This window comes from Poromitra crassiceps (assembly GCF_964638095.1).
Source record: "Poromitra crassiceps genome assembly, chromosome: 15".
NCBI classification, from domain to species: Eukaryota; Metazoa; Chordata; class Actinopteri; order Beryciformes; family Melamphaidae; genus Poromitra; species Poromitra crassiceps.
In genome coordinates, this window is record NC_139634.1 from 31,099,866 (window position 1) to 31,229,433 (window position 129,568).

General features: G+C 43.1%; 10 protein-coding genes across 11 annotated transcripts; 5 read left to right on the plus strand and 5 right to left on the minus strand.

Moving 5' to 3' along the window:
- Positions 1–1,707: 1,707 nt before the first annotated feature.
- Positions 1,708–12,586, minus strand: fibpa (fibroblast growth factor (acidic) intracellular binding protein a). Of its 2 annotated transcripts, none has more exons than XM_083652252.1 (11): positions 12,252–12,586; positions 12,026–12,113; positions 9,491–9,689; positions 7,063–7,189; positions 5,595–5,695; positions 5,081–5,214; positions 4,414–4,522; positions 4,215–4,278; positions 3,153–3,239; positions 2,869–2,966; positions 1,708–1,884 (listed from the first exon to the last, which is right to left on the minus strand). In XM_083652252.1, exons 2-11 carry the CDS (start codon positions 12,108–12,110, stop codon positions 1,815–1,817), a joined length of 1,074 nt encoding a protein of 357 aa, XP_083508378.1. In that variant the 5' UTR covers positions 12,111–12,113; positions 12,252–12,586; the 3' UTR covers positions 1,708–1,814. The 2 variants fall into 2 exon arrangements, with proteins under 2 accessions (XP_083508378.1, XP_083508377.1); XM_083652251.1 differs by having other exon boundaries at positions 12,026–12,131.
- Positions 12,587–16,764: 4,178 nt separating this feature from the next.
- ccdc85b (coiled-coil domain containing 85B) lies at positions 16,765–17,507 on the plus strand (the record flags this gene model as incomplete). Its single annotated transcript, XM_083652256.1, has 1 exon — positions 16,765–17,507. The coding sequence occupies exon 1, from the start codon at positions 16,905–16,907 to the stop codon at positions 17,505–17,507; it is 603 nt and encodes a 200-aa protein (XP_083508382.1). The 5' UTR covers positions 16,765–16,904.
- A 2,653-nt stretch (positions 17,508–20,160) lies between these two features.
- Positions 20,161–23,424, minus strand: fosl1a (FOS like 1, AP-1 transcription factor subunit a; the record flags this gene model as incomplete). Its single annotated transcript, XM_083652254.1, has 4 exons — positions 23,202–23,424; positions 22,506–22,754; positions 20,842–20,949; positions 20,161–20,721 (listed from the first exon to the last, which is right to left on the minus strand). The coding sequence occupies exons 1-4, from the start codon at positions 23,316–23,318 to the stop codon at positions 20,161–20,163; spliced, it is 1,035 nt and encodes a 344-aa protein (XP_083508380.1). The 5' UTR covers positions 23,319–23,424.
- Positions 23,425–26,031: 2,607 nt separating this feature from the next.
- yif1a (Yip1 interacting factor homolog A) lies at positions 26,032–34,066 on the plus strand. Its single transcript, XM_083652255.1, has 9 exons — positions 26,032–26,103; positions 26,556–26,613; positions 27,133–27,377; positions 28,968–29,072; positions 29,547–29,625; positions 29,761–29,818; positions 29,918–30,073; positions 31,100–31,193; positions 33,281–34,066. Exons 2-9 carry the CDS (start codon positions 26,583–26,585, stop codon positions 33,437–33,439), a joined length of 927 nt encoding a protein of 308 aa, XP_083508381.1. The 5' UTR covers positions 26,032–26,103; positions 26,556–26,582; the 3' UTR covers positions 33,440–34,066.
- Positions 34,067–35,273: 1,207 nt separating this feature from the next.
- On the plus strand, positions 35,274–37,754 carry LOC310790176 (uncharacterized protein; the record flags this gene model as incomplete). Its single annotated transcript, XM_083651852.1, has 4 exons — positions 35,274–35,867; positions 36,408–36,529; positions 36,812–36,867; positions 37,405–37,754. 4 exons carry the CDS (start codon positions 35,274–35,276, stop codon positions 37,752–37,754), a joined length of 1,122 nt encoding a protein of 373 aa, XP_083507978.1.
- Positions 37,755–39,339: 1,585 nt separating this feature from the next.
- LOC310790543 (atlastin-3-like) lies at positions 39,340–57,337 on the plus strand. The gene is made up of 14 exons (XM_083652239.1): positions 39,340–39,456; positions 40,587–40,808; positions 44,576–44,710; positions 45,353–45,457; positions 45,539–45,589; positions 45,794–45,850; positions 45,981–46,073; positions 46,224–46,362; positions 46,473–46,600; positions 46,683–46,739; positions 46,866–46,937; positions 49,414–49,605; positions 50,249–50,488; positions 53,201–57,337. The coding sequence occupies exons 2-14, from the start codon at positions 40,605–40,607 to the stop codon at positions 53,261–53,263; spliced, it is 1,536 nt and encodes a 511-aa protein (XP_083508365.1). The 5' UTR covers positions 39,340–39,456; positions 40,587–40,604; the 3' UTR covers positions 53,264–57,337.
- A 1,553-nt stretch (positions 57,338–58,890) lies between these two features.
- On the plus strand, positions 58,891–64,464 carry cfl1 (cofilin 1). Its single transcript, XM_083652262.1, has 4 exons — positions 58,891–58,999; positions 62,372–62,682; positions 62,774–62,850; positions 63,477–64,464. Exons 1-4 carry the CDS (start codon positions 58,997–58,999, stop codon positions 63,587–63,589), a joined length of 504 nt encoding a protein of 167 aa, XP_083508388.1. The 5' UTR covers positions 58,891–58,996; the 3' UTR covers positions 63,590–64,464.
- Positions 64,465–64,951: 487 nt separating this feature from the next.
- Positions 64,952–70,290, minus strand: prss23 (serine protease 23). The gene is made up of 2 exons (XM_083652250.1): positions 70,142–70,290; positions 64,952–67,431 (listed from the first exon to the last, which is right to left on the minus strand). The coding sequence occupies exon 2, from the start codon at positions 67,412–67,414 to the stop codon at positions 66,236–66,238; it is 1,179 nt and encodes a 392-aa protein (XP_083508376.1). The 5' UTR covers positions 67,415–67,431; positions 70,142–70,290; the 3' UTR covers positions 64,952–66,235.
- Positions 70,291–108,268: 37,978 nt separating this feature from the next.
- Positions 108,269–115,692, minus strand: ubl3b (ubiquitin-like 3b). Its single transcript, XM_083652264.1, has 6 exons — positions 115,553–115,692; positions 114,809–114,913; positions 111,594–111,702; positions 110,906–110,992; positions 108,596–108,673; positions 108,269–108,411 (listed from the first exon to the last, which is right to left on the minus strand). The coding sequence occupies exons 2-6, from the start codon at positions 114,833–114,835 to the stop codon at positions 108,359–108,361; spliced, it is 354 nt and encodes a 117-aa protein (XP_083508390.1). The 5' UTR covers positions 114,836–114,913; positions 115,553–115,692; the 3' UTR covers positions 108,269–108,358.
- A 6,705-nt stretch (positions 115,693–122,397) lies between these two features.
- slc7a3b (solute carrier family 7 member 3b) lies at positions 122,398–128,361 on the minus strand (the record flags this gene model as incomplete). Its single annotated transcript, XM_083651854.1, has 10 exons — positions 122,398–122,465; positions 123,685–123,827; positions 123,956–124,058; positions 124,148–124,287; positions 125,249–125,471; positions 125,556–125,674; positions 126,014–126,185; positions 127,102–127,263; positions 127,575–127,940; positions 128,331–128,361. 10 exons carry the CDS (start codon positions 128,359–128,361, stop codon positions 122,398–122,400), a joined length of 1,527 nt encoding a protein of 508 aa, XP_083507980.1.
- Between the last annotated feature and the right edge of the window lie 1,207 nt (positions 128,362–129,568).

The following is a 129,568-nucleotide window of genomic DNA, read 5'->3' on the forward strand; positions in this document are numbered from 1 at the left end:
TCCTGGTCTGCGGCCCAAATTCCCAAATTCCAAATCCGTCCAAATCGCAGGCGGAACAACAACTCACAGATTCACACACACACATAACACCCCCACACACTTCCGGTTACCCCCCATCCTCTTCTCTTACCCAATGCTCCCTCTGACTGGTCACACAACACACCTGGTTTCATTTACCCCCCCCCCCCCCCACACACACACACACCAAAAGCCCCGAGCTCTCCCTGCCTCCCTTTTCCCATTTACCCCCCATCTATCTATACTTACCGCCTCCATCTTTTTTTCTTTTTCCATAAAGCGACTAAGTCCTTACTTTGCCTCGCTCTCGTCCAATCTCACAGAGGGGATATTTATAGCTGGAGAGAAGTTAATGGAATGTGTGGACAAAAATTAGAGAGTGGAAGAGAGAGAGAGTGGAAGAGAGAGAGAGAGAGAGAGAGAGAGAGAGAGAGAGAGAGAGAGAGAGAGAGAGAGAGAGAGAGAGAGAGAGAGAGCGCATATTCTCTTGGAAAATGTGTTCGCTCATTTCAGTGAATATCTGGAAAGGTTCTTTCCGGATAAAATACAGAAAATAGTCGTTATTCTTGACCAAGGTTCTGGCTTTGTGGTTCTCAAGTCACACATGACTAATGCATTAGCACTCTCTGTATCATTCGGGAGTAAATTATTTCGATATTTGTAGTCTGTTCTGCAGCAGGCTGGAGAGACATTGCTTCATCCATATTTATCTTTTATTTTCGCTTTTTGTTTTGTTGTTGGTCTGAAATAACTTGAAGCATAATTTAGGTCACCCTTTTACTTTCCACAGTATAAAAGCCCACATCAAAATGAAATAAATAGCAGTAGACACATTACTATAATTGCAGGCCTCAATCCAAGATGAGACACACTACAAAATGATTGCCTGCATGAAGGTTTACAACTGAATATTATTTAATAGCCATATTTAAGACCTTTTTCTTACAAAACCGTTAACATTTTATTAAGTGCAATGATTTGTTTGAATTCTGGAGCGATGAACATCAGGCAACAATTTTAGCTTTATTTCCCCCCAAAGTAGATAGTGTTTGGGAATGAAATCCTTAAATTAGCCCCCCACTTGTTTTAGTGTCCTGTGGCTCTGGTGGTGAGGGGGATGACAGCTGTCATTACAGGGGGGGGTGCTGTTAAAACTCACACTCAATCATTGACAACCCCCTAGCTTGACCAACTGTGCCCCCCTGGGCTGCTCCCCTACTCCCATGACCACACACAGACACCACACACATACTGCTTAAGGATTCAAATCTTAATAAGCTCCAGATTCTATTCAATATCCAACATACGAGTCGACCGACAATCACTTACTAACTAGTGCATACTGAGTGCGGAGAAAACCTACAGGCTTAAATCTTTTGTTTGATTTATATCTCTACCCATCTCTCTCTCTTTAATATTTTGTCTCTAATCTCTATCCAACAATCACAAGCTCAGTAATAACAAATATAGCTGGCATGCTTCAAGATAACATCTGTACCATATAAGAAAGCAGATTAAAACATAACACAAAAGAGATGGATAATTTGACGTAAATAGGTAAATCTTTATTTACAAACAAATGAACAGACATCGCAAGGGAACCAGTTGCCTGGGTCCAGACCTTCGGACCCCCCCCCCCCCACCACCACCACCACCCCCACCCCCACCACTTCACTCAGTTGAGTTTTGGGTGCTTCATCAACTCAACTAGAGGCAGAGGAAAGAAGGGCAGAGAGAAGCAGATAGAAAACAATTGGAGGGAAGAGCGAGGTGAAGAGGGGCGGACGAGAAACGCATCAGTCGTGGTACATTTTGAAGATGCAGCTTTTGATGACGCCCATGTATCTGTCCCACACAACCTGATGTCTGAGAGAGAGAGAGAGAGAGAGAGAATAAACTAAGTAAATGGGGCAATTTGCAAAGGCATACTGTAAGTCCCATGACAAACTGTTATTATGAAATCTGGGTGAAGTGAGTAAATGAAGCAATCACTGTTCATTCTGCGTTATGGGGGGGGGGGGTGGGGGGGTCTGTGTTTGGTAACTACAGTTTAAGAAATCAGGGGCGAGATAGGGTGACACCCACTGGCAGAACAGGGACGTCAATATCAAGAGGCAGCGCTCTCAAAAAAAACACTGCATACCGACTTCAACCTTCAACCTGAGTGCTTCAGCGGCGTTTGCCAAAGAATATAATATATGCCCTTATTCAGATGCCACTTGAGTGGATACTTCAACCAAAGCACTGTACTGAGAGAATAAACTAAGTAAATGGGGCAAAGGCATACTGTAAGTCCCATGACAAACTGTTATTATGAAATCTGGGTGAAGTGAGTAAATGAAGCAATCACTGTTCATTCTGCGTTATGGGGGGGGGGGGGGTGGAGGTGGGGGGGTCTGTGTTTCTTTTAATACGGTTGTGGGATGAATATGTCTTTGTTAAGCGTGTAGTGGTGCGGGGTTGTGTAAACCGTTAACTACATTCCACAGCAGCTGCGCTAGAAACAAGGTAACTACAGTTTAAGAAATCAGGGGCGAGATAGGGTGACACCCACTGGCAGAACAGGGACGTCAATATCAAGAGGCAGCGCTCTCAAAAAACACTTCTGCATACCGACTTCAACCTTCAACCTGAGTGCTTCAGCGGCGTTTGCCAAAGAATATAATATATGCCCTTATTCAGATGCCACTTGAGTGGATACTTCAACCAAAGCACTGTACAGCATCATGAGCGCATGTATTTTTAGCATAGGCGGCACCAGTGGGAATCGATGAGATAACCCAGTGCCATGCTCTGCCCGATAAGCTATACAAGGCTAAACTTAAACTTGCTTCGATAACCTAAACTTACTTGAATGTGTCAAGAATGTGTGCAGAGTTGGTGTAGTGAGTGAGGTAGAGTCTCATGTCCGCAGCTGTCCATCGGTCTGAACGACATGGCTCTATAAACTGGAGGAGAAAGGGGGGGGGGGGGGGGGTCGTTACATCACAAGGTAGTCAGCAGTCCTCACTGCCCTCTGGGAGCTGGGCTGAATGGTCTCTCTTTGCTTACAACAGGCTGACAAACAGGAAATAGTATTTTAAAACACACACACGCATTCACACATGCATGCACACACGCACGCAGATATCTACCTTCTCCACAATATCAATGAAGAAATCTCTGACATCTTTTGTGTTGGTCAACTTTGCGGCAATGTTGACGAGGGCTCTGGAAAGATTCTACAAAGAAAATAACATTTTGTTTAGCTTGCTCTCAGGAATAATTGTGATGCTATTAAAAAAGAATAACATCATTAAAAAAACTGTGTAGGAAATTAGCCAGGGGCAAGGGCAAAAATGCCCCTAGAAATCTCAGAATGCCCCTAAAAACAGTCATCGAAGGGCAAAAATGACCTCCAAGATTTGGGTCATTTTATTTACATTTAATGAATTTATTTTCCATTTCCATGTCTAGCACACACTCGGCACCTGCAAGCTGTTTGCCACAAGACGGCGATGAAGAGCACACTCACACACAAACAAACAGTGCTGTTGTTCACACTACACGTTAGCAACTTCAGGGTTGCCACTGTTTTGTAATGATACATTTCAAGGACTTTTCAAGCAATAATGTCGGGGGGGAAAGAGATTAAAACAAAAATGTATCCACCAGCAGGTTACCTAGGTCCTAGATGACCAGCCGCATATTTGAGCCAAGAACGCCTATGAGAGAGCCCAACAGCCAATGACAGTGCAGCGATCAGCAAATCACTGTAGCCTACGCAGACTGAGAGTGATACTGTAGTTAGGAAGAAAGTGTATCAAGCTTGGCCCAGCACTACCGATGACGTATAACATTTTCATCATAGGAGAATTTTGAGATTACAGAGCGCACGAGGCTCAAACTCACAGATTCCGGTAGGCTAACTCCAAGCACTTTTAAGGACATCTTTATGAATCCAAGCACTTTCAATTCCTTGATTACTTTTTTCTTAAATCCAAGCACTGTCAAGTACTTTCCAGACCCATGGCAAACCTGAACTTTATGCACTAATTACTTCTTTTTTAAGTGTCCCCAAAATGTTGTTAACCCTAACCCCAAATCTTTTAGACATTTTTTAAATTTCATACACTGTCTAGAAATAATGACACCATTTCTTTATTGTAGCAGTTGCAGAACAATTACAGGATATGATGGGATGTGATGTCTCTCACCTTGAAGTTAGCCTCCATCTCAGTAAAAGCTTTAGTCTTTCCCCTGAGCGCTGTACACACCAGACTGAACAGAACAGAGCGGAGAGGACAGCAACAGAGAGATAGGGTTGGAAATATTTAAAAATGGGTGTTACTTCCCAAAAAACAAGTGCAATTTTCAGCAATCAGCAACAGATATAAGCTTTTGTGTTTCTCTCACCTCTTGTGTTGATCCAGTAAATCCTTGTCAGTGATTAAAATCTTGAGTTCTTTCAAGTCGTGTAAAAATTCTTTATCCAGATCTACGTCCATGTCTTCGACCAGGTTATCTAAGATGAAAAATCACACATCACTTTACATACTAGAATAGAAACAGATCGGAATACACCTTGGCTCAATTCCCTTAATGACAAAAGTATTTAAATTTAGCTGAGGACCTACAAGACCTTTTCAAGGGCCTCTGGAGGTCAGACATCACTTACAGATGTCTGACCTTATTGAGAGTGTATAAGAGTAGAGTCTACTCCATCTACTCGATCAGTAGACCAACATATAGACTCAGTTCTCAGTCTCTATCCGCTTCAGCGCTGTTGGCGCCGCTCACCAAACGTCTGGGAGCCGAGACTAACCAACATACAACATGGTTTTAGGCGAGATGTTTCTTCATAAGCTCTTTGCCGTTTTCATCTCACTTGCCTAAATGTGTATTTCATATTCTGTTTTTCTGTTTGATCACTTCTGTGTTTTATCCCTGTGCAACACTAAAACTAACACAGAATCATAGTTCCAGTTAATCTATCAGTTAAATGATTGGATAGAAATGCGGTATATATGCCCTTTACTCCTCTAAGAATAACAGCAGCAAATGGCAAAGAGAAAGTGCTCACCAACAGCCCCAACAGTCCAGTTGTTGATGAGTTGCCCGGCACAGAAGGCAAAGTCCTGGAATGTGAGATAGTGCAGCTTTCTTTTCCCCGTCTCAAAACGATTGTTGGTAAAGAAAACAATGGCAGCATAGTCCCTGAAGTGAGCAGAGGAGACAGGGACGAACAAATCAAGACCTTCAGAAGGTGGTTGTGTTCCTTGTTTACCTTTATTTATTCAGGGCAGAGCAAATTGAGAGCAAAGCTCTCCCTTTTGAATGGTGCCCTGAGCACAAGCTATGTAATTTAGAATGACATAATGATCAATTAATTTGTGATACAATTACAATTGGAAAACATTTTAGTTTGAAGAATCTGTAACATTGGCCTTTTCAAGTGTCATTATGTTAGAATTAGCAAACAATCAAAATCCTGGCCAGGAATAATTCATCAAAAGACTTTTCTTTTTCCCCCCAAACTAACCCAAAGTTTTAAGCCTGAGGCAGAAAGGCTTCACTCTGCTCTCCTGATTGATTACCTTGCTAGCTTGTCAGAGAGAAGAAAATGTTGACGAATGTTCTCCACCAGAGGGCCCTTCAGCTCCTCCACAACTTTGAAAACACGCTTGAAGTTGTCAAACTGAAATGAAAGACATGACACAGCAGAATTACTGAGTGATTTGTGCTTAACCTGCACCCAAACTTGTCCTGGAGGAGCAGCCCCCTCACTGAAAGAAAAAAAAATGCTCGCATTGCTAGAAAAATGTTGACATAATAGAAATTCAGCATGTCCTCGCCATTCCTTCAAAACAAACAAATATAATGCAACTGCAGTAAAACTACTTTGTTAACCGTAGCATTAAGTAAATAATAATAACCATCATGAAACTAAAAGATAGACTAGGACCAGGAGCAAATCTGAGTTTCAGAACCAAAATGAATGCTCTCCTGTCAGCACTCAAAACAATCCTGGGGTAAATACTGAGCACTCTGACTGCTATTTATGAACAATCACTTGGGGCTGATCATGTAGCATATCATTGAGCTCTTGCTGAAACGAAGCACTGCTGTTGCTGCTGCTTATAATATTCCTACAATAATTCAATCATATACTCTAGTGACTGGGACGTAATTCAAATTAACTGACATGCTCAGGACAAAACGTGACACTGTTCTTCCCGTGGGTGTGAGAAAGAGAGAGAGAGAGAGAGAGAACAAGTGACAGAAGAAAACAGAAGACTCAGGAGCAGGTGTGTGTGTGTGTGTGCGTGTGTGCCAGGCAGGCAGACAGTGTCTGTATAGCCTAAAACTATATATTTATTTCATTTTATAATCAAATTGTTAATATCTTAAATTAGTTTAATTGATTGGTATGCCTGCCTATGATATTATGATATTAATAGAGCTCAACAGTCATGTAACGTTTCTTGCCCCAGAAGTGAATTACCCCATTCATTTTCTCCATAGACATTTAGAAAAATCCTTATATAACGAGTTTTAAGGCTTGACCCGACCGAGCCAACCAGTCTTCCAGAGAATCGTGAGTCACCATAAAACATTTCACTTCCAGCAAAAACAACAAAAAATGCAGGGGAAAAAGATAGAAAATTCGTTTTTTTCCTCAGTTTTATTTGTTGTTTTTGCTGAAAGTTAAATGTTTTATGGTTACTCACGATTCTCTGGAAGACTGGTTGGCTTGGCTCAATATAAGGATTTCTCGAAATGTCTATGGAGAAAATGAATGGGGAATTCACTTCTGGGGCAAGAAACGCCACATGACTGTTGAGCTCTACTCATGTCCCAAAGCATTAACCCATTGATACCTGATGCAGCATTTGTGTGTATATCCCTCATTTGTGTGTGTATCCCTTTAAGACCGCTTGACGTGGTTCACGGTCTTAAAGGGATACACACACAAATGCTGCATCAGGTATCAATGGGTTAAGCAACCAATAAAGAGCCCGGCCCGGCCTCGGGCCAGAATGCAGGGCTCTACTCCGGCCTTACCTGTCGTCTGCAGCTTTTAAGCATTACGCCTGTCTTTGCACTGACATCATCCAAGTCTTTCTTGGTTCCTTTTGAGAGTTTCTTTCCCAGGACCTCCCGGACAAACACGTCATCAAACGCATAGTATCTATACAAGGAAACAGAGTGGCAAAATGAGGAAACGTTTATGCCGTCTACTGCGTCAAGGAACAAGGGCAAGAGAGTATGGTGTGTGACAGGTATGACATCAGAGAAAAAGAAGGCATAAATGCTTGATTATGGTCTCCTAGTACTTTAAAGAAAAGTTAGGCAAGGCACACACATCACAATGACCAATAAATGTGGAACACCTTCAAATGACAAAAGAAGATATTGGAATAAGCAGGGCTGGCTGGGTAAAAAAATAAGTATCGATACGAATCGATATTAATTTGAAGGAACCGATATCGATTCCTAAATCCCAATATCGATCTTTTAATATACCGGTAATGCCTTTTCCCATGGATGCTTGAAGCTTGAGCTCCTTTAGACTTGCTTGGTTTGCTTCTTAGCGCTACAAGATCTCGTAACATCTGTAAACATTAACTTTTTTTTTTTTTTTCAACACTTTATCATTTTTCAGTATACAGATACAAAGATATAAAATCCCCCCCTCCCCCCCTCCCACCCCAAGGCCTTGGTGGGGTGAATACAAAAAAGAGAGAAAGGAAAAAGGAAAATCAGTGGTCTGGTTACAGCAGGTATACATTCATACATGTACAGTACATTACTTTAGGTGTTTGAACGATTTACAACATTATTGAATCCAACTGGCTGGCTCCTGTATGCAATTGTGTCATGGTATGAGAAAAGATTTTATCAAGAGAGGGATATACTTTCAACAAATTCTATGAAAGGGGCCCAGGTTTTGACATATTTATCTCGTGAGTTGCTTCGATTGTACCTCAACTTCTCTAATGGGATCATAGAAAGCACTTCCTTAACCCATTGTTTGAATGACGGAGGTTTAGCTGACTTCCACTGCAGGAGGATTAGCCTTCGGGCCAGCAGTGATACAAAAGCTGTAGCATTTGCCTGGAGAGCAGAACATTTTGCAATTGGAAACACTCCAAAGACAGCGACAGTGGGACCGGGATCTACTGTTTCACCACAGATGTAAGATATTGCCTCAAAAATTCTCGTCCAGAAATTCTCTAGTGAAGTACACGCCCAGAACATATGACCTAATGTAGCTGGGCTATGGTGACATCTCGGGCATTCAGAGCTGGCGCCAGGGTATATTTTGGACAGTCTCTCATTTGAGAAATGTAGTCGATGCACAACTTTGAATTGGATGAGACCATGCCTTATGCAGAGCGAAGTGGTATGTATACGTTCTAGGCTATGTTCCCACGTCTCATCGGAGAGTGTGAGGTCCAAGTCTTCCTCCCAAGCCAGCTTAACATGATCTCTTGAAGGGGGGCTAATATTCAGTATTGTCTTATATATTTGAGATACCCTCCCTCTCCCATATGGATAGGATTCTAATATAATATCTACTACAGTTTTAGGTGGTAAGGTAGGCAATTGAAAGTGTTTCTTAACAAAACTACGCACCTGCAAGTATCTGAAAAAATGATTCTTCGGAATATCGTGATTTTCCTGCAGGTGTTCAAATGAAGCGAATGTACCTTTAACATAGAAGTCATTGACAAATACCAGCCCATTCCTATACCAAGATGATTCGAAAACGGTGTCGATCTGGGATGGGGGGAACAAATGGTTGTTAACTAGTGGGAGAAAAGTACTCGCCTGACTGAAATTAAAATGTTTCCTGAATTGAAACCATATTTTGATGGAGTTCCTAACAGTTGGGCTGAGGGTTTGAAGACTTAAACCGAGAGGCAAAGGGCAACATAGTGTAGTGATGAGTGAAGGTGACGACTTAGATGCAACTTCCATTGAAGCCCAGGCTGGTCCTTCTTTGGTTTCGTACATTGAGATCCAATAATTTAATTTGGTAATATTTGCTGCCCAGTAGTAAAATAAGAAGTTCCATGTGTTTAGGCATTTCCAAACAGGCTCTTTTTATTCGTGGGGTGGAATTGCCCCAGATGAAGGTGGTAATATGACTATTCAATTGTCTGAACCAGGACTTGGTTAGTAAAATAGGGATCATCTGGAATAAATATAAGAAACGTGGTAGTATTGTCATCTTAATGGTGTTTACCCGACCTGCCAACATTAACATTTCTAATAATGCACCAGGTTAGAGGGTTCCTTCTACAATTGAGTATTAGTTCTTTGAGAATCTCTTTCATATCCGCGCAAAAATAGTATTGTAACTGAAATATCGATATCAAATCGGAAATTGAATCCAATCGGGAACTTGTGTATACGAATCGTATAGAAACGGGAAATCAGTGGCGATACTCAGCCCTAGGAATAAGAGAGATCATCATTACCACACCTCTCTATGAGCATGGCTTGTCGATGAGGAGGGATCTGGAAAAGCAGCTGGTTGCCTAGTTTGGACGGGCTATAGAGAAGACGCTCACACATCTGGAAAGTTCTGTATTGGTCCATGGTGTCGCTCTGCAGCACATCTGCACTCCCCTCGCACTCCTCCATCACTCCGCCTTCCATTCGTACCTTCACTGCATCACTGACTGCAAGGGGATACAACAGAAAAGCATGGTTGACAGGGATTACGTTGTTAGTGATATAGCTGTGGTTTCTGACCATGGCTGGAAAGATATCTGTAATAAACTGCGCTCACAAAGCTTACTGATATGGTGTGATTATGAAGACGAGTACTGTAGGTACTCTTACTATTGTGCAGGCTATGGAAGTAAATGCAATGGGAGCATTATTCTATCATATTTGAGTCAATGGGTGATATTTTATGTAATTACTGTGACAATTGCTGTAGATTACAATAAGCTTGTTGAGTTGTGACTGCAACTGCATCAGCAAACTGTGGGTGGTAAGACAGAAAAATAACACTGGTTACTGCTACAGCTACTGATAAAATATCCAGTATGTGTGTACATAACACTTTCGTTTACAATGTCTATTTTAAAATGTTTTTTTATGGATGGAAAAACAAGTGCCAAGTGTGTTCCACCATAGTATTCAAAGCAACGTGGTAGGGATGGACGAGAGTACTTTGGTACTTAAGTACTCGTTCATAACGTTACTATTCGAGTAACGTTTCTACCGTTCAGGTACTCGTACTTCAATAACGCAACACCAGTGCAAACGAAAGACAAGACAGACGCACACTTCTCCATAAGGACCGTAACACACCTATAAAACTACCGTAATTCAAAACTTTGCATAGTTTACTGTCGTGTCCCATAATGTTAGCCACAACAAATATGGGAAAATGATAACTTTTTTGGAGACAATCGCCAAGTTCATGGCGATCACTATTTAGCAGTTAATGAACGTGGATATTTCTAACTCCAAGTGAGAAGGATCAATATGAGGAGGACAGTGTCGTCACCAAAGCTTGAACAGAGGCGTTCAAAATGGCCCCTTCATGACAACAGTGTCTTCTCAGGTTGGGAAATTCTCCGTTCTCAGTGTCTTGAGCAAGGCACTGACTGAACCACTACGTTCTGACCCTGACCTCTGACCTCACTGTGGAGGAGGTCAAGTGAAAAGTGTCCCTCATGCTGTCCGACACCTAACATCCTCTTCTTCTAAATAAATATAGTTGCCGCTTCCAAATTGTTGCATAAAATCCACTTTTCTGTCTTTGAAAAACCAAAAATCATTCATCTGGAGCAACCCGGAAATAGAGAGCCAAAGTGAAACGTCACTTCCTGCTTTCTCCCTGTACCAGCGCTGCGAAAAATATGAATGGCGGTGGAGGGAGAATAAGGTTACTTTTTTGATCCCGTTTGAATTGTGCCACTGGGTGCCAACGCAAATTTTGTCAATTTAAAACATAACTTTGCATGTCAAGAAAGTCACCGTTTGTCGTCAAACTGAAACATAGGGGTTAGTTTCGTATAAAAACTACATACCTCGTGGAAGCTCGTGGCATGTCGCCGGTCTTCAGCTTTGCCGGTAGAGAAAGTGACGTCACTTAGGCGACAGTGTATGTAGTCTTGCTGATTGATAACTTCTAGTGCAACAGTTTGGCAACAAACTGCGACTTTCTTGACATGCAAAGTTACGAGAAAGCAGGAATTGACGTATCACTTTGGCTCTCTATAGAGACAGTCGGCATGTGTGGGAAATGTTATACGGCTGGCGTGCGAGTGGGGTAAAACCGCCGATATATCTCAATGGTCTGACTCACCAAAGGACGATGCTGCGGCTCTAAACTACAGGTTTGGGGGTTCTAGAGCAGAACACAAGACGTCTGCTCAGATGTGCGTTTACTGCGGTGGTTAAATCCCCAATCGTGTCTGCCTGGGCTGGGCTATCTGCTAAATTCTAACTTTGCTGAATGGGATAGAACGGGGGATTTACCCCACCCTGACCACGCCCCCAGCCAGGCTGAGCCAACCCAGTGTCTATGACGAGACATCGCCTCAACCTATACGACTCACTGTTTACTCACTAATGCCCCCCACACTTCCGGAATGGTATTGCAACTTGATTGGCCCAAACGCAGAAATGTAGTTGCAATACCATTCCGGAAGTGTGGGGGGCATTAGTGAGTAAACAGTGAGTCGTATTTCCGGGTTGCTCCAGATGAATAATTTTTGGTTTTTCAAAGACAGAAAAGTGGATTTTATGCAACAATTTGGAAGCGGCAGCTATATGTATTTAGAAGAAGAGGATGTTAGTCGTCGGATAGCGTTTTCACTTCAAGTTTCTGGCTCAGGTAAGGGTTGGTTTTAAGACCTAGACGCGAGAGCGGCGCAGCGGTTTGATTGGAAATGCGTCGTGGGTCCCCGAGCGTTACCGACTGCTCAGTATGCTCAGTATGAGCGAGAAGCGCCCGGCTAGCAGGGTAAACAGTAGGAGTAGAGTGATCCATCCATACCTGTGTAGCCATCCAGCCACAGCTGATACACTTCCTCATCCATGATGGTGGTGTTACCCACAAACACATCCAGTTCCACTGCCATCTTCTGAGACAAGAAGCAAGGCTGAATGAGAGACAATGTTGAAACAAACAACAAATATTAGCACTAGTACTATAATAGTCTGATTAGCAGCTCAGCGCCATGAAAATCACTGCAAACATGGAAGCATGTTTTTGTTTTTACCGTTAGTACTCTTGTTCCACGTAGATTTCAGCAGGAGGCTTTAATGCAAGTACCGTTAACTTAACGCTATATCAGTTGCGGTGACAAAATGTAATTCCCATGGCAGCTAATTAGCTACAGGTTAGCTTGCTGCATAACTAGCTTGGCTAGCTAGCTAACTAGCTAAGTCCCAACTTCAACGGTGAATAAACGGATTTACTGTACAACAAAATAGTCACTTAAGAGATAAAAAACAAAAACAATCATGGTACTGCGATTAACTTATTGGCACCAGTTTCACACAGGTCTATAAAACACTAATTTAACGTTTAACTGTGCTGTATTATGGCTACTCTGCCTTGTCAACAGCAGCAGTCACGCACTTCCTGTTTCGTGACATCACAGGAAAGGCTCGCAGCGTCTGGATAACACACTTTGCGCCAGTATCTTATCTAAATAATCCCAATTTAGTGTGGGACTGTTGGATGAAGAAAGTATTCGACATATTGGCGAATATGTGGGCATATTTACGCATGCAGACAAAATTGCAATGTGTGACAGGGGTAGGGCAGGAATGTTGTTGCTCTGCGTGCGTGCGTGCGTGCGTGGGGGGGGGGGGGGGGGGGGGGTACAGTGTGTTGTTGTTTTTTCTTTCTTTCTTGTGGCTGGTAACATTTTCAAATTCAACAGCTATTTCACCAGTTCACAGAAAAGTTAATATTGCACCCGTGTAATGACAAATATTGAATTGTCTTGCTTTGAATTTAAATTTCAGGTGCAAATGTCAATGACCAATCACACCCAGACTCATTTTATGACGTTCTTGCATGTTGTTTTCACCTGTGTATATTGGAATGGATTCCTACATTGCAGTTTCTTATTAGTATGGAATTTATTTGATTTACAGTGACTCCCCAAAAGAGGCCCAAAGGTTGCAGCCAAGCTGACCAAAAGTCGAGGAAGCAGGCATACGTCCCATCACTGAGCAGTGTCTGTTTGATGAGATATGGTCTCTCAGAAAGAAGAGGGATGCAGCCAAGCTCCTTGACAGCATCATCAGTGGAGTGGACACTGTCCACTGAACAGCGATGACACCAAATGCAAGATGATGACACAGGTCTTACCAGGTCAGTGTTTCTGCACTTGTTTTTTCATTCTTGCACACAGTCTCACTCAAGACAAGGACCACCATCATCTCACCCCGAGATCAGCTTTTATTACCCTTGTAAAACTGTCACAACATGCCGTTTGAGCTCATCTACCACACCAGAGGTGTGTCAAAGGCAACGGTTATCAAAGTGTTCTGGACCTGGATAGATCTGATGTATAGCTTGCCTTCTCGGTTAGATGGCAGGACCGGGACCACATCTTCTCAACCATCCCCTCAGTATTCAGAACAACGTTTCCTCGGCTCACATCAATAATTGACTGTTTTGAAATGTACACAGAAGCACCCAGAGGTCTCAAAGCCTGTGCTGAGTTATGTTGCAGGCCTGGGGAGGCCTGCGACATCCACATATAGTCATGGAGTGTGGATTCATAAACCCTGCACTGCACAAGCTCGGTGATCAGAGAGGTTATACTTTTTTCTTCACTGCTACATGTAGGCTACTTACGTGAATGTTTGATCAAGTAGTGGTGGTACACATTTTGATATTCCAGAGAAGGTAATTTCTTTGGGTTGTTGTCCCACTGGTCTGCAGGCATTGTATGGTCAAGATTCAAGGCCAATCAGGGGGAGTTTTCTCTTGTATCTTGCCTTCGAATTACCAGAAAGTGCTTCTAAATAGTGAAACGCCATGTTGGCCTCAGTATTCTTGAAACAAAATGTAACTGTGAAAAAAATCAGAATGAATAAAAGAAAATGAAGCTCAGACCAGACAATACATTGATAAGTGAGATGTTCACGTGACATCAGGGTGTCCACACAAATAATAAACCGCAATGGACCCATAACCGGCTTGGATTTAATCTGAATGTCTTTGGCTCAAGACAGCTTAATCATTCTCAGAGCCTATTCGCCTAGCCAACACAGCCTACAGTGTGCCTATTCACAATTTAAATATCCGGTTTAGTTGACTGTACTGTAGACCTATCATTGATCTAATATGCAACAAGGCATCCGTGAATATTTATACCGTGTATTAGTTGTAAATAAATTACTAGGCTATAGCGAAATGTAATATTCGCCCAGCCCATACGAGAAGAATATGCCACTATACAGCCAATACATAAGGTAACATGTAAGGCCAAATGTTATTTATGATTTATGGGTAGGCCTAATTGGGAAAGCCAGTATTGTTGTTCAGCGCCCTCTCATTTGTGCTCTAGTTATTTTAAAATGTGTCAAAACACAGACACACACACGCACGCACGCACGCACACACACACACACACACACACACACACACACACACACACACACAGTATACAAGCACGCACACACACGCACACACACACACACACACACACACACACACACACACACACACACACACACACACACACACACACACACACAGAGCATACAAGCACACACACATCACAGTCTGCTCTCTTTCCCGCCGGCGATGAATCTAAATAAATCCCTCCAAATCCCTCTCCTCACCCCCCCCCCCCCCTTTTCTGTATCTGCATGTGTCCTTCAAAATCACAAAAGGGAAAAACGACTCGGTCAACTGTCTTTTTGTTGGGTCTCCCATTGGACATCAGCACCCCCCATCCCTAACCTCATAGTAGGCTGACTGCATCCTCGGCTCCCCCTGCATGGTTAACACCCTACATTGTTATGGCCCCTATTGAAACAATAGAGGTGGGACAGAGGGCGGAAGGATGTGGCTGAATGCCTCAGCTTAAACCATGGAAAAGGCCTACAGTCACACTTTCCGTCACTGTGTTTGAAAAGAAATCACTACAGCCACCAGTTAAAGCATGTGATATGACTACAGTATACTGTATATGCATCTCTCCCTCTCTGTGTGTGCGTGTGGGTTATAGTTTTATATTGAACTGGAGTGAGCTAAATGATGTCAAATGTTATTATAGCCCTATGCCTTTTATCTATAGAGGCTAAATGTCTCTATCTAGGATAAAGGCCTACCGGTAACATGGTTTCTGGTCATATGCCTTCAGTTGCTGAGGATATGATGATGTCATTCCAGTACTGGAAAGGAAGACCCAGAGAGGAAATGGGTCCCTTTCCCTTTCCTTAGCTGTGTGTGTGTGTGTGTGTGTGTGTGTGTGTGTGGGGGGGGGGGGGGGGGGGGGGGGGGGGGGGGGGGGATTGATTTGCAATAGGTGAATCGGGCTTTTCCTATGTATGTTCCTGCATCCAAGTGGGGGCGCACAAGTGTAAAAACCTGCGCTGAGGGAGTAGGCTACATCTCCTCCAGGCATCTTAATGTTTTTCTCATTGGAGCCGGTCGATTCAACGGGCCCACAGGATTAATCAATTATGTTGTATTTTTGTCCATTCATCAGTTTTCGTATACAGCGTCCAGGCTATATAGGATGGCTATGTCGAAGGCCACTGGAAAACCTCACTGGAAATCAAGAATATTTGTGAGATTACACTCAGTGACCATTGTGTCAAGTCAGTCAGAATAAAAAGTACAACTTCCCATAATACGATTCAAATTAAAAGCCTTATTAACAAACTTCATGAAACGTTTATGAGTAAAACAAACAACCAAAGTCAAAAATACATATTATATATGAGGGGAAAGTCTACAGTGTACTAAAACATGTTTTCAAGTGTTATTTTGTGCAATACTTAATGATTAATAATGACGAATCGAATTCTACAAGTTTTGTATTTTGTCCTGAAGGCCAGATCGAACAACTTCCGCTACAGCTCTGTATTCTGCGGCTAGCTTGACGCACCTCGCTGCGGAGTCAGCCGTGAAAGTGAAGGAGGCGGACATTGTTGTAATAGCCCAGCTCCAGAAGATGAGTACAGCATGCTGCACATATTTTGACCAGATACAGGGCAAGACTGGATATATGAAATATATATTTTTTATCGTTAACTAAAGAATGAACCGTTTGTAGTGAAACTGTATGGATACGCAGTCTTCAAACCGCTGGGACGAGACTTCATTCAGCCGAAGCTTTCCCATCCGCTTTGATGAGAGGACATGATGCCAGCGACATAAATCCATAACATCTGTAGCAAGGTTGTTGGATTAAGCCCGATGTATCAGCTCGGTCTATATGCATAACGATTACAGGACGACACTTGCCTCCCGACAAAGGACTGTGAGATAACGAAGGTAAAATAAGGACAGTTGTAACATATTCCCGAAGGCCTTTGGAGCACACAGCCTACTGTTGAGAGGATGATAGATTAATGCTTTTTGTGGTTCGTTTTCACACCCGACCCCAATTAAGGCAATATTCACAGAGAAAATTATCTATAGAAAAAGGTCTGAATGCTGTAGGCTACATTACGCACAGAAGACACGGACCTAAAGATCACACATGTTTTTCCTTTGATTTTGCCTCAAGTGGGTTTCCATAGCACCTGGAACAAACTGAAGATATGATGCATGAAGTTGACTCGGTGTTGTTGATCATCCTGGATATTTAAGTGTCCAGGCAGTACATAAGTTTACATCTCAGCAAATTTTTTGGAAGACTTCTCAGGTAGCCTAGGTTTAGTTTTGTCAGGGGAGAATGGGGAGCGACAGTGAGATATTTAATAGAGAATTGTCAAAGATGTCCGACGACGATTTGCTGGCATGCTCCAAGGAAGAGCTGGTGAGTCGGCTGCGTAAAGAGGAGTCGGACAAAATCTCAGCTCTCATCCAGCGCGGGCGGCTGATAAAGGAGGTAAATAAACAATTGCAGGGACACCTCCTCGAAATCAGGGAACTGAAGGTCATCAATCAGCGTCTGCAAGAGGAAAACACGGAGCTGCGTGACCTGTGCTGCTTTCTGGACGACGACCGGCTCAAAGTGAAGAAGCTGGCCCGGGAATGGCAGCTGTTCGGGCATCACGCGGCCAAAGTGATGCGGGAGGACCTGGGCGGGTACTTGAAGAAGCTGGCCGACCTGGAGCGCATGCAGGACGGGCTGGTGAAGGAGAATTTGGACTTGAAGGAACTGTGCCTGGTGCTGGAGGAGGAGTGTGTCAGCAGAAGTGACTCCAGCCCCGGCGGGTCGACTGAGCTCAACCTGCCCTGCATGGTGGCCCGGGACCTGGGGGACGGAAGCTCGAGCACCGGCAGCGTCGGTAGTCCGGACCAACTTCACCTGGTGTGCTCGCCTGATGACTGATGATGACACTAGCTGAGCTGCTGCAGCTGTTTGACTTATGCAGGCAGTGATGGTGACACAAGAAATGATATTCAAGCTGGCTACAAAATGACAAAATACAAACATGGACGAGTTGGTACAAAAACATTTAGGAATGCTGCAAGGTTTGTGTGCCACTAGGTTTTGACTTGACAATTCTACCACTATTATTGACTTTTCAGGACCTACAGATAGCCTACATTCAATTTGGATGCATTTGTCAGATGATAATGCATCTAAATTTTGATATTTTTCTCATTTTTTTCTAATGAGTCTTCTGTTTTGGGACTTCCTCCTTTTTCAGTGGTCTGTTGTTGGGGAAAAAATGGGATCAAAAAAGTGGGTCGCATAATTTATCTCATGCACTGGACTAGCCTACACTGGTAGACGCCTTTTTCTATTGCACTGGAAAGCGCTATCATGGATCTTTAAATCATATGGATCTAAAGATTCATTTCAATCCAGTTTTGAGCCATATTAGTCCACTGAATTCCAATAGCACTGAAATAGACGAGTTGTGGTTATTAATAATAAAAAAAGACAATTTGATATTTGCTTTTGTTAGAGACCCAGTAACTATGTGTAATAGTTTATGCATTCTCTTCCTCAGGAAAGGATTGGAGTGCCATTGTGTGCATGACGATTATCACAATTTGTACATTTGTCTGAGTTCTTGGGCCTTCAGGTTTCCTCTGGGTGGGGCCGGTGTGGATAATGTACAACATGTACTAACGCCTGGGAAGAGCCCTCATACTAGCTTAGGTCTCGGATGGGACACAATATCATTGGACCTCACTCAGCTGAACTGCACATGCCTAAGTTCTGTCAGACACTTTTGTATCAAACTGGAAAACTCTTTGTATCAAACTGGAAGGTCTACAAGTTTTATGTAATGATTTATATACACACGGCCAGAAAGGCAAGCTGTTTTAAATCACCTGTAGTTCATTTCGTTATTACATTGTTGTTGTTGATGTTTCAATTAGCGCGCCACAGTGCACAATTTAAGTTGACAATGGTCAGCACTAACTCATGCTTTGTTTACTCTGTAACATTAGGGATAATCTTCTAGTTTACTCTTCTTTACTTTGATTTATCAGTATTAACTTGCATTATTAACACATTTCAGTTTGAATAGATAATGCACATGGATTGGGGGAAAAATGCTTTGTTGTTGGCTGTTATTGGTGGGCTGCTCATAGTGCATTGAAGAGCTTTAAATACAGTGGTTATGACACTTTGCTGTGTGCTGACCTTTCTTTGTGTGTTTGACTTTGCAGAAACCGATGCAAATCGCATGACACAGAATGAATGATTGATTTTTGCACTTGTTTGTTTTGACCTCTGTGTCCAAACACACACTTGATTGATGCGCGTCATGGTGTCACACAGCCTGACTTCATGGATGCTAATCAGTTTTATTTTTGGACCCCTGTTTGCACAGTAGAGGGAGCTGGAGCAGGCCAGTAATGCTTTTACCCACTGTGATACACAGAAGTCCTTTGACAACAGCGTACACAGATTTTCTCTGTCTCTGTCACACACACTCACTTTCTCTCCCTCTCTCTATAACCCCATTTTAGCAAAGCAATCCAATGCCCTCTGAACCATGTATGTATTAGCACGAGATTCACTTTTGAGAGAACATAGTGTTTACAGTGCAGTCCGTTCCTCAGTATAATTATTCTGCTCTTTACATGTTTTCTACAGTCATTAAACCATTTCATTGACTGGTAGTATTTTTTACTTTTCAGGTTGTGTTTAGTCTGGTGTCTCAATGTTCACTCTCCAGTTTAAAAAAAATCTTAAATTACTGTTCATTTTATGATGCATTTCTATCTAATCTCAGAATTCTCAGAATATTTTTGTTGTTTACTAATAATGTTTAATCGCAAATTGCACACACTTCTCAATTTTTTTTTATTGTCTGAAATAGTATAGCTTTGACAAAAGGTAAAAGTAAGGCACTGCCCACCAAAACATTTCATTAGTCAGAGAAAAACATTATCAAAAATATATTACACTCTCAAAAATAAATACATGAAAATACATGATTATAGAATCTATTTGAACTCCTACGGCCCAGCCTTAGTGGTCTATCAATTGCATAGTTCATATTAGGATTCTTAAAACATTCTTAAAACAACTATTTTCTATAGTGAGCACATTTATAAAGTGTTACAGTATAACAAGATGTAACGATGTAACAGTTGTATTATAAGATTAAGTTATCTCAATTATTTTCAAAAAGCTTATGTAATCCTTTTCCTTTTTATATTGAGCGTGTTTTGCTCTCACAAATGTATTCATCCATTTATTTCCTTCAAGCATACTCCTTATGCAACCTTATAGGTTTTCTAATTGCAAATATAGAGGACATATATTTATAAAACATTATGTAAAAAGAGTGTAACAATCATATCCAAATAATGCCGATTTGCATATTATCTAACTACTGTATCGACATCCTAAAAAAGATGAAATGTAGCAGATGCACTTAGCTAGAAGTATTTCATTCAGAAACAGTTATCACAATCATCCCTTTCAATTCCGTCATGTTTTGTTTTTTTTGTCATGCAGTGTGACTACATCAGGATCGAACATTAGTGTTGTGCCGAGATGACAGGGCTGTCAATCACAGTGTGAGGATGGTAGGGGAGTGCAGGGAGTGATCTGATTGGTCACCGCTGCTGCTGCTGCGGCGATGAGCTATGCCACAGGGCTGGGGGTTGCGCGACTGCTGGGCATTAGATGCATTCGTTTGGGTCGAGACAGAGGCAGTGGTGTCTGCAGTGGCGGAGGGGTAGTTGAAGACCAAACTAGCCGTGAACGGAGTGAGAGATGGAGTAGTCAGGAGGATTGGGGTGTGGAGCGACTCTGATTCGTGTGTGGCAGCAGAGGCAGATGATGTCACCAGCTTGGTGGGGATGGTAATCTTTGGTTTGGGCTTCTCCAGCTTTGGGCGAGGTTTCGTCGAGGGCCCGGGGAGGCTGGGCTCCCTCGGTTCCATTTTGATGCATCCCAGGGAGGAGAGACCCGGCCGGGGGTCAGAATCTGAATCAGAGTCCTCGAAGTCCTCCCTTTTACAAATGGGACGGTGGGCCTCCAAGACCAGCTCAAGCTTGTCTTTCTGCTTCTGCAGTTCAGCTATTTCCTTCTGCAAACGGGACTTTTCATCTTCCAACTCGTCAGTCTCCTGCACCAGGAGAAAGGAAAGAAGGACAGACATCTGTGAATTTCCTCATGCCTGACTGTGACAAAATACTTCATAACTGCAAGCATCAACATTATGGCATTTTCTGCAATGTTCACTCACGCCTTGCAATGTGTCTGTCAGCTCCCGACGACGATTGCGACACTTTGCAGCAGCCAGTTTATTCCGCTCTCTCCTTACTCTGCGTCTCTCCATCTCTTCTGTGGATAACTGGAATGGAAAGAGGAGAAAAAAACTTAGATGAAGTAAAATAGGCTAATTACAGTAAATAGGGATGAACGATATATCGGCTGTCACATCGGTATCAGTTGATGAAGTTAGTCATTTTCTTATATATCGTATCGGTCCGATGAGCAAAATAACAGCAATGTTAATATCGGTTATCGGTATTGCCTAGAAATGTTATATTGAGAGGAAACAATGCGGTAAATCTATGATTTATGGGCTTTTCCAAATGTTTTGGAAATAAAGAAAGACAACACTTTTTCAAATTCACAGTGTTTACATGTGTTTTTCAGTATGTACATTTGATTATCACAGAGACTTGTTTTTATACAGATCATATCGACATCAGTAAATATCGGTTATCAGCCATAACGGAAATGTTAATATCGGTTATGGGTATCGGCCACAATTTTCATCTCGGTGCATCCCTACTAATTAACAAAAAGCACATACTTGCTGGATAGTGAAAAAGGTGACAGATACCAGGAAATCATTCACTTATGGGGATGAAAAAGGTGACTTTTGGAAGTTTGCATCCCTGTATCCCTGCATAACACATCCCCCTTGATGTCTGGAGTTTGTGTAAATTTCATTTCAAAGCAGCATTTGTGAAAGGAGATGTGAGTCTATGTTGATGTTAGTCTAGCGAGCAACATGACACAGGGGAAATACCACCACCATGTGTACACTCTTAGTCATCACAGTCAAACGTTCACAGTGGTGGTGTCTCAACGATTTTGAAACATCTGAGCCTTTGTCCTGTCGTAACTCTGATTCCATCTGACGCTTTACTGAATGAATAATTACTGTTGAGCCAATGTTTCCCGCCCTTTCAGGATGATGAGTCACGCACAGACCCTAGGCGTGACTCAGGTGTGAGTCATAGAAAATGACTTGCCCCTATGAGTCACATGATAGTTCACTTCCTGGACCATGAAATTACAACTCTAAGAACAAAACCGGAATAGGCAAACGTGCCATAGTGCACAGAAGCAAAAAAAGCATTGAGGTGGATGAAGCATCATTGGAGTCACGCTCACATGGTGATGGCCTCAAATATTCTTCTGTCTGTTTTTAGTTCAAGAGGTTAAAGTTACGTAAAACCGTTATCTTTAACATTGCTCTGCTGACAAAAAGTAGAACTTAACAAACAACGTCACAGGTGACAAGTTCACTGTGTCAAAGTGCCCTCAAGGTAAACACTATTACAGGTAAACAGTGGGCGTCTGCCTCTGGAATGTCAAAATCTTCCTTTCAATTATTAACAACAAAATCCTCTAAATAATGTTTATTCCACAGTCTAAAGGTTGTCAGTTGTGTCACAGAGTATTACAGGATATTACGCATTAATGACACATTGATGATTGAGCCACTGTCAACACTACCAGTAGAGATGAGTAGTAGAAGAAACTCAATCTGAGGAGGGCCTTATTCATTTACGCCACCTCCACAATCAGCAAGGTCACCTCAAAACGTGTTTTTCAGGCGGTATATGCCTTTAAAAAGTTCCACACTCTGTTATCTAAAGACTGTTCTCTTACATGGTCGTCAATCCTGCGTCTCGTCGACCCTATAGAGTGGGCAGCTGCTCTGATGACCCCTGGCCGGAAAAGGTGTGGCTGGGAGGGAGCGTGTGCCAGGGGCCGGACCCCAGCCATACCCGGGTAAGGGGGACGAGAAGGGCCAGGCAGAGGCATGAGGGATGGCTGGACCAGCCACTGGAGGTCCTGGTTGGTTGTGATGGCATTGAGACTTGGGACAAACTGACTGCTACTAGCCATCGTAAATTTCTGTAAAAACAGATTAAAAAAAGTGGGGATTAAGTCAGTGGAGGAACCAGAAGCAGTAAATCCAACATCTGATGAATAACAAGGCTCTACATGGGTTATATACTCTAGATGCAAGATAAAGCAAAAATATAGCCTAAATAAAAAGTTGTAGATAGGTTTCTGTATAGACTAGAATACTGTTAACTCCAACCTTTTACTTTTGAGTGCCATTCTTACAATGCAATAATTTATATAGCTACATACATATACATATACATATACATATACATATACATATACATATACATATACATATACATATACATATACATATACATGACATTTTCACCTTTACAGACCTACTTAATTCTAGCCTTTACAACTTTTCAGCTTTCACATTCAGCTATTTTCTATTCTGTTACACTGACTGGAGTCCTGATTGGGAATGGGATGTAGAGGCACACCTACCTGCTCCTGCTGTGTGGTGGAGGTGCTGCTGCCCTGGCACACGGGGCTTGACCCAGAGTCGCTGCCGGTGTAATTAGGCGGATTGCCTCTTCCCTGGTTCCCAAAGTTTCGATACATCTCTTCTGTTTTAACCGTTATCCCGCTGAAGCTAATTTGATGTAGCTGAGGCAGTAGCCTACTGATCTCACGAAACTGACTTTCGGATTGAGTCTCGCTCGCCTGGTAAATTCAAACACCCACCACCTTATTGCGGTATAGGTAGAGTCCAAACGAGCGCGTCTTCAAGGGGGGACAAGGAAGGAAATATCGCCGCACGTTTTTTCGAAATAGTCCAAAAACCTCCTAAATTGACTTTCAGCACTTCCTCTCCTGCTTAGTCACGCAGCTTGAAGCGAACGTCTGGGAATGATTGTAAAGTCATAAACTCTTAAAGCGCTACTATAGTTTTCCACGCCCCTCGCTTACGGGAAATAGTGTTGTGTGCTATCAAGCACGACACTCACCACGTGTCAATGACGTATGTGACCATATATGGTGAGACTTTCCTCTAGAGAGCATGGGAGTGAGTCTGTCGCGGGATTCCTTTGACAGAGTAGACAGCTCACCTCATGGCCTCCAGGCTGCTGTTGCTGCTTTATTGTAGAGTATTGTTATCAGTCTCATCTCATGTGGCTCTGAGTCATTTCATTCTGGCACCTGTAAGAGTTTCTAACGTATTAAATGATATTATAGGCATGATAGTTTTTCTGTTTAATGAAATATGACAACACCAATATAGAAAAACTTGAATTATTTGGGCCTATATAGCCTAACACAGTGATTCTAAACCTTTTTTTATCAAGGACCCCTAATTTTGTCCACAGACTTGAATCACAGATTTGATTTGATTTTATCCCAAATCTGAACATAATTACTGTATTTTTATTGCTAGATGTGAGTGAAACTGATCAAAACAGTCATTCTTCGACATACTCTAATTGTTTAAATGAAATAATGCTGAAGTGTAACAAATTACAATTCATCAATGCTGAAGTGTAACAATTCATCAATTTGCTGGGGACCCCCTGAAGCCACCTCAAAGACCCCTGGTGGTCCCCAGAACCCATGTTGAGAACCACTGGCCTAACAGGTAAACAACCCCAAGCTGCCTATTAGACTACAGGAAACGTTATAAAATGGAATGAAGTGTAGGCAAACCTCTGGTGGTTTGAGTGTGCTGAGGGTTTGGCAGTCACTCTTACTTTATAAACCACATCAATGAGTGCATGCCTGTGGAGATGAGTCAGTACCAGCACAATGCTGTTGAGTTATATGACCATCCGTTTCATTCAACATCTCTTTCACACACAGGCACAATATAGTCTGAAATATAGAGGGGATTCAAAAAATGCATGGCAGATTCAGTGAGCTGAGTCTGCCACAACAGCTGCTGACCTTGCACTCCCTCAGGACAGTGTTCCCGGTATCGACTGGCGCTGGCCCCTCCTTGCTGCTGACTGTTGCATCGATTTCTCATATTACTAATAGTACATCTCCTGGGACTCTTTGGACTGTCAATTGTCAGAAGAGTCAATCATGTTGTTACAGACTGTTACAAGTCCACTCAAGAAAGAGACTTATTTTTGTGTGCAAAATGACAACATTGGACAGTGGAGATGAATCATCCTCATCCACTTAGAGATTGATAAACAGCACTTGTGTGGCTTTTATCTCTATACAAACACCACCAAAGGCATGGGAATATTGACAACAATGGATGCAAGCTGAGACTGCCAGCAGCTAACTGTTTTATTGTGCTTGTTGCTCTTTTATCTATTGACACTGGTGACTCCTGTTTCAGATTCTAACAATATTCCCACCAGTTATAATGAGGAACGCATGCAGAATCCTTTTCCCTCTGGATTTGATGGTATCATGAGAAGAATGTAGGGTAAAGGTGAATAGTGTGTGACTAAGGCCTCAGGAATGCAACGATGACACACTGCATGTGTTTCAAATGACATGTCAGGACATGCTGCCACCTGCCTCTTTCTCTATGCCCTCATCATGCATCAGATGGCTGACATTTTTCACCTTTCATTTGACTTTGGAAAGGTCTGCTGAGGACGCATGTTCTTTTTAAGCAATGGAGTGTTTCACGTTGTGCACACCATGTATTAAGAGAACACAGGTAAACATGTTTACACCTAGGAGTTTCCGGTAAGTTGATGTTTTCCTACACATTTTCCCAACAGAAGTTACAGTTACAAGGGGCATATGTGGTTAACAGTAACAGCATTCTGATCACTTACTCACCCTCAAATTTCTAGCCTAGTGCATCAAATTACCACCCACACTCACTCACCCGTGACCCACCCACACTCCCACACACCCACTTCACAAAGGGTATGCAATAGATATAAGCACCCTCCGACCAGAAACACACTTTATATTTAGATTTAGGGAGTGAAACCCTGTAAGATTGCATTTAATTGATCAGATTCTTGATCAAACCAAATTCATTGTGATTACAGTGTAGTTTCTGAACTGATAAACATGCCTGTAATGGAGCTGACTGTACTTATGATGTTTTGTGGACATGATATGCATTACATATTAACCTAGTTTAGTCATTGTGTTAAATTACATAATTAATTGAAGTCCGATAAGTGACACCAACTAAATAAAGTGTTCTAAATGGTGAAATACCCCCTAATTTAAGAATGTAGGAGGATAATACCTCCATGGGAGAAAAACAGACTCAAAAGCAAACTTTACTTTAGCCCGGAACGTGAAGCTCGTTACACCCTGGTTACACCGCTTTCTGCCACGCAGGCACAGTCAAAGCAACCAACCACATCCTCCGATGGGTGGGATTAGCTGTCGGATATCCACGTAGTGGCTACCAACGTTAGCTGAGCAGGTAAGTGAAGTGCTATCGCTGCTGTTAATTACGTCTCAATTATAACGTTATTCCTCGGACAAGTCGCACTGACCTTTTTATCACTGTTGTTCAATGCATTTCTGTCAAGTGTTCTGTTCTGTCCTGTCTCTGTTCATGTTATTAGCATGTCCAGCTAGCTAGCTAAGCTAACAGTAAGCTAACGTTAGGCAGTTAACTGGTAGCAGAAGTGGTTAACGTTAGCATAGACAAAACTAACCAACGTTATAATACTAGCTACTCTATTAGCTGACGTTGATATTCGCATAAAAAGTGTAACAGGCAAACATTTTAGCCCAACAGTAGCTGCTGGGCCAAAATATCCCATTGCTTGGACGTTTAGCTAACCCAGCTAGATAGCTAACTAGCCAAAATAGTTAGTTGATATGAAGTAACTTTGTTGACATTAAACGTTACATTGTTTTTGTTTTAAGCTAACGTCAACGTCAGTGTATGCTACAATGGACCTGCCACAGCATGGGTATCGAGCAAGTAAGTTAAAGATCACTTAATACATAACTACAAAATACAATTAATAAATCACAAGTGAGGAAATCTATCTTTAGATTCCACTTGGCATCCAATTTGTGGGACATTTTAGAATAAATCTCTGAGCATGCACAAGTTCTTTCAAAAACAAGACACAATACTCACCTAACTACTGGTGTCTTCAAGATCATATTATTAAGAGTTAAATCTTTTTGGAGCTGTTCATCTGACGGGGAATGGAAGACAAACTGAGGACACACAGTCACAGGAAAATGGGCACATTTTTCGAGTAGATCTCTCCATTGTTAATTTCAGTTCCTTGTTTTGTCTCTAGCATTGGGAGGGAGTTTTTTTTCTTTCCAAAAGTATTGAACTGTCTTAGATAAAAGGATTGAAAAATGAACTCACTTATCTTAAATGGTTATACATATTAACCTACCAACTGCATCATGTAACAACAAAGTGCCATTGCTTAGATTTCCCTTGATATAACTATAATTGTTGTGTTCATGCTCTTGCCAGCAAAGCCAAGAGCTCGCGCAGCTCCCCCCACAGGAGACCCCCTCCTGTTTGAGGACACCAGCTCCTCGACACCACCAATGAACAGTCAGGGATACTACACTCCTGGGTACAATATGGGAGGACCGTCAGGTGCCCCTCAGGGGGATGCTGATGTGAACAACCTGTTTGCCGAACCAATGGCCAGTGCTGCAATGATGTATGGCTCTAACTTGGCCAACCAGGGAAAGGATATGGTAAACAAAGAGGTGAGAAACTGCATGTTCGTAATGAAACGAAACGGGGACAGACAAGCCCGTCTTTATTGTCACAAACACCACATGCACACACATGGCTAGCCTGGGTAAACCCATCCCCCACGTGACCTGCTCTCAGACCTGTTCTCAGTCACTAGTGACTGGGAACTGAGAGAGCAGGTCACGTGGGGGCTGGGTTTACCTAGGCTAACACATGGCGGCGGCACACACATACTGAACATGCTGAGTGACGCTGTGAAATACAATATTGTGGCTTCAAATATGGTGTGTGTGTGTGAGGGTAACCCATAAATAATTATGTAATTTAATGTGCAGTATAATTCATAGTATAGTATAGTATAGTTAATTTTGCAACTTTGAATAAGCAGATGTTTGCTTTCAGTCCAGCGTCACTTCTTCTGCCACTTTGTAAATACATATTTTGACAAAAGTGACTCTTGCTTTCACAAGGCTATGATTTAACAGTGTGGAAGATAGAGGGCCACGCACATAACTGCTTTCAGTGACAGATGGCCTCCCAGGAGCAGTTAAACCATTTCTGTCTTTCAGCTACTCTCCATTACCCTTATATTACCTCTCCAAAATCCAGAGCCTCACATGTGGCTGGTTAGCTGATACTTCATTTGTGGCTAAAGCTGCGTTCACACCGACCTATTAAAGTTTTTCACTGGCATCAAGTTTACATACAAAGTCAATGCAAACGAGCGATTGATGGTATATTGGTCCGGGAGAAAAATCACTGGGCGACAGAGACAGAGCGATAGGGAGAAAATTCGCTCGTCGCCCGAGATGAAATATCCCAACTCGAGCGAAATTACGCTGGCATCAGTCGCTCGCTGTTCAACGCTGATTGGCTGCCGTGTGAGAGCGAGTCAAGGATCACACTGACTTGGAACAACCCGCTGGTTTATTGTGTGGCAACAAACCGCATTGACAGCTGATTGACAGGCTGAGAGCTGACATGAAGTGAAGTCTGTACTACCGGTATGGAGCTCGCGTTAGGAGCATGCTGATAGGCTTAGCTTGTAAACGACTACGGTGGCTCGTAGTGGACAAATATCATGACATTGCGTAACGTTATAGCCCCCAGATGTCCGTCAATTATTGTGCCTGTTTGACGAGCGATTTAAACAGAGCGACAGAGCGATTCCAAAGGGTTGAATCGAGCGACGGAGAGAAAAATAAATATCTCGGTGTGAACACAGCTTAAGGGGTATAATTTTTAGTAGATAGGTTATCAAGCAAGAGGACCATTCTAACAACAGTTATTGAGTTTCCCTACACAGTTTCCCCACCATAAGGCAATAAGTACAATTTAAATGTATTGTATGAATTGCCAGTGAAAGGCACATACATAAATGGAACTGATTTTGTTCTACTCAAACGGCAACTTTGGTACTGTACTTAGTTGGTCATAATGAAGTCATGCACTGTGTGCCAAGCCAAAGTTATGCAATGCATAGTCATGAAGGCAAGAGTAGCTGACTCTAATAATTATTATGATTCAATTCTGCTTATTATTAACTTCAGCAGACTTGCACATCTCATGAGTGAAATGCAATTTTCCCCTTGCTCTTTCAGATCAGCAGATTCATGTCTGTGAACAAGCTGAAATACTTCTTTGCTGTCGACAGCAGATATGTCATGAAGAAACTTATGCTCCTCATGTTCCCATACACGCATCAGGTAATCAAGGCATTTTATCCCTTAAGACATTCTTCCACATCAATGTACCGGATGATACAAAACATTTAACAGTTAAGGATGTGTGATTCCCCCCCTGGTATCATAGCTTCAACCACTTATATCACATTCCACAAACCATGTAAATAAGATAATCAGACACTATCACTGCTCCAAGATATATCAGTGCTTTGTTTATAAACATTGTAACTGTGATTGACAATGCAGATGTAGATGCGCAGTCAAATCAAGTAATTCCCACACACTACTTTACTTATACAGATTGTAAATTTAAGTCACCACTCCAAACATTCTGTGCCCTGATAATGTATGGATGACACTGAGTGAGAACTGTAAGTCTATACAGCACCAGGGTCAAATAGTATTCACAAATAATTACCGTAGCATTTTTTTCTGACTCTGGTCTGGACTTTGTTACATTTTGTAATGTCATGTGCATGTGTATGTTCCTGCTAGGACTGGGAAGTTCGTTACCATCGGGACAGTCCACTGACACCAAGACAGGATGTGAACGCGCCAGATCTTTACATACCAAGTAAGTTAATTTACTGTATGTAAAACTGCATTTTAAAAGCCAACAACCTTTTAACTTGAGCTAAATAATAAACTATCAACAGTAGAGCATTTTTGGATGCTTGTTTTCTATATTGACTGTACTTTTTTCTTTTAGCAATGGCTTTCATTACCTACGTTTTGCTTGCTGGAATGGCCCTCGGCATTCAAAAAAGGTGAATACTTTTTCCTTGTCTATTTTACTTCCAACCTACCAATAAAATAAATGTATCAAGTAATTTAAATGTCTTGTCTTGTCTTGTCTTGTCTTTAAGGTTCAGTCCAGAGGTGCTTGGGTTGTGTGCCAGCACTGCTCTTGTGTGGGTCATCATTGAGGTCTTGGTGATGCTGCTCAGTTTGTACCTGCTGACAGTTCACACTGACCTCTCCACCTTTGATCTCATCGCCTACAGTGGATACAAATATGTTGGGTAAGGGTTGTGCTGCACTTGGGATGCAAATCATCCAATCAAGATTCAAATCTAAGCGCGTTTTCACACATGCCTAGTCCGGTTCCTAGTTTCGGACCAGATGCAAGAATGATACGTTGTTTTGTTTTTCATCTGGTTCGGTTCACTTTCACACCAGCCAAAAAGCAAGCGGACCAAATAGGGCTGCCAACCCTCCCAGGAGACTCCGGTAGTCTCCCGAGATGGAAAATATTAATTCCCAGAGATTTTTTTATGGCTGAAATTAATGTGTGTGTGCGTTGGGCAATGTTGTAGCCTGTTGTGACCCAAAACGCAACAATCAGGCTAACAATAACAATAATTAATTTGGTAAAAATAAAACAAAACCCTCGCAACTTCTGCCTACAGTAGGCTACTATGATCGCCTGAAAAGAATAAAAGAATAATAAATAGCCTAATGAAGAGGCTGCAATCAATCGTACGTATCACAGAAGAAGCTGGCTCCGATGCGACATGACTCCTGGCCATTTGCCATGCGAGAGGTAACGTTGACTGCAATCATGCAAAAAATCCCCCCCAAAATAATCCACGCAGTTTCACCAGTCACCAAAACAGGACGTGAAGAATTAAGATGTTGTTTTTAACCATAAAATGCTGGTCCACAGCCTATTAGGTGCATAGTGCAGCTGGCAACGGGACCTCGTTTACTCCAAAAATACGCGAGGCTCCTGCATTTGGGTCGGATTGAGTTCGGATCACTTTCACACCACAAATGACCCATACTAGAGTAGAGTTCATTTGGAACCGCACCGAGACCACCTCTTTCAACAGGTCTCGTTCCGTATTTAGTGCACACCAGAGTTTGATTGCTGCATTCACACCTCCACAAACAAACCTCACCAAGTGGGAAAACAAACTCTAGTGCGATTCAACCGAACCAAACGAGGTATATGTGAAAGCGCCCTTAGTTTAAAAGAAGACATTTTCGAATTGATGTTGCAGCTGTTTGAGATTTTATTGACTCATTTGTTCCTGTCTTTCCTGCAGGATGATCTTCACAGTACTGTGTGGCTTACTGTTCGGCAGTGACGGTTATTTTGTGGCCCTTGCATGGTCCTCTTGTGCCCTTATGTTCTTTATTGTAAGTATTTTTAATCATTATTATTATCACTGTATTTATGACTCTGAAGCAGTGACTTGTTTCTAAACCCAGATCTGATTTGTGGGCAAAAAAGGATATTAACAGGAGAGCTATGTGTTCTAAAGTGGGTGAAGCAAAGCTGTGAGAAGGTAGCCTGGTTAAAACCATCCTGATAACATGATCTCACTTTCTGTTTCGCTCTTCATATCATCCTGGACTCCAATCTGTCCACAGCCATTTCAATGGGTGGGAGTACTTGCCTTGACAGACAACTCCTTCAGCCATTCAGCGTCACAAAATCCAATCCAAATCCACTCGGAAGAATGGCGAAAACGTCTTTTCCTCCAAGAAACTCCGCTCATGCATACTCTTGTTCTTGTGTAATTGTTGTTATTGTAGTCTCTCAAGCCAGTCTATCTCTTCCACAATCTTTGAATGCTCCAGAGACCGTCTGTACTTCAGCCTGTTAAAATGTGGCCAGAGGAAGTTGTCATAAAAAAAAAAAAGTACAAGTCCACGATCAGTGTTGCGACCTAGGGGCCTGGCTCACGAGAGCTAGGCACGAGCGAGCATGCGCCAAATAATGATGTCATCGCGCTAGTTGCGTCAGGCACGAGCCTCCGCAACCACTAGCCGCGTACAGTCAAGACTCGACGCAGCTGACGCGAACATATTATATTATTATATAATATAGCTGGGGAGATAACAGGAGAGAGTGAAAGCTATTACCAAGTATATGCACTGCATTATCTCCTTGGGCTAACTTCTAGTCATTGAAATCCTAGTGAAATCACACAATTTACTCATTTTGCTGGGGACTCCCCTGCGACCCCTCCAAGTTGAGGCGATCGTGGAAGTATATTTCAGCCTCTAGTCAATGCCGCCCTCTAGAAGCCATGTGATGAAGTACATCACCAGTAACCTTACCGTCCCTCACTATCCGTTTCCCCAGATTCACCTGAATTTGCAGAGGGTAGACCACCACGCTGCAGCTACGCTGACCGTGGTAAAAAAAAAAACGCTTCAGACCGGAGGAAGTTCGATGGTATTCGACTAATCACGACACATGTAAACAAAGCTCAGGCAGGTGATTGGAGAAATCCGCGAATGTTCCGCCTTGAGCGGATGTCCTGTCTTATATCCGTTTTGACCAACTTACTCTGCTGTGAAGCACAGACGCGTAGGCGCCAGCAGGAGCATTTGCAAATTCTGGGATCTGTTTTAAGAGACTATTGTTATTGGGTCTATTTCTGCGATAACTGCACTTACGGCTGTGTTTACTCTACTACTGCTCGTTGCTTCGGGACTCGCCATACTGTGTTGCCAGCGATGTTCCTGATTGGCCAGTTATGTTGTCAACTACGAGGCAGGTCCCTAATTGGCCGTGGACTTTGTAATTTCTGAAAATTGCTGGGGGCGGGCTGGAGGCCAGGCGAGGCTAGTGAGAAGGTGCTGTTTGCTCCTCTGTACTCTATTCTCGACACGGAGGAGGTCCTCAAGACACCAAAAAATGCCTGTTGCATGAAAGGGCAACTCCGGCGATTGTCTGGACCTTATTCCACAGAGAAGTCCAGAGTTCCTCTCTGAAAGTGGCTTTAGAATCTTTGAACACAGTCTATTTACTAAAATAACTATGAATGCCCTATCTAGCAGTCATTGGCATTGTCTTTTGGTGTAGAAAATTCAGAAAACATTACTTTAGCTGACAAAACACACACACACACACACACACACACACACACACACACACACACACACACACACACACACACACACACACACACACACACACACACACACACACACACACACACACACACACACACACACACACACACACACAAGGGGGCTGAGCTCTTGTTTAATAAGCTTTTTCCCCCACAAGTGAAAAAATAAGAAGGCAGTATATATGTGTTGCATACAGCTTTATCAGGTTTGCTCTCGACGATATATCTCGATATATATATATATACTGTATACTAATATACTTCTATTTCAGGAGGTTATTGCATTAAGTGCCCATTTACGGTATATTTAGAACAAGTATGCCTGAATTAAAAAGTAAAAAGCTGTTAAAATCTCCACAGGTTCGCTCTCTGAAGATGAAGATCCTTTCCTCCCTCTCCTCTGACTCCATGGGGGCCGGAGCAAGTGCCAAACCTCGTTTCCGCCTTTACATCACCGTGGCCATTGCTGCCTTTCAGCCAATAATTATATACTGGTTAACTTCTCACCTGGTCAGGTGACCGTGAGGCGTGTCACCCTGACGTCCATGCGTCTTGGGCGCCCCCCCCCCCAAAAAAAAGCCCTGCGTTGATCGCCACCTTCAGATGTGGTTGTTGAGTGTGACTGTTTGTACACCTGCCTTCACGCTGTTTTGTCCATCAGCTCAAAACCTATAGTCAATATTGAGCTGTAGCGTGTGTTAAGCTTGTCGGATGGACGTGTTCATAACAGAATGGTTTCATTGATTTACCAGCACAGTGATTGGGTTTTGTACAAGACAAAATATGTCTCACTGGAAGGCTTTTGTTTTCCACATTGAGTGTAATACTGGCAAATGCTTGTTTTGGCCACCCATCTAACTTTGAGGGACAAGGGCTTTCATTGTCAGATTTGTTTGATTACAGTTCGGAATGGTACACATTCATTTGAAGTTTCCTCAACAGTTTATAATATCCCTCAACATGCTTTTTCTGTATTCAACACACACAAACAGAGCATTTTAAACACAAAATGGGAATACCTGTTTTCTGGTATGGTAATGTTGCCACATTATCGCTCTCATGAATCCTTGATTTTATTTATCAAAATTTGACAGCATGACAATGTTTGGATTTTTGTAGAAAAAAATAAATATATAAAGCATTGTGTATTGAATTTAATTGTTTCTCCGTTTTTGTATGGCTAGGCCTATAATGCTTTCTATGAATGTGTGTGCTATGTAGCCTTAGCCTATGAATTGGTCAGTCTTCTCCAGAACTTAGTATGTCTCTAGCCTATTTGTTGTATCCTGTTTATTTGCTTATATTATAAAACACGGATTTTGGTCACTTAGCAAGATTTCACTGCTTAACATCCTGGGAATTTAAGATCAGACATACGGCACGTGACTGAGACAGATGAAGCGATCTAAATCGCAACATGTTTTGTGTGACTACTAACTAGACTATTGTCGCGGGAACGCGCAAGGGGACGCGCAGACGGCAAAGCGTCCTTTCGTTTCCATGGAAACTTTGGACGGGGATAGAACGCGGACGGAGAGGAATTCGACTCCGATACTGTGTTTGGATATCTGAATTCTTACCTTTAACTTTTGAATGACCTATTTGGCACATTTAATTAACTTTGAACCCTTCCAACATCATCTTTTTTGGTAATTTGGTAAGTAACTGGGACACTGGGTCATTATTTTCTCTCTGAAGCAGTAAGTTAATACCATCAAAGAGGTTACCTGACAAAAGGAAAAATGTAACTTTATATTGTACCGCCATTTTCCTACTGAACTGCATTGTAGAGCCATGTGGGAAGACATCCAGCCTTTTGCATGCCTTGTGTATTTGACTTGAGTTTGTCACGTAGGCTACAAGCAAGCAAGCAGCAAATGTCCGTGAACCGGACTTTACCAAGGGACCAAGTAGGCTAACACCTGTCCACTTTATTACATGAGCGTCTATTAAAACTGGACATATTACAGTTTGGGTTTGGTAGCTAACGGTGTACAGTGGACTTTGAACGTTTCAAGTGAATGCTCATCGGGGGATAAGAGGTATAGCCAACATGTACTGTCTCTGCTGCATTCTCTTTTCTCAACACCTCTCATATACCTTTTCAATCTAAAACTTTGCAGTTGAGTAAATCTATCTCTTTGACTTCTGGAACCTATTTACAATGTTTGTTTACTACTGCTTTATAGCATCCTACCTATATCCTACTTATGTACAACTTATGTTGTAGGCTACAGTTTTAATCTTTATTTACCCTTTTCATTCCTCACCCAATTAATTTTGATACATTTCTGGCTTATCTTTGTACAGAGGGACAACTGAATGACACTGGAGATTTACCACAGGGACAGAGATGGAGAGTAACTCTCATGCACTGGCACCCTCTTCTCCCTGTCCTACCACCTACCTTGGTGGGTCTCAGCTGCTGCAACCTTCCTCAAACATTCATGTTTCACTCCCGCTCTCGCCTATTTCATTCCCCCCATCCCCTACTTCACTTTCTCCCTCAGCCGCAGAGTGCATTCTCTCTTCCCCGCTTTCACACTTGTCTCAGTGCCTTGAAGGACAAAACACACACTGCCTCAGCTCAGCAAACACATCCGACCAAGATGATCTGACCTGCCTCAACTGGCTGCATCAGAGGGGCAATCTGCTCCCGCTACAGCCCCTTCCCAAAATGACACCCCTGCTTCAGCTGGAGGCTCACTCCCTTGCCCCTACCCAGCCTCCGTCCCCCTCGTCCAAGCCCCCGTACTCCTTCAGTAGTCTCATCTTCATGGCGATAGAGGATACCCCAGACAAGAGGCTTCCAGTAAAAGGCATCTACGAATGGATTGTGAACAACTTCCCCTACTACAGGACGGCTTCTGGGGGTTGGAGGAACTCCGTTCGACACAATCTGTCTCTGAGCAAGAGCTTCCGTCGCATACACAGGGACAAGAGCCAGGTTGGTACATACTCTCTATGGTTCCTTTATTAGGACAGCAGGGTGGTGTGGCCCTTGAACCCGAGGAAACAGACTCCAGCAAACATCCACCCTGCTGAAGTGTCCTTGAGCAAGACAGTTGTTGATCCTGTGCTCAGACCTGCCTGTTGGAGGGGCCAAGCAGAAAAAGAGAATTTCCCTATAGAGAAATGATAATCGCATAGTTTCAGTATCATCACTATCATTATTGTGATGTGATGATATATACAATCACAAAACAATGGAATAATAAATAAAGGTTCAATGATAACAAAGTATGACTGTGCAGCATATTATGTTTATTTCTGAAGCACAAATTTTCTAGCAATTGGCTTGCCAGAATGTAAAAAAACAAAAACATTTTTTTTTTTTTTTTACAAAGTGCAAATAATATAAGTTGGAGGCAGAGCTTGCATGTGAAATTGTGATGGACAACCTGTCTTATTTGTGCTTACAGTAGATTCAAGTGGAGCTAATATTGCGATTTTTACCATTTTAACCACTGTTTTCTATTTGTTTCAGTCGGTGGGGAAGGGGTCACTGTGGTGTGTGTGTCCAGAGTATCGGCCAGCTCTCCTTGAGGTGCTTAGGAAGACCCATTATTATCACAGCACCAACAGCAACCTGGTGAACAAGCCTGCATTGTGAGTATGATCACACAAAGTATTTATAATGTAATGTCAAATATTAATTTGTTGAACATTCCTACTATTTTGGCTTTTGCGTTATACATTTATTGTGTTAATATACTTTTCAGGACTGCTATCAAATCAAAGCAGTAAAATCCATTAAGTAGCTCTATTTGCCTGAAAATACATATACTGCATGAGTTCTTTGTCAATTACTTTAAACCTCACGCTGCATGTTTTAAGTTCAAATAACAAAACTATTAACTACTAGTTGTCTATCTTCCCATGCTGGATCAGGTTGGAGGGAGCTGACTATGGGGTGTCTATGGCATGTGACTCTGTGGAAATCTCAGGTTAGTGATGAGGAGACTTATTTCAGAATCATAACAGTGTCTTAAGTTTACATAATTTAGCACAAGAACACATTACAATGTTTTGTTCAAATGTTGCATATTTTACCTTTTATTAGTTTACTTCAGTTTTAAATATTTTGTCAATAGAGTAACAGCTATCTTTGACACCTTTATTACCTGCAGCTTTTTTATTCCTCCTCGGTTTCCTCAGCATGCAACATTGTTCGTGTGTTTGTGTTCAGTTGTCATGGCAACATCCTTCTATTACCATGGCAACCCTAGTCCCAGCAATAGATTGGCTAGACTCCTTTATGTGTCTTCGTTTTATTTCTGAGGTTACGTTCTATATAGGCTAACATGCCTACTGAAGTGTCAGACAACTGTTTGTTCAACCAGCCTGTATGGAAACAAACGATTCGCTCAAGCGGCTTTGTTATGTAAAATATGTGTACTGTGTGTTACATGACTAATTCTGCACGACACATCGATTATGTGAACTTGCAATGCTCATTTTTGTCTTTTTTGGGGGGGGTTTAGATTCTCTTTCCCACACCCTCCTCCTGTCCACACCCTCACCCCAAGCCCTGACTGCTGATAATCCCACTCTGTCCGAAAACCCAACTTGCCCTTTGACCCCTGATCACGAGGAGCTCGTCACCATGGAGTCGGTTGAATACCAGGAAGAAGTTGGTGAGGAGATGGAGAAAGACCCCCTGTCAGACAGTGGGTACATAGAGTTACACTATTACGAGTGTAATCAGTACCAGTACCTGGTCCTGCCGGACGACACTGAACTGGACCTGGAGACTGTGGAGATCCTTCAGCTGGATGCTGAGGCCCAAGAGGCTGCTGGGTCACTGCTAGACCTGGCGGGTGGCGGACATTAACATTACATCTAAATTAACAGTCCCAGCTGATCTCTAATCTTGCAGGGAGGTAAATACTCCCAACAGACTGACAGGTAGTGATTTATGTTTTGAAGCTGAAGTGATAGTGGGTGGATTGGTAATATTTGTCAAATCTCCTGCTGTGTGCTGACATGTTGACACTGCCCCGAGCGAAGCTGAGGCTACATGGTGGTTTGAGGCTATGTAAATATAGATCACATTATCTGATGCACTAACAAAAAAGACTGTAGATCACATTCCTTCTCATGCATTTAGTCTGCTCTTTGGATTCAGAGGCACTTTCAATTGAGAATTTTCATTTATCTCTCCTGTCGTAGGGCTGGGCGATATGGTTGAAATCAATATCATGATAATCACGAGGATTTTTCTTGATATCAATATATATTACGATATGGTTCATGTATGCAAAATTATGTTAATCAAATTAATGTTAATCTCATTGAACTGAAATATTAATGTTACAGTAGGTGTGATGTCAAACAAAACTTTTCACATAATATTTCTACCACACCTCATTTTATCAGAGTTTTTGATATGATTCCACTGAAATGCGATAAACGATCATATTGAATTATCGCCCAGCCCTATCCTGTCATACAGTAACAACTCAGAAGGAGACTCAAGAATGTGACATTAAACCAAGAAACATGGATGATCCTACTTTTGAGAATGAGGGAATTGATACAGTGTTTATGTTTTCCATTGTGATGTTTTTAACAGTCAAAGGTCATCCTTTTGATCATGTTTGCCATAGTCGTATAGGCTATGGTGTCATGCTACTGAAAACCTGAAACACAACACTGACCAGAACTACATATGATATTGTAAACAAAGTTGTCTTTAATCAGGATTTATTTGATTTTGAATTTGAGGTAGAATAGGACTATAATATAAATTCACTGCCATTTAAACTACTCTTCAGGGTATATTTTATTTCTGAATTTCTGTCTGTACATTTTTAAGCTTGTATTTTCAAAAAGCTTTAGATTTTGTAATCTGTTAACAAATAAACCCCCATCATTGATGGAATGTTTTTGTGGCTGAAATGAAAATGAATGGCTGATTTCTTTTATATTCAAGCTATTGGATTTTCCTTAATATTTAATTGCAATTTGGTGACAAAATAAAACATAATTGTTCACATTTTAGGATTGATACCGGTGCTTATTTTAGCTAAAACAGTAGAGGGCGTACCATTAAAAAACAAACTGTTGGTTTGACCATATTTTGACTGTATGTATGTAGCCTAATCTTTGGACATTAAACCTGTTTAGTCTCTTCTATTCGCTCAAAACATTTCAAATAGAATGTTAAAACAATGAGTGCAATTGTAGTGATGCATGTAAACAATGGATGTATTAAAGTACCACCTGTCACCTGTTTTACATTACATTTGGGAAGTTCCGCATTCGTAACTCTACAAGAAAAACTACATTTCCCATTACGCTAGGGCAGCCTTTGGTATTTTGGGAAATGTCGTTCATAAACTGCCCAAAATACAAGCAGGAAACTACACGAAAACTACACTTCCTACACGACATTGCACAGGAACCAGATGGAAGCTTTCGAGTTTCGCAGTGGAAAAAAGTTCTCATGTTTTCATGTCAAGCAGTTTAGCTAGCTAGCGTTAACTGTCATTTCTCCAACTCCTTGTGAGGAAGGCGTTTGTTGGATACCAAAGGTAAATAGTTATGAAATAGTAGAAAGTCAAACGTTATAGCTTTGCTTTGGGTTGGTTTTAATCATCACACTCGTTCTCCTTAACCAGCGTCAACTAGCTTTGAACAGTGCATGTGTTAAGCCAATAGCTTGCTGATTAGCATTACAAAATGTAGCGTTATATACGGTATTTTAATTTTAATGAACGTTAGCTTGCTGAATATCTAATATAGTCGCGTCAATTTCCTTCATTAGCTAACGTAAACATTTGTGTTTGGCTAACGCTGAGCTGGGTTGGCTGCATTTACAATGAATCTCGCTGTTAAGAAGACAATAGCAATAAAATTAACGTTAGGCAACTTTTAGGCAATGTGGTGCTTCCACTTAAGCAAGGTGTAGCCATATTGCAAAACATTGTTTGGTTTCATACGTAGTAGAGTTTCTCTCTTTTTATGCAGCACCCATCTGTCAGGGGTCGTCCCTATGTTCGCCGCTTTTCCCAAATAGGGTCCTATGTTTCCCTGGGAGAGGTTAGGTTTTGGGTTAGGGTCTGGGGGAGGTTAGGTTTAGGCGTGGGGGGTGGGAGAGGTTAGGTTTTGGGTTAGGGTCTGGGGGAGGTTAGGTTTAGGGTTAGTGAAAAACGGGGAATATAGAACCCGGGGAACATAGACATGATCCCATCTGTCAAACACTCATCGCAGAGAAATGCATGGCATGCCATTATGTGAACCGCCCGAACCGCCACACCTTAGCTGTGAACACCTACATACCGTAATCTGTGCTGCTGTTTTTTGGAGAGAGAAAACTTTGCGTTTAACCACCAATTTCAGTCATACAGTAAGCATCTCCCTGTCTACTCATCATGGGAAAGGACCACCTCTCTAGGCAACAACAATGAAGTCCATTGAAAGAGCTGTGTGGTTGAGAGCATGCTATATCCAGTAGCTGCTGGGGGCCTAGCACCCCACAGTCAGCTTTACACAGAGCTAAACATTGTCTCTGATCAAATGCTCTGTGCATGTGTAATTTTCCAGTAGGCGGGCCCGAAATGATATTCACTGTCAGAGGTCTATCAACTTTGATATCCGGTTGATGTGAGTGTGAGCCCAGCATAACTAACATTCAGCTATTCTTTTTTTGTGATATCCACAGGGACCAATACCTCTAAGTATGGGGAGCGACCCGGGCCCAGTTCAAATTGTTACAGTGTGCAGGGAGGAACATAACTTTGCCTTGGACACGGAGGCTTTGGCACGAGTTTTGTTGGCCCCTGAGGTCCGAGACAAGCATGTGGTGGTGCTCTCTGTGGCTGGAGCCTTCCGAAAGGGGAAGAGCTTCCTGCTTGACTTCATGCTCCGTTACATGTACAGGAAGGTGAGTTGCACTGTAATTATGATCAGTGAGCCCCCCCATCCACCTTCTCCTCCACCAGTGGTGCGCACAGACATTTTGTTTGGTGGGGGGCAGGTGCTCTAGTGGGAAAAAAGGGCACTCTTCTCATAATTAAAAATAGTTACATACAGTCAGGCCTGGATTAACACAGTGCGGTGCCCGAGGGTCACCACACTTGAAGTGCTCCCCTCCTTCCACTTTACATGTTAAAAACATGAATTTGGCTATGGCAATAAAGACCACAGCCTTGCATGAACTTATTGCTAAAGTAAGAGGAGAACATTTTCCAAGGACCCCCTCATAATCGTAACACAGATTAAGCACGCATTGTATCGAGTGGAGTACAATCTCACCACACTATAGTTGGAGAGAGGATCGCGGCGCATGAGCCCACGAGCTGCGTCTGCGGTCTTGAGGAAAAACCGACGAGGTACGGCAGAAATGAGCGATGAGGAGGAGGAGGAGGGGAAGGAGGACAACGATGAGGCACTGTAGGCTAGAAAGGAGCGCATTCTGGTTCTAGTATGATCTGAACAGAGACACCTTCACTCCATCTGTACACATTCTTCTTCACAGTCTATCATTACAGACACAACCCTAAGACACAATGTACTAACAAAAAAACTGAACTAAAACTAAACTTAAAAAAAAAAAAAACATATACAGCGAGGTCAAGTTTCGAAAAATGGTCTCACTACAATGAAATAGATACTGTGGGGACTAACATCATCACACATTAATATGATTGGTCTCATTGAATTCAGGAGAGTCCCAGTTCTCCAGACATACCCAATTGATGTATTTCCAAGACTGTTTAGGGACCCCGATATGCAGAAATATTCAAATGGAATAGGCGAAAATAACACATTTATACTGCATGATTTTAATTTTTTTTAATTTTTGGTGTATGCCAAGAAACTGCATGGGATTAGCATAAAGCGTGCATGTCTGTAAAGGGGAGACTTGTGGGTACCCATAGAACCCATTCTTATTCAGATATCCTGAGGTGAGAGGTCATTGGACCCCTTTGAAAATGCCGACAAGCTAGCTAGCATAACATGGTTGGTACCAATTGATGCCTTAGGTCTTCTAGATTCATATTCATACCAGACACTTCACTAGCTTTAAAAAATGAGCCCGTGGGGCATCCTGGTGGCTCACCTGGGAGAGCGCGTACCACAAAGGCTTAGTCCTTCGGGCCGACCCGGGTTCGAATCCGACCCGTGGCCACATGCCATCCCCTCTCTCCCTGCCCATCTTTCCTGTCTGCCTGTCGTCCTATCTAATAAAGGCAAAATGCCCCCAAAATAATCTTTAAAAATGAACCCACTAGAGCCTCTGAAAGACAATATCGGCCATATAATATATAAGTATAATAGTGTCTTGCAAAAAGGGCACTTATCAGTCAAAGGCCAGAAGAGCAGGTGCTTGCCTTGGGGTTTATCTTTGCACGTCCCTGTCCTCCACACAACATATCTTGAGCTCCATATCAGTTCACAAATACTCAGAGGCCTTTGTCTCAGACTCAGAAGTGGCCAGCATGATTGATTAATAGGTGTCTAGAGCAGGAGTAGGCTAGACCTGGCTGAAGTGTGCTAATCAGTGAAATCACTTGGGTGTAGCCTTTGGCTGGCATGAACACCTGGCAGACTCCTGGCACTCCATGGCACACGGTTGCCCAACCCTGCTCAAGATAATTTTTTCCAACACTCCATCTGATTTGACTGATTCACTGAACAGGAAATGATATCAGAGTATTAAGTTCTATTGTTAATGATCAGAATCAATAGTGGGAATTTCTGCCTTCAAATGGGGAAGAAATTCTACTGCAAATTATATAATTCGGGGTGTTTTGAAGTACATGGGCATGATTGGATAATGTCACTCAATATGTCACCAATCTGGGAATCCATTCGTAAAAAATAAATGTATATACCGTAAATTCCGGACTATAAGCCGCACCGGTGTATAAGCCGCACCTGCAAAGTTGACTATTTTTTTCTTATATAAGCCGCACCGGACTATAAGCCGCGGGTGTTTTAATGTTTTTTTTTTTTTTTTTTTTTTTTTTTGTGTTTTAATGTTTAATTACCATATGTAAGGGTTCATGCACAGAGGGGATTGTCGGGAAAGAGATGGCTGTTTGAGGAAGCTCCCATTTATTAACTCATTGAGTGCCAGCCACTTTTGGAGAACGGACGCTCCCAGTGCCAGAGTTTCAGAGCGTTTTAACTTTTCAGTGATTTCTCGAGGCCCACAGAATATTGTGTGATATTACTATGTAAACACTGAACACGCACAAAGAACGATGAGACTCTATTCTATCATCTGCAAAAAAAAGTTTATTGATCCCATTTTCCGTTCTTTAGTTATGAGCCGGAGAAGATAGCTTGATTCATCCAAAAACAGCAATTTTTTTCTAGAAGCTGAGATAATTGGCCTTTTGTGAAATTAAAAATTTCAAGCACATCACTGACTCTGAAGCTAATCTTTTCTAATGTAGTCACACCTCAAAAATAATTTCCTTCAATAAAACAGTGAAGGCCAGGGAATTTTGTTTGGCAGAATAATATTTTTAGCTACAACCAGCAGCGCTGGCCCCTGCGTGCGCTGCTGGTTGCAGCTTCTTGCTGGTCTTGATTTGCTGCTAGTGGGCATCGGATATTCTGGCTTGCGTTTGTCAATCCTGTCCTGCTGCCTGGGTCTGTCTGGGTGTTGCGTGCTGCTCTGCGTGCCCCCCCCCCCCCCGCCCCGCCCCGCCTCGCCTCGCCTCAACTGCACACTCCTCCTCCTGTCTGTGGTGGCTCTCTGCTGAGTTTGCTGTGCGCACAGTGAAGGGTGAACATCCAGCTTTTTTACAGCGTTCCGCGTGTGTTTGTCACCGGCTCCTATGCTTCCAGTTGAGAATAATAAACAACTCCACGGTGTGGATGTGTGGATGTGCTGTTGCAACCGACACGGAGTGGCTCAATTGTGGGAGCAGATTGGCTGCTGCAGGCACAGCTGCAGTAACGTGCTTCAGCATATCGATGCATACGGATGCGATGCGATTTCCGTTTCCATAACGACTTCTTCTTTGTTTTTTCCTTGCCTTTCTGTTATGTGGAGAGCACTGTCGCCACCTAAGGGTTCTGTAAAATAGGTTATAGACCTCCAATAGCTACAATAGTTGTACCAGAGATGTATCAGGGATTGATCCACGTCCCACCGTCAAAAAACGCAATTGACGACAATCGTCGTCTTTGGCACTCTACGTCAGTATTTGAATTGACGACAGCTGTCGTCATTGGCATTCAATGAGTTAACATTTCAACAAAACAACATAACACAACACCACCTGTGTTGTTATTTACAGTGCACACAGTGTCATACAGTGTCATACAGTGTGGTGAAAAGAGGGCAAGAGAGGAAATTAAAACAGAAGTGGATTTATAGTTAGAAAGAGTGCTAAAAAAGAGATTTTTTTTTTTTTTTTTTTTTTTTTTTTTGGTTGAAAAAATCCATAGATAAGCCGCACCGTTATATAAGCCGCAGGGGCCAAAAAAGGCCAAAAAACGGGAAAAAAGGTGCGGCTTATAGTCCGGAATTTACGGTATATGTTTCAATACCTGAATAACCGGAACCAGATCTCAACTCGCCCCTTTATGCTAATTTTACAGGGTCGTTGCGCTGTTGTTACTGTAGCAAAAATCTGTCTTGAGAGATTCATATTCTCCTGACTAGTCTTACCTTAATTTGTATTTCTGCAGGATAATGAAAACTGGCTGGGTCGGGATGATGAGCCCTTGACTGGCTTTTCCTGGAGAGGGGGTTCAGAACCGGAGACAACAGGCATCCAGCTGTGGAGTGAGGTGTTCCTTGTCCAGAAGAGTGATGGAACTGAGGTTACTTTCACATTATGTTTTTAGGATAAAATAACTGAAAAAACTTACCACTGAAATGGCCTTTGAGCAATGACTGCACAATATTTATTGAACCATGTTCAATTTATCAATTAATATTCACATAGAGATTACTTCAGAGGTTCCTTTTCTCACTTGGGCTGTTATCTGATTGTTTCTTCAAAGTAATTCTCTATTCACATTTGATTGACCTTTTCATCTTAAGATTGAGTTTTGCCACAAGTCATTTTAGTCTGTTAGAAATCATTACTCCAAAGAGAAATGTTTTGCTCTTTTGCTCCAAATGAGGGTGGAATTGAGTCAGTCGTTTTACAAAGTAAACAATTCACTCCACAATATTGAAGCAGTCATGTTCATGTTTGATGCTGCCCACATACTTTACACATGTCCTCTTTTGCCCTATAGTTGGCTGAACTCCCCAAATGTAATGCAGATTGTTTTATGCATGGTGAAGTTATACACAACTTTCCTAATTATCTATTTGTCATTTGAAGAGAACTCGCCAAATTCTCAACAAATTACAAAAAAGGCATAAAACAGAAGTAACTTGGACTCACAAATTCACAACCCTAATCGTATACAAAGCCGTTATTTAGAATAATAATGTGTCTCTGTGGTCTGTAGGTGGCCGTGCTATTGATGGACACACAGGGAGCCTTTGATGACCAGTCGACTGTGAAGGACTGTGCCACCATCTTTGCCCTCAGCACCATGACCAGCTCAATGCAGGTGACTGATCTCCTTTGCTATTGTTGGTAACTTTCTTATCTCGTCCTGTAATGTATGCTTATACACTCTCTTTTTTTGTAGATCTATAATCTCTCACAGAACATACAAGAGGATGATCTGCAGCAGCTACAGGTTTGTTTACATCAGTATGGATGGAGAATATCAGGGATGTTTTTAAACATGCTTTTTTTGTCTTAAATAGGAACTACACATGTTTCTTTCTCGTTTTAAGCCATTGTTTTTTTGTCATTGCTTAACATAGCAGGTACTTTTCATGAGTTTCACATCTTACAATCAATTTTGCATGATGGTTGACATTCTACTTCCTCCTCACAGCTGTTCACGGAGTATGGCCGCCTTGCCATGGATGAAATCTTTCTGAAGCCCTTTCAAGTAAGGGAACCACAGCAGTGTGTCAGTTGTTGGCTTGTTTGTGCTCATGTTGGACATGGATCCCTTTTTATTTTGTAATGAATGTGTTACTTTGTGGCACTTGATTTAACACTTTCCTCTCTTCCTATAGTCTTTGATGTTCGTAATCAGGGATTGGAGTTTCCCCTATGAATACACCTACGGAGCGAAAGGGGGCCATGATTTCCTGGATAAACGGTTACAGGTACCAATTCTGTCTTATTGGTGAGGTTGATGTGGCAGAACATACACTTGGACCTCAGCTAGATAGAACTAACAAACATAGTGCTTATTGATACTGATATACCTAAGTTCTATCCTGCAGTTGGGAATTCACCTTGGTGTTGTTTTGAAGGTTAAGGAGTCCCAGCACGAGGAGCTGCAAACAGTGAGGGAGCACATCCACTCTTGCTTCACCGATATTTCGTGCTTCCTGTTGCCCCATCCTGGGCTGAAGGTTGCCACCAGTCCTTCCTTCCAGGGCCAACTTAGCGGTAAGCTTCCCTCCGCCCCGTTTGAGTTCCTTTCAGGACAATATTTAGCAGAATGGCCCCAATACATATGGAGGGTTGTACTAAGATTGATTACGCTTAATGTGTGTCAGATGTGGCGCCAGAGTTCAAAGAGGAGCTGCGGTGCCTGATTCCCACTCTGCTGCACCCCGACAAACTGGCTGCGAAAGAAATTAACGGCAACAAAGTCACTTGCATGGGGCTGCTTGAGTTCTTCAAGGTAAAATCCTCTCCATTCAAGCGCTCATTCTAAAACTGAATAAGGATGTCATTACTTATTATTGTCATATTGGTGCTGACAGGCTTACATCAAGATTTACCAGGGAGAAGACTTACCACACCCAAAGTCCATGCTACAGGTACATGCAGAATTAATATAAGTTTGGGCATGCCACACATGTGTTGCCATTCAATCAAGCATAAGGATATGCATTAACATGACTGTTTCTTATTTAATATTGTCCACATTATGTCTCTCTCACAAGGCAACAGCAGAGGCCAATAATCTGGCAGCAGTGGCAGCAGCTAAAGACCAGTATTACAAGAACATGGAGAAGGTGGGTTCATGATTAGAGAATTTGCATATCATGCTCACTACATGTTGAAGATCGTGAATATGCCTCTTCACTATAGGCCGCCCCGCATGAAGATCAGTGCAACATGCTTAACGAAAACACCTATTGGAGAAGCTTTCCAAATAATGATAAAAGGTTGACAAGTGGCAATGCAAATGTTTTAAAGGGTGAATGTGTTAATTCATCCGCAGGCACATGACATCATTTTAATTATACATTTATGTTTCATGCTTTTCCTGTTTTACCGGTTAAACGATAAAAGGTGCGAACAAGAAGGACCAATAGGCAGGTCATTCCATTACTTCTTGTTTTTCACATGTTTTACTAACATTGGCCAAAGTGCCCAGAAAAGTACAATTTTCAGGGACTATAGATTATTTTATAGACATTTAAAGAAGACTATACAGGCTTGACAAACCAAGATATGGTGTCACTACTTGGTTTTGTAACCTGCCTGCACATCTGAAATCCAAACTCTGTCGCCTGGTCCAGACAGGACTTAAGGTCATGTGAGTTAATCCTCCAGGCCATCCCTCCAGGCCATAGTACAAACCAGTCAGTCAGCACAACTGCAAAAAAAAAAAAAGATCTCTGACCCTTTTCACATTCTCCACTCAGAATATGAGCTACTCCCCTCTGGCAGACAATTTTAAGGTCCCCCTGATACATATTGAACTTATATAAAAACGAATTTGTGCAAGTGTCAATCAAGATGACAAAATTTAATTCAATGCAAAGGCCAATATTTAGGCTGGAGGGTCTGCGGCTGTGCCTCACTGAACTGTCTGAATGTTTACATTGTAGATTTTTCACTATCTTATTGACATAATGTTTCTTTTGTACTGCATGTGAATTGCTTCTAAGAATGGCAGTGTGACAAATTTCCAAATGGGACAATCGCGTTTAAACTGAAACTGATATAAGAATGTAATTGACTGCTGTGGGTGGGACAGAATGCATGTAGAGAAAAATCCATGCTTAGTTATGTGCTTTGTGTGGTCCATGAAAATGCCAAAAATCGTTTTTGTTTTTATTTTAGTGTTATTTAAGTATATGCCATTTTCATGTTGGTTTTTATCAATAGATGAGGGATGATTAGAAATATATCTATACATTCCTGGACCCTCTGTATGTTTGTATGTATAAACTCTGTTCATCACATATCTCGATAACCTTTTCGTCTGATCGACTTCAAACTTGGCGGGTGCGCTGCTAGGGACCCGAGAAAGTGCAGTGTCAAATTTGAATGCAATTTGACCAATCAGAACGCAGCTTTCGCATATCTCAAGAGCCATTTGTCCAATCGACTTCAAACTTGCCGGGTGCGCTGCTTTGGGATCCAAGAAAGTGCAGCGTCTCATTTTGTGCAAATGCGCACTCTTTCTCTCTCACACACACACAAACGCTACAAGATAAGATAAGATAATCCTTTATTAATCCCACAAGAGGGACACTTGCAGTGTCACAGCAGCAGCAAAGGGGATAGTGCAAAAAACAGTAAAAAAAAAATAGACATCAGTAGGCTACAAAAAGCAAGATATGATCAATAAATATGTACACAGTAAACAGGAAAAACAGTCACAGTAAACAGATTGTGTTATTGCACGTCTGCTGGAGGTAGACAGTAAACTGTCTACTGGGAGCAGTGTTGGTTGTAAAGTGTGACTACAACAGGAAGGAAGGACCTACTACAGTATCTCTCTTTCACACACCCTGGGTGAAGCAGCCTGCCACTGAAAGAGCTGCTCAGTGCTGTCAGTGTCCTGCATGGGGTGGGACATTCATCAGGGATGATAGCTTGAGCATCATTATTTTCCAACCACCACCACCTCTACTGGGTCAAGGGGGCAACCCAGGACAGAGCTGGCCTCCTCAACCAGCCAGTTCCATCTCATCTCAGCCATGGTTACGGCAGGTGTATTGCTCAGGAAGACTTAAAGAAGTGCAGTTTGCGGTTCGCAAAGAAAGCTGCACGCAGGAATACCAGAGGCCACACATGGGCCCGGGCATGGTTTGAACGGGCAATGCACTGGGGGAAGTTAATGTAATCATGACTGCAAACTAGGGGTGTCACGATACACTCACTTCATGATACGATACACGATATTGGGTTCACGATAACGATACGATACAATATTTTAACAATATTTTTTTGCGATCGATTTGTAAGTTGAGGGGGCATCCGCCACGCTAATTTGAGTAATTTCACCATTTTCATCCTCCGTGTCTGTAACGTCCCTCATCTGTTCAAACAAAGCAATGAAAAGGAGAGCGAGCATGCAATCAGATGCAGATCAGTGCCACCATGTTCAGCTTCTTTTTCTCGCGATATGAGATTTCATCTCAACGATACATATTGTCACGTTTTGATATCGCTATATATTGTGGGACGATATATTGTGACATCCCTACTGCAAACCCTTTCTCACATGTCTTTCTCTCTGTTGTTCTGTTTAAGGTTTGTGGGGGAGATCTGCCCTACGTGGCTCCTGACTCTCTAGAGGAGAAGCACCACTTTTTCTTCCGAGAGTCTCTTCACACCTTTTCCTCCACCAAGAAGATGGGCGGACAGGAGTTTTGTGACCGTTACCAAGCACAGCTGGAAGCAGAGCTCGTGGAAATGTGTCAGTCTTTCAGCAAGCACAATGAGGTAAGAGTCTGTCCCACAGACAATGTCATTGCTGATGGTAAATGTTCTTCAGTGGTGTTAATACAACATCAAAATGCTTTCTATATTTCATTCATTGTATTCAATAAAACAAAAATTATTTTCCCACTTTGAATGATCGTATTCATGAATGATTATTCCATAATATATCAGGGTATCCATCCGCGGGGTCTTGAAAAGTATTAAAAGTTGATCAATCAATTTGGCGAAAATTAAGACCCTAAAAAGTATTAAAAAGTCTTAATTGCCATGTGAGAGGTGTTAAATGTTGTAGCTATTGTGCTGATGGTTTTAAATGAGCATATGATATCGTCCCATATCGATCGCAGACCCCTGAATGGAACCGATATCGTATCGTGGTAGACTTTGTGATATCGGAAAATATTGTATCGTTGTCCAAAGAATCTATATAATATTGTATCGTGATGAAACTTGTGATTTACACGCCTATCGTTGATGTGACGAAAATGGCGTTGATGTCTTGAAAAAGTATTTAAAAAGGTCTTAAAAGGTATTGAATTAAACTTCAACATCCCTGCATATACCCTGTATATGCATGGCTGTTTTTGCTAAATATATAGTTTGAGTATTCTAATGGGCTTTTCTCTCTTTATTCTTTTAAAAGTCAAAAAATGTCTTCAGTGCATTCCGGACCCCCGCCGTGCTGTTTGTCCTCGTGTGCCTCCTGTACGTGCTGTCGGGCGTGTTGCTCTTCATTGGGATGACTACCGTCGCTGTGGCATGCGACTGTGTTCTGGGCATCGCCATGGTCGCTATGCTGACCTGGGCCTTCATCCGCTACTCTGGTCGGTACCGTGGTGTGGGAGGAGCCATCGACCAGGCTGCGGGCGTTCTCCTGGAGCAGGTGAGACTGACGGGGCGGTAGTTAGTTTGTTAGATAGTGTGTTACATATTAGAGTCAAGGCATTGTTAATTTGGGGGGTATGGTGGTGCAGTGGTAAGCGCTGTCGCCTCACAGCTCGAAGGTCCTGGGTTCGATTCCCACCTGGGACGCTGTGAACGCTGAAGGAATGCGTGCCCATCCGCATGTCCTCGAGTGCCCACTGCCCGGGTGGGGTCATCAAAAGGGCCCTTCTGTGTGGAGTTTGCATGTTCTCCCCCCGTGCCTCCCGTGGGCTTCCTTCATATAGGAACCCCCTTCACCAAAACATGCAATATCCTGGTTGCTAATGTGGTTCCTCCTCTGGTCGTTAAGGAGGCTAACCCTAACCTTAGGCTAACCCTAACCCTAAGAAAAAAGGGCATTGTTAATTTGATGCATACCGGTATACAACTACAAAACTCCACAAGAGGGAGCAAAGGAGACAGGCGAATCAACAGTTGCTCTCACGGTTGAGTAGGAGTGGTCATGGATTGTCACTGTCTGGCTTTTGAGTCTTCAAACAGGCTGAAGAGCAACGAAACCCATTAGTGTTCTGGATGAGTTTCAGGGATTACAGAGAGAACATGCCAGGAGTACCTGTAGTCTAGCAGTGTCTGAAATTCGGTTTTTGACTCGATTATCAATAATTCACCGGCCAACGTAATTGTAATGTATTTTTTCCATGAAAATACTGTATGCACCCAAATTTTTTTAGGGCATTTTCACTTTTTATTAGACAGTTCAAAGTTGAGACAGACCGGAAAGACTGGGACAGAGAGGGGGGACGACATGCAATGAAGGTCTTGGATTGGATTGAATCCTGGAAGTCATGTTTTCTTGACCACTGATTCACCAGAATGCTGCCACTCTAGGTATTTTCAATGCTGTTTTTATGTAGAGAATCAGATGAGGGATGACATCATCATAACATTGTGATGTCATCAGTGATGTCACTCGAGCAATTGCGACATCATCGGTGATGTCACTCGACCAATTGTGATGCCATCAGTGATGTCACTTGAGCAATTGTGATGTCGTCACTCGTCAGTGATGTCACTGGAGTGATTGTGATGTCATCAGTGAATGATGTCATCAGTGATGTCACTCGAGTGATTGTGATGTCATCAGTGAGTGATGTCATCAGTGATCTCAGCCCCACCTCCTGGGAAATGTAGTCTCTAAGTTTTGTACTTTTAAGTATTGGATTACTGTGAGGCACAAAACTTATAGAGACTACATTTCCCAGGAGGTGGGCCCTCTCCCACCAGGGTGCTCATACAGGTGTTCTGCATACAGGCAAGTGAGGCTGATTTCTCCTGCCTGAAAACTTTAAGCTCGATTTGATTGGCCCTTCACACAGACAGACACAGAAAATGGAATCCCTGTCTCACCCACCCCCCTCCAGGGGGCGAGACAAAAATGGTATTTATTAGATCAAATACTAATACTGAATTTATGTATTTATTTAGTCATCGCGTATGGGTATTCAATAGTAACCAAAGGATCGCTCCTCGTGCAAGTAAAATGGCAATTTTCTGTACATAATTTCTAATAAAAGTTTAGCTAAAATAATGTTTATGCATATTTTTCACAGAAGGAGATATAAAAAGGATTTCTGATGTTCGTATTTAAAAACCTATCATTTGACACCATAATCATCAAAATCTCCTGGAGAGTGAAATTATATGGTAAAAATGGCTGAAATGACAGCTATCTTTTAAAATGGCAGCCATTTTGAAATTTACATGGAATAAATCCGTCTTCTCTGTGGTCGTAAATATATGGTTTGATAGCAAGATCATTCATATTGGACAATTCTCCACAAAGTTGGCCTGAAAATATTATTTCCGGGGTGGAAATGGTGGCCATATTGGAAAAATCTTGATTTGTGCATGGCTAAAAGTTTTTTTTATCAAAAGAACAATCCCCAAGGAGTATTTGTGCCAATTTTGGTGCTTCTTTCCACTTGTGAAGGTTTTACATTAAAAGTGCATTTAATCTGCTCCATTATAGATACAGTCAATGTCTTGTCATAGACGCTGGGGTAGCTGGCTGGGGGTGTGGTCAGGGTGGGGTCAATCCTCCTCTTCTCCCCATTCAGCATAGTTAGCATTTAGCTGCTAGCCCAGCCCAGGCAGACGCGATCGGGGATTTAACCCCCGCAGTAAACGCACATCTGAACAGACGTCTATGTATCTGCTCTAGAATCCCCAATCCTGTAGCGCAGAGCCGCAGCATCGTCCTTTGGTGAGTCAGCTCATTGAGATATGTTTTTTTTACCCCACTCGTGCGCCAGCCGTAGTAACATTTTGTGGGCAAATGTCTGCAAATGTAATCAGTGTCATGATGTCAGCCAGTCCTGTAGATGGCAGAAGTGCCATTGGTTCAACTATCTGTGGGGCTGCTTTCCCTGACCTAGGGTCATTTCTAACCAGTGACGGCAACAAAGAATTGGACGTCCTCTGTAAATTGTCATACACACCATCCAGCTGTTTCTAGGCCTTTCTGGGCCTTGTCCAAGTCTATTTTATGTTCTGGGTCCCTGCAGGTTCTAACTGCCTGCCCACTGAAAACTTGAGTCAGACCTCCTGCAGTGCAAAATTTACATCTGTAGATCTGTTGTAAGGAGTGCTTCAGATACGTGCATGATCAGTCTTTGCAGTCAAATTAATGTCCTCCTTTCTCTGTTTTCAGGCCACTGTGGTGATGAACAAGTCAAGAGGGACAGCCCCTGTTGAACAGAAGAAATCCAGCTAGAGGACCTCTGAACCTTCGTAATCTCCATGCAATGCAACCAGCACAAAACACAAGCACACATTCAGCACTAAAGCCTTATCAACAAACATGCAGCAAAACAACACTACAGTGGCACAGGGTAAAATATGATGCCAACTCACCAGCATATCTTCATTATGCAGAATCTTCTGCCGAGTAAAGTTCAGGCTTATGTATATAGAGGTGCGTGGAGTCACTGAGATGGGGAATTATCACTGCCCAGCACCTCTTAATGGTACTTGGTGTCTTACATCGACACTGCCATCCTTTTACACATTTACCATTGGTCTTTAAATGACCCATTGTTTACCTACATATACTGTAGAAACTTTAGGCACAAATACGTTTTGTTTCTTTCTTTTTGTTTCAATTGAAAGCATCTTACTTTGTTGGTAAAGGCCGTTATTCAGTCAGGGATAGTCAGGGTGCTTTTCAGTCAAACAAAGCTTCAGCAGTGTTTACACAGTTTACTATAATATGCTGGCTTTAATGTATGCATATACATCTATACATCTTTACCTTGTGGCCTTAAATACATTCCATTCAGTTTGTTATTTTCCAATACGTGTGATATAAACTAGCATCTCCAGCAGGCCAACTGTCTCTGTTTAGAAAGGAGAAGAGGAAAAGCACTTTCGCCTCACACAGCAGATTTTTTCCAGCTTATTTTGTAACCCGCATGTAACCGGAAAGCAGATGACATGTTGCATTAGTTTGAGAGTTTCAAATGCTTTGCTGTTCATTCCTTGACGGAAATATATTATAGTGTGTAGATTTAGATCATTAGTCTTTGTCTAGTCAAACATAGTGTGTTCTTTAAATTCTTCAAACTCCAAAGATAATACATTATTGGAATAAGTGATAAACATTCAACTCAGTAAAACTGTTGATCAGTCAACCAAAGAGATAGCTTTACGTACCGTATTTGTAGCCTGGTAAACCATCTGGTCATGTGAACTCACATTGTGTTTCCTAACGAAACGGAATGGGAGGTTTTAACCAGGCTACATATATTATATTTGCATATAAACACTTTAAATATGTTTTGGCCCTGTACTCTTATTGCTTTAAATATAAAATAATATAATGTAAAATAGCATCTATGTAGATTTTTTTTTCCCATTATTATGGCAGTAATGGTACTACTATTATTGAGCATATAGTGGAAAATTGCTTTATCACTTTAGCATGCCCTCTGTAAATGGAACAAACAACCAGGACATTGTTCACACATAGACCAGAATACACAAGTTTAAACAGTAGAAACATTCAGTAATCACATTAAAGCAGCTACGAGGAACTTTTAATTTGTTATGGAACAGTCTAAATTGAATACTGCTGCCTCACATCTTGCCTACAACAGCAAATAAGACCACTGGTGAGGAGATTGGCGATTTCTATGCTGTTTTCTAAATGCCTGTGCGCTGGTCAGGCGCATGTCCGTCCTGTGTCACGTCCGTGTGAAACTGGTTGTAATTTTTCTTACGCCCATAAACCAATAACGTCAACCTTATGCAGAAAATAAAACATCAGGAGAGGCCCTGCCTGGCCTGCCATGGCTCGGCCAGCCCGGTGGGGACACCGGGAAAATACTCGGTATTCAGGAAATGCGTTCTTCTTTCCCGGAGAACACTACCACTTTTGTCCACAGGGGCTGCTGAAATCAACACAAAATTAAATTTCCTCATAGCTGCCAGTTTGTACATGGTGCCCCAATTGTATGGAGGCAAAAGCTATTCAGACAGATTTTGATCAAAATTCAATAAAGTAGTATCAGGAAGCTTGCACCTTAAAAAATCAGGGTATTTGAATCGATATCCTATCGTGGCAGACTTTGTGCTATCAGCAAATATCGTATCGTTGCCCACAGAATCTATATACGGTAATATCGTATTGTGATGAAACTTGTGATTTACACCGCTGATGTGACAAAAGTGGCGTTGAGGTCTTAAAATATATCGAAAAGGTCTTAAAAGGTATTGTATTTAACTTCAGGATTCCTATACCCTGAAAATGTGCCAGACTCTTCTTATTTTGAGGGACCATTCCAGGCCTGTGCTGTAAGCTGCGACCAGCAGCTCTATAAGTCGCTCTGTCGGTCGGTCCACAAAAAGTTCACTGCCCTTTAGCGGACACAGTTTTCGCCCTAGGAGGCTCAAATCTGTCAGGGTGGTCATGAGTGTGTGTTCATGCCAATTGGCTAAAGAAATTTGGCATGGAGGTCAAGTGTGTGACTGTAAGTTTGCGTTCATGCCTATTGGCTAAAAGGGGGCGGCAAATTCTGAAATGTAGGGTGTCAGAGGCAGAGTAGGGTGGGCTGCCCCTGCCTTCCTGCATTTAGGAAATTTGCATATAGCTATATTGCGAATTGTTTTTTATGTATGCTTACAAAAATTATTCTTTGGACTCTTGACCTATATCACTGATGGAGAATAGAGTAGCTACATGTCTACCTGACAGCATGTAAAATAATTTCAGCTGTAATATATCTGAACTCTTGAGGCTTTTGCACATCAAGTCCATATTTTTTGTCCAAAATTGTTGCACATTTTAAAGTAAATACGACCGCATGTTGTGTCACTCACATTTACACACCGACTGAAACTTTCGTCCGTCATAAAGTTTTTGGAACAGGTTCGATTTTCTGTGTTTTTCGCGTCCGTCAATAGCCTTTTGCGAGATGTTTGACCCGTGTTTTCAGATGACTGATTAAAAAAACGCATACAAAAAGAACCCGCCCCATGTGTGCAAAAACCTTTACGGTCCAATCTTAACGGTTACCGATTCTCCTTAGAAGTTGTGTTATAGTCTTTAGCTTGTGTGTTTTGTTTGAAGTGCTAAAAACACATATTAACGGTCTTGAGTGTATAAAAACAACTTGCTGACTTGAAACGACATGAACAAATACAAACTGATTTCTTCCCAGTGAAGTGCCCAACTGCCCATTGAAAATTGTGATGAGATATCAAACCATCTTCTAACTGTCACATGCCTGCTGCACAGATTTACCCAATGCATGGACAACTTAAATGTTAATGTAATGGTTATATAACCTTTTACCTATATTACAGAGCAGGAAAATTGTGATTTGGGGGCGATCTGTTACATCCAGTCCACGTTTACATGCAGTCATGCTTTCCATACATCAGAGTGATATAGAGAATTGAGCTGTGGACTGCACAAGGGATTTATTAGCGATTTATTTTCCCTTGCTGGGTAATGCAGGGCCAACTCAAATTTGTTTTAGCATTGGATAAAAGGACTTACACATACCTACACTGACGAAATTGTCTCTGCCTATTCACCTTATGTAGAAGAGACCATCTGGCTTGAAAGGCTAACTCCTAAACCTAGTCTGACTCTTAATGTGATTTAAACTCTGTTTGACCAGGTGAGTCAGACTAGTTTGAGCAGGTAAAACAGCCTGCATTTTGAACAGAAAGTCGTGATACAATGGGTCAAGTGGGCGGGGCTACATAAGGTGAATAATCCAATCACAGAAATGTTGGATTTAGTTTTGGAAAATAAGCCATTAAAATCCTAAGAGACCGTAGCACAGGCATAGCCTACCTGAAAATAGGACTCAAGATTCTGGTGATACATTAGTATGTGACAAGTGACTGGGTGTAAAGTATTTTGATAACATGATGACTTGAATATGAACAGTAATATTCAAACACACCTGTCTACTTAAACCACATTGCATTATATAGTATAGGCTACCTTTACGTCATATGAACACTGGGCCAAGATGTAAAACAGTGTCACTAACTAGAGAAATATGGACAGAAATGCTAAATATATTATCTCTGAGCTTCACTTTGCACATTCCACTTCTGTTCCTTTCCATAAGAGGAGGAAACTTAAATGTTTACTTTTAAAGCATTTAATATTGCACTCCCCCTCCTCTTTGTGCTTTTTTTTGCATATACAGCTCATTCCAAAAGAGAAACAGATGCATGAAATATTATAGCCTACTGCCATTGTATGTTAATCATCTTTTTGCAGGAGTATGGTGGGCTTGATTTGAGAAATGCTGTTTTATAAAGAATAAACAGAGCTTGAGAGAATTGTTTTTATTATTTATTTGTTATGCCTTCTTGCTTTACTTGGTACATTTTAAACAGTATCTAGAATAAACCTACTAAAACTCAATGCAAAGAGGTATAAAACTTAGGTGAGGATATACAGTAGGGTCTTTTAAGGAAAAACAAATGACTACTACAAAAATATGGCTATTTGTCTCTATTGCTGGCTATTGCCTCTTGATGATCACCGAGTGGAGATAGTTACGCATCGGCATCGGCACACAGGTTGATCCACCTGTCCCAAAACCCACCGCTGCTACATGATTATGAAGCTCGTCGACCTGGGCCAGTATGAATGATGAAATGAAGAGCGGCCGCAGCGTCCATTCATTCTCTAGTTCCGCGAATCAGCTCATGCCCATTTCATATGACATTCTTGTCTCTTCTCCTCTCCTCTGTTCTCGCTGCTGCCTGCAGATATACCACTGCGTCTTTCCCCCGTTCTCTGCCTGTATCCCCCTCTCTCTCTCTTCCCGTCTCTCCCTCTCCCTTTCTCTCAACGCGTACTGAAATCTGCTTTAGCGAAATTCGTGTCCCTCGTTTCCTTATATGGTGATCAGCGTCGCGGCCCGCCTTGTAGCGAAGCGCGTGCACCGCCGCCTCTACCATTCGCTTCCATATTTGGAAGTGAGTTCAACAAACCCTGCGGAGGGTGGGGTGAGAGAGAGAGAATGAACGACAGCAGGAGATAATTTCCTCCATCATGGAAACCGCTTTGCGCTTGTCTGCACAATGTCGGTCAAAACAACAGAAGAGGCCACTCTAATGTTTTTTTAATCACATACACACAGCACAGGTCTTTGCATAGTAATTAATAGCAGTTGTGCGCGTATATAAACCAACCCTCAAGATCAGATGCAACGCTCAGATTCATTCACAAGACACAATAATAAGCATAATAGTCATGCATGTAGCATGTAGTCATTCTCTGTAAATTATGACATGAAAAATAAGATCTGACAAAACATCCGTGGAGGTGCCTATTATAGGGCATAGGTATGACATGCTAATTAACATATTCTAGCTCAAATGGTTCTAAACCCCCTTCTGTCATTCAGTTAATTACTTATATTTCCAGTGTGTGTAGGTAGGCTATAGTTTATGCAAATATAATACAAACGCATATTCCCCTCCCAGCTGTATCTCACTTTCCACTTGGTATGCTTGATATATGCACATGCGGGCCGACCACAAGGGAAACGCATAAAATCCTTAGAGGTGACAATGCAATTGGGGGAGAAATCAATGATAAAGACTAGAAAGATAGGAGGTGAAATATTGCAGTAATTCCTCTTATAATACCTGCCTGTGCTCATCAGTTAACACGATTGTTTTGGGAACATCTCATTAATTTGTTTATGTAAACCATCACATTGAAGCAAATTAAAGAACTGATTAGATCACCCCCCGCCCCCCATGTGCGACAAGCGACAAAATAAGTGAATAATTGTACAGGGAAGTCAGGCGATCATGTGTTAATATGCGCTCACGGTCGTGCTCGTGCACCTTATTCAAGGAGCGCGCATCTAGGCGTGTTCACGTTGTGTATCCAGTGCGAGCGAGAGCGACTATTCATCATAGCTCATTCAATTTCTATTCAGACGCCGACCAATTCACATCGACAGCAATGGTAGGTTTAACGTCCTTTTTAACCAATTGTATCTGTGGTTGTTGGTTTTTACTACCTTTTATATACACAATGTCAAGATATGACGAGTTTTCTAAGGATTAGACGTCCGTTTTCAAGATGAGAGTATTGGTTTTAGTATCAAACATGGCAAGCCGGGCCAGTGTTCATGATGCCTGGCTCTGCCGCAGAAGCTGCTAGCGCCTGAGCTAATCGGTTAGCAACTATGGAGTCGTACCGGTGATGTTGGCAGCTAATATTACAAGGCGAAGTCATGGTTTTATTATAACATTTGACTAACTGTTGTATGGTAGTCTTGACAGACGTGTGATAATGTTAAAAGATGGGAGAAATTACCAACGGCCCCAAAACAACTGGCGCCATTTCCTTCCTCTCCCATTTCTCGCCGACAAAAGCCTTTATAAGGGCCTTGACTCTGCCGTCCACTTCGCTGATGTAATGGTTGATTATATTATTCCTAAACGGTAGATGACCGTTAGTTGACTACCACCTGCCGAGGCTCCTCACCTAATATGACTTTGAGGCTGCTCGGCAGGTGCAAAGCCCCGAGGCTAGCGTTCCCAGCAAGTCTAGACTCGGCTAACTAACGGTTTTGCGTTAGCATTAGCCGAGGCAGAAAATGACACCCACACTATGGCTGACGCTAGCTAGACAGCCGTGATTTCCTTGTTCTTTGTCTGCGCACAGCTTCCTCGCTAACATTATTCTGTTCGCTCGCTGTTTGTGTGCGCACACCATTATGTAAAAATGCATCACTTTCAGCTGACGACATACTAAATGTGCGAATATATGGGTTTATGGCCGATGCGCAGTGATACATGAAAGTGTGAATTGACAGCGGATGCTACATTTGATCAGGGTTTTGCCTTATATAGCAAGCTAGCGCACATGTGCCTGTGCTGCATTCATGGCCCCACCCTGAATTTGGTGCAAAGACCATTTTGTTGTTGCTGTATTCGAGGTTGTGCCATTACATTTTTAATTTGTTGCCATTTCCATCGGCATTTTCTCGTGATTTTCGGATGTGGCAAATATTCTAAATCTAAAGGATGTCACCAATATGTTAACGTCAACTTAGGTCGTTGAGTCTGGTAGCTGAAGCTAACGGGCCGCTATTCTGTTCTTCCTGGTTCCTACTACGCATCTAATTTGTACACCGGTTAAACGCACCACATACGTCACACGACAGACTTGGTTAACATTAGCCGTTTGAATGATAAATGCATTTATTCGTACATCATCCAACATGAAGGCATGCGGACTCCATCTCAATATCTGAGATTCCCCGAATATGCGTTATTTTCCCCCTGTCACTGCAATACGAAACAAATCTAATTCATAGATCCATCAATCTTAATTGAGCTGAGCCGTTTGTAACATCCAGCTATCTTATTGTGTGTTTCATTTCACTGCGGTAACTGCACCGTTAACAATCGGGCCATGCATATTTTTTCTTGGGGCATGGGGACAGGGCTTGCAGAAATATTTTTTGTTAAAAATCTGGATGGGGAAAATATTACTGGTGTGAGTTTGGGCAACTCAGGCCAAGGCGATAGGGATGATTGCAGTAACCACAAGCAGGCGAGAACACAATACAAAACCATTTCCGGGTGCTTATTTGCGTGCGTGACAATGATGTGAATATTATGTTGTGCATCAGCTGGCACTGAATAATGACTAGTCTAATTCTATGATAATGGTATGAGGCCTAGTACATACTTGAATGTTCCCCTAAAGAACTCGAGACTGCCTTGTGCTCTTGCTACATTTGTGTTCTGGTCAATTTAGATTTTAATGTGAACCTTGACTTCTGCTAACACTTCGTTGCTTTGTGGCAGGAAGAAAAAAGATCTCTGGTGAAGATTAGATAAGATGAAAGTTCCGTAATATGGGGAAGCTGGGCAGTTGCAACATCAAACAAGACGATTGTAAATTGGGATTACCCATGCAACGGATAATTCCAGAACTAGAGCAAGTTACTGAGACAAAGAAAATTATCTATGCAGAGTATGTATGATCTGGAAATATGCCCAAATGAATATATATATATATGAGGTGAAACGTAAAAATATAAATGTGTAGAACTATGCAAAGGACGTGGGAATATACTAGAAACACGTGAATTTACAGTAAATGTATGATGTGCAAAAGGTGCCTTTCACATTAGCTAGTTTAAGAGGCTATACATTATGTACAGCCAGTGTGTACTGTAGTAGGACCCGGTTGAAGCTGTGAAGTGCAGCAACATCACCCACGTCGTCCTGAGGCTGGGCTTCCTGGCGGAGAGCCTAAACGCAGTCAGAAGACCTGACTGAATGAATTTATGGGGCAGCTGTGAGTCAGGGATGTGACTTGTAATTTATTTCAACAGAAGAGCCATTGTCTGACAGCAGCCTGGGCTCTCGACACTTAATTCCTGGCCTCACACTCGCCCACATGGCCCCCTCTGTGGCAGGGCTACGTGGCATGAATCATCTCACATGTAATCTGTTATGACTGGCTGGGTGACATCTCTTATGTCATATTTTCTACCAGCTGACCCTGGCCTATTCAGAAACTCCTGAGACACACCTGTTGCCTTGCCTTGTTTCGCACCCCCAAATGAACTTTGGTGGTGTTGTTGGCATAACCTTTGATGGATGGGATGGTCGGTTTACTTTCTGTTCTGCTTTGTTGGAGCCAGACCGTAAATAAACGCCGTGAATGCTATTATAAGGCTTCACGGATTAAATCGCAGCGTTGATTTCATTTGGACTTTGCCGTCATCATGGTAGGCACTTACATCATTTGCTGATTGCGTTCGCCAGCTTAGCCCCCCCCCCACACACACACACACACAGACACCGTTGCTAACAACTGGTTACAGCCACACCTTGCGTTTCAATTCCCCTTATCAGTTGCCCTTGTAAGGAGCATTCCTACTGTGTGTGATAGTCACATGGCCTTCTCAGGCCCTTCTTCAATTTCCTGGTGTCACTGTTTGCTGTGTTTGTTCCTCATCACTTCTGGCTAGTTGGGCAACACAGTGAGGGAGAAGGAGAAGTCTGCTTCCACAATGCATGTAGATGTTGCCCATTAAAAAGATCGCTTAGCTCTTAGCTAATATACGGTAATCATGATGGAATTTGTATTTTTCTGAAAATTGGATGCATAGATTGCGAGCTTGTCTGTTGAATAACAACTTTTATACATTATTAAAAGAAAAAGGCCAATTTTAAACATTAAGATTCGGCCTATTTATTACTCTGGCATCATGTGAAGCTTACAGAATCGTAAGCCGTTGCTGTAATGGCAGCCACCGTAGTAAACTGTCAATATGTTTGACTGCAAGTTAATGGCTCCGTCTCCATGCAGGCCTCCGGGGTGAAAGTGACAGATGAAGTGGTCGAAGTCTTCAATGCCATGAAGGTGCGCAAGGCGCAGGCGAATGAGGATGAGAAGAAGAAGAGGAAGAAGGCCGTTATGTTCTGCCTGAGCAAGGACAACCAGAACATCGTTCTGGAGGATGGCAAGGAGATCCTCCTGGGAGACTTGGGCGTCACCGTCGAGGACCCCTACCTGCACTTTGTAAAAATGCTGCCCCCAGATGACTGCCGCTATGCCCTCTATGACGCTACCTATGAGACAAAGGAGACCAAGAAGGAGGACCTGGTCTTCATCTTCTGGTGAGGACAGGGCCCTTTGGCAGTTGGGGCAGCGATTATCAGTTTGTCTGAGCAAGATGATAAAAAGTTAACATTTCTCTCTGTGTCTTAGGGCCCCAGAATCTGCCCCCTTGAAGAGCAAGATGATCTACGCCAGCTCAAAAGATGCTATCAAAAAGAAATTCACAGGTGAGTTGCAGATTTATAGTTTTGGTTTCATTGTCGAATGAGTGGCGATTTAGAGTGAAAGGTTAACTGATTACGTGACTGCTAGATGGGCAATGGAGGAGACTTGAGAGGTGAATCCAAAAAGGGGTTTGATTAAGATTTTGGTGTGCAGAACAAAACAAAAAATCTAATAGTAGTTAGAATGATGGGGGGGGGGGGGTGAAATCAAAATGGTAAATTGTGCATAAATTTACTAATCACATAATTGTTCAAATGTGTGTACATCATTTTTAAATGATGGCCGCTCAAATCACTTTAGAGAACTTTAAAATTCATGGGCAGTAACTGCACTTATTTACCTGTTCTGCTGTACCTACTCAACAGCTGCAGCACCTACTCAACAGCTTTTATAGATATTTTACACATATTTCCAGATTGTATGAATTTGAAATGTGATTGTGACCTTGGGTTTGGTTATGTCAATATGGAACCTACAAGCCTTCTGACCTCTGACTTCCACTTGTCAGCATGTCCCTGCTCCTTTAGTCAGTTGCCTATGATGATCTCAGGATTAATGCTCTTTTCCCCCTTTTCTTACAGTACATGCGCAGAATGCATGTATTCACGATTATCCTTTTTAATTTCAGGTATCAAGCATGAGTGGCAGGTGAACGGTTTGGAGGACATCAAAGATCGGCGCACGCTTGCTGATAAGCTTGGCGGTTCATCGGTAATCACCCTTGAAGGAAGCCCTCTATAAATTTTGCCCCAGGCTTCAACCGAGGCCTTCCAGACATGTGTTGGGTTTAGCTGTTCATTCCCGTATGGTTTGGTGGAGGGGCATAAGCAGAACCAGGATCATTTGCAGGACTCTTCGGGAGGGATATTGTGGGTGGGGGTGGGGCAAAGTGACAGTTAAAAAAACAAAATAAATCCACAACTGCAGACTGTCATTCCTGTTCACGCAACATAATGAATATGAACAAAACACACAAAGGAAAAAAAATAAAGATACAACTGAGGAAGGATGATGAAATTAAAAAAAATAATAAATACACTTAATGTAAATGTTTAAGGACAGGGTTTTGTTCTTTCTGAGTTCCATTTGAATGATTGCAGAGAAAGGGACAGGCAACAACTGTTACAATTCCAACTACTATTGAATACTGAAAAATATTGTTCCAACTACCTTTTTTTGCCAAACTTCTAGTTAAGTTTTGTAAGTGTGTGTAGTTGAGACTAGGTGTAGTATAAACCAATTCACTCTTGATTGCACAAGATGTATCAAAACCTTCTCTGGGGGAACACGGTTAAATATATATTTTGTTTTCTTTTTTTGTGTTTGGTTCTTTTATTTCATTTTATTTTTTATTTGAACATGCAAATTCCAAAACTTGAGTGATTCCATTTTTATTTGCAGTTCTCATTCAAAACAATGGCATTTAATGTAGTAAACAGACACATTCCTTGTACTCGTTAAAACCAGGATCTGGTCGGTAAAAACTTTGGACGGTCTTCTGAAGGTCATATGAAAGCGGTGTATATGAAGGACCTGCGTTGAGAGCTAAGACTGAATATTGAATGATGGATGTTTTGTATCGTCTCCTTATCTCTAATAAAAGGCACTAAACTACTGACTCGTCTTGCTCTTTTTCCACTCCTTTATTTTGTGCAGTGTAACAACTACAGGAAATCAGTAGCCATTTAGCCTGCTTTATATTTTAATCAGATTCTTTGATTTGGTAACTTCATGTCATACTGAGTGGGTGGGGCTTCAAAGGTCTGGACCCAGGCTGCCTGGATCACATATCTGTCTCATGGTTTGGTGGGTGGTTGGTTAAAGCAGCATCCACTATATGGACTCACATTTTAAGATTAAGCTTAAAATGGGTCACTTTATAATTTACATTTCAAAAGGTGTGACAAAGTCAATGTCAAATCTCAGTCTGAATGTAGAACACAAAGTCAGTATCAATCCAATATCAATTTAATACCTGAAATAAAACTACCTAGGACTTTCCAATGCAATATTGTATGTATATACTGTATCAAACTTGGTAAGAGCACGAGTTTCATTTATGAGTTACAACTTCGAAAAGATTCAATCATTGCATACATATTCAAAAAGCAATTTAAATAAAGTTGTCTGGTCGAACAAATCTCATCACTTTCAATCTGAAGTAATTTACACAGGAATACACTAAGTAAGTAGAAATGTTTTCAAGTCGTCAGTCAACTCTCAAGCAATTTAAATTGCCCCCACCTCTGCACATTACTGCATAAATTATGAATTAACATTTCAGCTGTGCACATTGTATACCCTTGGGATCTGCAGTGCAATTAAAACCAAACTAAATTAGCTCACACAACAGTTGTGGCTCAGCCTTCCACTGGAGCATCACCCTAACCAGCACTGAAGCTGCAGCGACGTTAACGGCCACAGGAGGGCACCCAGACTACACTCTTAAAAACCCTTCATAATCATACCCAATGACACCACCAACGAACTTTTACACAAGCTGTGTTATAAATCTCTTTATTAAAATATATCAAGCATTTTTCAAAAATAAAACTATAAACATTTTGTGCATTCCTCCAACCCACACCGGGGGGGAAGCATGTTGTCTACGCTCTTGTTTAAGCAGCAACTTTAGATCGAGACGGCTCAGTGGTGTCCGTAACTTTCACGCTCACAGTCTCATTCACGGTTTAGTTGAGGCCTCACGAGTGATATGTATGTAGGTGTGTATCAAGATGCAGCTCCTTGGGAAACTAGCTGAATGAAAGCCATCAAAATAATAAACCATTCCTTCCCCGTTGGCCCTCTACATACATTTTGATCCAACAAGGGAAGAACGAGAATGATGGAAACTGTCACATCCTCAATTTACCGCAATCTTCCATTGGGTGTCTTCCGTAATATCCCATAGTGGAACAAACAGGATTTGGTGCTACCGACACACACAAGGAGCAGATTGGTGTGCTTCTGTTTCCTCTTGTAAAAAATGTCCCGTTTGATTATGGTGGAAACACTGACTGTGTTATTAATCTGACTGTGAGGGAAAGCGCATTAGAAGATGCCGTGATGATGATATCACAGGCAGACTTGTTTAATAGAGCCAGAGGCCACAAGGAGCAAATTAAACAAATGAGAGACATATCTCAGTGAGGGAACGAGATCCAAAAGGGGCATTCCTGTATTTTAGAGCACAGTGGAGTAAATCTGCTTTAGTTGTGGTACGCCCCTGAAGGAGGCTCATTTTAGTATGGATTAAATCCTGTTTCATCTGTCTTATATTGAGAGACTTTCACTCCCGGTTTCCTTTGACTCACTTTGTGCTTTCTTTTACCTTGCAACACCTTCAAAATCTCTGACTTAGTCCACCTTATCTCCTTCATCTCCGTCTCAGTCCTGACTACAATCCAGTCGGTTACCGTGCACCCAGTAGCAGATCTGAGCAAACTTCAGCGGGGTGAAGCGCACCGCCACATTGTAATCCCGGTTCTCCCCGTCGATCTCCAGCCACTGGTGTCCAGAGAAAACGCCGATGACCTTCCTCTCCCAGCGCTCCAAGGTGTTGTCCCACACCCTGCCGTACACCCCCGAGCCGCTGGCACCGGGCCGGGCATCACAGTGCTGGTAGATCAGGTCGTTGGACTCGTCCTCCACGGCGCAGAATCGGTACACCAACTCCCCGGGTCTGTCGCTGTCAAAGCCGGAGAAGTGGATGCGCTTCCCCGCCAAGTCCTCGGAGGAAGGGGCCACCGCGAGGCGCATGAAGGGCCGGCGGTGGGGCCAGCGTAGCTCCAGCAGGGCATAATCGAAGTCCATGCTGACCTCCTGCGGGCCCTGGATCCAGCCCTTTGGCACCCGGGTCCGCTTCACCCTGACCCAACGCACCAGAGGCTTCTTGCCGGAGGTTTGGCCGGCTTTGGTGCCGTTGAAGGAAGGCGGGGTCAAGAAGCCCACCCTGAGCTTCCGTGCCCCCTTGACGTAATCCTTCCCGTCGTGCACGCAGTGGGCTGCTGTCAGCACGTGCAGCTGGGACACGAGGACGCCGGTGCAGCCGGTGGAGATCCGCACCGCCGTGGAGAAAGGGTAGTCCAAGAGGAAGTGGTCGCCTCGGATGTTAAAGCGTCCGTCGGCCCCGTAGATCTGCCGCCTGACGCGCTTGTGCCCGGGCTTCAGCCTCGGGCCTCTCTTCCACGACGGCTGAGCGAAGGTGGCTGCGGTGGCCTCGAACTCCTCGTCGCCCTCCACATCCACGGCGGTGAGAGTGCGAGAACCGTCGGCGTACAAAGTCTCAAACGCCAGGTTCTCGGTCAGCCGCTCCTTCGCGGCCTCTTGCTCTGCTCTGTGGAAGCAGCTGGCGTTGCAGTGAGTGGTGAAGTCCAGCTGCGTGTGGGCACTGAAGCGAGAGCGGCTGAGAGGCTGGGGCGCACGGGGCACCAGTGACGGGACGTGGACGCCGGGGTGGTGCTGAGGCGGCTGGGGCAGCAGCGACAGGGAGAGGGGCGAGAGGAGCTGGAGGAGCAGGAGCGAGGAGCAGAGATGAGCCTGGAGGGAGTTGTGATGCGCCGTCATGGTGCCGACAGAAAACACTGGAACGACAGAGACAATTATAATCAAATACACTAGAGGAAAACAGCCTACCCCCTTATCCCTTGAGAAATCTCCACATGTTTTGCAATTGGAAAGTTTCTAATGAACACGACTGTGGAGACCACTGGCAAGCAGTCGAACAAACTGTCTTATAAACACACAAACGACTCCCACATAAAAACGGAACGCTTTCACATCGATGGCTTGACTGTAAATCACAAATGAGATCATCTTACAAAATCTGATGTTGCAATGAATCTGCTTAACTTCATCTCTTTTCAGGAGGGTTAGCGTAACAATGCACCTCTTGTTCCTTTAATATGGATTATTTTGCAAATAGGACTTCAGCCTGCCAACAAACAACAATCATTTTAATTTCAGTTTTGAACAAAAGCCACATACACATTCCATAAGAAAAACAGGTTCACTTTAAGCGGAAGCAAAGTTGTTATGGGCAAACTTGTCAATCCATGAGTTCATTAAGATCTATTACAGCATATTTGCATTATGCATGTTTTGAACAGGAGGTTGGGAGGTACAGTATAAACGGTCCAATCAGATGTGAGCTAAGGTGGTGGAGGAGGTGCTTTCCATCAAACATTAGCTACTTCACAGTATACATGGCTTTTCTAGTGCAGATTAGCAGAGACAAGGAGATACGTGATCTCCTCTCAGAGTGTGAACCCCCGAGGCACTCGTGGCATGAAGAGGGCAGGTGTGTGAAAGTGAAAGAGTGAAACAAGCCGGGGCATGGAGGCAGAAGGGAGGATTATTCGCACAAAGCCAGGGTGGGGCCGGTCCATACGCTTCTACTGCAACAACCATGGACTGTCTGTCCCACATAGAACCAGAGAGGAGACACAGTTAAGTGCAAAGTAACTCCTGTCTGCAGAGATTTGATGCTTTTCCCCACCCACCAAGTACAAAATGTCCATTTTGACAAGTTAGATACATGACAACTGCTGCAGCCAGTGACACCAATTTCATCTGATTACACGTACTGGGAGAAATAAGATAGCGGTAAAGATGTAAACGGAATTAATCTAGACACTAAATCAGAATGTTTGATGATACATAAAAACAATAAATGCGTGAAACATCACACATTTTGAGAGACTCTGGTAAGGCAGGTATAGTCTGATTCAGATTATAATGCCACTAGTCCAGACTCTGTTCTGCAGTGCCTTTTATTTATTTTTTACTCCCCCTGTATTTTTATTTATACAGGGGGAGTCTCACTGAGAGCAATGCTCTCTTTTTCAGGAGTGCCCTGTTCACATTCACACACACATTCACACCTGGAAGCTGACCAGTACAACCACAGTCTGATCTGCTGGCCACTGATCAGCTCCACTGGAGCAGTTGGGGTTAGGGGCCTTGCTCAAGGGCACCTCAGTGGTGGTAATGAGGGAGGGTCAAGCGCTGCCTTTTCAGTTTCCCCACCCAGATTTTATCCTGCCGGTCCCGGGGATTGAACCGACAACCTTCCGGTCACAAGCTCGCTTCTCTAACCATTGGGGCACCACTGCCCACTGCTTGTTTCAGTGGATTACATCATTTTACTGACTAAATCAGCAGGCACTGAGCCAAAACCCACAACTCTCCCTAAAAGCTAAATAGGCTCCTCTTAATGAATTCCATAGTGTAGTAGGAAAATGACCCAGGAGAAATCCCTTTAGTGAAGTGACACTGTATTCATGGAGGCACTACAGTGGGAGACAGTGGGCATTGGTTTTCGGCTGCTGGACTAACATGGGGCCTGGACAGTGGATACTGATACAGTCACCAGTTTATCCCGCTATTCGGGAGGATGTCAAGAATGTTACTTTAAAGTTTAAATGGATCATTTCATTCAAATATTGTATATAGAGGGGACATTACAAATAAATGACATTGAATGACCTTATATTAACTTGATTTGTCCCAATAGCCTACCTGTGCTCTGTTGAAATTGGAACTGGATCTCACTTACACACACACACACACACACACACACACACACACACACACACACACACACACACACACACACACACACACACACACACACACACACACACACACACACACACACACACACACACTCCCTCAAATATCTTGACACTTGCTTCACTGCCAGTCTGCAGCCTATAGAAACGCTCTGTTCTAGAAGTGATCTAATCTAATTTGATGTATGCAGCAGAGTCAACTGAAGTTCAGCTCCCTTTAAAAATCTGTGGTGCCCTTTGAATGCACAAGTTCCCTTCCAGTTGGAACTGGTAAAAGGCTGAAGGGTCAGTTAGGAACTGAGAAGAAAGCAAACCAATGAAACTATATTGACATTTTGAGAAAGTCTCCTGTGCCAATAAAACCATCTTCACACCTGAAAGCTGCCATCCACACATTCTTAGTTCGTGTCATCTTTGACCAAGCTGAAATTCCTTGAACCCTGGGGAAATGTGAGTCCTCCTGCCAATCTTTGCAGACCTTTAGCGACCTGTGAACGCAACACTGGTCTGTGCTGTGCTACTGGACCACAAAGACAACACCCCATGTTGACCTTTCCCAGTCTGCTGGGATGCCTCAAAGAAAAGTTACACGTACAGTTATAGCCTACTTATTTCACAACAATTCCCAAGAAAATAAGTCTCAATTTATTCCAATAATGTGCGCTATAAGGTGCGCACAAACAATGAATAAACAATGTGTGAGGCTATATTTTTACATTACCTGCAATTAACTGCGACTACGTTACATCCCAGTCACGTTTTGCTCCCCATCAAATAAAATAAGTAATATGATTTCCCAGGTTTTCCTCATCTCTGTAGCGCGTAATGGGCAGGTATCTCCCTCGTCTCTCTCTGTTCTTCTCGAGGCTCGCCTGCACTTTCCCAGCAGTGTAAACAGATGCTTAAGTCCTGTCCGAAACCTGTTCAGCTCAGACGCACTCTCTGTCTGAAAATAAGTGCCCCCCCCCCCTTGCAGCGTCCTCCCTCGCGGTCCTAGCGCCGCTCATTTCCTTTCTACTGCAAATGGGTGGTCACCACCACCAGTCTGAGTGAGATGGGCAGGCAGGTGGCACATATGCACGGTACAAACTCATAATGAAATTACATTTAGAGCAACCAACTCGACAAGGACTACCGACTGTGGTCCTGGGGAGTGGACCCAACGAATAAACCGAAACAACCATCATAGCAAATAGCAAACTGTTAACTTAGGCTATTTCTTCTCAAAACACAATATAGCCTACTATGTAGTAGGCGAATTGATGCCATCTGAAGGAAAGAAGGGGAAAAACCTATTAAAACTACTTTGAACATCATCTTACCTTTAGGAAGAGCAGTGCCTATTTAGTTGTCAATGAGGACAACTCCCCCCCCGATAGTGTGTGGTGCTTTAGGACCCATGGCAAACATGAACTCAATATAATAGTTCCATCCAAAAACTGCTGAATATTCTGCTGTTGATTCAGTGCAGTTCACTCAGTGAGCTACTGCATTAGACAAACTGGTGAACTATTTCAATCAACTTTAAAATTCCAAGGCTACAAGAAAATCTGTTTTTGAGGTGAAGTGCTGAGTATTCTGTGCCAAACCAAAATATGAACTCATATTTCAAGGCATAATTATGTTTTCATATTGTCCAAATTATGTCTTGATCCACTGCATCATTTTCAATTTAGCTTTGCTGTGGGCACGCTGCAGCAGGCTGAGAACCATTACTGATTGTTTTATTTGACAGGGATAAGTTGCACAATATTATATCCCTCGTATGTGCCGCTGGGTACTTTCTTCAGTAGCCTACTGTTACACCATATGGTTACGCCCAAGCAAGAAAAGCCTTGTTCCTGGCATAAGTGTATTCCAACATTATTTTCTGTGCCAGTAGCCACAATAGGTGGAGGTGATATATGAAGGCCAATTAAGGGAAATAATGTGCTCTGAGATCCATAGCCTTCAGGCAGAGGTTTGTTGAGGCTTGTTGGCAGCAGTTTTCCCCCAGTCTTCTGCTCACTCTGCAGAGTAATTTTTGTCTCTCCTCTGGATCCCTGACCTTGATCTCCAAGGGCTCTTTCATCCCTCGCTCAGGGTCTTCCTGGACCTGTGGAATTTGTGAAGCCTAACACCGGCACTCCCATGGGGTGCAGTTTCAGGGTGGCGAAACAGAGATCCTAGTCACGGCAACGGTGCTTTCAGGAATGCTGTGGAATCTCCCAGCAAGGACACAAGTCAGACAATGTGGCTGCTGTTATCCTCTCTGCAAATGTCACACAAAGGAGACACCTAGGGACTGTCCGATTTTTAGGTGCGGTGGGTAAAAAAAAAGGGGGGGGGGGGACATTTCGATTTTATTTTGAGTACTGGGGGAGGGAAAGGTATTTCATTTTGAGATAGGATGTTTTTGTTTTATCAGATAATGAACAGTAAAGACTTGACTAGGATTGGTTAAGGTTAGAGTAAGAATCTCAATTCCAATCAGAGGCAGCATAGGCTGTGTGTCTTGTCAAGAAGTACAGTTAAGCGGGATCCTGGCTGACTTCACGGTCTATGGTGCCTTCAAAGCGATCAGGACAAAAGAAAAAGGAGCAGTCCTGTCAAACGGGGTTCTAGTTCAACAGTAATGGTAAAATAAAATAAATATATATGTATATATTCCTTTCCAGGGACGGCGCTACACCGGGGGGGGGGGACATATTACAGCAGAGATGGGAAAAGTACATGCTTTCTTTACTTAAGTAGTTAATTGTGTAAAAAAAGATTCTGGTAAAAGTACTGATTCAACTAAATTACTCAAGTAAAAGTAAAAAGGTACAGGCTCTGAAATGTACTCAAGTATAAAAGTAAAAAGTATTTTCTGTGCAAGGTGAATAGAAACTCATATAATTCAAATACTATTCAACTTAAAAGATCCCTTCAAAACATATTTTAAGATGCATAAAGACTATACTTTGATTCATAATTTGTGTATGTTTTCCCCCCACAAAAAAGGTGCACATACTGTAATGCGTGAAAGCTGAGTCAATTTTGAAGTCGTGGGTTCGAGCCTCTGTCAGTTTTGAATGGCGACAGCCAGAGCAGAGGAAAGAGTGATTTAAAGCCCTGAGAAAACCTCCCTTCAGAAGTCTGTCCTGGTGGCACACAGAGTTGGCTTGCTGCCTAGTATTATTGAGGCCTCAGTCATGTTTGAAGGCGTGGGTTTGATCCTCAGTCACTTTTGAATGTCGACAGCCAGAGGAAAGAGTCATTTAAAACCCTAGTCTAAAACAATCTCAATAAGACTGCATGCTTCTCAGTTTCTAAATTCAAAGCTACTGCAATCATTTGAACCTTGATTTATCTTACATTGTTTCATGTAGGTGAATGGTAAGAGAATCCATGGGCATTTTTCCATGTGTTTGCATAACATCAAGGTCCAATTTGTAAGATGATTCCACAATAATAACAACACAAAGCCACAAACCTTTGGTACAACTGTTGCTCAAAGATTGTTTAAATAATCTGATTGCATCCATCTTTAAGTCAGTGGGCCAGACTTTATAGAATAACACTGTGTTTATCTCTATGGGATTTAGATTGCATAGAGATAAGCACTGTACCTATCTCTATGGGATTTAGATTGCATAGAGATGAACGGATGGTTATGATGTAACCAAGGTTTCCTGAGGGGAGACTTCTTTTCTTTTTTCTTTTTTTTACCTTTATTTAACCAGGCAGTCCCTTGAGATTGAAATCTCTTTTCCGAGAGAGACCTAAAGATGTAACCCAGGTTTCCTGAGGAAGACTCTCTCCCTCATGAATTCCATTCATGATGAGATTACCTCATCCAGTGCTGCAGATTACCACTTTAAGACACTTAATTAGCACCACCTGGGTGTGATTGTTCAGGTGTGGCTGGTTTGACTGAGGCTAATGGCTCTTAGACACTTAAAGAGCATGGTGCAGGTTAAAAAAAAATCTGAATTGACATTTTGGGCTCATGATTACAGTGAAAACACTCCAAAAAGACAAAGATCCCCCCCACAGGCCCCCAGGGTATAAATATGGAGGAAAAGGTGGCATTTTATAAATGGGTGTGTGACATAACGGGAGTGACATCACAAGAGGAGAATGTTCTGCTGGGGCTGACACAGGGATGCAAAGTCATGGAGAGTGAAAAAAGGTGACAGATACCAGGGCAGACATAAAACCACTCAGAAATCCTCATATTTTGGGCTGAAAAATGTGACTGTCACCTAAAGGTGACTATTTTGCATCCCTGTGACATCACAAAAGGTAGTTCCATGAAATGGACCAATGCCCCCTGCTGGTTACAAAAACTAGTCTAAATGCAGCTATGTGTGATTGAAAAAAAGTTTTTTCCCCCCAAATCCCATTGCTATATACCCCTTCCACATATTAATGCAATGTGGTCTCCAACCTGCACCATGCCCTTTAACAAAAAGCTTTTTCTAGTGGCAAATAAATAAGAAGTTACCCTGTTCCGGTAGTCAAACCACCTGGCCTAATGGACAAGGTGTCTGATTTTGGATCAGAAGACTGAGTCCCTTTGTGATAAACTTTCTAGTTCAGCAATTCCAGAAGTTTCTTTTAGAGCAGCAGGCATGATAACTGTAGCATGCATGAAAGACGCCACTGTGTGTTTATATTTTTGATATAGTCTGGTCTCTGGTTTATAATGCTGACGCTACTCTTGGCAGTGCATGTATGTAGCCTATAGACAAATAAAAAAGAAAAGATAAAAGATTAATGAGAATTGATCAAGTCAAGTCAAGTTTATTTGTATAGCACATTTCATACACAGAGGCAATTCAAAGTGCTTCACATAAAATGGTTGACAAGAAAACAAAAGAATAAAAGAGGAGAATAAAATCGACATTTAAAAGCATCACAACAAAACTTTAAGAAAGAGCATAAAAAGTGCATTAAGCAACAGGCGCAGCAGTTACAAAAAGAGCATAAAAACTTATAGAGGACTCATTGGGTTTGCATAATAGAATAAATCAACTTTTCTATATTGAATCCCCCGACATCATGACTATATAAGAAACATGACTACACACACATGAATGGAAAAATGTCCATACTTTTATAACAGTTGGACTCGAACCTTTATAGGCCCCACATATCGCCTAAAAAACTGCTGTCAGCAGTTAAAAGCGATGGTAAACATAAAAGTCTTTAGTCTATTTTTAAAAGTAAGTAAAGTTGGGGCCGATCTGAGGTCTTTTTGAGGGCATTTTGTTCCAGCTAGCAGAAGCATAGTGGGTAAATGCGGCCGCCGCCTTACCATGATTTGATTTGATCCTAGGGACAGTTACAGATACACAGAGCGACACAGTGCCTCCTACAGATCCACAGAAATGGACACTGTGGAAAGACTGCAAAGAGATCCAGACATGTCATATACTGAGTCTAGAGCAGTTTTTCAAAAAGTGAGCAGTTTTTCAAAAAGTAATTTCTACGCCTAGCGGCAGCTAGGCTCGACACGTCCACCACAAAACGTACTTCCGATGTCAGTAAAATTTCAGCTCTCTGTGGTTTTCTGCCTCATAACCCTCAGCTCATGTCTCTGCAGAGGTCAAGGGGGGAGAACATGATTGCCGATACGTGCATCCCTAAACAGAATCCATGGACATTTTTCCACATGTTTGCATACCATCAAGGTCCAATGTGTAAGATTCCTCCACAACAATTATACACAAACACAAAGTCACAAAGTTTTGGTACAACTGTTGCTCAAAGATTGTTTAAATAATCAGACTGCATCCATCTTTAAGTCAGTGGACCACACCTTATAGAATAACACTGTGTTTATCTCTATGGGATATAGATGGTATAGAGATAAGCACTGTGCCTATCTCTATGGGATTTAGATTGCATAGAGATGAACGGATGGTTATGATGTAACCAAGGTTTCCTGAGGGGAGACTTTTTTTTTTTTTTTTTTTTTTTTACCTTTATTTAACCAGGAAGTCCCTTGAGATTGAAATCTCTTTTCCAAGGGAGACCTGGCCAAGACAGCTCAGTTACAAGTCAGTTACAGTTACAAAATTAAAATTAAAATACAAATAAAACAGACAATTAATACAAACATCAAATATAGAAGAGACTAAAATCCAACTCAGTTTAGGCAGTTGCATTTCTCGGTTACAAATACTTTTAACATGGCTTTAAATTTCCCCAAAGAGACTAGGTTAGTTAGATGAAGAGAGCTCTGCAGATTATTCCAGGACCAGGAAGCAAAATAGGAAAAAGCTTTTTTCTCCAGCTCTGTAGAAACCCTTGGGACCTGGTATAAAAGCCACCTGGTGGAACGAAGCCGTATAGTGTGATGGAGGTCTGCGTCAGGAGATTAAATAATTATAAAGGGAGTTTACCAATCATGACCTTGTACACAAATATGTACATGTGAAGTTTTCTACGAAGAGTTAGTGACGGCCAGTTAACCAACTCATAGAGCGTACAATGATGAGTACGAGGACCAGAATTAGTGATAAAACGCAGAGCACTGTGGTAAACAGAATCTAAAAGATGGAGTGTACAAGAGGCAGCATGCATGTACACAACATCACCCTAGTCCAGAACACTCAAAAAGGTAGCCTGCACCAGTTTTTTCCTAGCTAACAAATTAAAACAAGCCTTGTTTCGAAAATAAAAATCTCTCCCTCATCTATTCCATTACCTAATCTAGCACAGCTGTTGTGGATTACCACTTTAAGACACTTAATTAGCACCACCTGCGTGATTGTTCAGGTGTGGCTGGTTGAACTTTTCACAGTGCACTATGAAAGATTCGCCCTGTCTGGTTTAACTTTTTACAGTGGGCTATTCAGCAAAACCTCAGCAAAATTTCAGCTCTCTTACCCAATTTCAGCTGTAAAGCAACATACCTCTGTCAAAAAAGTATACAATGGCTGAAAATATCTTTTATAAATTATGGATGGAAGACAAAAAAGCACAAGCACACTCGAGGTCGTGCTGTTGTTGTCTAATATCGGCACTGCTGTGATTATCTTCGGCACGAGGCCAAATCACAGCAGTGCCGATATTAGCCAACAACCGCACTCCCTCTCGTGTGATATTGCTTTTATACAACAGTTCTATTAAACAAAGCTGATTAAAAAAAATTACAAAAAGCTGAGAAAATATATGGGTTAGGGAACAAAAATAGTTCCCTCAGCTTTCTGCTTTGCCAAAAATGTAGCCTAATCAGCCTAATTAACTGCAGGCTGTCTACTTTACTACTGTCTACTCTACAGCTGTGAAGCATTTTGTTGATTAGGGCAGCTGTGAAGCAGAGTGATCTACACACAGTGAAGCGCCAGTGCATTATCATGAAATATTGCCACTGGTAGGATCCCTCTTGTTCAATCAAATTGCCCGGCTGGAACTAACTGTTGTATAAAGGAAAATAACAAAGAATGTGATGAAAGCACCTGACTTTAGTGTAAATATAATTTAACTTAATTTATTATTTAGTGTTATTTAAAAAAAACTATGATTATCTGCAATGTCAAAAATATTATTATTATTATTATTATTATTATTACTCTAATTAGAAGTGCAATAAAAACTAAAAGAAGATTGTTACGCCTATTTCCACTTTTATTCAAATACAAATAACTTTGCTGCCTCAAAAAGGACAGATGAAAGTTCAGTCTGTGCACATCCCAGGTTAGAACTCACAACCTCTCTCTGAAGGCAGCTGACATACGTTACACAAAGGCACTGCCACTGATGCTGTATTTCTCTCTGTATGACTTTTGAAGTGGCTGGCTATAGGTCAAAAGGATATATTTGAGCTTTTAGTCCATTTAGAAATAGTTAAGTAGCTAATCTGTGGGCACTTTCTTCTCTTTCCTCTGGCTGTCCATTCAAAACTGATTGAGACCCAACCCCACAATTTCAAAAGCCATTGAGGGCTCAATACTGCTGGGCAGCAAGCTAACCCTCTGTGCCACCAGGTCAGACCTCTCAAGAACAGTTTTCTCAGTGGTTTTCACTCTTTCCTCTGGCTGTTGCCATTCAAAAGTGACTGAGGCGTGGGCAGACTGTCTGTAGGAGGCGCTCTGTCAGCCAGTGTGTTTCCAGCCATGTTAAAGAGATGGGAGACCGGTTTGCGGATCAACATTTCTCCTCCATCGGGAACCGCTGCTCCTCCCGCTGAGCTGTTCCTCAGTGTGGGTGTTAGCATCTGATTTCTCCAAGTTTTCTGTTGTGTCAATAAACTCAATTAAGAGGCATATTTTAGCTGGCATTGTGCTTTTTTGTAGGCTATTATACTTCATTTCATATATCATACATGTACATTGTCAATGTAATGCTTTATTTTACAAAGTAGTTTGAACTACTTTTTCTGTGTAGCTTGTAGTTTCCTAAACTACATTTCTCCCAGGGTAGCTTTGCTGTAGTTTCAACTACTTCAATGGTGAAGTAGTTGGTAGCTTCCTAAGCTATGCTTTCAAAGTAGCTTCCCCAACGCTGGTTTAACGGGTACTGAATCATTACTTAATTATTACCTGGTCATTAGTTACTCTTAAACTGAGTAGTTAATGAATACTGAATCATTACTTATTTATTACCTGACCATTAGTTACTCTTTTTGTGTACCCTATTGTAAAGTTGTGCATCATACTCAGTAGTTTATGAGTACTGAATCATCACTTAACTATTACCTGTCTATTAGTTAGTCTTTTTGTGTACCCTATTGTAAAGTGGTGCATCATACTCAGTAGTTTATGAGTACTGAATAATTTCTTAATTATTACTTGTCCATTTGTTAGTGAAAGTGAAAGATCATATCATTAACAAATAAACACTCACTCCAGGTGAGATTTGAACCCTCAGCCCAAAAATTGTTAAACTACAAGTCTGATTCTCTACCATCTGAGCTAACCAGCCTGTTAGTTAGTAGGCTACTATGCATCTGTAGAGCCGGAGACTAAGTATTATGTTCTATCCACATACTACTTTCTGTTCAAGTACTTATCGTTTTGAAGATATATTATAATAATAATAATAATGATTGGATTTATATAGCGCTTTTCAAGACACCCAAAGCGCTTCACAGAAATCATTATTCATTCACACCATTCGTACCAGTGGTGGTAGGCTACGGGTGATGTAGCCACAGCTGCCCTGGGGAAGACTGACGGAAGCGTGGCAGCCATTTCGCGCCTACGGCCCCTCCGACCACCACCAACATTCATAGACATTCATACCCATTCATACGAGGCAATGAGGGTTAAGTGTCTTGCCCAAGGACACAACGACAACAGCTGGGAGGGAGCGGGATTCGAACCGCCAACCCTTGAGTCATTGGCCGACCTGCTCTACCTCCCGAGCTAAAGCCGTCCCATATTCCACCCAAATACTACTTTCTCTCCAAATACTTATAGTTTTAAAGGTATATTCCATCCAAATACTACTTCATGTCCAAGTACTTATGTATGTTTCAGCCAAATACTACTTCTGTCTAAGTACTTGTGTTTTAAAGCACAGAATATAACTTCAAAACTATAAGTACTTGGACAGAAAGTAGTATTTGGGTGGAATATACCTTCAAAACTATAATACTTGGTCTCCGGCTCTACAGATGGCTTTACCGCCTAAGCTGTGTTAACAGGCTGGTTAGCTCAGTTGGTAGAGAACCAGACTTACACCCCTTGGGGCTGAGGGTTCAAATCTCACCTGGAACAAGTCTTGAACTTATTACGAGAGTAACTAATGATCAAGTACTCATAAACTACTCAGTATGATGCACCACTTTACAAAAGAGTAACTTTGTACAGGTAATGATTCAGTACTCAAACTACTGAGTATGATGCACCACTTTACAATAGGGTACACAAAAAGAGTAACTAATGGACAGGTAATAATTAACTACTATACTCACTGACTAACCATTACCTAATGAGTAATTACTCTACTAAGGAACTAAGAACTAATCATTAACTAATATATTCACGAACTGACATTTATTAATCATTAACGAACGATTAACTACTCTACTCATGGAACTGACCGACTAATCAGTAACTAATGATTAACTACTATATTCACGAGCTGACATTTAGTAATCATTAAGTAATGATTACTCTACTCAGTAACTTAGATACTAATCATTATCTAATGACTACCTACTCATTAACTATGATTAACTAGTGATTGACTGACGAATTATTCATTAACTGCTCATTAACTATTAGTTAATGATTAGTTTACTAGTAACTACTACATTATTTGTGTATGTTATTGTAAAGTGTTACCGCTTATTTCTATCAGTGTTCAAACTACTGATGATAAAAACAGCATCACAGGTACTGCCTGAGGCAGGGATTGAATAAACAACCTTTGAACATCGCACAACTACCACGTTTATCTGAGTGAGCTATAGCCCACTTCCTCTTGTAATGTTTTCATATTGTAGCTTTAAACCTTGATCTGTGACTGTTGAAGTAGGTCTGACAAGAAGGAGATAAGAGAGGAAGAAGAGTGTGTGATTTGAAAAAGAAGGTTGTGCTTCACAATTAGGAAGTTCTTCACCGGACTTAAGAGCCTGAAAATCTTCAGGAAATATCCTGCAGTCTTCTTCTTTTGGGGGGGGGGGGGGTGGGGGGGTGAAGGGGGGGCATTTCTGCCTTTATTTAGATAGAACAGGAAAGGTGAGGATAGAGAGAGAAGGGATGACATGCGGCAAAGGACCTCGGGTCAGCTTCCGTCGTACACGTGCTACCAGGTGAGCCACCAGGACGCACGGTATCCTGCAGTCTTTCATATGTCACCTGGACCAGATCTTTCCATGTACTAAATAGCCTGGGATCCAGTAGATCTGGATGCTGATTGATCTGTGTGAGGCCACCAAACAGGTGGCAGCTAATTTGCATCTATATTCTTTGGCCGGAACCGTCAGCACATTAAAATACAATCATGCCAAAGACAATAAATAAAATAATACAAAGCACATTATCTGATGGATTATACAATAATTCCAATACACTATTTAACCTGTAAAGTGCAAAAGTTATTCATATGAATATGGTACACAATAATATGCTAAAGATAAACAATTAATCTAGTAAACATTTCATTTATTTATTTTCCTTTGTACTTACTATAATAATGAACGATTATAGACTAATATTGCACATATGGAAGCAAATGCAATTGTGCAGGAAAGCTGAGTCTGTCCTGGCATCCCGCTGACAGACGACGTGTAAATGATGTATCTTTAGATATGAGCTTGCTGCAGGCAGAGTGCCAGAGAGCTGTGAATGTGTGTAAATGTGTTACTGTGTGTGACAATGCTATCGCTCCCCGTCTTTGAAGAAACATGAGCTCTGTGTCACAGCAAGAGAGAGAGAGAGAGAGAGAGAGAGAGAGAGAGAGTGTGTGTGTGTGTGTGTGTGTGTGTGTGTGTGTGTGTGTGTGTGTGTGTGTGTGTGTGTGTGTGTGTGTGTGTGTGTGTGTGTGTGTGTTCTTTGATATTAACTTGGCTTCTGTGTGTCTGTGGATTTCTCTTTCTGTCTTTTCCTTTCCTTCTTCCGTATGAAGTTTCTGCTGATATTTTCTTACTTTTTTTAACTAATATGAAATCATACAGGCTAGAAAATACTGATATGACTATTGACTCTATCTTAAGGCACTTATACATTATGGGAACTTTCCAACGCAATTCTGTCCGCTCTGTCTATTTGTCAACCTGTGTAAATTGGTGTCTCTGGTGAGATGGCGTGTCAAGGTGAGGGTTATGGGGTGGGGGTTGGGGGTGGAGTGTCCAGCCTGTCTCCCTCCAAAGAACAGTAGATTAGCTGTTCGTTTGTCCACGCAGACAGAAGGGGGAGACTTTAGAGGAGCATTCTAGAGTGGATTTGACGCTTCCATGGAAAAATCCAGCACAGAAACAGCTCTTGGCAGCTGTTAGCTCCCGTTTCTGGGCCCATTTTGTTGTTCATTCATTCAGTCTTTGCCTGCTTCTTCCTAAGCAGGGTCACTGGGGGTTTGAGCCTGTCCCAGCATGCATTGGACAGAAGGCAGGGAAACAGGGCTAACATAAACAGACAACTCCCACCTATGGGCAATATAGAGCCTTCAGTCCACCTGACTGGCATGTCTTTGGACTGTGGGAGGAGGAACATCCAAACTTCAGAAAGGTCGGCTGGGAATTGAACCCAGGACCTCCTTGGTGTTGCGTTAACCACCGAGCTGGTGTCTGCTGTTGCTTTAAATGGTTACTATCAGCTCCCTCTGTGTCTCTTTGTCTTTAACCCTCAGGTCCTGAAGGTCAGTGGCCTTCCTGCTCCCTATACATCCACCAGCACCCCAACACACTTTCTGAAGCACACTCATACTTTCCTATATGATTCATTTAAGCAAACAAATCAAGAGGTACAGTGACCCCCCCCCTGTCTCCCCCAGGGGAAACGGCTGTCCTTGTCGTTTATATATATGAGCACTTTTCAGGGAAGTATGCTATTAGTCTGCCAACCCATGCAGAGAGAACGGGGAACACAAACGTCCCAAACTGAGAATGAAAGCGCGGCCACTGGGTAACTTGTCATCTGTCACATCTATTTGACTTCCTTCATTATTCCGTGTGTTTGCGCAGAAATCGCTAATCCATCTCATTACTGGTAGCGGGTCAGGGCCGAGCTGGCTCAGCCCGGGGGGGAAACCGGCCTGGAGGATTCCAGAGGGAGTATGTGCGAGCACTGAGCACTGAGGAGGCATAGCTTGGATTGCCATGGAAATGGCTGCTGTGGTGCCGAGCACAAGTCAAAGCCTGAATGGGTCCATGTTGTACAAACAGTGTTCATCCCCTCTGTGTGTTTCCTCATGGGGCCGAGTAGAGAGAGGGGCTATCGTTTCAGCTCCCTCTGCCCATTATGGTGGCCCTGCGGTGGGCCGGGGGGTCACGGCTTGTGTGACCATTCAGCTGACGTGCAGCAGGGCCCCACGACAGTTCTCCAAGCAAACAGGGATTATTAACAGGATCACAGGGTTTTTCCTCTGTAATCTTTAATCCGATAATTGGCTTCAGATTCAAACCGGGCGATTCTGGGCCTCACAACAGCAGAATAACAGAATGACCCGCTCGGGGGCCAGAGGAGCCTCTGTCACTCAGGGGCCGCTGCGCTCTCCTCGGGCTTCAGAGCATGTCGCTCTGCTAAAGAGCGGAGCTGTGAACACAAAGAATGTCCCCCTGTCTGCTCTGCAGCCTGTGCGCCAGTGTTTTATGTCCCCCTGTCTGCTCTGCAGCCTGTGCGCCAGTGTTTTATGTCCCCCTGTCTGCTCTGCAGCCTGTGCGCCAGTGTTTTATGTCCCCCTGTCTGCTCTGCAGCCTGTGCGCCAGTGTTTTATGTCCCCTTTTTTCCATCCGGATATATTTATTACTCCTTCACCCTTCCCTCTTGTCAAAGCCCTCCCTTTCTGTCTGCCTGCTCTCTCTCTCTCTCTCTCTCTCTCTTTCTCTCTCTCATCAGAATGTCCTCATCATCAACATTTTTCCAGGTCAAAACAGAACAACTACTTCCAGAACATCGGAGAATTTTCCACATTTCATTCCATGTGTTTTTACTCGACTGGTGTCATTCCCATCACAGTGCGCTGCCTCATCTGTGCGAGAACTTAACTTGTGAGATGTTGTCGTGTCTTTGCCCCACTCCCTGCCCTCATCCTCCTGCTGAGTAGATACCCCTCTTACCGCTGGTCCCTGGTTCTCCTGCAGGGCCGAGGGTACGCGTTCAGCACCGCTTCCCCGGCTCGGCATGAGGTCATTTCAGCCTGGCTGCATGAGCTGTAGGTGGAAAGTGGGGGGGGGGGGATGGAACGCACAGTTAAAAACAGAAATACGGAATGCAAACTGAGTTACTGTAATGAAACCCATCAACGGAGCGGTGGAGAGTGTGTCTCCTCATATCCTTATCCAGCGCAGGCAGACTGGAGCGTGTGGGAGGGATTCTGCTGGAGCTCATCCCAAACGGTATCCTGTCACTCCAACCTCCAGCCTCCCATAACTCCCTGAAGCCATCCCACTGGCCTGATAAATGGAAAGAAGAAGGTGATCTGCTGGCCTCATCGTGTGAGGCAGACAGTCACAACAGGAATAGCAGTCTCAAAGGGCAAATTGAATCCAGTTTTCCATATTGAGTCACTTCACAGATTGCTATCAGAATATGGAATACAGAAGGACTTTGACCACAACCTGCTCCCAAATGTGTGTTTTTATTGTTTATATGGTAGCCATTAGTTAGTTATATGGTTCGTTTGGAGTAATGGAGTAAAGCCTTCCTATTGATGTGCTACTAAACTACATCAGACAGTAAATATAAACATTTGCTTCTCCTGATTTGCAGCATACAATAACATATCGGTCTACAAAATGTGCTTCTTGCTAAATAGTGTTAATGGAGGAAAAATACACCCCCAAAATGCATATTAAGAATAATGTCAGAACATCTTTGATTTGTGGAGTTGTTTGAAACAACCAGATACAACAGAGAAGAACCAAAAATGACTTTTATCTCTGTTATTTTCTTGACAAATCATGACCTGACAGCAATACTGCCTGATTGGGAAATCAAAGCAAGAATTTCAATGTTTGAATTCATCATAATAGGCAACTTTCCAGACAACTTTGCAATGTGTTTAAAAGACCCACATTCCTAGACATTTGATAGGAGCATGAAACACCTCAGTTTGGGCTCTATTTGACCAATGTTCACTGATAGCAGAGGGAAGAAACCTACAAAGGGGGACAAAGAAACATGTCTTACAGCAGTTTAAATGGTAGAACTCTATGTGGCCAAAAGCCTGAGTGAAAGGAAAGTGCAGAAGTGTCTCTCCAGCTTGCACAACAGTGGCTGCTGTGGTGAGAGGACTGGGAGGAATGAGCGAGACAGTCATATGTTGTGGAGAGCAGAACAGACAGAACACATGCGTTGTCTCCCGCTATTTGCAAATGGCATGCTCCCACCTACCCATCTGTACTTGTTGCAGGGGAAAGTTGGTCAAAACGGAAAGGGAAACAAACTCCGGGGGGAAATAATGAGCTCTGATTGGACTAATGACCCTTTAGGCGGGACATACACTCATTAGTCCAATCGGAGTCCAATAGTTCCCAACGAATATAAGGTGGGCACATCCACAAATTTCTCCAATCACCTGCCTGTGTTTTGTTTTGATAGACTGGCTTGAGAGACTAGTGGAGAATGCAAACACGTGAGCCTCATGAGCTGCAGGCAGGACGCCGTACAGGCGTATGGTTTGAATATCCAGACATCATTAAACTGCAAGGCGTCCACTGAGCCACATGAAAGGGATAAAACTTGTCAAAGCTGTTTCCGAGAAACATTCAAGTCACTGAGTGGAGGAACAAATCTGCTGTAAAAGACTCGGTAAACAGACCCAAATATTTACAGCAGGCCTCAGGGCGAACATTCCTGGAGAGGCACTTCTGCGTGGGTCTTCCCTTCATGCGTAGAGATTTCATGCAGACACGTGAGTTTGATTTCATTACGAGTTACTGATTCATCATAACACAAGTGGACCCATGGGAGTTAGACCCCCCTGGTCTGGAACACAGTGGTCTCCAAAGACTCCGGGGACACACTCAAATTCATCGATATCACTTAGGTAAAGAATTGGTGATGATGACACCAGTGATGTCACTCGAGCACTCAATGATGATGTTATCACAGTGAGTGATGTCACCAGATTATGTCACCATTGCTGGAGTGACATCACATCAAAATCTGGCTCTGTTAAGTCACGTGCAAGGGTGGTGCTCTTTACACTTCTTGAAAGATTCAACCCGATCACACGTAAAATAGCATAGCTGTGGCCGAAGACAATTATTGTGCTCACAGACAGACACTTCGCATAACATTATGAGATGTTATGACATCATGACATTATGACATCAAAACATTATGACATCATCAGTGATGATGAGTTACTCTGACATAACAGAATACAGTTAGTACATTTTTGGGGCTTCAGGCGGCGGACTTGAAGTGGTTCCAGGGATCCCCCCCCACCCACACACACACACACATTACACACTACATAGCTACTGTATGAGCCAGACCACGGGGGCACCTGAGTCCTGAATGGAATGTTCTGGAATGTTATCCTATGTTCTTTGCTGCCGCCACAAACGACACTCCCACAGGAACAATGGGGGTTGCCAGGTAACCATGCAGCCGCCTGATAACAACCTCAGTGTGGTCGAGTGACCAGGCACTGGAATTTACTGTAGGCAGTTTGAACGTGTGTGAATGTTTGTGTGTGTGTGTGTGTGTGTGTGTGTGTGTGTGTGTGTGTGTGTGCGCGCGCGCCTGCCTGCCTGCCTGCCTGCGTGCGTGCGTGCGGCGTGCGTGCGTGCGTGTGTGTGTGTGTGTGTGTGTACATTAACCCCTCGGCAAACAATGAGGAGGACTTTGGAGGAATAAACGATGAGATACTTTTGAGGTACAAGTTACAACTTGATGAATTGTTGTTAGAGCAGGGGTTCCCGACCTTTTTTTACTTGTGACCCAACTTTGACACCTCAAAGATCTAGGGACCTCAGACATTAACATTTCGGTACATCGGTAATATCATCAGTGACATCATCAGTGATGTCACATGTAACAATATTCTGACTTTAATCTGAGGATTTTGACTTTAAATTTCAGGCTACCTCATTTGAAGTGGGGTCGCGACCCCAAGGTTGCAACCACTTGAGTTAGAGAATGTAGAACAATGACTTATGACTCATATTTTCACTGTTGTTACCTACAACACACAGTCATGCAATTCTAGACAAAATCATAACTAACAATAAAAATATTCTTAGATTTGTATTTGAAAGAGAAAATCTCATCACAAATGTAGGTCTGTGGCCCTAATGTGGACTAAATTAGGGGTCCTTGATATGAACAGGATTGGGAATCACTGCTTTAATCAACTAATAATGTTGATAAAATGGTGGAGCTGTTGATATTCATTCTCCATGCCTAGTGGGAAGTTGGTGGGAGCCAGATCCAACTCTGACAAACAGATCTGTGAGGCATCTGTGCTATCAGCAGCTGCTAATCCTTACAGACAGTTACATCCCAAATTAATTAACAAACAACATAAAGAGCAGCGTGCATAACATCTCAGGCTTGTTAACGGGACATTTCCTCAGCTATATTCTAAATCACTGGCCCGGGAATAAAGAAAGACTACAGGCCCTCTTTCTCAGCCAAGCCAAGTGTGTTGAGTCTTCCTGACACACCCCGTCATTTCAGCTCGCTCCCAAGATCCACACAAACAAATTCAACGTCCTGACAATGGATGAATTATCAGTGCATGAGTGCTTGTGTTGAACTTGAACTATTATTACTGCCTTCTCTTTTTGAAACGGAGCCTTTTCCACAGCTCGCCTCTGTCTGCCAGATATATAGAGGGCTTTTACAACGCTGCCTCTGCTGCCAGAACTGTGCAAGTGAACGAGGAGCTGAAAGGGCCACTGGGTGCACTGGGAGCTTTTCACGGTTATAAAGGAAAACATCGAGAAAGGAACGGGAACATGGCTTCTCTAGCCGCATTCTTTCCTTCGTCAGGAATTCACTGAGGTTTGGGCACGCACTGTTCACTGGGGCCTTCTCCTCCCGGCTTGGGAGTGCGGCCTGCGCTCAAAGCAACTCCACGCCCGCTCAGCTCGATTTAATCCTTTAAACACCACGCATCGCACATAAACAAAGCGCTCCCCAACTCCCGGTGTCAGCAACGAGCCCAACCCCTCCCAACTCCGGTGTCAGCAACGAGCCCAACTCCCGGTGTCAGCAACGAGCCCTCCCCTCCCAATTCCCGGTGTCAGCAACGAGCCCAACCCCTCCCAACTCCCGGTGTCAGCAACGAGCCCAACTCCCGGTGTCAGCAACGAGCCCAACCCCTCCCAACTCCCGGTGTCAGCAACGAGCCCAACTCCCGGTGTCAGCAACGAGCCCTCCCCTCCCAACTCCCGGTGACAGCAACGAGCCCTCCCCTCCACTCTAAAGCAATGCAGCTCATTTGACTGAGAATAATACTCTATAGCCTATGCCAGGGGTTTTCAAAGTGGGAGGCGGGCCTCCCCCAGTGGGGCACCAAACCATTTCAGGGGACGCTCAGTGAATGGAAGTGAAAAAATATATTGCATTGGTTATTACATTAGCTATGAAAAAAGGAGCTTATAGAATAGCCTAAATGTGCGTGATTTGGTTAAAGAGATAGTTCAGAGATACAGTCGTTTCGGGGAAGTTTACTGCTAAACCGAATACATGCCTTCAGACCGTCCTTATGTATTTGGTGTAGTCTGAAGCAGCAGGTCAACAGCAAAATTAGACTATCTTGGCTCAATTTGAGTGGCATTGGGATCAAATAACATAATCGTGATGGGGGAGGAGAGCGGGGGGGATTTGTCTAAGCTTATTCTGAGTGATGGGAGGCCCACAGTCTCAGACTTTGAAAACCCATGCTCTATGCAGATCAGCCACAAGCTAGGCCTCAGGGTTTTGTTCCCCGGATTGGTTCTCCTCTGAGTTTCTGACAGATAGACGAAGCAATGCTAGTCCTAATTGGATTGCAGAAGGGCACATCCCTGCTCAGATGGAGCTATTGTTTTCAACCATCATTTAATCCGCAGATGATTGGGGGTCTATAAATCCAACAGACAGGAGATGATACAGAGATTTACACGTCCAAAGACATCGGCAGCCATCACTCTTACCACCAAACATTCCGGGTGAGAGCTGTTTAATTGCAAACTTATCCAAAGCTTATTCGCAGCCAAATAACAAAAACACGTCTGATGGCAGCATCAGTGGGTCGGGGGTTGATCACAAGAGTGTTGCTAACGCATATCTGTTTATAATAAAATGCATGCTGTGCACAGCCAAAGACATTCTTGGAGGAAAACATCAACCTTGTGTTTGATATCATATCAGGAATAGTTGGAGTGAACTTAAAAGGAGAAAGATGATAGACAGGCATGTTATGGAATATTCTTCTCTGCCTCTCTCTCTCTCTCTCTCTCTCTCTCTCTCTCTCTCACTCTCTCCTCCTATGCTGAAATCCTAAATCCTAATCCTGGGGCAAATGACGACCCTTGGCCATTTAAGTACAAACGCGACAGTGTAATCACTTCAGATCCAACTAGCGCAGCTTTAATACAGACTGATCCAATGAATCGTGGCGGCTCACACCAATCCTTCCTGTTTTTACCACGGCGCTGGGCCAGCGGCTCCGCCGGGGTCATACAGATGGAAAGGTCAGGACAGTCACTCACTCACTCACTCAGTCAGTCAGTCAGTCATGGACGTTTAGTGAGTTTAGTGGGAAAAGGGCCGTAGCTAGGGATAGGAAGGTGGTAGAGAGCCGGGATTCGAGGGGTGGGTAGGATTAGTGGCTAGGGAGATATAGGTGGTGTTCTGCGGGGCAGGGGGGAGAGGGAAAAGATGAGCCATGGTCTAAGATTTGCGCTATGTGAGGCTCCAGTGGTAGGTTGAGGTTCCACATCTCACCAGAATGCAACTCGCCCAAAATTGCGTGGATATGGATGATGGATGGTTATGGATATGCGTCACCGACCGGTGACAACAGACTGTGATCGTCATAAGAGAGACGGCCCAACTGCGAAGGCCCGGGACAGGCTGGGCCGCAGCTGTGTATCTATCTATCTATCTATCTATCTATCTATCTATCTATCTATCTATCTATCCATGTATATATCTATCTATCTATCTATCTATCTATCTATCTCTCTCTCTCTCTCTCTCTCTCTCTCTCTCTCTCCCCCTCCTAGGTTTCTTCAGTACTTCCACACCTTGGTCAGACTCAGTGGGGTTTCTGTCTGCAGTCAAGTTGACACCATCATAAAAGCTCTTTTCTCCCCCAAAACTCCTTCTTCTGAACCTGCGAGAGCAGCCAAATCACAAACAGCTGTCCTCATATGTCACATTCACAGCTTACAACCTGCAACAATCAATTTAGAGTCATTTTTGAAATATTTTCTTCACACTCAAATTCCTTTCACCTGCACAGGCTGCGCTTTCTCAGCTGCTCTTCATGTTGTGCGTCGTTTCATTTGATTCCAGTCCAGCGTCGGAGCTGAGCAACATAGCCTGCGTCTGGCTGTCATTGGTTTTTATTTCTCATGCGAGGGCCATCCAGCCAGAAGGTGTTGTTGAATTATGAGCCTGTGACTTGGCAGGGTGTTGAATGACTGCAGCTTAAAGAGCACCGGGTCACCAAACTCCACGGCACAACAAAGAGAGCTGCACTCACCCCACCACAATCCCAGATATGCCCTTTCCTCACCCACAACAAACACCCCGAGGACACGGAGCCCAACCTGAGCCATGCTGTCATTATTCCCCTGGGCCCTGACATCTTTCTTTTTCACTTTCAGAAAGGCTGGTCATGCAAGGAAATGCCTAGTGAAACTTTCATACTTTCATGTGTTTTTTTTGTGTTGTTTATTTTAATTGTTATTTATCCATGGAACGTTGACAGAGTATGCACATTCACACAGTTCCACATGTTCACACCTGGGAGATTCCCAGTTCAACCACAGTCTTCTGCAGCTTCACTTCCCAGTTCCCACACCCACATTCTCTCACAGCCGCTCTGGGGAAACGAACCGGCAACTTTCCCATCACAAAGTGTCTTCTCTAACCTCTAACCTCTAACCTCAGGGCTGCTGCTGCTGCTGCTGCCTGCTCGTGTTTTTACCACGGATGGAAACACGTGGAGTGGAGACACAGAGTCAGTGGAAAGAGTGTTAGAATGTCCTTATTTTGCTGATATATTACTGGTGTAAAAATCTACTTCAGTAGAAAGTATCTCTCAGTTAAAATGTATTTAGAGTCAAAGTTACTTTTTAGTTCGGTTTTAGAAATCTTTCCCATGCGATTGTAAAAGAATGAGAGGCCAGAAACCAAACTAGATTCTTTTCATTGCAAAAATTGGAAATTACACGATAAAGTGCACAAAGTAAAGCCATATTACACTTTGCTGACTGACTCTCCACTGTTGAAATGTTTGGCAGCTGCAGTTGAGGAAAAGCGGCTAGAAGTAAATTCTCTAGTTGCTAGCAAAGAGACTAGACAGATCAAATTTGTACGTGAGGGAGAAAAGATTAGACCAATTAAGGTCAGGCACAAGTTAGGGCAGCTAAGTGTAGGTGGAGCCTGGGAAATGAGGGTTGACTTGAATGAACAGCTAGTCATCCCAGCATATATAGTTAGCACCCGGCTACGTCCGGACTTGTTACTGTGGTCTGAGGTAGAGAAGAGAGTTTATTTTATCGAACTCACAGTCCCGTGGGAAGATCGAGTTGAGGAGGCTTATGAGCGCAAGAAAGCTAGGTATGCTGAAATGGCAGCAGAGGCAGAGCAGCGAGGTTGGAGGGCTCGAGTGCGGCCTGTAGAGGTGGGCTGCCGTGGTTTTGTGGCAAAGTCCGTTATTGCCTTACTAACTGAGTTGGGCATTCGGGGACGGAGCCTGAAACTTGCGGTTAGCAACATGTCTCAGGCAGCAGAACGAGCAAGTGAATGGCTGTGGATAAGGAGGAAACATGCTAGCTGGGGAGCTCGCTAAGGTCAGATTGATTGGTTGTTGTTGGTCATGATTAACGGTCCGCATCAACAGGGCTGAATCATTGACGGTGGTGGTGTAGTTAGGGATTGTTTGTTGTTGGTCATGATTAACGGTCCGCATCAACAGGGCTGAATCATTGACAGTGGTGGTGTAGTTAGGGATTGTTTGTTGTTGGTCATGATTAACGGTCCGCATCAACAGGGCTGAATCATTGACAGTGGTGGTGTAGTCAGGAATGTCATACCGAACCGACCTGGATAGCTAGGCTTAGATAGTGAGGTAATATGCAGTTGTGCGGTGGTAGCATGGAGGGGGGTGTTTCCAGGACGCTGGATTACACTGTTAAGCCTTCTTGAGGTGTCGTGGGCCTAACTTAACGAAACGTCGGTGAAGGAAGGTGCCCACTTGAAAACCCCAATGACATGCTTCATACTGCTGTTGGCTAGGGTAGGTAACTGGTGATTTGTGTCTTGTTTATTAGTTTGTTAGCCTGTTAGCTTGTTTTATTCTGGATTGGGCTTCTAAATGTGTTTTTCCTCGGATTTTGGCACAAGGGATAGTAACATCTTGTCCTGTGTATTAATTAATACTAAAGCTAGCTTAGGCTAGTGACTGTTGTGAATAGTGCAGCTGACAACTAGGGAAAGACCTAGTGACAGCATGGAAAGACAGCTGACAGGAGGGATTAGACCCCATCGGGGCTGCAATGGGTTAGCTGCTCATTGTGGCAGTAGCCAAGGCCAATAGGCCATTGGTTACACCCAAACTTGCTACGAAACAGAATTATGAAAAAACACCCCTAGAGTCTGCGAGAGCGGGGGCGGAAGATGACTCACCTATGGTTGACACGGTTATTGACTCTGGAACGGACTTGACTATGAGTAGGGAAAACATGTCAGTGGAAGCCACTAGTTCAGATGTAGATGGAAAGAAGCGTCAGGTTTGCTTGTGTGGCTGGCAGAAGGTAACAACTTTGAGGGGCCTTAGAATCCATCAAGGCAGGAAGAGGTGCTTGGTAGAGGGAACACAGGGACCCCGCATTGATAATTATTTCTTAAGAAGTTTATCAAGTCAGTCGGGTGAAGTCCAGCGACAGGAAGTAACCCACAGCTCGCAGGACATCAGCACCCCTGATGTTGAGGCAGGTCCTAGCACCGAGGAAAGCAGAGAGGCCAGCCAGCCAAAAAGGGAGAAGATTAGCGGTCAGAAGCCTAGAGTTAAGTGGCCAGGTGCAGCGGAAAGTAGGAAGTGGGAAGATATCAATAGTGATTTGGTTAGGATGTTAGAGAAGCTTAAAGGAACTGCTGAGAGTAAGTTGGATAAAATGGGAGATTGTATTTATGATTATGGTAAGGAAAGGTTTGGCGTCTTTGAGAAAAGGAAGAAACTAGAGGGTGAGGTAGTTAAATCTAGGCGCCAACAAGAGATAGATAGACTTATCCAGGAGAGAAGACAGCTTAAGAGGCAGTGGAGGAAAGCTACAGAGGTTGAGAAGGAAGGCATTGATTGCTTGCAGTCAGATGTGAGGGATCGGTTGGCAGTTTTAAGAAGAGCAGAGAGCATTAGGAAAAATAGGAAAAAGAAAGAGAGAGCTAGAATAGCATTCTATAAGGATCCATTTAGATTTGTGAAGTCATTGTTTAGTAAGGAAAAGAATGGTAGCCTTATGGTACCTAAGCAGAAGCTTGAGGAATATTTGGAGGAGGTTCACAAAGATAGGGAAAGGTTTAGAGAGATGACAGTCCCAGCTGATATTCCACCTATTGGTGAAATAGAGAGCCAGTGTGATGATAGCCCACCAAGGTGGAAAGAAGTTCAAGAAGTAGTGAGACGTGCAAGGGCCTCTTCAGCCCCGGGTCCTAATGGAGTCCCCTACCGGCTGTATAAGAGTGCTCCAGATGTGTTGCAGTTTCTATGGAAGCTGATGAAGGTAGTCTGGAAGAAGCAGGTTATTCCTAAGGCGTGGCGTAGAGCAGGGGGAATCTTCATTCCTAAAGAAAGGGACTCGTTAGAGATAAGTCAGTTTAGACCTATCAGTCTACTTAATGTTGAAGGGAAGGTTTTCTTTAGTGTTGTGGCACAGAGGCTGTCTAGTTATCTAGAAAAGAATAGGCTAATAGATACTTCGGTGCAAAAGGCTGGAATTCCCGGCTTCTCCGGGTGCTTAGAGCACACCAGCATGATCTGGCACCAAATCCAGTCAGCTAAGCGTGAGAAGAGAGACCTGCATGTAGTATTCTTGGACCTGGCTAATGCTTTCGGGTCAGTGCCGCATAGTCTGTTATGGGAGGCCTTTGATTTCTTTAGAGTGCCAGGTAGTATAAAGAGCTTAGTTAAAGCCTACTTCTTAGATATTCAACTCTGCTTTACCACAGCAGAGTACACTACAGCTTGGCAGCAGCTGGAGATAGGCATTATGGCAGGGTGTACAATTTCCCCATTAGCTTTTACCATGGCAATGGAGATCATTATTAGGGCTTCAAAATGGGTAGTGGGTGGAGAAAGGCTGCAGGGAGGGCTGCGGCTCCCTCCAATTAGGGCATACATGGATGACATGACGACTATGACGTCAACCGCTCCATGTACTAGCAGATTGTTGGATAAGTTAAATAGTAATCTGCAGTGGGCTAGAATGAAAGTGAAGCCAAGTAAGTCCAGGAGTATTTCAATCATTAAAGGGAGGGTAGTAGGTAAGAAGTTTGTTATAAATGATGAGGTGGTGCCTACAGTATTAGAGAAACCAGTCAAGAGTTTGGGAAGATGGTATGATGCAAGTCTCAGTGATAAGGGACAGTTTGAGGAGGTGAGGCAGGAAATGATTCAAGGTATTTCAAGTATAGACAAGTCAGGGCTCCCAGGAAAGTTAAAGTTGTGGTGTTTGCAGTTTGGATTGTTGCCTCGGTTGATGTGGCCACTGACAGTGTATGAGGTTCCCCTTTCAAAGGTAGAAAAGCTAGAAAGGATGATTAACTCATTCATTAGAAAATGGCTCGGAGTCCCACGCTGCCTAAGCAGTGTAGCCTTATATGGGAAAGGCATATTGGAATTGCCATTATCTAGCCTGACAGAGGAGTTCAAGTGTGCTAAGGTTAGACTGGAAATGACTCTGACTCAGTCAAAGGATCCAGTGGTTAGGAGTGTAGCGCCCACAGTTAAAACAGGGAGGAAGTGGAACCCAAAGGAGGCAGTACAGCAAGCACAGTCAGCTCTTAGACACAGGGATATCATAGGTCAGGTGCAGCATGGGCGTGGAGGCTTAGGGTTGTGCATAGGGAAACCTGTGTGGAACAAGGCATCAGTAATAGAAAAGAGGAAGATGGTAGTTGAAGAAGTACATAGGCAAGAGGAGGCAGTAAGATGTACTAAGGCAGTGTCGCAGGCAAAGCAAGGGCAGTGGGTGAACTGGGAGAGTGTAGAGAAGAGAAAGTTGAAGTGGAGAGAGTTGTGGAGCATGGAGGCCAGCAGAATTAGATTTATTCTAGGGGCTACTTATGATGTGCTGCCATCTCCCCAGAACTTAAATCAGTGGTTGGGCGAGGATGGTGCCTGCCCGTTGTGTTCTAGTGTATGTACATTGAGGCATATACTGTCAGGGTGTAAGGTCAGTCTCTCCCAGGGGCGATACACCTGGCGTCACAACCAGGTGTTGAAATGTTTGGCAGCTGCAGTTGAGGAAAAGCGGCTAGAAGTAAATTCTCTAGTTGCTAGCAAAGAGACTAGACAGATCAAATTTGTACGTGAGGGAGAAAAGATTAGACCAATTAAGGTCAGGCACAAGTTAGGGCAGCTAAGTGTAGGTGGAGCCTGGGAAATGAGGGTTGACTTGAATGAACAGCTAGTCATCCCAGCATATATAGTTAGCACCCGGCTACGTCCGGACTTGTTACTGTGGTCTGAGGTAGAGAAGAGAGTTTATTTTATCGAACTCACAGTCCCGTGGGAAGATCGAGTTGAGGAGGCTTATGAGCGCAAGAAAGCTAGGTATGCTGAAATGGCAGCAGAGGCAGAGCAGCGAGGTTGGAGGGCTCGAGTGCGGCCTGTAGAGGTGGGCTGCCGTGGTTTTGTGGCAAAGTCCGTTATTGCCTTACTAACTGAGTTGGGCATTCGGGGACGGAGCCTGAAACTTGCGGTTAGCAACATGTCTCAGGCAGCAGAACGAGCAAGTGAATGGCTGTGGATAAGGAGGAAACATGCTAGCTGGGGAGCTCGCTAAGGTCAGATTGATTGGTTGTTGTTGGTCATGATTAACGGTCCGCATCAACAGGGCTGAATCATTGACGGTGGTGGTGTAGTTAGGGATTGTTTGTTGTTGGTCATGATTAACGGTCCGCATCAACAGGGCTGAATCATTGACAGTGGTGGTGTAGTTAGGGATTGTTTGTTGTTGGTCATGATTAACGGTCCGCATCAACAGGGCTGAATCATTGACAGTGGTGGTGTAGTCAGGAATGTCATACCGAACCGACCTGGATAGCTAGGCTTAGATAGTGAGGTAATATGCAGTTGTGCGGTGGTAGCATGGAGGGGGGTGTTTCCAGGACGCTGGATTACACTGTTAAGCCTTCTTGAGGTGTCGTGGGCCTAACTTAACGAAACGTCGGTGAAGGAAGGTGCCCACTTGAAAACCCCAATGACATGCTTCATACTGCTGTTGGCTAGGGTAGGTAACTGGTGATTTGTGTCTTGTTTATTAGTTTGTTAGCCTGTTAGCTTGTTTTATTCTGGATTGGGCTTCTAAATGTGTTTTTCCTCGGATTTTGGCACAAGGGATAGTAACATCTTGTCCTGTGTATTAATTAATAATAAAATGTTAATGGTAACACAAATGACCAATTCACTTGTGTCCAGTTTCTGATGCTTATAGAGAGCCACAAAATATTGGATGCGATTTAAAATGTAGTAAATTCAAATTACTGACTACAAGTATGCAAACAAAAAATGTGATGCAATGTAATGTGAGTCAATGCAATTAGTTACTTCCACCCTTGGTCAGATGTGACAAACCCTATTTCATCATGTGGTTATATTGCCATATTTTTATTGGAATGGTGCCTATTTGTCTTTAGATTCTGACTTGGTGTTGACCCAGCGCTGCTCTTGTCCGTGCCAGTCAGTGTGATGGCTGCTGTCCTGCTGGGCGCTCCGGGTCCACAGCCTGGTGCTGAGAGCGGCAACAGGGAAAGGTCAGGTGCAGTCCATTGTTATAGAGCTGTCAGCTGCCTGATTTACTGAGAGCAGGTTCAAACTGTTTGTGGTGCCGTACGTTCCTTACCTCACTGTTTCCATGTTTTTTTAGATACAGGAAGAGACAGAGATGTTTTATGTGGGGAAACAACTCGCTGTCTGTGTTCTCATGAACAGGGTCCAAGGGTGGAAGTAACTGATTACATTTACTCATGTTACTGTAATCGAGTAGCCATCCTTATTTATTATTATTATTATAAAAAGCAACTCAGTAACTTTTACTTTAAGTACAGTTACTTTAGTACAGCTACTTTTACCTTTACTTATTACAGCTAGGCTACTTATTTTCTTTACTTTTACTTAAGTAGATTTTGACACCAGTACTTTAAGTAAAATACCAACAGAGTAACAAGATTCAAGATATTTATTGTCACTCTGTTGTAAAAGTACACATGTGAAATTCTTATGCTAGGGGCTCCAATACAAGACATAGTGCAAGTACAGTAGGTACATAGTCACAACAGTAAGACTTATGTGTGTAAATAAGGCAAATAAGGCAACAGTAAATAAAAAGGGGAGAGCTATAGAATAGCAATAGAATAGAATAAATAATAAAAATAGCACCACTTGTCAGTGGAAGGTGCAACAGTACTTCTAAGCAGGATATACTGTTTCCACCTGTGCATCTGACTGTTAGAACTGTAGATATCACAGAGCGGATGGAAGTAAACATGACAGACTTCCTCATTATGACAACAGAGGATCACACAATATGATAGACAACTTGGAAGTGAGAATGAGACAACTAACACGCAGGCGTGTGAGTGCGGTGGCGGTGGGGAGGAGATACATTTCAGCGGCGTCTTGTTTCTGAACTGTTGTTTTGTTCGCCGGGTCACCATGATGTGACTCGTCTCGCTTGCCAGACTATCTCCTTGCATGTGACAGACAGATGGGGCTCCTGCAGAGCCACGCAGAGCTGAGCTGACTCACACTCACACACACTAAGTCAAGTTTAACATCGCAGTGGCCAGAGCACAGCACAGTGAAGCTAGAAAACAGTGGTTCTCAAAGTGGGGTCCGGCTACCCCCAGGCATCCCTGAGGGGATTCCAGGGGGTCCCCAGCAAAAGGGGGGATAATTTATTTTCACTATAATTCCATCCATAAGTAACACAATTACAGAATCTATGGCTATTTTGGTCATGGGCTTCATACACTTTCTGGAATAAAACATCTAAAAGCAAAAATCGTATCAGATGGGTTGACCCTGGGACAAAATCTTATCAAATGGGGTACCGCACATCTAATTTGTGTCAGTTTAGGGGTCCTCGATGTGAAAAAGTTCGAGGACAACTGCTATAAAATACAGAATCAGCACGATCAGACGAGCTTAGAAGATGAATTCTGAGAGCGGACACTGTCCTGTCTGTTTTATTCCAGTAAAAAAAACTGAGTAGCATTTCACAGTCCCCACCCTCCTCTCCCCTCCCTCCTCTGTCTCACTCCTCTCTTTGTAAAGCCTACACAAAGAGAAGTGGGACTAATTCCACCCTCTACTCTTTCACATGGCTCTTTATTCGTCTTCCAAGTGAGGTTTTTCCTCCCTCTTTTCCCTGTTGCTTGTGCTGGAACACCAGGAACCTCCAGAACATTTATCCAACAATGCCACTCCGGCTCCCAGTGAAGCGGGGTAGAAGAAACGCTCAGTGTTGTTGTCTCTCTGGCCCGAGCTCCCAGCTCGCCATCATCTGATACTCTCTCATTGAGTTGCAAGGGTGTCATATTCAACTGGGTCAAAGGCCTGGGCAGGCCATAACTTCTCTCTATGTTGCAACTGTGCATTGAGAGTGCGATGATGACGGACAACCTCAGGAGATGAGGAACAACCTCAGGAGATGACTGACAACCTCAGGAGACTACTGACAACGTATATGGACTCATAAAGCAAACCTTCATCCACTTGTTTATTGTAGTTTCCTGTCCTTTTCCTTGTACTCTGCGTACTGTACTCTCCTCCAGCTGCTCTGAGCCACTAGTCTCGGCATGCGCAGCATATTTGCTGCACCCTACATGGTAAATGGCGCGTGGGAGTGAGGCCAGGTATCTTAATCCCCATCACCCTTGGGATTCCCCACCAAGAGATCCCATTAGTGAGGATGAAAGCTGTAATATAGTCTGGAGGGGCCGAGTCGACTTGTGCGCAGCGTTGCAACCCCCCACCTGCCGGCAGTGACCTCCATATGATCCCTCACTAACTGGAATTACAACTCCGACTCTATACGGGCAGTGGAAAGAGCAATGAAGTGTGAAGCATTTGGATGTCTGTAATGAACAACGTACACACGGCAACAAGTCCAGTGAAGATACTCGACTGGAGGGCCCAATATTTGCAGACACCATAGAAACCGCTCCAAGCATCTGAAGGCTTACAGAGTGAGAGAGTGGAGAGAGTTGTTTTTAACACCCACCAAACACTTTTACAACTCATGGCAGCCATACGTTCGCTGTTTGGAATGATGCTGTGTGATGCCACACTCTGTGTGTGTGTGTGTGTGTGTGTGTGTGTGTGTGTTTATTTTATTTATTTATTTATTTCAGGGACAGTGCAACATTAATGAACATTTGCATGTAAATGTGCCGGATTGTAGCCTTAGCTAATTTCCATCCGTAGTCCCTCGACAGGTAGACGTAAAGTGCTAAAAGTTTAAAAAGAAAAAGAAATAGAAGAATTAGTGCATACATAGGGCAACTGACAGGGATACGATGTAAGTGACATATACATACATATGGGGTAAAGAGGAGAGGAGACAGACATATACTGTACATGAAGGAGGCATTTCCAATTCAGGTGTACATACATATACAGATTTTCAATTCGGGTATGCAATACAGATAAAACAAAAACAGGAGACATTAGGGACATTGACTAAGGTAGACATTGGACTTTCAGGGATATACATATACAAAAAACAACACATGAAACAAAAGGGTTTAGATGTGGTCGCAGTTTTGGTTTTGGTGTGTGTGTGTGTGTGTCTGTGTGTGTGTGTGTGTGTGTGTGTGTGTACACGTGTGCATTTAAGAGGGAGGATTGAAGTCTCACATGTTAGTCTGAATTAAAACAAGGAATCTGCAGAGAGACAAATTGACTACATTCTTTTCAGACATACATGGCACTGGGTCAGCTTCTTGTGTCAGTGTCACGGAGCAATAATCACACACAACATGAACATGTGGAAAAATTCAATGACTAGATCAGAAAAGTATTTGCTTTAAGTGATCCGAGTCGGTGTTTGATCGTGCAGATTAAGAGTATGAGAGACGTTCATACATAATTTGCAATATTCATCATGAAATGTAAACAAGGATAAAAAGCAGCGATCACATGTGGTGCGTAAATGTGAACCAGTTATAAATCCATGTTAATGACCTCAAATCAGAAAAGCACTAAAGTGTAACTGATCGTAGAAACACATTGATCAACCTAAAAACAGGGAGTAAACAAGGCTGTTATCATTTTCAGAGCAATGAGAAGAAAGCACTATTAAATCAAGTTGCACATTATGATATCATCATAAGTACATAAACATATAATAGGACTTTAATCACTAGGATGACTTGTACGATGAATCTGCTGTAGCCTTAGGACTGGATTGCTGAAATACCGACATAATACACGTTTTGGCCACGATGCCATAAATAATTGCTTTAGTATGTTTTTCTTCATTGCTTATTTTGTGATTTTCATTCAAGAGAGACTAGGGGGGGGAGTTTGGACAGAAACCAGTCCCTTAAAGTGACCACTTGACTTGTTCTAACAAAAACAGTTTGCTGAGCCAAAATAATGGCAAAAAAAAAAAGTTACTGTAAGAAAACACCAACTGGCCCTGTGTTAATCTGTGAGTTATATGCACTGAAAAGATCTTATCCTGCAAAGTAAGGAGCACATAGAGAGATTACTATATTGTTTTGCTGTCGTTAATAATATGACTAATCTTTTGGCAATTAACACAGTAAACTTACATTCTAGCTTATCCTTATATTACATTGCATGCCTCTTCATGCAACTCTAGAATCCTCCCCAAAAATCCCCCAGGACTTTCACGAGGGGAGTCATTTCATTACAAATCATGAATCAGCTGCTTATACTTTTTACATTAGGAAATCTAAACCCCCGATTATCGCACTGTATCTTATTGTGTGTGTGTGTGTGTGTGTGTGTGTGTGTGTGTGTGTGTGTGTGTGTGTGAGATAGCCACGGGCAAGACGAAGATGGATCAAAGCGAAGAGCAGGTGACTATGACACAGAACAGCAGGGTTTTATGATGCTATTCAAAAGTGGAATATGGAGAATACACGGCATGTTTTGATTGGTGTGTTGGGTTGGATAATGCAGCTGTAGTCGGTGGTGTAATCTTTATAATTACATGTTACAAAACTAAAGGTAACTTCTGCCTCGGGGGCTGGAAACACTGACAAAGACCAAGTGTTGATGCCACTGGTTCATGCTCATGACATGACATGTGAGTTCCTAAGTGTTTATGATACCACTTTAGATTAGGGAAGACATTAACCATTAACTATGGACTTTCCCCTCAATAGAGTAACAATTTCCCTAAATAATATGTGATACTAGCACTTTATAAGCCCCATACTGAGCAAAGCATACCAAGAGCCCAATTCATGTACAACAACAACTCCTCACTGACTGATATAAACAGGAATTAGGAGACTACTTAGAGAAAACCCATAATTAATCGGTTATACTTGTAAAGTACAACAGTGCAGAATAAGGTGCTGATAAGCCTTTTGTAATGATTAATAATGAACCAATACATTTTTAATAAACAAATTATTATTAGTTAATATGTTCCCTAATCTAAACTGTCTTCTATGTCTGTGATTCTTAACCCTTTTCATATCAAGGACCCCTTATTTAATCGCAGCCACAGACCCCCATTTGATGAGATTTTTGGCTCTCCTACCCAAATCTGAGAATATATGATTTTGCCGAGATTTCCACTCTGTATATCTGCATATTATGTACTATAGGACGAGAAAAAAAACTGTGAAACTATGATCAAAATAGTAATGTTTCCAAATTACTTAATTGTGTTAACTTCTTGTAAATGAAAAACTTGTAATGAAATGTAACTTCGTCAATTCGCTGGAGACCCTCCTGGAACTCCCTCAAGGAGGTGGTCCCCGTGCCTCATGATGAGATCCACTGTTCTAGGCAACAGGGCATTCATTAGACTTGTTCAATTTTGTTGGAGAATGAGCAGCAGCCAATCCCCCTCTATACTGCAAAACCACACTGAGCGCCTACGGGGCCTTCCACCTTCACCCTGTGCTTGAGCTCTGGACTTTTCTTTCCACCCCTCTCTCTCTCACACACACACACACACACACACACACACACACACACACACACACACACACACACACACACACACACACACACACACACACACACACACACACACACACACACACACACACACACACACACACACACACAGAGCGAGCTTATATTGTTGTCAAACCCGCCGCCTTGCTCTATTTGACAGTGGCATGTTACTGGGCACACGGGACCATCTGGTATAATAAACGACCAAATAAAAAAAGAGGCTGTAGCAAAACATTGGCGCTTAACTGGCTCCACGCTTCTGTTGCTGCTGCTCGGTAATGGAAACGTACACTAAAGCAATAATTCCTCACACCCCACCTACTCCTCTTCTTACTCTCTCTCTCTCCCGCACACACTGGTCAAAAGTCCACATCCCTGGCCTCCCTGGTATGATCTGTCCAGACAGCGTTGGGCAGTAAATTCAACATTCACTTTAATAAAAGAAAAAACGTTACCAGTAAGTAATCTGATTACAAACCAGGAATTTGACGTGGTGCAGGTATGCTGCACAACAGTCACATCAGTAGAAGACAGCAATACAGGAAGACAATCACAACAATAAAGTGCAGTCCTTTAAAGTGACATAATGATGGGGGGCCGGGAGGGAGGTAGAATAGTGTCAGTGTGGGGGACCCCACATACTCAAATTACGCTTGACTGTAATGTTATTACTTTCCTAGTAATGTAAGGGATAACAATTTCCAAAACAGTAGTTATATTACAGTTACAAATCAAAGTAACTTCAAGTTGCTGCATTTGTTTCTCCAGTGCTGGAGATAGGCCTGGCTATGCGAGACGGCGTTGCCAGAACGTGATTAGGTTTTTGTCCTATGGTAGGCAAATAAATAAAGTAGTATGCAGTTTGGCTAATTGTTGACTCCTCCTGTAAGGTTAATTGTTGATCCAATAAACTGGATTCAGTTCTAAAAGGAGCTGGCTAAACAGGTTGTACCTCCCTTTTTCAGAAGGGGGGGAGGTAGCGAAAATAATATAGTAATGTAGGTAACACTTCATAATACTGTAACACAAAAAATGGGTAGTTACTGAGGAACGAGTAAGGAACGAACCATTAGTTCATGAATAGTTAATGATTAGTTAATGAGTAGTTGATAGGTAGTTCCTTAATGGTAGTTACTTAAGAACTGACCATTAGTTACCATGTTAACGAACCAGTAAGTAATGATTACTTCCCTAAATTTTTTTTTTTTTAATATTTCACTAGTTCTTGGCTCAAACACTTAGTAAATAAAACACTTTTTTTGGTAGGGTTCACATATCGCACTTCCGGTGGGCGTGGCCTAACCAAAGTAGGCTAGAACTGTAGCCACGCCCCCAAGGAGTTCGAATGTGAAAAAATAGGCTCCGCCCCCTTTCCCTGGCTTCCGGCGGGGGTGGGTGGAGCCAAAAAAGGTAACTCCGCCCCTGAAGGTCGTAGAGCCTCGGGGGCGTGGTTTTAGTGGGGTACCTCGATCTCCTAAGTGGGGTAGGGTACTTTACTAAAGTGGGAGGAGCTACACTTTTTTAATTTGCATACTTGAATAAATTCGTCTTCACTAGTAAAGTAAGCAGGAAGTAATGGTATATTCCTTAGGAACAACTCAGGAAGATGTACTGCTTTACTTGAGGGGGCACAAACATGTTAACTAATGGTAAAGTAAGCAGGAAGTAATGGTATATTCCTTAGTAACAACTCAGTAAGATGTACTGCTTCACTTGAGGGGGCACAAACATGGGAACTAATGGTAAAGTAAGCAGGAAGTAATGGTGTATTCCTTAGTAACTACTCAGTAAGATGTACTGCTTCACTTGAGGGGGCACAAACATGGGAACTAATGGTAAAGTAAGCAGGAAGTAATGGTGTATTCCTTAGTAACTACTCAGTAAGATGTACTGCTTCACTTGAGGGGGCACAAACATGGGAACTAATGGTAAAGTAAGCAGGAAGTAATGATGCACTAACATGGTAAATAATGGTAAGGTAATCATGAAGTAACGATGAGTACTCATGAACAACTGGTAAGTATTTGGTGGAGTCATGCTCACGAACATGGTAACTAATAGTCAGTTCTTAAGGAACTACCTGTTCATGAACTAGTGAAATATAAAAAAAAAAAATTTTTAGGGAAGTAATCATTACTTACTGGTTCGTTAACATGGTAACTAATGGTCAGTTCTTTAGTAACTACCATGGGAACTAATGGTCAGTTCTTAAGTAACTACCATTAAGGATCTTTAAGGAACTACCCATTAACTATTAATGAACTAGTGAATGAAAACAAAAAAAAAAAAAAATTAGGGAAGTAATCATTACTTACTGGTTCGTTAACATGGTAACTAATGGTCCGTTCTTTAGTAACTACCATGGGAACTAATGGTCAGTTCTTAAGTAACTACCATTAAGGATCTTTAAGGAACTACCCATTAACTATTAATGAACTAGTGAATGAAAACATATAAAAAAAAAAAAATTAGGGAAGTAATCATTACTTACTGGTTCGTTAACATGGTAACTAATGGTCAGTTCTTAAGTAACTACCATTAAGGAACTACCTATCAACTACTCATTAACTAATCATTAACTATTCATGAACTAATGGTTCGTTCCTTACTCGTTCCTCAGTAACTACCCATTTTTTGTGTTAGAGTATTATGAAGTGTTACCGTAATGTAATTAGTAATGTAACAAATTACTTTTGATACAAGTAATACGTAAACTAAATAAATAGCCATATAAACTTAGTGTCTTTTTTTTCCAATTAGGAGGAGAAAGGATAAGTGTCTGGAGATGAGAGGCAGCAACAGCTTCTGGAGTCAGCATGAAAGCCAGTCATCTGTGAACACCCTGCTGTGTTGAGTCAACCTCTGCATGGGTGTGTATAATGTTTTCACACTGCTCTACTGAACTCTCCCGTTCCATGCCATTGCTGGAATTCTACAGCAGAAAAAAATAGACTCAAAGGAACCCACACACAACAACAAATAGGCCGTGCCAACCACACGTTCACAGAGGCAGTTCTCTCACTCCAATAATAGAAGACCAAAAAACAACAACCAAAACAACTATTCTCGTGCCTATTGAATAAGCAAAACTCTCACCCACAATGTTCTTTGTTCTGTCCTCCACTTACTTTGATTTCAATTCCCAGTAATTCAAAATGACAAAGCGAGAGTCAGTGGTATCACAAGCCTGTCCCTGGCCTACTGTGTGTTTGTGCGTGTGCGTGTGTGTGTGTGCGTGCGCATTCACAGCTGGTTTTAATATAAGAGGAACTGACAGATCAGAAATGGGTCAGGAACGTGGGGGGAGGGAATCTAGTGGGCTAAATACCGTAACTGGGGGGTGGTGGGTTTGGAGCATTCTTATGTCACTCATAACCCTCTATGTCTTTGGCATCCACGCCTGATCTATATAATCTATTGATTACAGCGCATACCTATTGCCACCTATTAAAACTGAGAGCGGAGGAGCTGTGGAGGGAGTGTCAGAACACGATCAGTTTAAATTTGAGTGTGTTGGGCCCACAGGACGGGCCCGGGCCCCATGCACGCTTGCTGCCTCAGCAGAAGTAAATATCAGCGGTGAGGGGGGCCCCACCCCCCCGGGGACCGACCGGCTCAACCACTCAACTCCGAGACCGCATGCAGCACCAAAGAAAACCGGCTGCACGTGCGCCTTGAGTCATGTCGACCGCAAAGAGTGATTCATCCTGCAGCAGTGGCGTGTGTGAGGTAGCAGACATTTCAACAGATTGTCTCCCCCAGCGGTCTCCCTCCGGGCCGCCTGGACGCTCCCGTGGACCGCAGCCACGTCCACGCCTGTCAAATCCTCTCTCTTGGCAAAACACAGGCACAGATAAGGTCGAGTGGAAAATATGAACACATGCACAGAATGACAAGCAGTTTGGACACACACACACACACACACACACACAAGGCCTGAGACTAATATCAGGCGATGTGAGGTTGACTGCACTTTTCCTAAGGTACATTGCCAGTGTCAATTGGAAAGCTGGCCTCCATGCGGCTACACGTCAGGAGCAGATTCCTGAGACAGAAGGGAAGGAAGCTGTCGAATATGAGCTCAACTGAATGTTAAGACTCAATTACCAACACTGCCGGAGTTTAATGGCCTATCTTGATCTCGGTTCTGTTTGGTCTATGTAGGTGGGGCACGGGGCAGTAAAAAGCCCAAGTGACTCACCTCTGGTCAGTTGCCTCATTTGTATATAAAATGTCTGTGATGTGTGTTGTTGGTATTCACAGAGCAATGAAGATAGCAATGAGCTGAAACATCTGCTCTCTAGTCTTATCTTTTTGCACGTGCAACTAAATTAAGTTTAGCACCATGTATCCATCGATATATAATAAAGATATATACATATCATATACACACACACAGAGTATATATATCTCAGTGCATGTATCTTTGCTCAATATTCAAGATCATTAAGCCATAGTGAGTAATCATGTGACAAAAGAGGAATTAGTCTGTGTAATATGCAGCACAGCGATGGAGCAAACAGAACAATCATAAACAAATCTTATAAACAAAAGTATCACAAAGTAAAAGTCATTTAAAGTGATGTATAATGGGGTCCATATACTGTAACTGTCCATGCAATATGTCCATACGTCCAGTCAAGTCCTTTCAGTGATATATAATGGGGGGAGGGGGGTGGTATAATGTCCATGTAAAATGTTGATGTAAAACTCCTTTAAGTTTAAGTTTGTAGTAAAGTTGATTATTTTTGACCAGATTTTTGTCAGTGTGCAGATTAGAATATACCTTCTTCTTGTTCCCTCCATTGAACATTTATTTCATATGGCTGCACTAATACAGGATCATCACTGATCAGAGCCCAACCTGCATCTCTCTACTTTTTTATGATTGTTATAACACACCATCTTTGATCCTCTCAGGGATGCTGGGAACCTTGGTACCGTTTCTCCACAGAAGTTTGCAATTTATTACCTGTTTAACTGGTACTATGAAGTTATTGTCATGTGCTTCACAGAAACAACCCATGATATCCTCGAGGCTTAAAGGACACTGCCACCTAGAGGTGAATAACCGATACTACCTGTGGCTTCCCAATGGAATGTACTCCAAAATAAAAGTAGAAGGTAAATGAAAATAAGTTGCCTTATTTAAAGATTTATTAATTTATAATACAAGCTTTTAGGTAGACCACATTGCATTTTACTTTGTACATTTATTCCTATTATGCTAAACTTCATAGCAGTGACATTGATTGACATAAACACAAACCAAAAGACACTCAATGGAAGGAATCAAATGTTTCCAAAGAAACCACAACCAATCAATACTCCCAGTGCACCACCATCCCTCACTAGTCCTTATATGCCACGTGCTTCCTTACACACACACTCACACGCACGCACGCACAGAAATTCAATCAACAAATACCTATACACAAGATAAAAATTGATATATTTAAATTTCAATATTAATGATATTACTGGATTCCACAATAAAAGGCAAACAAGAAATAAAGACAGCATCCAAACGAAAAGGAGGTGAAACACCACCAAAATTTCCTCTTTACTCTCCATGATCCGTGCGGCAGGGGCTTCTCCCCCCTGCCTCTCATCTCAAAGTCAAGTAGGGGGCGTGGCACCCGCAGCACGCCTCCCTCCCATCTTGAAACACCTCTTTTGTCTGCATTTAACTGGCTCGTCGTCGTGTCGTGCTGGCTCCCGTTACGCCTCCGTTAAGATGGGGAGCGGCGAGGGAGCGGGCAGTCTAGTCTTTAAAGTCACAGGTGCAAACCACAGCACCCAATGGCACGCTTAAAATGGACGCAAGCAATCCACCGGTCCTTTTCCTCCATATTCACAAGCATGAGAGCCTCACTAGAGTCTGTCCGTCCTTCAGCTCAGAGATGCGCTCTGCGTGCGTCAATGCCACGCACACACATGCACGCACGCACACACACAGCAGGTGTTTACACACAGCTGTCCTAGTAAAATCTGTTGGTCCAAACGCCAAGAACAAACGAGCGTAGGTGGCGACGACGACGCAGACGCCACCGGTGCCGAGACGGACGGAACAGTTCAGTTTGTGTGAGGCAGAATCCGAGAAGGATGGCACATATAGTCTAAAAAAGTGGGAAGATGGTCTGTTCCTCTGGGGAAATCAAATGGGTTGCGTGAGGAGGGGGGGGAACGGACGATGAGAACCAAAAAAACAAACAAAATCAAAAAGCTACAGTAAACTGGTTCAAATTAACAAACCGGTTAAGTGCAATGAGAGGATTAACACCATTCAGTAAGACCCAGGGAAACATCCATAAGAGTAGCAAAAGGTTAGCTCGTTCATCCTGAACTTATGTGCGTGAAGAGGAGACAGTTCCAGGGCTCATTTTCATCAGTGTTAACGGCATCAGACGGGCCTGGAACACTTGTCCAACAGCGAGCGGGTCCGTATGGGAGCATAACTATCGTTTCATTTCCTGATCTTCAAAGTCAAAGGAATAGAACAAAGCTGGGGGAAGGGAGTGATAGGGAGTGTATTGGCACACAAAAAATAAAGCCTCCGATTGGACAAGAGTGCAACCAGCACGGACTTCTTGTGATTATTCCAAATCCATGGCTGACAGGCAGGGGAGAATGTGTGTGTGTGTGTGTGTGTGTGTGTGTGTGTGTGTGTTTTTTTGTGTGTGTGTGTGTGTTGGGGAGGGTGGGGAAGAAGGGGGGTGGGGGGAGGTGGGTTTCTGTTGCTTTACAAGAGGAGACAGCAGTTGCTCTCTGTGGTTTTTTCCCTGTTCCTTTGACCTACAAAGACAGAATGGAGACATGAGGTGAGACGTCGTCGTCCGACCGAAACTAAAAGCGAGCAAATATCACACTTGTCTCTCAGCGGGACAAGGAGGTGGCACATCAATGGCAGCAGCAATAAAAAGGCCTGTCAGTACAAGGTGAAATCAGATGGTGCTGGACAAAGGAGAGGCGTTCTCACCGTGGGAGTTGGGCTCTGGAAGGGTCTCTCTGGCAACCAAGTGCATGACAGTCGTTCGGCCCGGAGGCAGCTTTAGGGCTTTAGAGAAGCAGCAAGCAGAGACATTATGAGTCGTTATTATTCACACTGTATGTTAGGGTATGATCCTATCATGGTATAATCCTCTTATTGCCTTAATTATTTGATGAATAATTCATTTTATTATCGTGTATGCTAAGGTTTCCCATGAAATGCATTGTACAATCAAGGATAATTCTGGCAATGTTGAATGTTAAGCAAGTCTATTTTTCAGAGTGCCATCAGCTCTCTCGCTCTCTCTCTCTCTTGCAAAACTACAGTTTATTTGGTTGTTGTTTTTTTCGGTTTTCCTCCCGTTTTATTGGCCAATTTCCCCTGCTCTCCTGGTCGTTGCTCCACCCCCTCTGCCGATCTGGGGAGACTTGTCGCCAGCTACTTCTTTTACCTGACAGCGTGGGGTTTCACCGGCAGGACATAGCACGTGTGAGGAATGAGGATCATGCTATTCCCCCAGTTCCCCTCCCCCCGAACAGGCCCCTCTACCGACCAGAGGAGGCACTAGTGCGGCGACCAGGACTCATACCCCACCGGCTTTCCACCCGCAGACACGGCCAATTATGTCTGTAGGAATGTCTGACCAAGCTGCAAATAGCGTTGCCGGGGGTCTCTGTGGTGGTAGGCGAGTGCTTTTACCACTACACTACCCAGATGCCCCTTTACCAACATTTTTTAAAGTTCAAAAAGGTTCTCACAGCAGATGAAAAACAGGCTTGAAATGACGTTGGTTGTAACCACAGAGGATGTTAGCAATTGCTGACATGTGCTGTCTAAGGTGGCTCATCCAATATAAACAAAAAATGTGTAAGCGAGGTGAGCGTTTTGTGATACCGTCAAAAGTTAAGTCACTGTAGCACTTTGCAATCACAACAACTGATACAGCTATGCTGCGACAGAGGTTTGCCTACTTCCTTGTTGCAATGTTGACGTCATAAAACTGCCTACTCATGCCCATTCGTCCCATAATGGGCCTAGCAAAAATGTTAAATGGGCACACATCTCCTCCGTCCAGTTTGCCATCTCTGAAGAAGGCAGAGAGGGCACGCTGGAGGCAGAGAGGGCCCGCTGGAGGCAGAGAGGGCACGCTGGAGGCAGAGAGGGCACGCTGGAAAACATTCACTTCGGCCAGAATCGTCCTTTAACCCGTAAAGACCTAGAGCAATTTTTGGGGCACCTGACTCTCCTGTATTCATTATGTTTTACCAACCTATTCTAGCAGACACAATCAAGTGCCATACATCAGGAGAACCTTAAGTTTCAGTCTGGTTCATTTAAAGTCCCAATTTTACATTTGCTTTATCGGAGAATGGATGAATTTACTAGAAAAAGAAAAAGACGACAGTAACAATTTTGTGTTTTCTTTTACTGTGAACTCAGACGGAACCTCAGGAGGATTGTTTTGAAGTTGTACTTTGATGTTTTAGACTTCCAATTTTATTTTTTTTGTCTAGATCTAACCTTTCCTAAAGCAAGTTACAATATAAAAATGTGCTACGCTACTCACTTATTGTCTTTGAATGGATCAATCCCCTGGCTGTACTCCTCCTTGCTGCATCTGGCATCTGCATCGAAATATGACGATCCCGCCCCAACATCGCCTAGTTTTATCTTTGTTTTCAAGCAAGCAAATACGCACCTACTTTGTCTTGGTTTCGCTCTGTGTTTATTCAAATCTCGAAAAAACATGATTGGTGGTTCAAGACCAAAATATCGTAAGCCTGGACAATTTTTAACCAATCGGTACACGGGGGTGGAACTAAGTGAACCATTGCCGTTTGGTTGATTTCAGTTTCAGTCAGTGTATTAGTACTTTTTGGGTCAGAGTGTTCAATATTAAACTTGGCAAAATTATTTCAGTTAATGTTTTTCAGCACATTTTAACAATACCATGATAATAGTGATAACCAAGATAATTTTGGTTACTATAATCATGATGACATTTTCATATATTTTCATCTCTATATGCAGGTTTCCTTGACGAATCAATGCTGCAGAACATGATGGTGTAACCACGTTCACTGTGGAGCCTCTGAAAGTCCAAATGAGACATATCTGATGCCATTGAAAAGATGAAAAACTCTGCTTTACCATATGCTCCTTAAAGCATATGGATGGGATTAGCGGTTCAAAAGTTTTTAAGCATTTTAGAACAATAGCTATTATTAGCCGCGGGCGGCGATATCGGTCTTTGAGGGGTCATGAGGCGTGGTGTTTGTGGCTCGGAGGCGGTCCTACCTCCCAGAGTCACGTTGCCATGGAGGAAGCGTCCCTGGAAGATGAGGCGCAGTATGCTGGGGCTGCTCACCTGCTCCTCCTCCCATCCTGTGAGCAGAAGAGCAAGATCACAGCATCACTTCACCATCACCAGGCTAAACCCCCGTGCTGTTTCCAAGAGTTCAGCACTTCATTCCATCAGTATATTAATCATAAGGCTACAATTTTAGCATTGGTTACAGCTGAACATTTGTTTATGTGTCAGACCTGTTAAGTGATTTTGAGTGCAAATCTGATAAATTGGCACACACACACACAAAAAATTACTTTACTTCCATTTGTAGCCTATATTCATTTCTAACTAGTATTAATTCAAATGAAATGTAGAACACATGTAGCTCCAGAATGCTTCCTTCACGTGTTCAAATGAAATGTATCGTCTTCCTTGTATGCATGAAGCACTGCTGGGACACTGCAGCAAGAAAACTGTCTCCACAGAGTACATCGGAAATATATATATAGTATATAGGTTATGAGCATGACCGTAAAGCTCTAAATAGTCTCCTTCAACAATTCCAAGGCTATTGTCTGAATCCGATGTACTATCAAGCACGAACGTAATAAAATCTTGTAATGAAAATATGTGAAACTCAATTCTGGGAGAAACAACGCAATTTCTCTCCTCTACCTCAATCCCCTAAAAACGTACCTGTGGGCCAGTTGTCAAACACATGCTTGGCAATGTCTGTGGCCGAGTCGTTCGGGGAGAAAGTGAAGTCTTGTGTTTTCCCACTGACCAGGATAAGGCGGAGGTGCACCTAAGACAGAGAGAAAAAACAAGAGTAAACAGAGTGCATGTAAATGCCATATGAGCCCACACAAACCACCATCAATTTCCATTCAAATTTTGCTTAATTAGTCGGGAAGGAATCCCTCCATTTCCTCCAACCTCGGCGGACATGAGGTGACCTTCAGAGGGCTGTGACGAGAGGGGCATTCCAGTCTAATTAGGTTTATCCACAGCAGATCTCAGCCCTTGGACTGGGCTGCTTCATCAGAGAGGGCACACTGAAGTGAGCCCCTGTAGCCGGAGACAGCAGCAGATAAGGGTGGGGCTGAGGGGGGGGGGGGGGGGGGAACACTGGCCCTTCAGTTCCTGGGGGCTGCGCGCTCCTCTCCGGGCTGTCGGCCTAATGCGATAACCCCAGGTGTCCCAGACAGCCCTAGGCCATGTTATTAAATTTACATGGCCAGTGCGTAGCCTTGGGGGGTACCGTGCATATGTGTGAGGGAGGGTCTCTAATAGAGGGGGGCGTCCCTCCTTTATTTTCCTGGAGGCAACTACGTAAACCAATCCGTATAAAACCAACAGAAACATAGAAACGAACTGCTTTTCTAAAACACACTTTGCAGGCCTAACTCTTGCAGTAACATCAGGAAATCTATGCGCGACGCCCCCCACTCATTGTACTCCATAGAAGAAACTTAAAAATAATATCTATATATTAGAGAGAAGTCCCTTATTTTTGCATGCAAAGCTCAACACTATGCCTCCAATTACAAATGCAGCCTGACAGATTGGGGTAAAAGAAGACGACCGGCCACGGTTATTAATCCAATAATGGAAGGGAATGGGATTCAAGTCGACTGGCAAACTGGCTTCATAAACCAAAGTTAAATCAAGTAGTGAAAACCAGCAGTGGTGTCAGCTAAATGTTTCATGAACTGTTAGCTAGAAGGCTGTTTTGTCATCCAGATTCACGAGCGAAACCCATATCGGTAAATGGCGGCTCCAGAGTTTAAAAAATGATCTCTCATGGTGGCAATAGCCCAAGGTCAGGACTCAAACATCACTCTAGGCTGAATTATTGATCCATTTCAGCACTAAATCTGCTAATATATGCTGCAGCAAGCACTGCTCCTTTTTAATCCATCATCTCTAATTAATCAGACTGCTATTTAAAAATCTATGCTTGAATGTCAAAAGTGAGCACAGCACAGAGAGGATTTTTCGCCCTGTTTAAGACGGTGGAACGTGAACTTTCTTTGGTTCACAAATCAGAGAGGAGAACACAAAGAGACTTATCCACGAGGTGTGACGTCAGGACACGACAACCCCACTCTCTGATCTGTTTACCAACACAATCGCCCCCACCACAGTGGCCCTCTGCCCTCCCCTCCCCCAGTGAACTGAATAACCTCCTTGTGAGGTTACATACCCATGCCACCATTAACAAGCTTTACCCCCATCCGTGCGTGTCCCTTTCATCCCGGGCAAAACAACACAAAGTCAAATCTGCCTAGCTGCCCATAGTAACATCCTGCATCACAAATATCCTCTGCACTCTTCAATTCAAACAAACCCTTCAAATTGTCTGTTATGTATTTCTGGTTTTGTTTTCACTTCTGCGGTTAACAGAGTTACCCATTCTTTGTGTTGGTTGTTTCCTCAAACCATAACCTCCCCAATCCGGTCTAGCTGCTGACGGCAGCTGTCAATTAATTACAACTTTGCATTGCCGTGGGAAATTACCCAATGTAGGCATCCGGTATAAAAACGAAACAAAAGAAAAAGAACAAATTTGGAGGGGGGCAAGTTCTGCTCCTAAGCAACAAAACTGTTCATGTTTATATATTCAAATGTGATGTGCATTTCTGCATTACATCTATATTCATGTTCACAATGTGAAATATATATATTTTTTTTTTAATAAATCCAGTCAATGAGTATCACACAAATAATAGAATCTTTATCTCTGTATATCTTTCTCTCTGCACCCACTATGTTGTCCATTCCTACGGTGAGGGCAGTGTTTCCCCTAGGATGGTGTTGTAGCAGCGGGGGTGAAGCACGCGCGGTGAGCGCTTGTGCAAGAAAAAAATGTGCACACAAAATTAGGGGTGGGAATCACCAGATGCCCCATGATACGATATTATCATGATACTTAAGTCATGATACGATAGTATTGCGATATGCTAGTATTGTGATATTATTGAGTATTGCAATATTCCGATATATTGGCTATATTACCTTTTTTCCACTGCAAATTATATCCCCAAAGGAAAACTTTGTCGACATCTGTTTTATCTAAGATAAAGTTTCCAGTCTGTTCATTTCACTTCAATCATTTTTATTGCAGCAACATTGTCAAGTACAGACCTACCAACACTGTCATAAAAACCTGTCATAAATGTTGCATGCACCTGACACTTCATATAATAAAATATTGCGATAATTTATTTAGCCTCCGTGTAATGTATTTGCCACACAAAATATCACAACACTATGCTGTATCGAATTCCCCCTGCCCCTTGAGAAGCGCACCCTGCTTAGTCCTGTTCTGTCTAGTTGGAGATACAGTCAATAGAATTGTATTTGGCAATAGCGATCTACAGTATTCCTATAGTAATCCTATAATATTCGTATAGTATTTTTTTTACTGTGTAATTCAGCAGCGGGGGGCATATTTCAGCAGCGGGGGGTCACCGCTGCTGAATGCATATAGGGGAAATACTGGTGAAGAGGAATTGTAGCTTGGTGTAAGCAATGGGGTGCAATCAATTGCTGTCTGACCCTTTAAAGGAAAGTAGGGCAACGTTTCAATTGAGATTAGACAGATGGTGTTCACAGAAACAGCAATCACTATTCTAGCTAAGTGTTTATGTACTAATCCAAGACCCACCCCCAAACCCCAAAATTAATTCAGATATGGAACAACCTGCAATGTTGTCGCCATGTTAATCAAACATATCAATCACCTGTATATGAGGCAGCAGGAATAATAGTAACATTAGTTATGTCAGCCTGCACATTCGCGTGGGATGAATAGATGAGACGCACACACAGAATTTAAAATCTTGGTACAATAATGTTTCTGTATAAAATACCTTCAAAAGGTGGCAGACCATGCTGCAATCACTCACCATGTCAAGATCCCTCTGAGTGGTCATCACGGCAGAGAGGAAGACTATGGCTGTTGTTGAGTCAGGAGTGGTTGTGCTTCAGCTGGTAGAGACGGGGCCAGAGCCCTGGCACAAACAACACAGTGTGAGGCTGCTTGCCACAGCCTGGTACCATATGCACTGTCTGCACCTAATTAATTATCTAACGAGTTAAACTTGACGCTTTCTCAACTGCTAACGTTACAACATTAACTACATTATCAACCGTGCCATCCACCTTCCAACCAATATTGACAAACGTGTTATCAACAACTAGCTGACCAGATACCTGGTTCAATCTTAAATTAGTACTGGACGGAAATGCTCACTTGATCAGCCTCTAATCAAAAGAACAATCTAGTGTGCTAGTTGGGATACGATACGACAGCAGCAAGCTAGCGCTAGCCCAACTGTCCGCTAACGTTAATACACTAGCGGACGACTCATCTGGCTTTGGTTATTCTCGTGCCATTTGCAACTATCACGGCGAACTAGCCGGCTAGCTGTAATCAAACGATCGATGTTGTAAAGGGGCAAATAATTGTGTACGAACGAAGACACTAATACGCATCGAGTTTCGTCCCAGCAGAAGTCGAAACTGACTCGAGGGAAGAGGAAAAGGTTTGCGGTAACATTAGCTACGTTAGCGAATGACAAACCAGCTATGAGCTAGCTGTGAGCCAAGATGTGCAACTGCAATTGTAGTTTTAGTTCCGTCGACCTTACCGGTATCTGATGAATACGATCAAGGTTTGCATTCAGTTGAGTTGGCCACTCGACGGAGTTTTTGTGTGTGTTTTCGTCCAGAAATGATCGAATCTAGATTGGTATCGTGATCTGACGCGGACGGGAAGACGCTGCGGATGTCAGCTGGTTGTAAACACAGACAACGACCACAAAAGCTTCTGGGAGTTGAAGTCCAAAACCTGTAAACGTGACAAAATGTTTTTGTAGTGAACCTGGCCTACCGGTATGTGAAAAGTATAGGCCTACTTTGCCAAAGATATGGGTGTGGATATGGGTGTGGAGCCACAATGTGAAAAGATGAAATTCGGAGATCATCCTACAAAAGCTAGAAAATCTGAAATAAAAAGATTCACACTCAAATAAAGCACATTTACTCATATTTCATAAAATAAACAGTACAGTTTCTAGATTGGAACTATATATAGGCTTGACAACGAGATAAATAAAACAGGCCTGCAATTAGGCTACACAGTACAAACATTGTGCTATAGACCAGTGGTTCTCAAACTTTGTCAAGGACCCCTAAACTGAGACAAATTATTATTTGATCAGATTTTGTCCCAGAGTCCCACATCTGATAAGATTTTAGCTTCTGTGATGGTCCTCCCACTTTCCTGTCCCTGTCTTGCAGGAAGGAGCCTGGTGTTGGAGTCGTTAGGCTGATTGGGTGCAATAGCAGAGATGAAAAGCTCTGAAAATCTTTTATCAAATGATGTCAGAAATATCTATGAACAGATGACAACAGTGGTACATCATATCACATCAACATCATAATATGGGATTTTCTTCTCTGTGTTCTTTCAGGGTCTCTTCTCTTCCCTTGGGGTCTCCAGTTGAGGTTGTATGGGATTTTCATATTGAAGGCTAGGCTCAACTCTTGCAGAACTGTTCCTGATTCCATAAGCGAAGTAGATAACAGAACCTTGTAGAGATCAAGGAAATTGAGAAAAGATGATATTAATGTAAATTATTTACTAGAAATAATTTTGTAATGTTATCAATACATCGACAATACTATAGAATGAAGGAAACTGTCCACTCTGTCCTCTGTCTGATCCAATTGATCTCCCCAGTGAGTTGACCAATCAATCTGAAACTGCACAGTTTGGCATAGGGAGGAACTAATGACGCAGATTTTTTTATTTTCCAACATTTATTAAGCTGTTTATGAGCATTTTTCTGCACAGCGTTCTCATGAGCACACAGACACAGAAGCAGAGGGAGCAATGTGGATGTGTGTGTGTGTGTGTGTGTGTTTGTGTACAAACACAAAAGCAGATAGAGCTGTGTGTGTGTGTGTGTGTGTGTGTGTGTGTGTGTGTGTGTGTGTGTGTGTGTGTGTGTGTGTGTGTGTGTGTGTGTGTGTGTGTGTGTGTGTGTGTGTGTGTGTGTGTAACTGTATCTGTTTATCTCCCACAAGTGGGTTGGCCACTCAATCTGAAACTGCATGTTGGCCTTAAGCATTGGCTGATTAAGCAGATTTTTTCATTTCCCCAAATTTAAGCTGTTTTGGTGCACACATTCCCAGAAGTCTGCACGGTGGGTATAGACTAGTTCTTTATTAAAACTGTAAAAAAAAAAAAAAGAGTATTTTTACGGCATGGCCACTAGGGGCCGTCCATAAGAGGGTCTGTCCATATTGTCCATACTAGTGCAGTGCCCGTTCCTTCCATGCACCACCCCGTGTATGTGTCCATTCGTAATGTATGTATGTCCGTCTGTCTGTCCCCACGAAAGAAAAAAAGAAAGAAAGAAAAAATAAAGATGTCATCGGTGATGATGTCATCAGTGCATCGAAACCCCACCGTATTAATTAATACACAGGACAAGATGTTACTATCCCTTGTGCCAAAATCCGAGGAAAAACACATTTAGAAGCCCAATCCAGAATAAAACAAGCTAACAGGCTAACAAACTATTAAACAAGACACAAATCACCAGTTACCTACCCTAGCCAACAGCAGTATGAAGCATGTCATTGGGGTTTTCAAGTGGGCACCTTGCTTCACCGACGTTTCGTTAAGTTAGGCCCACGACACCTCAAGAAGGCTTAACGGTGTAATCCAGCGTCCTGGAAACACCCCCCTCCATGCTACCACCGCACAACTGCATATTACCTCACTATCTAAGCCTAGCTATCCAGGTCGGTTCGGTATGACATTCCTGACTACACCACCACTGTCAATGATTCAGCCCTGTTGATGCGGACCGTTAATCATGACCAACAACAAACAATCCCTAACTACACCACCACTGTCAATGATTCAGCCCTGTTGATGCGGACCGTTAATCATGACCAACAACAAACAATCCCTAACTACACCACCACCGTCAATGATTCAGCCCTGTTGATGCGGACCGTTAATCATGACCAACAACAAACAATCAATCTGACCTTAGCGAGCTCCCCAGCTAGCATGTTTCCTCCTTATCCACAGCCATTCACTTGCTCGTTCTGCTGCCTGAGACATGTTGCTAACCGCAAGTTTCAGGCTCCGTCCCCGAATGCCCAACTCAGTTAGTAAGGCAATAACGGACTTTGCCACAAAACCACGGCAGCCCACCTCTACAGGCCGCACTCGAGCCCTCCAACCTCGCTGCTCTGCCTCTGCTGCCATTTCAGCATACCTAGCTTTCTTGCGCTCATAAGCCTCCTCAACTCGATCTTCCCACGGGACTGTGAGTTCGATAAAATAAACTCTCTTCTCTACCTCAGACCACAGTAACAAGTCCGGACGTAGCCGGGTGCTAACTATATATGCTGGGATGACTAGCTGTTCATTCAAGTCAACCCTCATTTCTCAGGCTCCACCTACACTTAGCTGCCCTAACTTGTGCCTGACCTTAATTGGTCTAATCTTTTCTCCCTCACGTACAAATTTGATCTGTCTAGTCTCTTTGCTAGCAACTAGAGAATTTACTTCTAGCCGCTTTTCCTCAACTGCAGCTGCCAAACATTTCAACACCTGGTTGTGACGCCAGGTGTATCGCCCCTGGGAGAGACTGACCTTACACCCTGACAGTATATGCCTCAATGTACATACACTAGAACACAACGGGCAGGCACCATCCTCGCCCAACCACTGATTTAAGTTCTGGGGAGATGGCAGCACATCATAAGTAGCCCCTAGAATAAATCTAATTCTGCTGGCCTCCATGCTCCACAACTCTCTCCACTTCAACTTTCTCTTCTCTACACTCTCCCAGTTCACCCACTGTCCTTGCTTTGCCTGCGACACTGCCTTAGTACATCTTACTGCCTCCTCTTGCCTATGTACTTCTTCAACTACCATCTTCCTCTTTTCTATTACTGATGCCTTGTTCCACACAGGTTTCCCTATGCACAACCCTAAGCCTCCACGCCCATGCTGCACCTGACCTATGATATCCCTGTGTCTAAGAGCTGACTGTGCTTGCTGTACTGCCTCCTTTGGGTTCCACTTCCTCCCTGTTTTAACTGTGGGCGCTACACTCCTAACCACTGGATCCTTTGACTGAGTCAGAGTCATTTCCAGTCTAACCTTAGCACACTTGAACTCCTCTGTCAGGCTAGATAATGGCAATTCCAATATGCCTTTCCCATATAAGGCTACACTGCTTAGGCAGCGTGGGACTCCGAGCCATTTTCTAATGAATGAGTTAATCATCCTTTCTAGCTTTTCTACCTTTGAAAGGGGAACCTCATACACTGTCAGTGGCCACATCAACCGAGGCAACAATCCAAACTGCAAACACCACAACTTTAACTTTCCTGGGAGCCCTGACTTGTCTATATTTGAAATACCTTGAATCATTTCCTGCCTCACCTCCTCAAACTGTCCCTTATCACTGAGACTTGCATCATACCATCTTCCCAAACTCTTGACTGGTTTCTCTAACACTGTAGGCACCACCTCATCATTTATAACAAACTTCTTACCTACTACCCTCCCTTTAATGATTGAAATACTCCTGGACTTACTTGGCTTCACTTTCATTCTAGCCCACTGCAGATTACTATTTAACTTATCCAACAATCTGCTAGTACATGGAGCGGTTGACGTCATAGTCGTCATGTCATCCATGTATGCCCTAATTGGAGGGAGCCGCAGCCCTCCCTGCAGCCTTTCTCCACCCACTACCCATTTTGAAGCCCTAATAATGATCTCCATTGCCATGGTAAAAGCTAATGGGGAAATTGTACACCCTGCCATAATGCCTATCTCCAGCTGCTGCCAAGCTGTAGTGTACTCTGCTGTGGTAAAGCAGAGTTGAATATCTAAGAAGTAGGCTTTAACTAAGCTCTTTATACTACCTGGCACTCTAAAGAAATCAAAGGCCTCCCATAACAGACTATGCGGCACTGACCCGAAAGCATTAGCCAGGTCCAAGAATACTACATGCAGGTCTCTCTTCTCACGCCTAGCTGACTGGATTTGGTGCCAGATCATGCTGGTGTGCTCTAAGCACCCGGAGAAGCCGGGAATTCCAGCCTTTTGCACCGAAGTATCTATTAGCCTATTCTTTTCTAGATAACTAGACAGCCTCTGTGCCACAACACTAAAGAAAACCTTCCCTTCAACATTAAGTAGTAGACTGGTAGGTCTAAATGGACTTATCTCTAACGAGTCCCTTTCTTTAGGAATGAAGATTCCCCCTGCTCTACGCCACGCCTTAGGAATAACCTGCTTCTTCCAGACTACCTTCATCAGCTTCCATAGAAACTGCAACACATCTGGAGCACTCTTATACAGCCGGTAGGGGACTCCATTAGGACCCGGGGCTGAAGAGGCCCTTGCACGTCTCACTACTTCTTGAACTTCTTTCCACCTTGGTGGGCTATCATCACACTGGCTCTCTATTTCACCAATAGGTGGAATATCAGCTGGGACTGTCATCTCTCTAAACCTTTCCCTATCTTTGTGAACCTCCTCCAAATATTCCTCAAGCTTCTGCTTAGGTACCATAAGGCTACCATTCTTTTCCTTACTAAACAATGACTTCACAAATCTAAATGGATCCTTATAGAATGCTATTCTAGCTCTCTCTTTCTTTTTCCTATTTTTCCTAATGCTCTCTGCTCTTCTTAAAACTGCCAACCGATCCCTCACATCTGACTGCAAGCAATCAATGCCTTCCTTCTCAACCTCTGTAGCTTTTCTCCACTGCCTCTTAAGCTGTCTTCTCTCCTGGATAAGTCTATCTATCTCTTGTTGGCGCCTAGATTTAACTACCTCACCCTCTAGTTTCTTCCTTTTCTCAAAGACGCCAAACCTTTCCTTACCATAATCATAAATACAATCTCCCATTTTCTCCAACTTACTCTCAGCAGTTCCTTTAAGCTTCTCTAACATCCTAACCAAATCACTATTGATATCTTCCCACTTCCTACTTTCCGCTGCACCTGGCCACTTAACTCTAGGCTTCTGACCGCTAATCTTCTCCCTTTTTGGCTGGCTGGCCTCTCTGCTTTCCTCGGTGCTAGGACCTGCCTCAACATCAGGGGTGCTGATGTCCTGCGAGCTGTGGGGTACTTCCTGTCGCTGGACTTCACCCGACTGACTTGATAAACTTCTTAAGAAATAATTATCAATGCGGGGTCCCTGTGTTCCCTCTACCAAGCACCTCTTCCTGCCTTGATGGATTCTAAGGCCCCTCAAAGTTGTTACCTTCTGCCAGCCACACAAGCAAACCTGACGCTTCTTTCCATCTACATCTGAACTAGTGGCTTCCACTGACATGTTTTCCCTACTCATAGTCAAGTCCGTTCCAGAGTCAATAACCGTGTCAACCATAGGTGAGTCATCTTCCGCCCCCGCTCTCGCAGACTCTAGGGGTGTTTTTTCATAATTCTGTTTCGTAGCAAGTTTGGGTGTAACCAATGGCCTATTGGCCTTGGCTACTGCCACAATGAGCAGCTAACCCATTGCAGCCCCGATGGGGTCTAATCCCTCCTGTCAGCTGTCTTTCCATGCTGTCACTAGGTCTTTCCCTAGTTGTCAGCTGCACTATTCACAACAGTCACTAGCCTAAGCTAGCTTTAGTATTAATTAATACACAGGACAAGATGTTACTATCCCTTGTGCCAAAATCCGAGGAAAAACACATTTAGAAGCCCAATCCAGAATAAAACAAGCTAACAGGCTAACAAACTAATAAACAAGACACAAATCACCAGTTACCTACCCTAGCCAACAGCAGTATGAAGCATGTCATTGGGGTTTTCAAGTGGGCACCTTCCTTCACCGACGTTTCGTTAAGTTAGGCCCACGACACCTCAAGAAGGCTTAACGGTGTAATCCAGCGTCCTGGAAACACCCCCCTCCATGCTACCACCGCACAACTGCATATTACCTCACTATCTAAGCCTAGCTATCCAGGCCGTTATTAGACTCCGCGGCTTGTTTCATCCACAACATTAAGGCGTCTTCTTACTAACCAATTGCCATCCAAACTGCAAGTTGAATCCAGGTTGTTACATTCAGCTCCATCATGAGGCAGATGTTGATAGTGATGCTCACCAGTGGCAACACAGGCACAAAGGGCACCTGTCAAAGACCAGAAGATGTAGTTTGCGTGAATAGACCCTTTTCACGGCAGCCATTTGTGTATCAAAGGCAGGGTAAACACAGGTGTGACCAAAATGGTGATGGTTTCCAACTTCCATTCCACTTAAGTGCCGGGGCCCTCATTAACATTTTGTTTGCACCTATGTTTACCCTGCCTTTGAGACACAAAATGGCTGCTACAAAAAGGGTCTATTGAAACCGGTGTTAACAAGACTAGGCGAAACCTAGTGTATATACCAGGCAGCATGTGTGTTAGTCCTCAGGGTTGTGAGTCAGTCAGTCAGTCAACTTCAGGAAGCAGCTGGTGTGATCCCATCGTAAGATGGTCTCTAGTTCCAGCTTGCCTTGGGTTTGGACAAATATCACTCTCAAATTGAATGAGCAAGCTCTTGAAGAAGGAATAGCAGTTGGTAATAGCTAAATCTGAGTTTCAGATTACTTTGAACCTGTAAAAGATTTACATTTGAATTGTTTGTGCATACGGAGAGGTGGGGGGCCCAATATGACATGTGTGCCATGGGGGCCTGTGGTTGGTTAATCCAGCCCTGTCTCTTCATACAACAAAATGCCCCAAACTCTAAAACCATGGGAATTTAATCGACTAAAGTCTACTGAGGCAAACAAAACAAACAATCAAAGTGGCTGTGCTGAAGACAAACGCCTTGCCAGAGCCTGAAGGAGGAGATTTGGAGAAGTCTGTCGCTGTCAAAACTGTGAAAGTAGTAGTAGATCTGGGGGCATCCTGGTAGCAAACCATGTAAATACAACATCCCACGTTCGAATCCCACCCAGGACCTTTATCGCGTCTGTCTAATAAGGGTTAAGAAAGACCTACCTCAAATGTTAGCGTCTCTCTGCTCTGAGGCTGTTGACAGATGATGAGCAGACTCAGCGAGGATAGCACAGACAGAAGTGTACAGGGAGCAACCACTGACAGATCTCCCGCCAGCAGCTCATCCCAGCAAGTGCCCAGCAACAAACACAATGCGGCCATCAGTGCCACTGCACAGAGAGAGGAAATATGTAGAATATAGCATCAGCGCAAGTTGTAAAATATGATTTCATATAAAACATATCACAATACTGATTAGTTGCTTGGAATTCAATTGTAATGGGTAACCTTACTCTTTATAATTGAATTGAATTGAGTACGTTACTCCACTAACAACACTGCAAATAGTTTTCAACATGGAAAATGGCCCTAACCCTAACCCACCCACATCCCCCCAGCCACTCCCCCCTCAAACTGTGACTCTCTACGACCTGCCTATCCCTAGCTACAACCTTTTTTCCATAGCCCCGCCCCTTTTCCTCACCATGTCCTCTCCCACCAGGCACATATATCCAACCACTCCCATTACTCACCCCTTGAATACCGGCTCTCTACAACCTTCCTATCCCAAAGTATGGCCCCTTTTGAGTGAGTGAGTGAGTGAGTGAGTCAAGTCAGTGAGTGAGTGAGTGAGTGAGTGAGTGAGTGTCCTGACTTTGCCATCTTCTGTCCCCCCCAGCATGGCCTGTTGCCAGCGCCATGGGAAAAAGACACACAACAGGTGGACCCACATATGACAGTAGTGGTGGTGTAGACGATGGTCCCTGAGGTGTCTGTGGGAGTGTCAGAGCTGGGCAGGAACAGAAGCGCAGGGCTAAACCGTCTGGCTTCTTCCATCACCACTGGCAGACTATCATCCACACCTGGCTGGTACCTGAGAACACCCCCCCACCACACATACCCCCCACACACAATAATTACATAATATCACTGGTACCCAAGACCGTCATGTTTGACAACATGCATTGATGATGCTATATCACAGATAATCGCACAACTAACCTGAGAACAAGAACGCAGACAGCCACAAGTGTGTATGCCAGAAGCGTCCCCAGTGACATCAGGTCTACCAAGACGTCCAGGTCGAACAGAAGAGCCATTGGAGCTGTGGGAATTTTAGATAAAAAATTTGGGTTAACAACAAAAGAGATTTGGGATTATGATCCACAGTTATGAAGACGGTCTTAATCTCACCTGCCACCGCGCCAGATATCACTGTAGCCCGCAGCGGCGTCTTTGTTCTGCCATTTATTTGCGCGAGAAAGCGGAAGATCAGGCCATCCTCTGCCATAGCGTGGATTAGACGGGGCAATGGGAACATACTGCCAAGTAAGCTGGAAACAAGAGGCACACAAAAAACACAAACATCATCAATCTAAAATACCTTGCAAAGTTCGCACAACAAGGTAGCTCCAGCGTCTGAGGAAGAACTTTGGCTCGAAACGTCACGCAAAAAAAACAACTTCTAACAGGAGCTACGTTGGTGTGCAGATCCTTTTTATGCAGCCGTTCATCTACATCAACAGGCGATGGTGGTTGTGATTTCAGAGACAAGGGCCCTGAACCACTACCACAACAGTCACTTGTGGGCAGTAAATTGGTAAATCACATCACATGAACTCGGGGCGGTCTGACTGTATTAGTCAAAGGTTGGTGACTGCCTTGGGCCCTGGCAACCAGAGGGCCCCACAAAAGACAAGAATACACCTCATTGTTTTGAATCCATTTAAAAGAAAACACCCCTCTTTTTATTACAATAAATTATTTCAATCTTGAGTCGTGGTCACCCCGCTACTCATTCAGGCCACTTGACTTTAAGCTAATTTTCCTAGCCATTGCATCAGTAGCTGGGAGTGAAATGAAATAAAATAAAATAAAATAACCATGCAGGGTAGAAAAACTGGAAAATCTTATAAGAGTGAAGCAGACTCAGTATTCTTGAGATTTAAACTGTAAATAGAGGTCAAAGGTTACATACTAAGCAGAAATATAGGAATATTGCATATAGGAATGTTGCTCAGTATAGGTTCATTGCCATTTCCTCCTCAACAAAAGAGAGAGGGTCAGTGTTCAGGGGCCCCCGTGCCCCCAAATCACTACGTCTGCCCCTGGCTGAACTGCAGAGTGAAACAATTAGTTCAGTTGCGTGTTCGCTCAAACCTGTGGCCCTTGTACCTGGTGGAGAGCGCACACAGAGAGCCTGTGGCCCTCGTACCTGGTGGAGAGCGCACACAGAGAGCCTGTGGCCCTCGTACCTGGTGGAGAGCGCACACAGAGAGCCTGTGGCCCTCGTACCTGGTGGAGAGCGCACACAGAGAGCCCGCGGCCACGACATTGCGAGCGTGGCCCCAGTTCACGTAGTCGAAGGCCTGGGGCAGCGGGGTCTCCGCGTCCAGCAGGTAGTAGGGCATCATCAGGGTGAGCACTGCAGAAACCCCACAGTAGGCAGCGGAGCAGCAGATCAGCGAGGCCACTATGCCGATGGGAATGGAGCGCATGGGGTTCAGCGCCTCCTCACCTGTGGGCGAAGATGTTTTCACTCTCCAACGTTTCAGCTTGATATATGAAATAGCTTCCAACTAACTGAAAGCCATGAACTGACCTGCAGATGCAATAGAATCAAAGCCGACGAAGGCGTAGAAGCACGTTGCCGCCCCAGACAGGACACCGCTGGCTCCAAATGGGGAAAACCCCCCAGAACCAAATCTCCTCTTGATAATCCTGCATGGGCACAGGGAGGGTACAGCAGGTATCAACACAAACTGATCCCACAAGATGTTACTCCCCCCCGCCCCCATAAACCCAAAGGTTGCAGGATTTTCTGATCCCATAAAAAAGCATGGAATCCTTCAATTAAAGTTAAAACATGAAAATCACCAAAATTGAGGTTACAAGGTTTTCACCCAACAGCAACAATATCTGATGATGCTGATACAAATACTAGCCTAATAATAAAAGAGTCTGCTCCAGTCTGTCAGAATGTGACGTGTGCTCCACAATAAAAAGCAAAGACATACGTAGTTATTATAGAGTGATTGAGTGTGTTTCCCGGTGACTCACTCTGGGTCTGTGATGTTGGTGGCGTTGATGAAGTTGTGGACGGCGAGGCTCCAGTTGGCCTTGTCTCCCTTCATCATGCCGGAGACGCAGACGAAGCCCAGCACCGACACGTTGATCCCAGTGAAGACCTTCCCCACCAGGGCCGACTCACGCACGCCACACGACAGCAGGGCTGAGCGGGTCACCAGGAGAACTTTTTAAAAAGGTAATCATACTTTTCTCTGTTTCTATTCAGACGTCACGTGTCTGTGTGACTACATCTATCACTAGTACAACTACTAATGCTATTAATATTAACACTACTACTGCTGCTTTTGCAACTACTACAACCACCACTGTTACTTCTACTAAATAGTTTTCAGTCCAAATAATACTACTAGGCTACTACTACTGCTCCTAATCACCATTAATACTTTCAATAGGCTACTGCTGATACTAGGATACTGCTACATTGCTACAGGAATTAAGGCTGAGATATACATTTTAAAGTATTTGTGTACTTTTTATTATTATCCCCGTGACCCATCCTACCGCCCCATCTGGTGGAGTCAGGGTATCCTATACTAGGTACCTGCCTAGAACCTTAGCAGTGGGCAGCCGCAGTACAGCGCCCAGGGACCAACTCCAGTTCTTCTGCCAGTGCCTTGGTCAGGGGCACTGAGAGCAGTATTATTTACAGCAACCCTAACATACATGTCTTTGATGGTGGGAGGACCCCCGAGCACCCGGCGGGAACCCACACAAACACGGGGAGAACATGCAAAACTGACACCAAAACCCACCCTGGGTTTGAACCTAGGACCTTCTTGCTGTGAGGAAACGGTGCTAACCACTGAGCCACTGTGACATTAAAATGGATTAAGGTTTGTAACTTTTCAAATTTAAGCAAGCACACAAATTGTCTTCTGAAAATTTTAGCTTTTCTAGTTTTACAATTTTTCCTCTTTAACAGACTTTACCTATACAGCAACAATGCCCTGCTGCCACTTTATCCTTAATGTCCAATCAACAGACTCAAAGACAGATCATATCAAATCAATAGGCCACACTGCAATACCAGTGGAAAGTGGGTCATGTAGAGTTCTAACCTGTTAGCAGCACAACTAACAGAACAGCAAACAGGTCCGGGTATTCAGACAGCACGTTCCCAGGAACTTTGATAGACATGGAGCTTTTGATGAACTGTGACATTGTCTGGCCAAGCAGTTTATCAAATGTCAAACTCCAGGCTCGTGCAATGCTGGCTGTGGCTGTGGAGCAGGTGACAGAAGAAGAAGAAGAAGAAGAAGGGAGAAATTGAGTGTAGGAGAAGCTGGGGAGATTTTTTTTACTTCTTTGTCTATTTTAAAATGAGCTAAGGGGAGAGGCTCCTCACCTGCTTCTCCCAACTTTTTCAATCAAGCTAATCAAATCCTTCAGTCTATAAACAGCTAAATTCCAGATGATTTCAACATAAAATACACATGTTCAGTTCAACATGAATTAGCAGTTTGTGTCTGCCTATGAAACTTGAGTCTCTAATTCATCACATCTTTATCTGTAGCCTCCTTTTTTGACTCACCAATTACATAAGACAAGATGAGGTTCCAGCCAATGATGAAGGCCCAGATCTCACCTACGGTCATGTAACAGTAGACATAGGCCGACCCGGCTTTGGGAGTGCGGGCGCCGAACTCGGCATAGCACAAGCCAGCCAGGATGGAGGAGATGGCTGCGATGAGATAGCACAGCACTATGGCGGGTCCGGCCTTCTCTCTGGCCACCTCTCCAGACAGCACGTACACCCCGGCGCCCAGGGTCGAGCCCACGCCCAGAGCCACCAGGTCCATGGTGGTCAGGCAGCGGGCAAACCGGGTCTCCGCCTGGCTGTCGGCTCCTGGAAGCTGCCGCCGCAGCAGCATTTTGCCGAAGGAAGCCAGCCTCTTCTCTGGTATGGTTGGAGTGATGAGGAGCAGTGCAGGATTCACAGGCAAACTTTACACCTTGGAAATGGAGGGGAAATGCAGTAGCCTATAGACGGTTTTAACTTGACAACAAAAACATTCTAAATTGAACCCCCGCTCACTTCCTGTTGCAGTGTTTGCTATGGACATAAAAGAAAAAAAAACATTCAAGTGCAGGACTGACCATTCTGTGAAAACCGTCTATACAGCTGAGCAGCGAAAACAAAAGTAACGATGTCGAGTGAATATTTCTTCAGTTTGCCGAATGCTGAGAAAAAGGAAGTGCTGTGGGGTTGCGCTCTGGTGAAAACCGTCTATAAGAGGGCTAAGTTAAAATGAGCAGTTATTGAATAAGTTGAGCCAAGAGCTGCTACCAAATCCCCCATTTTCCTTGAAAGTCCACATCCTGTATTTTCTGCATGTTTGAAACATCACAAGTAGGAGTGGGCTAAAGTTACTCTGATATGCCATCAATTTCTTCAGATATGACAAATATGCAAAGCATATATGATACATGGAGCCTGAGGCATTCACAGCCACTATTCCATAGAGTGCCATTTCAAAAGAAATCAGGGATGTTAAAGGGACACTTATTTTTGCCATAATCTCACACATATCTGAAAACTGTAAATAGTTTTGCTGGCATTCGTTTAGTTTGACAGTTATTGAGAGTTGATTTGAGTTAAGTAGAAAGAGGGTTCTCCATGCATCATCCAGCAGAATACAGCTGAACCAGGTGCTTCTCAGTTTGAGGACAGCAAACTTTTGACTCTGATGAAGACAGTAGTGTCGAAACGTTAGTCACCTGTTTGCACTAATAAAAGCTGCACATTTATCAGTGTGCTCCAGTCCCTCCTTTGTTTCCTGGAAGTTTGATTTGAGTTAAGTTGTGGACCAGTGATGTCATTCATGCACAAATTACATCACTGGTCCACAACTTAACTCAAATCAACTCCCAATAACTGTCAAACTAAATGAATGCCTGCAAAACTGTTTACAGTTTTCGGATATGTGTGAGATTACAGTATGTGCAAAATAAATCAGCAATGTTTTTCGGTGGTGTGTCCCTTTATCCTTACTCAGAAAACCAATCATCCAATACCTTCACTGAATAATATAGACAACCTTTGCTGAGGAATGAGAGGGCTTGCTCAAATTGTATGCTTTGAACTCAAGAAGTGCCGTCTCCATGGTTACCTCGCTTCAGCTTCTGTAAATTACCCCATCTGATGCACGCTCTGTTCGCTATTCATCAGGTGAGCCTGAGCCCCTCATCTCATGCGGCACGACCCTGTGATTGTCAATAAAGCTTGGGGGATTCTGAAACGCTGATATCACTATTCAAAGGTTCAGTTTTGCATCTGTTTCCCATATCAGGTGCAGTAAATACTAGTCTGGTGTCCAGCTCTATGAATGATATTTTACTAGATCATCTAGGAAAATGTCTAGGTAAATACTGTAAAAATAAAAGTAACATAAAGGCTAGTAAAATACAAAAACAGCAGTTTGCGGTCACTTCATCCATACAGATACGCATTTACCTCTAAACACGCATTGTATTTTCCCTCATTTTCTAAAAGATGATACATTATTTTCCTATTTCCAAAAATAA

Bases quoted from the DNA above. Each gene is read 5' to 3' on its own strand.
- yif1a (XM_083652255.1), top strand. From the start codon at position 26,583: ATGGACCTGCCACAGCATGGGTATCGAGCAA. The intron at 29,819-29,917 runs GTGAATACTTTT...CTTGTCTTTAAG, and splicing joins GCCCTCGGCATTCAAAAAAG to GTTCAGTCCAGAGGTGCTTG. The intron at 30,074-31,099 runs GTAAGGGTTGTG...TCTTTCCTGCAG, and splicing joins AGTGGATACAAATATGTTGG to GATGATCTTCACAGTACTGT.
- fibpa (XM_083652252.1), bottom strand. From the start codon at position 12,110: ATGGCAGTGGAACTGGATGTGTTTGTGGGTAACACCACCATCATGGAT. The intron at 3,240-4,214 runs GTGAGAGACATC...TTTTCTTTGTAG, and splicing joins AGATGGAGGCTAACTTCAAG to AATCTTTCCAGAGCCCTCGT. The intron at 2,967-3,152 runs GTAGATATCTGC...TTTCTCCTCCAG, and splicing joins TCATTGATATTGTGGAGAAG to TTTATAGAGCCATGTCGTTC.
- cfl1 (XM_083652262.1), top strand. The intron at 62,683-62,773 runs GTGAGGACAGGG...TCTGTGTCTTAG, and splicing joins GACCTGGTCTTCATCTTCTG to GGCCCCAGAATCTGCCCCCT. The intron at 62,851-63,476 runs GTGAGTTGCAGA...TTTTAATTTCAG, and splicing joins TATCAAAAAGAAATTCACAG to GTATCAAGCATGAGTGGCAG.
- LOC310790543 (XM_083652239.1), top strand. From the start codon at position 40,605: ATGGGGAGCGACCCGGGCCCAGTTCAAATTGTTACAGTGTGCAGGGAG. The intron at 40,809-44,575 runs GTGAGTTGCACT...GTATTTCTGCAG, and splicing joins TCCGTTACATGTACAGGAAG to GATAATGAAAACTGGCTGGG. The intron at 49,606-50,248 runs GTAAGAGTCTGT...TTCTTTTAAAAG, and splicing joins CTTTCAGCAAGCACAATGAG to TCAAAAAATGTCTTCAGTGC.
- ubl3b (XM_083652264.1), bottom strand. From the start codon at position 114,835: ATGACCACTCAGAGGGATCTTGACATG. The intron at 108,674-110,905 runs GTAGGACCGCCT...GCTTCTCTAAAG, and splicing joins TGGCAACGTGACTCTGGGAG to CCCTAAAGCTGCCTCCGGGC. The intron at 108,412-108,595 runs GTGAGAACGCCT...CTGTCTTTGTAG, and splicing joins TCCAGAGCCCAACTCCCACG to GTCAAAGGAACAGGGAAAAA.
- prss23 (XM_083652250.1), bottom strand. From the start codon at position 67,414: ATGACGGCGCATCACAACTCCCTCCAGGCTCATCTCTGCTCCTCGCTC.